The sequence below is a fragment of the Emys orbicularis genome, chromosome 1, assembly GCF_028017835.1.
Source record: "Emys orbicularis isolate rEmyOrb1 chromosome 1, rEmyOrb1.hap1, whole genome shotgun sequence".
Taxonomy (NCBI): domain Eukaryota; kingdom Metazoa; phylum Chordata; order Testudines; family Emydidae; genus Emys; species Emys orbicularis.
Genome location: NC_088683.1, coordinates 13,210,250 through 13,354,428, shown reverse-complemented (window position 1 = coordinate 13,354,428; position 144,179 = coordinate 13,210,250). Strand labels below are relative to the sequence as shown.

Below are 144,179 nucleotides of genomic sequence, written 5' to 3'. Positions count from 1 at the left end.
TCAGCTGAAGGTGAGCTCCCATTCCACTGCTGTGGCCAAAAGTGCTAATGTGATCCTGGAATGCATAAACAGGGGAATCTTGAGTAGGAGTAGAGAGGTTATTTTTAGGGCTGTCAAGCGATTAAAAAAATTAATCGCGATTAATCACATGATTAAAATAATTAATCGTGATTAATTGCACTGTTAAACAATAATAGAATACCATTTATTTAAAAAATTTTGAATGTTTGCTGCATTTTCAAATATATTGATTTCAAGTACAATACAGAATACAAAGTGTACAGTGCTCCCTTTATATTTATTTTTGATTACAAGTATTTGCTCTGTAAAAAAAACAAAAGAAATAGTATTTTTCAATTTACCTAATACAAGTACTGTAGTGCAATCTCTTTATCATAAAAGTTGAACTTACAAATATAGAATTATGTCCAAAAATCTGCATTAAAAAATAATGTACAATTTTAGAGCCTGCAAGTCCACTCAGTCCTATTTCTTGTTCAGACTATCGCTCAGACAAACACGTTTGTTTACATTTGCAGGAGATAATGCTGCCCGCTTCTTGTTTACAATGTCACCTGAAAGTGAGAACAGGCATTCTCACGGCACTGTTGTAGCTGGCATCGCAAGATATTTACATGCCAGATGCACTAAAGATTCATATGTCCCTTCATGCTTCAACCACCATTCCAGGGGACATGCGTCCATGCTGATGACGGGTTCTGCTCGATAACTATCCAAACCAGTGCAGACCGACACATGTTCATTTTCATTATCTGAGTCAGATGCCACCAGCAGAAGGTTGATTTTCTTTTGTGGTGGTTCCGTAGTTTCCGCATAGGAGTGTTGCTCTTTTAAGACTTCTGAAAGCATGATCTACACCTCGTCCCTCTCAGATTTTGGAAGGCACTTCAGATTCTTAAACTTTGGGTTGAGTGCTGTAGCTATCTTTAGAAATCTCACATTGGTATCGTCTTTGTGTTTTGTCAAATCTGCAGTGAAAGTGTTCTTAAAATAAACATGTGCTGGGTCATCATCCAAGACTGCTATAACATGAAATATATGGCAAAATGCTGGTAAAATAGAGCAGGGAACATACAATTCTCCCCCCAAGGAGTTCAGTCACAAATTTAATTAACGCATTTTTTTTTTAACAAGTGTCATCAGCATGGAAGCATGTCCTCTGGAATGGTGGCCGAAGCATGAAGGCGCATACGAATGGTTAGCATATCTGGCACGTAAATACCTTGCAATGCCAGCTACAAAAGTGCCATGCAAATGCCTGTTCTCACTTTCTGGTGACATTGTAATAAGAAGCAGGCAGCATTATCTCCTGTAAATGTAAACAAACTTGTTTGTCTTAGCGATTGGCTGAACAAGAAGTAGGACTGAGTGGACTTGTAGACGCTGAAGTTTTACATTGTTTTGTTTTAACAAAAAAAATCTACATTTGTAAATTGCACTTTCATGATAAAGAGATTGCACTACAGTACTTGTATGAGGTGAATTGAAAAATACAGTTTCTTTTGCTTATCATTTTTACAGTGCAAATATTTGTAATCAAAAATAATATACACTTTGATTTCAATTACACCACAGAATACAATATATGTGAAAAAGTAGAAAAACATCCAAAAGTTTTAATAACTTTCAATTCGTATTCTATTATTTAACAGTGAGATTAAAACTGTGGTTAATCACGATTAATTTTTTTTAGTGCGATTAATGTTTTTTTTTAGTTAATCGCGTGAGCTAACTGCGATTAATTGACAGCCCTCGTTATTTTACCTCTGTATTTGGCACTGGTGCGACTGCTGCTGGAATACTGTGTCTAGTTCTGGTGTCCACAAGTCAAGGATGATGTTGATAAATTGGAGAGGGTTCAGAGAGAAGAGCCACCAGAATGATTAAAGGAATAGACAACATGCCTTATGCCAGGGGTTCTCAAACTGGGGGTTGGGAACCCCTCATGGGGTCATGAGGTTATTACATGGGGGGTCACGAGCTGTCAGCCTCCACCCCAAACCCTGCTTTGCCTCCAGCATTTATAGTGGTGTTCAATATATAAAAATGTGTTTTTAATTTATAAGGGGGGTCGCACTCAGAGGCTTGCTGTGTGAAAGGGGTCACCAGTACAAAAGTTTGAGAACCACTGCCTTACGCTGATAGACACAAGAAGCTTGCTCTATTTAGCTTAGGGTGACCAGACAGCAAATGTGAAAAATCGGGACAGGGGTGGGGGGGTAATAGGAGCCTATATAAGAAAAAGACCCAAAAATCGGGACTGTCCCTATAAAATCAGGACATCTGGTCACCCTAATTTAGCTTAACAAAGAGACAGTTAAGGGGTGAGTTGATTATAGTCTATAAATATCTGTATGGGAAACAAATATTGAATAACTGGCTCTTCATTCTAGCAGAGACAGGGAGATCAGGATCCAAAGGCTGGAAGTTGAAGTCAGACAAATTCAAATGTAAAGGGTCCATTTTTAACCTAGACGGTAATTAAGCACAGGAACAATTTACCAAGAGTCCTGAAGGAGTCTCCACCACTGATCATTTTTAAATCAAGACTGGCTGTTTCGCTAGACGATCTGCTCTAGGAATTCCCATGGAGAAGTTGTCTTTGCTATATAGGAAGTCCCCTAGAGGGTCACAACGTCCCCTGCTTCCTAGCCTCCTCCGGATCTGTGAATCTCTAGTCACACACTTAGCGCATGATGCTGCCAGGCGCAGGAAATCCACAGAGTGGGGACTGTGCCCCGGGGCTGGGAGGTTACTGAGTCTCCAGAAGAGGGGTGGGGCGGGGGATTCCTTGCCCAGGGGGAGGAGGGATCTGCGAGAGGGGCGGGGAGGTGAGGGGAGACCCAGGGTGGCAGCCAGCCAGGCTGAGCTCCCCACTCACTTCCCCCCGGCAGCGGAGGCGGTGGGTGGATGCAGCAGCTGGGGCACGACGCGGAGCTCAGACGGGGCAGCCGGTGGGATCGCTGAGCCCCGCTGCGGCCCCGCTCCAGGCGGCTGAGAACAGGTGGGTCCGCGGCGCGTTGCGGGGCTTGGGGGGGGTCCCGGGCTGGGGTCCGGAGCGCGGAGCGGAGTGAGATGCGCGGCAGGGGCTGGCGCTGAGCCGGGAGTGGCGGCTGTGTGTGTGTGTGTGTGTGTGTGTGTAATCGTGAGAGAGACACACGGGGTGTGTAACTGTGAGTTACAAACGTGTGTATGTGTAGAGGTGACAGTGAGAGACGCTCAGGGAGGTGTGTGTCTGTGTGTGTAATCGTGAGAGAGACACACGGGGTGTGTAACTGAGTTACAAACGTGTATATGTAGTGGTGAGAGACACGCAGGGAGGGGGGGGGGTGTGTGATTGTGAGAGATACACACTGGATGTGTGTGAGAAAGAGAGAAACACGGGGGGTGTAATTGTGAGTTACACACATGGGTGTGTAATGATGAGAGGTACACATGGAGGTGTACCTGTGAGAGAGACACACAGGGGTGTAATGGTGAGAGATCCACACGGTGGTGTAACTGTGAGAGAGACACACAGGGGTCTGTGTATGTACAATAGTCAGAGATACACATGGGGTGTGTGTGAGAGACACACACACACAGGTGTGTGCAATTGTGAGCAATACACACACAGGGATGGGTGTGTGGATAATGGTGAGAACTACACACAGGGGTGTGTGAGAGAGACACACACAGGGCCGTGTGTGGGTGTAAGGTCAGAGATACACCCGGGGTGTTTGTGTGTGTTATGGTGAGAGATCCACATAGGCAAGAGTGAGAGAGTTTGTGTAGGTGAGAGTGAATGCAATTGTGTGAAGGGGTCTCAGTGTGTATTTGTGAGAGAAGCGTAGAGCGGTGTGTGAGAGAGAAAGAGGATGTGTGTGATTGTGAAAGATGGCTGAAGGTGTGAGTGTGAACATCAGAGGAGAGTGGAAGCATCTGACAGAGAGACACGGATGTGTAACAGTGGGAGCGATTATGTGTATGTACAAACGATGTGATGTTGGAGGGAGTGTGTGTCGGAGAACACATTTGTGTGTGAGGGAGCATATATGTGTGCGTGCAAGTGAGAGTGCGACACATGAGAATGGGCATCCATGTACATGACAGAATGTTGAAGGGTGATGGTGTATGTATGCAACCGTGTGTTGATATGTGAAAGTGTGCGGCTGTGTGTATAAGTGCCAGAGCATCTATATATGTGTGTGTGTGTGTGTTTGTGTGACCTAGAGTGTTTGTGCCTGTAAAATGTGCATGAGAAAAGGAAGTCTGAAGTTCCAGGAAATTTTAGTGTTTGAATGAGCAGGAACTGAAAAAAAGAAAGTTTTGAGACTGTCTGGGTGTTTTTGTTGTCATTTTATTAAACTTGGGTGACATTAAACATGCCGTTTCTACCTTAATTTCTCTCTCATTTTGTTCTCATTTTAAAGTGCCCTGCTCAACCCGAAACCTACCCATTTTTTTAAAAAGAGCTTAAATTAGTTTCAAGTCCTACATCTGAGGCTCCCCACAAGTTTCTGTGGTTTCATAATCACATTTTCCTGTCTTTAAAAATTGTTTTTCTCTCCCCTGTTGCTGTATGCAATACATAGAATAGGGGGAAATGACTGGCTGTACATGGGGAACAGAGAAAAGGGCTATAAACAGAGTGCTATGGAATGTCCAAAGTAAACAAACAGGAAAAAATAGAGAAAACACTTTCCCCCTTCTAACCTCTTTCATATATAGTCATTTGAGTGCCTCTTTGTGACAATGGCAGTCAACAGATTTTCAGGCAGAAAGTGGGGTTTTGAAGTTGATGGTGTATCTCTGTAAATCATGTTGGCATCCAGCGTGTAAGGAGAGGCACTACAAAATAATATTGTGATAGATTTGAAAGTTTATTTGAGAGGCCTAGAGAAACTAACCAACTCCTGCCTGCAGGCTTAGTGTAGTGAGCTGCATTTCCTTTCTCAGGGGGTGGGATTTGAAAACTCAGCCTCTGTCCACTCAATCATGTGACCTTGGTTATACTGTAACCTTAGAGTGTTGAATGCTAATGAAGTACAGTTAGACTCCTGGACATAGTCAGATCCTTTTGGTCATTGCTTTTGATTGGTGGATACAATACAGTAACTTTTCAATGATACTTTCCTTCATTACAGAGCTGCTGACATGCTTTGCAGGGAGAGAGTTACATTCTTTTTCCACCAGTGAAATGCTCATTGCAGTAAAAATAACTTGAACAGCTGACAGCCACCCAACTGAGTCATGCTAATAAAAGAGTACTTAATAAGGTTACTAGGGCAGAAAGAGATAAAGTTTCACTGAATTGCTATTTTAAAAACGAGAAATAGAAATATTTGCAGTTCAGGGGGGTTGTATTTTGACTTCCATCTTGTTGAATTGCCAAACTTGGGTTCCTGTATTAGTATCATGACATTTCTTATTTCAGAAAAATCCTCTTAAGTCTCCACCAAGACAATGGTATGTTTTCTGCACATTCCCGTTAACAGTGGGATGTGTCCTAAAATACCAATCAAGACACTAACAAAAATTGATTGCTCAATGGAGTTGACCATCTAATCTGATAAATGTGGATCAGACTTGTACTCACTACATATGGTGGTAATTTGAATGGTCCCTTAAAACAGGAGGCTGCCCTAATAACCTTTTCTATGGGGTTAACTCTATTTCCCACCCTCAAGAGTACTTCCTTTCAAGGAAAGTCGCCTATTCCCAAAGTTCTATGGTCCACACACATTTAGTCTCCTCTGTTCTGCTGTTGTTGAGAATATTTAAATCAGAAATAAAGAACCATGAAACTGCAGCTATGGAAAAAGTCATCAACACTAAAGAAAGGAATCTCCAGCATTTTAGCTTCCCATCATGAAACATTTTTAGTTTTCCTCATTTTGGGTCTTTGTCATATATCACATCTGCACATTGGCAGGTTAAAAGAGATATTTTCCACATTTACCCCTTTGTCAAAAATAGGTTTTAACCTTTGATGAGTGCTTTTTAATTTCTTCTCTTGTTGGTTGGATATTGATCAGAAAAAGCTATATTCCTGGCAGAGTATTATATGATGTCGTATTAACCATCCCCCATAATTGTATCTGCTTTGTTGTTGTTGGCTTTTTGTGTTCATTTTTATGGATTTAAGTTTGTATCAGTTTAAAAGCTCTGCTCCAGATTCTGCTGTTGTTGACGTTTCTGCAAACCTGTTAAAGAAAGAATTTGTGAAAGTGGACTGCAGTTTTTTGTGCTGGCTTTGAAGATTGATTTTGAAAAACATAAAATAAAAAGAAAGTAAACACATTTGTATGAAGATCTAAAAACTACACCTGTGCATGTACTGCATAGTGCTAACTAGGACCTTGGTCCTACAATCACACATGAGTAACTTTCTGCCTGTGATTAGTACCATTGAACATGAGGGACTTCTTGCCTTACAGTTACTCGTGCATAAGGGTTTGCAGGATCTGGTCCTTGATTCAAATCAGGAAGTGGCCTGAGTTTAGCAGAAACCATGACCACTTATTTCAATTCTAGTGTATTTGTTCTCCTGTAGCCTATACTCACATCCTGACCAGAATGTCTGATTTCTGGTCATAGGGCTTTTTGGAAAGAAAACACTAGCAGAATAACTGCAGATTCTTATTGGTAGCTGGCTTCAAGTGATTATCCATATTATTGTCAGTTGAGGTTAATTTTTGTAATTTTCCTGGCCTGTTGGAGATTTTTAATTTGACACAGACCATGCTACATCCAGCAGCAGAGAAAAAGTTTATTAGTTTTTTGGTACATTTAGAATGAGACCAGGTTGCTCTTGAAATTACACGCAGCTGTCCTAGCAGTGGATAACCTCTCCTGTTTTAGTGTTGTCAGATATTAGAGCTATTGTTTTCAAGCAGCTGGTTATTACAGAATTGTGTTGTCACATTACTCGACTCTTTTGGTATCATATATATTAAAACACAGCCATGCATTTTGGCCCATATCCTACTGCTGGCTCATCAGGGCGCATGTGGCCTGAAAGGCTGCATACAGGAAGTGTTAAGGGTATGGAATACCTGTGCAGGGACAGGGTGAAGGGAATACCCATGTATACCACGAAGCTGCCACTTTTCTCCAGGGTAATTAGTCAATGTGGTCCAGTGGGTAATACACTGGACTAGATTTTAGGAGATTTGGCTTCTAGTTCAATCCCACTGGGTTACTTTAGGCAAATGGCTTCTGTTTTCAGTGTCCTTGTCTGTAAACTGAAATTACTGATACCTTCTTTGTAAAGTGCTTTGAATCTACAGATGAAAAGAGCTAGGTAGTATTTTTATTATTTTCAGGAAGGGTTATTTCTAAGTCACATTGCAACTCCTTTTTGACCATACAGGTGTTCAAATAAATGAATGCATGAATTTTTATTTTATTTTTACTTTATTTTGCAATGGGAAAAGTGTATCTTTTTTTCCCTACGCTCCTTATGCTTAAGAACAACTGATCCCCTTTTTCTTCAAGCCTTCAGAACAAATCTACCATTGGAGAGAGCCCCCAAGCATGGAAAATTTTAGTCCAAGAGATGAAAGTTTCCAAATGACTAGAGGGTAAGAGGGGAAATCATTATGAATCCTTAATCATTGCAGCCTGCTCTATAATTAGCACAGAGGTTAACTGAGAATCAGGCCTAATAAAGCACCTTTTTGCAACTCAAGCAGTATAGTAAAGGGAGAGAGAAAGAGCCTTAATATTTCTACCTGCTTTAAGACACCTTAACACTGCTAAAGCAGGGAGGAAGGATGGTCTAGTGGATAGCACATTGGCACTAGGCTCAGTGGGTTCAATTTCCCCCTCAGTTACAGACTTCCTGTGTGGTCTTAAACAAATCATTCAGTTATCCCATAGCTGCAAAATGGGGATATTTCCTTATCTTACAGGAAAGCTATGAAAGTTTGTAAGGTGCTTGGATACTTTGGTGAAGGAAAGAAGGCCAAGTGAGCCTTCTGGTTTCAAACAGCCTTCGGAAACCTGAGAATTAAGGCCATCACTTTTACGAAGGAGTCTCAATGGGACTGCTCATGAATTTAAAGTGAAGTCTGGATGTAAGCGTTTTGCTGTATCAGGGCCAGAATGAACCTCGCGTGTTCCTTGCATGATTGAGCCCTTACATCAGGAGAGATGGAGAGCAAAGGGGGAAAGAGACTCTTAATGAAGAAACTGTCTTGTATAATTGTTAACATGATCTTTGCTAGGTCACATCCCTAATGTTGTTTGAGACCCTGCTCATAAAAGACCAATGTCCTATTCTGCCACAGATTATTTCATCCTAAAATGAACACTTATAAAATGTGTCATCTTTGTAATGATTCATGAAAAATACATTAATTTACCAATAACTTATTGGTCCTTTAATGTTCATTCCACCAGAACGACCCTTCTATACTTAACCTATTGTAAACCTCAGAGATTGTGACAATGAAATGAACTGTTAATTATTATTATTCCAGGAGCACCCATAGGCCCTAATCCGGATTAGAGCTAGATCTAGTGTTGTGCAACTATGCAATAAAAGACACTCCCTGACCCAAAAAACTTACAATGTAAAGAGGTGCCAGGTGGCTCAGAGGGATGAAAAACATAATTGGGATGTAAAAAGCAACGAAGAGTCCTGTGGCACCTTATAGACTAACAGACGTATCGGAGCATAAGCTTTCGTGGGTGAATACCCACTTCGTCAGACGCGTTCACCCACGAAAGCTTATGCTCCGATACGTCTGTTAGTCTATAAGGTGCCACAGGACTCTTTGTCGCTTTTTACAGATCCAGACTAACACAGCTACCCCTCTGATAATTGGGATGGAAAAGGGAAAAGAAGAAAAAGGAGGATGACAGCAGTAAGAATGCAAGGCTGCATATATTTTTAACTAAGGTCCTGACCCTGCAACTCCTTGTGCGTGGGTAGGCAGTGACTCCACATGGACATAGCAGTCTGCTCAGATGTAAGATGACGCATGATCAGGACCTAAGTGTACAAATGTCGTTTGTTTATTTGTTTTTAATAAGATGAGTGAATAAGAGACACTAAATAATAGAGCGAAGTGGAAAGTGGGATTTTCAGCATGGAAAATTTTGACTTGGCAAAAAAAAATTATCAAAAACTGAAATATTTTGATTCTGAAATGCTGCCACAGTGCCTCATGGTAGTTGTAGTTCGCTGCCTCATGCTACCATTCTCCTCTATAAAACGGGCTCCCTACGTGAGGGGATGCAGTTGCATCATGGAAGTCCCAGGCTGTAGTGCATCCTGGAAGATGTAGTCCAACTGGAGAGCCTGCCCCAAAAAGGAGAATGGGGAAATGAGGAAGCTGAACTACAACTCCCATGAGGCACCATGATGGGATATCTTGAAATATTTTGATTTCCAGGCATTTGTTTTTTCAATGAAAAATGTAAATTTTCCATAGAAGAAAGGCACTTTTCAGGGAAAAAATGTGTAGAGTTGGGTCTCAGAAAGGGATTTGAAGGACAGGGCAATGGCCATGGGAGGCCATATGATCCAAGCATATGGGGCAGCATGGGAGGTGTGAGAATGTTCATGGGAGAAATGGGTGAAAGAGGCTGCCATAATTGAGTACGATCAACAAGTCATTACTATGGTGATGGGTGGCAGTATTAAACCCAGAGAGAGAGAGAGAGAGAAGAGGGAGTCGGGGGAGAACTGGTGTAATGCTCCCCCAGGGTTCTGAGGCATCTCACCACCACCTGCCCTTGTGAAGGGGTTGTGTCTATGCCTGCTGTGGATCAGCTCCCTAAAACCAACAGCTTTTGGCAGCACAAGCACTGCCTTCCCTGCGTCCACAGGCCTCACTCTCTCCGGGCAGGTATTAAAAGGCATTCACCAACCCCCAAGTCCTCGGAGCATTGCCTGCAGTGTCCAGCCCCCTTTTCACTGAACACTCACAGAATTACCCGGCCTGTTGTTCCCAAAGGAATAGCACACACCAGCTTGTAAGATTCAACTCAGGATCATCACTTTGCTTAACACCACAGCACTGAGGTATATTTGTAGTGAAAACAAGAATAAGTTTATTATCAAAGAACAGCGATTCAAGTGAAAGTGGATAAGAATATTGGAAACAAATGGTTACATATAAAATGAAATCGTAACACCCTTTCTAAAGACTACATTTAACTAACAAGTTAACATTCTGTCTAAAGAAGTCTATCGCTTCCGAAGTTCTCTTCAGCGTGTTTGACCAAGCCTGATTGAGACCTCTTTTTCATGAAGAAAACTGCTGTCCTTTTAGTCCCCAGTCAAGGGTGCCCATTGGTCTTCTCTGCACCCCAAATATAGTCAAGAAAACCTTTGATGTGCATCTCCAGACAGGGTTCCCTCCCCTCTGCTGTGCTACTCTTCCTGAGAGAGGGCAGGTCTACACTAATGCTTATTTTGATATAACTTATGACATAACTTACACCAACCTAAGTGCGGGTGTGGACAACGCTGTGTCGGTGGGAGATGCTCTCCCGCTGACATAGCTACCACCATTCGGGGTGGTGGAGTAATTATGCCGCTGTAGTGATTCTAGGGTAAACTAGCCCTTAGGGTCTTTCCACAATCTTTCATTTGCCTTTAGTTCAGACTGCTGATGGGAAATCCATTGTGAAAGAGACAATACTCAGTTTACATGTAAACGCATAGGTAGAGCTAGATCTCTTGTCTGACAGGAAACCTGTTATTTTACCTTTGCCAGTGGACCCGTGCCTTGAGACAGACTTTAAGAACGTATTTTAAGTGTCTATACATAACTCCTTAAACAGTTTCTGTACATAAATTTCACAATGATACTGATGACCAGAGTGATGCCGGCTTTTATTTGAGACCTCACATGCAAACATATCCGACCCAGGAGATCCCTGCACTACCCATTGCACTCCCTTGCCAGTGGACATTAATAGGTTCTTGGGTCACAGCTGGTCATAATGCAGTGAGATTAGAGACTGGATAAGTATATTGTCAATGGATACTCTGGTATTGAGGACCATCCAAGTACCTACATAGATGGTATATCTTCTTTGTGCTGAAAGGTAAAAGACCACCCATAGCCTAGCTAGTCCGTTCCAGAGTAAACAAACATGGAGGTGCAGCAGAATGTGCTTTTTCAGGCCATGAAGCTCAGTTCTTTCCATGTTTGTGTTATAGCACCAGGCACTGTCTGTAAAGAAAAATAAACCAAGTCCAGTCGACATAAGCCTCTCAGCCAGTAAGTGTAAGACCTATATGGCATTTGATTATTTTGACCATTTCTGCATCATTCTCAGCATGCACGTTAGCTCAGAGCGCGTATGTAATGTTGTACTTCTCCACCATGGGGAGCCGGAGCAGTTTAATGTGTGCGTATACAGATCACAACACCTTCATTGAATTGCTGATGCCTGCTTAGGACACCTTCGGTTTTTTAAGGGTCAGGTAATAAAGTAGTCTGATGATTTATGGGGAAATATAAACCAGCTAAGAAACTTGCTTAAAGTTTAGGCCAGATCCTAAGATCCTTCCTCAGATTTTACTCACTCCTTATTCAAGTGTAACGCTGACTGTCCGCAGGCAGGATTGAACTGGGGATCTCTGGAGCTGAGTGCATGAGCCTCTACTACATGAGCTAAAAGCCAACTGGCCATTAGTGAAGGCTGTAGAGCAGACTCATTTTATCTCTCTCTCTAAGTGGTGTCGGTGCCACTAGATGGGACAGAACACCACACCCAGGAGGTGTGTGGGTTACACAAGCAAACTTCCAGTGGTTTCCTTCCTGAATAATGACCACAGGATTTAGTCCCTTTATTAATTATAACCATATATCACAACCTATCCCAGGGGTCGGCAACCTTTCAGAAGTGGTGTGCCGAGTCTTCATTTATTCACGCTAATTTAAGGTTTTGCGTGCCAGTAATACATTGTAACGTTTTTAGAAGGTCTCTTTCTATAAGACTATAATATATAACTAAACTATTATTGTATGGAAAGTAAATAAGGTTTTCAAAATGTTTAAGAAGCTTCATTTAAAATTAAATTAAAATCCAGAGCCCCCTGGACCGGTGGCCAACGCCTGGGCAGTGTGAGTGCCACTGAAAATCAGCTCGTGTGCCGCCTTTGGCACGCGTGCCATAGGTTGCCTGCCCCTGACTTATCCACAGTGCAGCTCTTTCTAATGTCAACTCATGGTCCCACTGAAGTCTCCCAGATTCTAGGCTCAGATACTACAGTGATGAGCACAGTATAAGAACCTGTGTAGAACAGAATAGAATATTAAACCTCCCACCGATTCAATGGGACCAGGCTTTGGCTCATGGAGAATTGCACATGTGGGTGGATCATGTAACCTTTACTCAGCTATGCATATAGATTTAAGGCCCAATGGGCCTGATTTTGGTCTCAGAATGACTTGTTGGCTTTGGTGGAGTTGCTCCTAACTTAGACTGGTGTAAAAAAGATCACAGTCAAGCCCAACATGCAGTGTGACTTTTGCCCTAATCCAAATGTAGGATCAAATTCTGCTGTCAGAAACACACATGTAACTCCCATCAACCTCAATGGAAAGCTGTGCGTCCATAGCTGCAAAGCCAAATTTGATCCTTAGACTGGTTTCTAAATAGCCTGCCCAGCAAGATGTTTTTCATTTTTAACCTATTAAAAATATAAATGGTACCAGGCCAAATTTTGCTAACAGTTTCCCTGGTGTAAATCTATAGGGACTCCACTGAAATGAACAGGCTTGCTCTGAATTTATATAGCTGTGACAGAACTCAGAATTTGGCCTCTTCCTTTAAAGAGCACCACATGTGATGAAACAATGCATAACAATCAAGGGTGAAATCTGGGCCTGTTAAAGTCAATGGCAAAACTCCTGTTGACTTCAATTTTGTGATATGATTTGGGCCAGAATTTCATCCCAAGATTTTAAGATATAAATTCGGTGGGTTTGCGGGTTTTTTTAACATGCTGCATTAGCATGATGCTGCTTTGGCTCTTCCGTGCACCAATGGGCCTGATTCTCCTCTGATTTACATCAGAGGAGAATCAGGCCCATTTACACCAATGTAAATCAGGAATCACTCTGTTGAAGTCAATGATGGGGAAGAATCGGGGCCAGTTGGAGGAAAGTCAGGTACAATATTTTTAGTGCAAAAAGAACAGGTTGAGGCGTATGCAGATTTGTATTGGTGTGTGAATGGAATTTAAGCAAGGCCATACTGTGGCTGCCTGTAAAAATCAAATAAAGGCCCAAGTACTACTATGGGAAACACCATTATTTGCCCAAAAGGGTGAAAAAGAGCCAGGGCTGGAATTTAGCCAGGCCTAGGTTTTCCCTTTCCTTCCCCTCCTGCACTAAAGAGCACTGTTTCTCTTTAGATCTATCACATTAGTAAACTAGCGAACACCCACCCTCTAGCTTCCTTTTTCAGCCACTTCCACCCACCCATCTCCCTCATTTTTTCCCCTGTGTTTAAAAATACAGAAAGGGAAAGAAAAAAAAGTGCTGGCCCTCGGAGTGAAAACTGTAACAATTAGTAAAGACACCACTTAAGCCAATATGCTTAGAATCCTCAAAGTCCGAGAGGCGAAAAAGACCCATTCAGTGATTTACCCCATGCTCCTGCCTAAGCAGAATTGTTCCCTACAGTGTATTTTTCTAGTGTATTGTCCCATCTGTATTTAAATGTGTTGGTGCTTCCGTCACTCTAATAGATCTGACTGTCAGGAAATTCATTCTTAGAGTCAGCCTAAATTTTCTGTTTCCCAGTTATAACCTCCTATGTGTTCTTACACTTCCTTGGTGTTTAAGAATCTGAAATAAATAGAAACAATGAGGAGTCCTTGTGGCACCTTAGAGACTAACAAATTTATTTGGGCATAAGCTTTCGTGGGCTAAAACCCACTTCATCAGATGCATGGAGTGAAAAATACAGTAAGCAGTATATATATATACAGCACGTGAAAAAATGGGAGTTGCCTTACCAAGTGGGGGGGTCAGTGCTAACCAATTAAGGTGGAAGTGGCCTATTCTCAACAGTTGATAAGAAGGTGTGAGTATCAGTAGAGGGGAAATTACTTTTTGTAGTGACCCAGCCACTCACAGTCTTTATTCAGGCCTAATTTGACGGTGTCCAGTTTGCAAATTAATTCCAGTTCTGCAGTTTCTCACTGAAGTCTGTTTTTGAAGTTTATTTGTTGAAGAATTGCCACTTTTAAGTCTGTTACTGAGTGACCAGGGAGATTGAAGTGCTCTCCTACTGGTTTTTAATGTTACAATTCTTGACGTCTGATTTATGTTCATTTATTCTTTTGCATAGAGACTGCCCAGTTTGGCCAATGTTCATAGCAGAGGGGCATAGCTGGCACATGATGGCATATATCACATCGGTAGATGTGCAGGTGAATGAGCCCTTGATGGTGTGGCTGATGTGGTTAGGTCCCTATGATGGTGTCCCTTGAATAGATATGTGGACAATGTTGGCAAGGGGTTTGTTGCAGGGATTGGTTCCTGGGTTACTGTTTTTGTTGTGTGGTGTGTAGTTGCTGGTGAGTATTTGCTTCAGTTTGGGGGGCTGTCTGTAAGCGAGGACTGGCCTGTCTCCCAAGGTCTGTGAGAGTGAGGGATTGTCCTTCAGGATAGGTTGTAGATCCTTGATGATGCGCTGGAGAGGTTTTAGTTGGGGGCTGTAGGTGACAGCTAGTGGCCTTCTGTTACTTTCTTTGTTGGGCCTGTCCTGTAGTAGGTGACTTCTGGCTCTGTCAACATATTTCTTCACTTCACCAGGTGGGTGTTGTAGTTTTAAGAACGCTTGATAGAGATCCTGTAGGTGTTTGTCTCTGTTTGAGGGATTGGAGCAAATGCGGTTGTATCTGAGGGCTTGGCTGTAGACAATGGATCATGTGATGTGGTCTGGATGAAAGCTGGAGGCATGTAGCTAAGTATAGCGGTCAGTAGGTTTCCGGTATAGGGTGGTGTTTATGTGACCATCGCTTATTTGTACTGTAATAATAAATGAATAAATAAATAAGTGATGTGTGGAGCTGGAAGAGAAGCAATGCACCCCTGAAGCTACTCACGCTTTCTGGATTGCCTGAGTGCATCACGATCACCCGTGAGTAACCACAGATGCTATTTGGACAATTCATTGTACAGTAAGAATGGGATCATACTATACAAGTAAAGTAAAAGTTTGTGCTGCTAAGGTGAAATTCACCCCATGATGAATCCTGAAGATCCTGGGCAAGGCCTTTCATATCACAAAATCCTGAGATATGCTGTGTAGGGGTGGGGTGGATGTGCCCTACATAGGCCAACATAGAGGGGGGTGCAGGAAGAAGGCCAGAAGAGAAGCCACTGCATGTGTGACAGCCTGGATCCGGTGCCTCCAAGGGACACAGAAGGGCAGTGGAAGCTGTTCTAGCCCATGGACTGACACAGCCATGCAGTGACCCCCCTGCGAGTTGGCAGTAGGTCGTAGCTGCTTGATCTTTGCTTAGTTCTTCACAGAGGATGAAACTCACCTGCGGAAAGCTCACACTTTTAGGAGGGAATGTGACAAAGTGCCTAATTCTCGCCATCCCAGACTGAATGTAATACCCTAGAACTTAATTGTATATTGGATTCTCTTATCCAGTCTGTATCCCACCATACTCAGTTCGGGTCACAGAGGAAAATAAGGGCAGAAAGAGAGAGAGGGAGAGAGAGAGACATTTGTGGGTATGGATAAAGGAGAAGAGATATCTCTTCAGCTGACATGAGCTGGAAAATGGGCAAAGCAGAGAGCTACAGGGAGGTTGTTCAGAAGGATCTGCCATGGTCAGATGTGAGACTGTGCGAGGGGAAAGAAAGGAGGCCAGTGTTAACTAGACAGGGAGCTGTGAATAGGGCTACAAAAGGGTTTCATAAACAATGAATGCCATTTTTAACCGGACCCTGGAATGAGTGGGGAGCCAATGGAGTTGTTGGTGGATGGGATTGATGTGTTAAGAATGTAAGAAAGCAGAGAGAATTCTAGAGTCTGGAGAGCTTGGGAGCTGGAAAGCCAGAGAGAAGGGCACTGCAAGAGTAATGACAAGAGAAGATGCAGATACAGGCGAGGACCTCAATGTCATGGCAGCGATGCAGCCAGGAAACTTTGTGGAGGTGATTTGTAGATATAGGAGGAGAGCTCAAAGTCAAGGCAATGGGCAATAGAGACCTATGGGAGACCTTAGCTGAGGATGGAGATAGAGGGTGTGGAGTTCTGTGAAGGGATGCTCCTCTTGCCCAAGAGAAATGTATCTGCCTTTAAGATAATTAGCTGAAGGGAGTAGAGATGAAACCACAAGGTACCTGGTCAAGTGAAAGTGGACAAGGATGAATGACTGAAGGTACCAAATGATAGAATAATTGAGTCTCAGCAATGCAAAAGTATTCAGTAATCCTGGGCTAGATGCTCAGCTGGTTCAAGGATTCTTGTACAGAGGATACAGATTTCCTGGAAGGTGTGAGGTGGGGAAAGGGTAGAACATGACAGTCCCAGGGGATGTTCTTGAGGTGACCCTGTGTTCTGTCAGTCTGCCTTCAATTTGATCAGCTAGCTGGCCGGCAGCACCTTGAGGTGTCCATTTTGCAGGGGCATTACAAAAACTGGGACAAAACACTGGGGACAGGTCGTGAAAACAGGGACATTCCCAGACTAAAACAGGGCCTAAAATTAGGCTCTTTAATCCTAGTTTAGGCTCCTAAATAAGCATACTTGAGTACTAAAATATGGATTTCAGCTCCTCTGTGTGATAATCTTGGTCCCACTTTTCAGGAATACATGGTCACCCTAAGCATGTCCATTATCTAACTACTGTGCCTGATTTGTGGGTGAGATCAGGGAGCTAGAGGTCCATATTTCTGTCCAGAATTAAGTGTGGGTTCAAAACTGGGCCTGCAAAATGGAGGACTTTTAAACATCAAGCCCATCTTATTTTTTTCCCCCTCTTGCATTTTCTTTTGCTTTTGATTGAGAGTGAAAAAAAAAAATACAGAAGCCGGTGTGGGCAGGAAGTGCTATGAAATAGATGCCACTCTGACTTAAGGTGGTTAGATATTGGTTAAGGCAAAACTCCAGCTGTGTCATTTTTTTTAAAAGTAAACACAGCAGGAAGTCTGTTAACCAATACCAAAATCTTATAGAAATACAGGAACCACCAGGTTAACGAACAAGACAACCAAAGGGCGAAAGGTACTACAGTTGTATCTCAGTGTAAGAGATTTCCCTCATCACTATATGGAATGCAACTGCTGTTAAAAAGCCTTATGAAAAGATCCACCATCCGGTCAAATTTTCTTAGAAGAAAACTAAGACCATGAGAAATATTTTCATGAAATAAAAAAAAATGCAGTGGAAATAGTTGTTTTTAGACAATTAAATATTCCCCTGTGGTTTTTGCCACCCAGATGTTGCAGCACTGGGGTAATGCAGGACGTGAAATTAACTACGAACAAAAGCAAAACTGACCAGTCAATTTTCGTTATGCATAGCTGAGAAAAAGGCAAAAAGTAAACAAGCAGCAGAAATGGAGGAAAGTAAATCTAGTGTTTGTACATCTTTCTGTTTGAATAGGTACGGCTGTGTTTGTGTTTAGGGCATCAGAGGTGGCAGTGCATGGAATGATGGCAAGAGAAATGGTTATACAATTGCTTAGTAGACAGGGAATTCGGCAAGGTTTTAGTCACTGAATATCTTTGCAATTCCCCTATTGGTGTTCCTGGTTTGCCTCTCCCTGGTGTTTGCAGAAGTAGCAGAGGATTCAAACCAGCCCGTAAAAATTACTGGTCTCTAAAGGTAGATTAATTGCTAGAGATGTTCCCATTGCCTATTAGGGAACAAGGCAAGTACCCAGCATCTAGGAAAGATCCCTTTTGCACGGAATAATCCTTATCTTGCAGGAAGTCCATCTCTTGGGGATGAAGAGTATTAATCCTTCCCTTAACATTTCAATGTCTCTTTAAGGCTACCAAACACCATTAGACATGTCTCCAGCTGTCCATTGTTCAACCCCTGAGCTCTGTCTCTCCTTCACCTGTAGTGTGGGCTGAAGCCTCAACTGCAGTATCTGCCTAGTTACATTAACGTCACTGGACCTAATTTAAACCAGCTGGGGATTTGGCTCAGTCTAGGTGCTGTGTCTTTTCTTTTTCACACAACAAGCACAAGATGAATGTAATATACAGGACGTCGCACTGGGTGATCTAACGAACCTTCTGGCCTTAAACTCTATGACGTCACATGAGCATGGTGGAGTCCAAATAACCCAGTCTACTAGCCTTATATAGCATGCAAGGCCTAGCTACCGTCATACCCTGCTGCTCTGGCAGATCTCTAAACATAGAACACAGAGACCATCACTAGATGCTCCACAAACAGCGGCGGCTCCAGGCACCAGCGCTCCAAGCGCATGCCTGGGGCGGCAAGCCGCGGGGGGCACCCTGCCGGTCCCTGCAAGGGCGGCAGTCAGGCAGCCTTTGGTGGCTTGCCTGCAGGAGGTCTGCCGGTCCCGCGGATTGGGTGGCAATTCGGCAGCAGGTACGCCGAATCCGCGGGACCGGGGACCTCCCGCAGGCATGCCGCCGAATCCGCGGGACCGGGGACCTCTCGCAGGCATGCCGCCGAATCCGCGGGACCGGGGACCGGGGACCTTCCGCAGGCATGCCGCCGAATCCGCGGGACCGGGGACCTCTCGCAGGCATGCCGCCGAATCCGCGGGACCGGGGACCTCCCGCAGGCATGCCGCCGAATCCGCGGGACCGGGGACCTCCCGCAGGCATGCCGCCGAATCCGCGGGACCGGGGACCTCCCGCAGGCATGCCGCCGAATCCGCGGGACCGGGGACCTCCCGCAGGCATGCCGCCGAATCCGCGGGACCGGGGACCTCCCGCAGGCATGCCGCCGAATCCGCGGGACCGGGGACCTCCCGCAGGCATGCCACCGAAGGCAGCCTGTCTGCCGTGCTTGGAGCAGCAAAAAAGCTAGAGCCGCCCCGTCCACAAACTATTTAAAGGGAAATTACCCATCTCCTGAATGCTCCAATGGGCTGCTCTGAACCCTGTACCTCTTTTCCACATGGCAGAAGCATTCAATGCATTTTCTGGCTGAACTGTATACAGATCAGTGGGGGTGTTGGCCTGGTGCTGAGTTAGGAATCCCCTAGGTGTGGGAATCAAATTTGATTGTAAACTTTTTGGAGGTCTTCACCTCATAGAGTCTCATTCTGTAACATTCCCATAAGTGACAACTGGCTCCCCTCCACTCCCTCTCACTCCTCCTCCACCCCAGGGCCGGCTTTATGACCCGCGGGGCCCGATTTCAATACCTGGCGGCGGTCCGGGGCTTCGGCGACACTTCGGCGGCGGGGGGTCCGCTCTGGGTCTTCCGCGGTAGCGAAGGACCCCCCACCGCCAAAATGCCGCTGAAGACCCCCGGAGCGGGGCCCTCTTAGGCGCAGGGCCCGATTCCAGGGAATCGGCTTAAAGCCGGCCCTGCTCCACCCCTCTAAGCCACTGGCTGCAAATTCTATGGCTGGCTGTGGAGAAAGGGGAAATTAGATAGCTATTCCAATTCTCTTTCGGCCCTCCTCCCACTGCCCAAGGCAGTCTGAAAAAGGGACTGTCCCACCCAAAATGCTTTCAGATGTTCTCTTTATAAAAATATTGTTTTTAGCTCTTTTGCACTACCGGTCGATGTATACCCCTACAATGAAAATGACAGAAGGGAATTATTTACAGATGTTCTCTCCTGAATTTCAGGACAGAGAGAGAGAAAATTTGGCCCTGATCCTGCAAGGATTTATGCATGTGCTCATAGGCTCCGACTTTTCAAAGGCTCCCACTCCACCCCTTTCCCCAAGGCCCCACCCCTGCCCCTTGCTCCTCCCCCCTCCCTCCCAGCCTCCTTGCACACTGCAAAATAGCTGATTGCGATGGGCGGGAGGCGCGGGAAGGGAAGGGGAGATGCTGATCGGCAGGACCTGCTAGCGGGTGGGAGGCGCTGGGGGTGGGGGGGAGCTGATAGGGGGGCTGCCAGTGGGTGCTCAGCACCCACTATTTTTTCCGCATGGGTGCTCCAGTCCCGGAGCACCTATGGAGTCCGCGTCTATGCTCATGTGCTCATCTTTATTCACTGGAAGTAATCCCGTTGAACTCAGTTTGGGAGCCCAGAAGTCACGGGACTACTCCTGGTGTGTAAAGTTATGCATGCATGCATCTTTCAGCTGGGAAGCATCCCTTTGAGAGTTACATTTTTCACCTACAATACGGGCTCCTCTATCTGTTTGTGGTCACAGATGAGAAAGCTAAAGGCACAAATACTCAGTTTTTTGCAGCTGTCGTTTTGCCAGCAAAAGGGAGCTAATTTATGCCATATCAATATGGCTGGAAATAGATCCCATCCTCTCCACAAACTGTGAGTTTAGTTACTGAAAAAAGAGCCGAACTGTTTAAAATCTCCCCTCGGGTAGACCTTGATTCAGCAAAACACTTCAGCACATGCTTAAACCCCTCTGAAGTCAACCATGCTCAGTGTGTGATTACGTGCTTTGCTGAATAAGGGCCTTAGTCTGTACATTCCACGCTGTTCGAGTTCATTTGCTTAAGACCATTACGTGTATTGCTTCCTAATATAGTCAAGAAAGAGTTGCCCTTCCTATTTTCCCAGGTGTGAGGGGCTGCGGTAGGAGACAGGGGCCAGGGCGCCTGCCTCAAGCAGCAGTGCATATGCCCAGAAGCAGAAACTTAGGCACCAACGCAACTTTTACAGCAAAACTTTAGGTGCCCAGTGAGTTTTGGCACCCATCGGGTTAGGCAGCAGCTGACGGGGGTTTGTGGATTGCAGCGGTCCCTAAAACTGGGACTTAGATGCCAAAGTTCCTTTGTGGATCTGGCCCTTAGTCTCTCTGTGCCTCAATCCCCTTCTTTAAAATGGGGATAATAGCACTGCCCTAGTTCACCAGGGTGCTGGGAAGGTACATTTGTTAAATGTTGTGAGGTGCTCAGATAGCATGTTGATAGGCGCCATATAAGTGTCTTAGACACGTCGCCTTACTGTGAGACCTGGGTTTAAATCCCAACTCCGCCACAGACTTCCTGTGTAATGTTGGGTGAGTCACTGAATCCCTTTGTGCTTAGTTCCCCATCTGTGAAATGGAGACTATGGTGCTTCCTTCCCTCTGTCTTCCTTGTTAGCTTAGAGGGTAAGCTCTTCAGGGGCACGAGCTGCATCTTAATATCGCAACGGGGGTCATTAGGTGCACCTGTCATCTGCCATAACTACTGCTCTCCTGCACCACGCCATGATATTTGCCAGAGGTCCAGTCCCGTCCAGCTTCAAGCGTTCCGAGTAGTTAATAAAGAAGTATTTTTATATAGGCATTTAGCTACAGAAAATAAGAGGATGTTAGAAGTTGGAGATGAAGCAAAGGATGAGATCATCCAGCCCTCCCCTACGCCAGGACTGGGTATGTACTATATGCCCTCTGCTTTCATCAAATAATCAGGTGCCCACTCTCTGTCTCCCCCCACACGCTTCTGTGGGGACTTCACACATTTCTATAAGTCTTACTGGGGAGGAAAAGTGAGCTTGCAGTTATTGTTCTTTGTAAAGAAATGGAATAGAAAGTTAGTGCACACAACACAAAAGACTCACGCAGATCCCTGATGAACCCTCCCCCAGATACGATCTGTTTCCTTCAGCTGCAAAGGGCCCACACAGCCATGTCAAATATCCTCTCTCCTTTGCTGATGACTGCTTGATTGCCATGACATTTCAATTTCTAGAACCTCTGAGTGATAGATCAGCTTATGGGAAGTTCCCTGAATATCCCCAATACAGGGATCCAGTTCTTTATAACTAATATGCGGTAAGAGTCTCTAAAATTGATCATCAATAGAATATAGTCACATGCTGTTGAGGTCAGTCACTGCGCAGCCAACCAGGGCTACAATAAATGCTATTTTCCATTGGAACGGAGGGTTTTCGACTCTCTAGTGGAATACAGACCGTGCTCCTAACGCTGATGGTGTATGAGGGGTGGGCCCTAAGTCTGGTACTGATTTGAGATCTGATAACTCTTCAAAACTGATTTTTTTTTCTTTAAACTTTGACCTTTGCTGTCAACATGTTGGACCATGTTCATTGCTAAAGTAATTGCATCACTTCAGTGGATTACACTAGTGATGAATTTAGCCCAATACTTTTCACCTAAGTGAAGTTTTTCTAAATATTTGAGAAAATGATTTAGTTGCATTTGGGATATTTCTGTGCCAAGAAGATATAGAACAATATTTATATTGCTTTGTTGATTTTCATGCTCAAAGATTCCCAAAGTGCTGTATTATACTTTTTAATCATAAGAACGGCCATACTGGGTCAGACCAAAGGTCCATCTAGCCCAGTATCCTGTCTTCTGACAGTGGCCAATGCCTGGTGCTTCAGAGGGAATGAACAGAACAGGTCATCATCAGGTGATCCATCCCCTGCCATCATGCAGTGACTGTAAGCCAGGGCTGCTCAGCATGGGGTCAGTGGACCACTTAATGGTGATCACAGCCCTTCCTGAGTGTCCACAGAGTGGATTGTTTTGAGAGCCAAACAGTTGGGAATTAGGGTGTTGGGACATGTATCCATTAAGGGATCTTTCTCTTGCCAGGTCATTAGCAGAATGAAAAACATGGAGAACTGATGGTATAAACAAATGCAAAGTGGAACCAAACTCCTGCTGTGCTATTTATACAACAGACTCAGCTCCTCACTCCAAGTGGGCAGGGTCAGCCTCTAAGGAGACGGGTTTCTACTTACTTCATATTTGAACAGGCATGAGCGGAAGATTGCAGCCGTTTTGAGTGTCAGCCCCAGGCTGTCTTCAGGGTCCTGTTAGCTTGCCCTGATGCCCATTACTTGGCACAGGCATTTATATTTACATCTTGCTGCCAGAATTCCTCAGGTTATTTTTTTCCCCTCCCAGTTTAGCTAGGCCTCTTATTTCAGGGGGGTAGGAAATGTTCGAATAGTTGAAGACAAAGAAAGAAGAACAATGCATTTGTTTCTTGTGGGGAGACTACTATCTATTTGGATTGGGTTTTTCCATCAGTCTAGGCTAAGTCCTCTTCCTGATGCCCCACCTGCTTTAATATCATGGACCCCTCCCCTAATAAGTAACTTTGGAGGGGGTTTCTACTCACCGGGCTCTTGGTGCTGCTCCATATCTGTTCCCATCCTGTTTGTTGCCATGCAAACCTATCCAAACCTGGGTCGATAATGAGGATGGCCTCACCAGCTTCCCTCAAGGACCTATCTTTCTAATACTGATGTATCTCCAAGCTGCTGAAGCTAACTCCAGAGATATATCGCCCAAGACCTGAGGAGAGATGGATGGTGCTAATTCCCTGCATTATCCTGCAGAACAGAAACTAATTTCAGATACTCCCGCCTGTGATTTACCCTCCCCAGCAATTCCTGGGAAAGCTACAAATCACAGATGCTTCCGAAAATATTTTCTCCTACTTGCGGGCAACATCACACACTGAGATCTTACAGAGAAGCATGTGGGTAGTCTTTTGAAGTGACCCTAGGAGCTTTCAGATTTTCACCTGGCACAGTCTGACCATCATCGGTGCACTGCCTGGGGTTTTATGAAGAACTCATGGAGTTTTCTTTCTCCTAGGCATAAGGCCCCTCTCAAGGTATCCAAAGGCTTTCCACTTTCTTAGACATAGTATTTAAGTGCCTGAGTGATTCCTCATAGAGTTCAATCTGTGTCTCAGCCAGATTAGCAGCTACACAAGCTGCCGATCACAGGGTACTTCAGCTAAAATTGGGAGGAGAACCTTCACAATAATGCCAAGCTTGTGGATCGTCTCTATACTGGTGCAACTTATCTGAGAAATCCCTTGACGAACCCCTTAAAAGATCTAGCAGCGAATAAACACGCCCTATTGCCTGTGCAAGAAAAGAGCAGGTGTCCCAGCCTTCGAAGGTGCTGAGCCATGAGTGTTAAGCGCCTTTGAAAAATCAGGCCCGAAGTGTTTGCCCCCAAATCTTGTTTCAATCCCAATCCTAATTGTAGATGTTTGTCTTTATTTTCCAAACCAGGAAGAAGAGGGTTTTACCATATTTAGATGGCAAGAGGATCTGCCAGAGGCTAGGGTTGTGGGGGACAGTCATGCATTTACAGAGACTCCTTCTGACTGTTGCAGTCACCCACTACTTCTGCACAGCGCGGGGGGATGGACTCTCGTCTCTCCAAATTGCCTGGTAAGACGGTCGCCATTCTGTCAATTGGCTGCGGCACGGTTTTGCTCCGACTCACCCCATTCATTCTCCTTTCTCCCACCTCCTTAAACAGAGAGTCCCGAGTTTTAAAGGCAGCCCAGCCCCTGGAGCAGTGACAATGAGAGACAGCCGTGACATTGCTCCATGTTTTCTACAGATGTGATGAAAAGGAAAACCCATCTAGTTAGAGACTGACCTTGTCTATCAGTAAAATTCCATTTACAGGTAAGAAAAATGGCTTTATTTACCCTATCCTCCTTCACGTGACCTTTGAGGTCAGCTGGGTTGTTTCTGCTGTCAGTCCATAGGAGCACTGGTGGTTGGGTGGTCTCAGCTGTCTGTTCTGGACTGTGAGATTTATTTCCACTCGTAGTCCATGAAAGGCCAGGTTTGGCTTTCAGAGCGCAGTGCAAGGCGTATCCTTTTAATCAACCTGTTGACTGATGCTGGAACTAAGCAGTTCAAAAAGCAGCAGGAGGTTACAGACAGGGTTTGCCATTTGTGGTCCGTGCGCATGTGTCAATTCTGTTTATTTTAGGCTTTTGTACTGCTGCCCATGACCATATCTGGGCACTTTCTGTGCAAAAATAGATTAGCAATACCAAAATCCCTCCCAGTGAATTTCATACAGTCTCTGTCACTTCTTACTTTTCAGCGTATAAAATGCTCTGCTCGGGAGAGGGTGTTTGTGTGTATAAGTGAGATGTGGTGGTTGTTCTTGTGAATGTTGTTCTGGTTAGGGTGGGAAAAACTTTCTAACGTGAGAAAGTTTTTCAGTGTTTTCTAAAATTGGTCAGACTCTGGATTCAGCTAAACTCTTCTGGAAGTTCAAATCCCCTTAACTGGGAATGCTTTGCCTCCAGCTCTCTCACACTTATTTCTGGGCTTTGTGACCTTCATTGTCCCAGAGAATCACACTGTTTTAGGTGGTTCTTAGATGGAAATTCACTCTCTTATGTTGGTAGGACCTGAGCCATAAATGCACAGGTGCTGACTTTTCAAACTGCCGGGGGGTGCCCCAGGCCCCTCCTCCACTCCACCCTTTCCCCCAAGCCCCCACCCCTGCCCCGCCTCTTCCCAGCCAGTTCTACCCACTCCCCTGAGTGTGCCACATCCTTGCTTCTTCCCGCTCCTTCCCAGCCTCCCTGCATGCCACAAAACAGCTGATTGCTGCGGGCGGGAGGTGTGGGGAGGGAGGGGGAGGTGCTGATCTGTGGGGCCCACCAGCGGGCTGGAGGCGCTGGGGGAGGTGCTGATAGGGGGGCTGCTGGTGGGTGCTCAGCACCCACCATTTTTTCCCCATGGGTGCTCTAGCCCCAGAGCACCCACGGAGTCAGCGCCTATGCATTAATGGCTCTGACAACTAGATGCAAGGTCTTAAACTGGCAGCTGTAGTGGACTGGGAGACATTGGAGGGGCCAGACCAGAGTCTTGAGCTTTTATACTTTGGATAGGACCTAGATATGACTATGGTGGGCACCCAATAATCTGTAAATAAAAAGTTATTCTGTTGACACGATTATCACTTTGCGATATCTTTTCACTGCAAGCTGTAAAAGAGCTACAAGAGGAGAACAGATAAGTTGCTCTTCGGCTGTATAGTATTTCTTAGTGACTTAACGTATCTTAGGCCACATCTACACAACCTAACTTACATCAGCATGCAGCCGACTCAGTAACTGCGTTGCTTGTGCGTGTCTACACTTGGCTCCTTGTGTCAGTGTACATCCTCACCAGGAGCACTTGTATTGATTGTACTGGGGCATTGTGGGACGGCTCCTGAAAGCCAGTAACAGTGGACATAAGCAACGCAGTGTCTATACTGACACTGCGTCGACCTACCTACATTGGCTTTGACTCTACGCCGCCTTTGGAGGTGGAGTATTACGTCGGCATAGCAGGGCGGTTACATCAGTGGAGGTGAAATTTAAATGTAGTTAGGTTGGCGTAAGCTGCCTTGCATCAACCTAACTCTGTAGTGTAGACCAGGCTTTAGGTGTCTATGCACAAATGGAAGGAGCATGGGGAATAAACAGGAAGAACTGGAAGTATTGTACGTAAGCTAAATTCTGATTTAATTGGCATCAATTGGTGGGATAAATCTCATGACTGGAATATCGGTATAGAGGGCTGCAGCTTGTTCCCGAAGACCATATTCAAAGAATAGTTATCCATGGCTTGCTGTCAAACGGAGAGGTCATAACTAGTGGGGATCTGCAGGGGTCTGTCCTGGATCAGGTAATATTTGATGTCTTCATTAATTACTCTGGATAACTGAGTGGAGAGTGTGCTTATAAAATGTGTAGATGGCAGCAAGCTGGGAGGGATTGCTAGCACTTTGAAGGATAGGATTGATATTCAAAAAGACCTTGACACATTGGAGAATTGTTCTGAAATCAACAAAACTCAATTCAGTAAAGACAAGTGCAAAGTACTACATTTAGGGAGCAAAATCAAATGCACAGCTACGAAATGGGGAATAACTGGTTAGTACTGCTGAAAAGGATCTGGGGGGTTATAGTGGATCACAAATTCAATATGAGTCAACAGTATGATGCAGTTCCAACAAAGGCTAATATCATTCTCAGATGTATTAACAGGAGTATTATATGTAAGACATAGGAGGTAATTGTCCTGCTCTGCTTGGCACTGGTGAGGCCTCAGCTGTAGTATTGTGTCCAATTCTGGGCACCACATGTTATGAAAGATGTGGACAAATTGAAGAGAATCCAGAGGAGAGCAACAACAATGATAAATGATTTAGAAAACCTGACCTATAAGGAAAGGTTAAAAAAACTGGGCATGTTTAATCTTGAAAAAAGAAGTCCAAGAGAGGGGCTTGATACCAGTCTTTGAATATGTTAGGGGCTGTTATAAAGAGGACGGTGACCAATTGTTCTCCATGTTCACTGAAAGTAGGAAAAGAAGTAATGACTTGATGTGCAGCAAAGGAGATTTAGGTTAGATATTAGGAAAATCTTTCTAACTATACGGATAATTAAGCATTGGAATAGGTTTCCAAGGGAGCTTGTGAAATCCCCGTCACTGGAGGATTTTTAAGAACAAATTAGACAAACATATGTCAGGTCTAGGTTTGCTTGGCCCTGCCTCAGTGCAGGGTGTGGATTAGAGGTTCCTTCCAGCCCTACATTTCTGTGAATCTATGATTCCATAAGTGTTCTCCTCCCTGGCCCTCCAAAAAGATCTGGGTCCAATGAGCAGAATTTTCGCTTCAAAGGTTAATAAATTGCCAATAAATAAGTGTCAGCTACCCAGTGATGCCTGGCATCATTTCCACGTTGCATATAAATAGTGCTTCAATTTTTCACAGCGTCATGTTTCACTTTCAGGTTTCCAATAGACTGGTGTTCCCAAAACTCAGTGTTTCCCCACAATGTTCTGTTTTGTGAGCGTGTGACTGCACAGGAACTACAGGAGAGGTTATCCCATGAATATGACTTGGTTTCACTATTGCTGTAGTTCCAATGTGTGGTTATATGTGAGCTGGTGTTGAATCAGTGGTACTCTGAAGCCAGCTGAGTGCATTTCCAGCAAATGCCTTGTGACCGGTTAAGTCACACCTTGAAATCAACACATCTGGTTACGTTACCTCACTCATGCGTAGTCTCATGACTGTTTTGTGCTAGTCGAGCAACTTGCTAGGCAGAAGAGGAAATCATAGAGCCCCTTTTCAGATGGATAAGTAGCTGCTAGTTTGCCCCCCGACTACCAGTGATGCTAGTTAAAACAAAGGGAATTTTTAGACTCCCCCAAATATCATTTCTCTTTTCCTCGACACAGGATCTGTCATGTCACCCTTTCTTCGGATTGGCTTATCAAACTATGACAGCGGCCCCTATCTGCCATCACAAGGGGAGGTGATTAATCCTTATTGTGCGGTGATGGTCAAAGAAGCAGAGGAATCGGGTAAGCATATACATGCTAAGAGATACATGTTATGTGGCTGTTATAGATGTGTGCCTCTCTGCATTGCTACTTGTGCGTAAAACGTGTGCTGAGATCCTTATAAGCATTCGTAGCATCTTTTAATAACAAATTTTAAAAACGATAGTATTCCGTAGAATAATTCCTCCATCATGCACGGCTTGGCTGGGCTCACTGGGGCCTTCAAGACCATGATGTTTTTAAAATGTAGCCTAGAAAAGTCCTCATCTTTACTGTGGGCTCATGGGTGCTGAGGCTATAGATCCCAGCATGCATTGCTCCAGAATTAGCTGAGCCAAGTCACATTTCATTTTTATTCAAATTAGGTGCAAATTGCCTGGGTGTCTCTGAGATACAGCGGTATAACTTAAAACGTTCATTCCGTTTTTAGAGATACAGCCAGGTGCAACCATTTCTCTGTTTGAAGAAGTCTGGGAAATCTCTCTCAAACAGGCAGAATCGTTCAAAACTGAATGAACTATTTAGCATAATCACTGCCCTGTATAAGATATATTTTTGAGGGGATTTTACACTTAGGTATGAAGAGAAAACACTAGAGTAGCCGGTTTTCCAGCTCCAAATGCATGCATTGTTACAGTTTTGATAGTGGAATGACTAATTGGAGAGAGTCCAGCGGAGGGCAATGAAAATGATCAGGGGGCTGGAGCACATGACTTATGAGGAGAGGCTGAGGGAACTGGGGTTATTTAGTCTGCAGAAGAGAAGAGTGAGGGGGGAATGGAGGATGGAGCTAGGCTGTTCTAAGTGGTGGCAGATGACAGAACAAGAAGCAATGGTCTCAAGTTGCAGTGGGGGAGGTCTAGGTTGGATATTAGGAAAAACTATTTCACTAGGAGGGTGGTGAAGCACTGGAATGGGTTACCTAGGGATGTGGTGGAATCTCCATCCTTAGAGGTTTTTAAGGCCTGGCTTGACAAAGCCCTGGCTGGGATGATTTAGTTGGGGTTGGTCCTGCTTTGAGCAGGGGATTGGACTAGATGACCTCCTGAGGTCTCTTCCAACCCTAATATTCTATGATTCTATGATTCTATGACTTATATAGGCCATAGTGCTGAAACCATTTTCACACGTATTTAAGCATGAGAACAATCCTAATGAGATTACTCACATGTGTAAAGTTATTCGCATCCATAAGTATTTGCAAAATCAGGTCATAATTATTGTTCAAGAATTTCTTGTATTTACTGTTGCATTTGACCATTATTTATTTTAATCATTAGACTAATTGCTGGCCACTGCCTACCATGCTGACCATTGTCTCATTATTTCCTTGCATTCCCCCATCTGCCTGTATCCATCTGTGGTCTCTTGCCTTATACTTAGATTGCAAGTTTTTGGGGGTAGGAACCATCTTTTTGAGTTCTGTTTGTACAGCACCTAGCACAATGGGATCCTGGTCCACGACACGGGCTCTGAGATGCTACAATAATAAATAATAATAATTCAGGTGGCTGTCTTAGAAATCAACCTGCCTGAGGAGTCTCTTTATATCACAAGCCCTGCAGGGTGTTACAGCAGTTAGTAAAAGAAGATGTTTATACTTTTAAAACAATTAATTCAACAGTTGACTGTGGGTTGGGTTTTTTTTTAAGAAAATGTGGACTATGTTTGTTTGTATAGTATTAAAATTGACCCTTTCATAATATATTTTAAACGATTTTGGAAAATGTCGGGATATCAATCCATGTAGGTGGAAAACAAGGGATGCCACCAGATCCTCGGGATCTTAAAACTCACAGCCTTGATTGAAAGCACTACTTTCTCATTACGCTTTATTTGTAGCCGGGGTGTCTTCTTCAGTGAATCCTTTAAAGGAGCCACAACTCCGACTGAAGCCTCTGTCAGTTGAGAAGGGAACAAAATAAATTTGGGGAATCTTGGTTTATTCCATTAGAGAAGACTCTGAAGTTATGTCCCTCGCTTAACAGATTATTGTTCATTAAGTCCCGACAATGTTCTCAGCTCTGTGCCGGACACAAATAGTGACAGACTGTGATTGAGGGATCACTTGGTGCCAGCTGGCAGAGGGGTGCCCAGGGCTTTCCAGGGATTCCCTGGGTCAAATATGTGCATTATTGTTCACCAAAGAGTGGCATGTGAAGTCTCAACTAAAAGACAGTAGCCCACTGGTCGGCATAATCATTGCAAAATGTATACACGGACAATATTGACGAAGGTATATTTCCATATTGAAAATTATGTTCTGAAGATCTGGGAGTTAGGGTATTGGGGACAGGGAGGGATAGCTCAGTGGTTTGAGCATTGGCCTCCTAAATCCAGGGTTGTGAGTTCAATCCTTGAGGGGGACACTTAGGGATCTGGGGCAAAATCAGTACTTGGTCCTGCTAGTGAAGGCAGGGGCCTGGACTCCATGACCTTTTAGGGTCCCTTCCAGTTCTATGAGATAGGTACATCTCCATATATTATAAGGTAGGTCACCAGGAGATGATAAACCTTGGACATGTTCCTTTCAGGCAGGCAGAAACAGATGCTCATCTCTGTGTCTGGCCATATGTATATTGTATGTCTTACAATGGATGCCTATTTGCACACAACCCAGATCGCAGTGGAAAGATTGTGAAATCTACAAGAAAGAAAATGTACAGGGGTAAAAACAACAGCAGGGTATGTCCTGATTCTGACTAAAGACAAAGCGCTGCTAGGGATACAAGGAAGCACACAGGATTGTTCACGGAGGCAAGCTGACACCATGTTTGTTGTAGGAAAGTGGGGTCACCATCAGCCTGGCTGGCAAACACTGAAAGGACTTGGGGTGAGCATTGCTCTACAAGGCAGGCGCGTATCTAGTTAACGAAGTCTAGGTTCTAGAATGCGTGCTATGATTTTACTTTTCTGTAATCATTTGTTTCCAATACTGCTGTTACTTGACTCTCTCTGCTTTGTTAAATAAACTTACACTTAATTTCACTGCAAACATACCTAAGTGCTGTGTGTTAAGTGGTGCAGTAATCTGAGGTGGAACTGGTAAACTGAGGCGAATTGTTCCTTTGGATGCAGCGGATCTGTGAACCCTGCGAGCGTCCAGTAGAACAGGGGGATGCTCGGAGGGCTCCAGGACCTGAGTGTACCTTTCACTAGTCTGCAGAGTGACAGTAGGGTCTGTGTAGGCCTAGAAGGGAGCACTTGTGTTGCCCGTGGCTGGTGGGGCTGGGGAGCTGACCCCCCAGCGGGCACAGACAAGACTTCCTCACACTAAGAGCAGGCGGAAGCAGGTGCCTCACAGCCCTGGGTACCCGGGGAAATGTCACACAGACCCTGCCCAGAAGAGCTTGCAATCCAAAAATAGGCACAGATAAGGCAAAATGCACTGGGTGACTTGATGGAAGGTGTTTATTTAATGGAGTTAAGGACCCAGGCCCAGATCCCTAAAAGTATTTAGACAACTAACTTTCACTGATTTCAATGGGAGTTAGTTCCTAAATATCTTTGAGGAGCTGGGCTCCAATTCCCATTGAATTTCAGTGGGATTTGGGCACATTACTCCTTAGGCCCCTTTGAAAATCTCAGTTTGTATATTTCCTATACAACCTCTCTTCCAAAATGTTAGGGCATATGTTAGTTGGCTAGTGTCTTTGATCCTTGCTGAAGATATAGGGTTTTAGGAGAGAGACGAAGAAGAAGAAGACGGTGGGGGTCTGATGCCCTGTGACCTGGCAGCATAGAAGAAGGAATGAAGCCAGGAGTGGGAGAAGGAAATAAAGGGGCATTAAGGATAGACAGCATCACTGGCAGAGCAAAAGAGGCAAGAGAAGACATGATAAGAGGCAAGACCTGAGATGTAGGCAGAAGTAAAGTTGTACAGGCCCTTCAAGCATATACATGTTGGAATGGGAAACAAAAAAAATAATCTTAGTTTCCCATTTCCTTTGACCTGGTAGATTTCTGAGCCCTGGATATCTTCTGATGCAGTTTAGACTCAATTCCCTCCTGAAAGTTTCATGGAGCTGCTGCTGTTGCTCATAGGCTCATAGACTTAAAGGTCAGAAGGAACCATTATGATCACCTAGTCTGACCTCCTGCACAACGCAGGCCACAGAATCTCACCCACCCGCTCCTGTAATAAACCCCTAACCTATGTCTGAACTATTGAAGTCCTCAAATCACGGTTTAAAGACTTTAAGGTGCAGAGAATCCTCCAGCAAGTGACCCATGCCCCATGCTGCAGAGGAAGGCGAAAAACCCCCAGGGCCTCTGCTAATCTGCCCTGGAGGAAAATTCCTTCCCAACCCCAAATATGGCGATCAGCTAACCCCTGAGCATGTGGACAAGACTCACCAGCCAGACACCCAGGAAAGAATTCTCTGTAGTAACTCAGATCCCACCCCATCTAACATCCCATCACAGGCCATTGGGCATATTTACCGCTAATAGTCAAAGATCAATTAATTGCCAAAATTAGCCTATCCCATCATACCATCCCCTCCATAAACTTATCAAGCTTAGTCTTGAAGCCAGATTTGTCTTTTGCCCCCACTACTCCCCTTGGAAGGCTGTTCCAGAACTTCACTCCTCTGATGGTTAGAAACCTTCGTCTAATTTCAAGTCTAAACTTCCTGATGGCCAGTTTATATCCATTTGTTCTTGTGTCCACATTGGTACTGAGCTTAAATAATTCCTCTCCCTCCCTGGTATTTATCCCTCTGATATATTTATAGAGAGTAATCATATCTCCCCTCAGCCTTCTTTTGGTTAGGCTAAACAAGCCAAGCTCTTTGAGTCTCCTTTCATAAGACAAGTTTTCCATTCCTCGGATCATCCTAGTAGCCCTTCTCTGTACCTGTTCCAGTTTGAATTCATCCTTCTTAAACATGGGAGACCAGAACTGCACACAGTATTCCAGATGAGATCTCACCAGTGCCTTGTATAACGCTACTAACACCTCCTTATCTCTACTGGAAATACCTCGCTTGATGCATCCCAAGACCGCATTAGCTTTTTTCACGGCCATATCACACTGGCGGCTCATACTCATCCTGTGATCAACCAATACTCCGAGGTCCTTCTCCTCCTCTGTTACTTCCAACTGATGAGTCCCCAGCTTATAACAAAAATTCTTGTTATTAATCCCTAAATGTATGACCTTGCACTTTTCACTATTAAATTTCAACCTATTACTATTACTCCAGTTTACAAGGTCATCCAGATCTTCCTGTATGATATCCCAGTCCTTCTCTGTATTGGCAATACCTCCCAGCTTTGTGTCTTCTGCAAACTTTTATTAGCACACTCCCACTTTTTGTGCCAAGGTCAGTAATAAAAAGATTAAATAAGTTTTGTCCCAAAACTGATCCCTGAGGAACTCCACTAGTAACCTCCCTCCAGCCTGACAGTTCACCTTTCAGTATGACCCGTTGTAGTCTCCCCTTTAGCTAGTTCCTTATCCACCTTTCAATTTTCACATTGATCCCCATCTTTTCCAATGTAACTAATAATTCCCCATGTGGAACCGTATCAAATGCCTTACTGAAATCGAGGTAAATTAGATCCACTCAATACTTGAGATCCTGCTCAACACCTGTGAAGATCAGGTGCCCAAACATGATACCCAAGCATGAAAATATTGGGCTCGGTGAAATGCTCAAGGAGATTCAGTTAATTAGTTGCGAAGTTGGTAATAGAATCCAGGAATCCTGGCTCTGAGCCTTATGCTCTGACCATGCTTCCGCCAAGGCTTTTATGGGGAAAAGACACTAAATTCCCACTATAGGACAGGGAATGCTCAATGAACTTTTGGCTATTGTTGGTGTCTTTTATAAACGTAAATTATTTAAATGGATTTGTTTTTGTTAGTTGGGGCCAATGATATATCAGGATGGAATGAGCTTGTGATGGAATACACCCCTGTGTTCACACCCTACACGCTATTGTAATAGTCTTTGTACAAGGTACGCCTTGTGAGGTATAATTTGAAAACTCACCACTTGCTGATCAGTAATAGCATGGTAAAGTCCATATAGCCACATTATATGTAAAGTTAAGAACATAAGCTGAAATCATGACTGAAATAGGTTTCCCAGATAAGTCTAGAGAGTGATTATACCAGTTTCCCAAAGACAAAGAGCAAGCTGATGCCCCAGCCAGGTCTTAACAAAGTTGATGGGCCCTTACCTACCAAGTGACCATTCTTTGGCAAGAAAGGGGACAGGGACAAAGAGATCTGCATCTCAGCGAAAAACAGCTTGGAGTCGCTTTCCTCCAGCAGACTGCCTGTCTCCTGGTTCTCAGCTGGAAATGCTTTTCAAAGAGGGGTTAAAAACTATAAAAAGGAGGGGCAAACACCCCAAGACATCCCTGTCTCTCCCTGTCTGTCTCTGGCATCACACCTAAGAAAACAAAGAAAAACAGCCATTGGACTTTGTGGGGAGGGGTCCTGACCTGAAGCGTTTTAACCTTGATAGAAGCATGTGGTGAGAAACTTTGCTTGAATCTCATCTACTTTGTTAAGTTAGGCACTAAAAAGCATTTTATCTTTGTTCTTCTTGTAACCATTTCTGACTCTTATGCCTCATTGCTTGTACTCACTTAAAATCTCTCTCTTTGTAGTTAATAAACTTGTTTTATTGTTTTATCGAATCCAGCATTGTTAGTTAAAGTGTCTGGGTAACCGTTTCAGGTAATAACTGTTGTGTATTATTCTCTTAACGGAATAACCGACTTCAGATATTTGGACTGTCCAGGAGAGGGCTGGGCAGTATAAGACATACATTTCAGGGGGAAAATCCAGGACTGGGAGTGTATTGAGGTCACCCTGTAGTATAACCAAGGCTGTTGATATGCATTTACACAAACACATCTGGGAGTGACCTGCATGCTGGTGGCTGTTTGTGAGCAATCCAGGTTGGAGGCTACATCAGCAAGGCACTGCAAGGCACCCAAAGTTATAGGGCAGGGGTGACACAGCCCCCCACTGATCTGGGTTCCACTCTGGTATCTCACAGAGCCTTATCCCAGATATGCAGCTACATTATGTCTGATTCAAAGCCCCTTAAAACTCCCATTGATTTCAATGGATTTTAGATCAGGCCCTCTATGCTGGCGCCGTTTTGGTAGGAGATTCTGCCTCGATACTTTGCAATGTGCATTGGTGTCATCTTTCACTGCTGTGTCTGTTGAATACTGTTTTTTCTGCACTTCGTAATTTTAGGCAAGGTTTTCGGGTTGTTTGTTTTAAACAAAGGAATCGCCGTATTTAATCCAAGGCCATTGCCATTCTCCGAAATAAAAGTCAAGTGGTTGGAAGTGCTACTGCAGCTCACTACAGAAGAGAAACCTTTTCAGATATCATAGGAGCCTTTGAGGCATAAAAAAATCTGCCCTTTAAAAGCTGCTCTGGACCTAATGGGCCACCTGGATCCATGCCCTTTTAACACCTGTCTTGATGACATTTGTCTCATGAGAGATTCTGCACTGTATTTGAACTTTATTCGCAGTCCAACTGATCAAGAGACACTGTCAGCTAAGGAGAAAGCCTTGCACTACAGGAAAGACAGCTGCTGTTTCATCTTCCAGGAGCATGGAGGTAAATTAATCCCTGATATAACTCTATTCACTTCAGTGGAGTTACATCAGAGAGAATTTTGCCCTTATGCATTGGCCAATTCATTACCATCCCAGTGTTTGTTTATTTTAGCCATATATTTTCCAGGGCACTGAAAACTGAGATATTTATTTTGCAAATGATTGTGTCTCTTGGATAAATTGATTTCTCTATGTCGGGTGGCTGGGTAGCTGATGCAGTGAGGAAGTCATGGCTCTTCCTGGTAATATTTTTGTTCTCAGTGACATCTGGAAGTTTATGTTGCACTCGGCTGCTTTTCTTTTTGTGCAACTTTTTATCAAAAGATACTGAATGTATATTTATGAGCTTGTGCCTTGAAGCAAGCCTCTGGTATTTGACATACAGAGCCATAGTCATCCCTGATGAAACTCCATCAAAGCCAGGAATTACACCAGGGATGAATTAGGCCCACAGGCTATCTAAGTATATTAATTGCAAAAATCTACATACATACAGTGTTCAAGTGTGAGTAAAATATGCCCAACCACACACTTACTAAACATGTGATGGTCCTTAATCGTAGAGATGGGCCTGATCTAGACCCAAATTCCCTTGAACTTCGGGAAAGTCCGTGTACAGATTTAAACTTTGGACTGAGTGGTGCAGCCTCTACTCATATTGTGAGACCCTCATACGAGAAGTCCCAATTCACATGAGGAAACGCTGTGTGGTTAGTTTTGTGCTACAGGTTCTTTTTGCAGAAGCTGTGGCAAGCCGTAAGAAGCTTGTTCTCTGCCTTTATTTCTCTAACGTCTTGGCGCAAAATTGCTCCGGGGAACAACACATCAGAGTTTGGGCTGAGATTTCAGGAAGCAGGGTTTGCCAACATACCATTTGTGACCATCTCTGTTCAAGGACTGGTGTATATAGTGTAAATAAGCCAGTATGAGTAAAGGGTTCACGATCTGGTCCTTACCATATAAAACCTCGACACATACAGGGAGCTGGGACTGGATCCCAGATCTTTCCTTCAAGACTGTATATTTCTTTTCCCAGCCCTTGTCTCTACTTCCTTAGTGAAAGCAGGGGTGGGGATCACTGCTGTGGTGATATGCAAATAGGACAGACCCAGGGAGCTGAGAGGCAGCATCCTAGCAGAGGTCACACTGGGACGCAGCACCAGGTACAGTAAGAGACATCTCTTCTCTGCCTTTTTCTCCAGTGGTCCAGCTGCTGGAAGGGAGGGGAGGGCGTGGACTCCTAAGGTGAGGGAGATGGAAAGGAGCAATAAAGGCAGCTTTCTGTTGTCATTGGGTGAGCCGGACAGGGAATGGAGTTTAAAAGCTTTCCATGTGCTCCCCATTCTCTGTTCCCTCCCCTCTGGTTCCTGCTCCTCCCTTCCAGCAGCAGCGGGTGGCCAACGGCTGGTTCTCCCCCAAGCCCCAATCAACAGTAGATTGCTGTCTCCTTATATTGCCTCTACCCACTCTGGACCCTTCGAGAAAAGACGGGGTAGAGGTCTTCTTTTACCTGGGAGTATGGGCTCTCTTAAAATGCTGCTCCTTCAAGACCTAGTCTGAATACAGAACTTGCAGTGGTTTACCTTAAATCAGTTTGCAAACTGATTTAGTTAAACTGGTGCAAGTCTGCGTGAAGACACACTTAATTCAGTTTAAGAGTGGTTCACTGCCTATTAATCCATTTTTTTAAAACTGGATTAAGAAAAATCAAAATGAACTACTTTTAAACCAAAATAAGTGTCTAAACCAAAACTCATACCAATGTCACCCAGTGGGTTTATAAAACCACCTTTAGTTAAACTGGTTCCAGTTGGTTGCACACACCCAAGTATTTAAAGTTGACCTGATGATGAATGATGAAGATGAGGATGATGCTAATTAATAATAATACCGAGCTCTTACATAGCGCTTTTCATCAGTAGATCTCAAAACACTTTACAAAGGAGATCAGTATCATTATCCCCATTTCACAGATGGGGAAACCGAGCACAGAGCACTGAAGTGACTTCCCAAGATCACCTGTCAGGTCAGTGGCTAACCCAGGAATAGAGCCCAGGTCTCCTAAATCCCAGTCCAGTGCTGTGATTTCTATTGCTTCTGTGTGATGTATAAAGAAGTCATGGAAGTATTTTTATGAATATTTGTAAAGCATTTGTAGATTGTCTGAAGTAAGAGGCTATGGAAGTGTAAAGTATTATTGTTATGGAGGGAGTCACCAGATGGTACCATTACACACAGCATGCAAGCAGTGTATATTCTTTGAAGAAATGCTGTATTGTAGTTAGTTTTTTTGACATAGCTTCTTTTAAAGGAAGCTGTTGCAAACAGCAAGCGAGTTTGTTCTCTGCCTTTATTTCTCTAATTCCAGTCCATACTTGGTGCAGAGTTGCTTCCTGGGAACCAGGTATTGGCTTTTGGGTGGAGATTTCAGAAAGTGGGGGTTTTCCTGCATGCCGTTTGTGACTACCTCTGTTCATGGATTCGTGTATATTGTGTAAATAAACGAGTTACAGTAAGGATACACCCCTTCACTCTGCGTCATTGATTTTTCCTTCAACAGGAAACCAACCTGGAGGGTCCTGACCTCTGCTAACGCTTGGCAGAGGGGCAATATTATTATCCCACAATGCACTTAAACATGCTTTCTATTTTTAATTTTCTTATTCCATTAAATTAACATTTTATAAGAGGAAAAGTTAAGGATGGTTATTGTTAAACAAAGCTCACCTTGAGTAAAGAGTCCAAGTTGACGTGGTGTATAAACTGATAGTTATAAGACTAAGAAAGATGGGTGAGGTTCTTTTCCATTTTTATGGTCACAATGGGGATAAAGCTTTCCCCATAATGGCTTCTCCCAGCTGCTCCAAGTCCGTGTGGGTTTGGGCACTGGAACTGAAGACAGGCAGCCTTTCTCCTGTCCTCTCGGTCACCCTTCTGCTGGCACCCAGGCAGCGTGGAGGAGGAAACTGTCTGATTCAAATGCGGAGAGGGCTAAAGCCGGATCTAAGGAAAGGAGTAGATTGGGACAAAGAGGCTGGCGAGACTTGGACTAAAGAGTGGGGGAAGTATGATTGGGACTGGCTGGGCAGTTTTATGGTAGGCCTCAAAGATACCTCACCTCCTAGTAAGATGTGTCTCCTATCATAAGCGTTGACTCCATAGGTGCTCCAGGGCTCAAGCGCCCAAGGAAAAAAAAAATAGGAGTGCTCAGCACCCACCAGCCACAGCTGTTCAGCAGTTGGCAGGAGGCGCTCGGGGGAGGGCAGAGAGCAGTGAGCAGCAGGCAGGCCGGGGCCTCAGGGAAGGGAGTGGAGCAGGGGGCGGGAAGAAGTGGAGTGAGTGCAGGGCCCCTGGGGAGGGGGGCAGAGTAGGGGCAAGGCCTCAGGGCAGAGTGCAGACATGCCAAACCTGTGAAAAAATGCAGAAATTGCCCTTGTTTTTGGCTTAATTGGCTTGTGAGTTGCTTGTTGGCAAGTTTTTGGCTTGTAACTTGTTTGGCTTGTAGCTTGTTGTAGCTTGTTGCTCCTTTTTTTTGATCAGCTCCCAGCAAACGGGGCAAGGGGAGGGGAAGCAGGGGCAATGGGAGCAAGCAGGGGCAAGGGCGGGAGAGAGTCAGGGGTGCACAGCGGGCCCACCACAGTCCCAGACTGCACGCCGGGGGGATCTAGTCACATAGAGTGCTGGGGTTCTTAGGGATTGGCTTGTTTTGGCCTTGTTTTGAAATGGGATTCGCTTGATTTCGGGCTTATTGTGAAAGTCGGGGTGCTTATTTAACACGTGAAAGTTGGCAACTGTGGCAGAGTGGGGATGGAGCACCCACCAGGAAAAATAGAAGTCAGCACCTGTGTCTCCCATGTCACATTTTCCTGCCCCTATTTTCTTCAGTGTTTCTGGCTTTGATGGAGTAATTGTGAGGGAAACGAGTGATTATCCTCCCACAGAAGCCTAGGTTCTCTGACTCCGGTCTCATTTCCTCCACAGAAATGATCTAGCCGCCAGTTTCTTGTTTGGGTTCAGAGTGAATAACCATGGAATTGCTTTACTTGTTTTGGTTTCATCGTGGAAGACAAAGAAGTTTAGAGGCAGGAATGTTGGAAAAATAATTTTGACCGAGACAATATTAGGGCCTGATGCATAACTGCATTACTGCAGATTAACGCCAGTGTAACTCCACTGATTTTTAATGGACTTGATTCTTATTTACACAAAGTCACTTTACATCACTGTGGCAGAATAAAGAGGTCTTTAAGTGGGCACAAATTACATTTAAATCTAGTTCAAGGGCCCCTTCTCGCTTGCATGGTGGCCTTGGCATAAATGAGAATCAGGCCCATTCTGTCGCATCCTCTCAGGTGGACATCCCGATACGTCTAAATATCTTTTCCATTAACAGAGAATGGCCAGGTGTACGTCCAAAAGAAGCCCACCATGTACCCACCCTGGAACAGTACGTTCGATGCCCATATCAACAAGGGTAGGGTCATGCACATCGTTGTGAAGGACAAAAGCGCGGAAATGGTTTCGGAAACCACAGTCGAACTCAACGTACTGGCAGACAGGTGCAAGAAGACCAATGGAAAGACAGAAATATGGGTAAGCGCTTTGGGTTCTTAACACCACTGATGGCTTGTTAGAGATAACTGTTATGGAATAAGGGGAGGCGCTAGGTGCATACCAGATTGCAAATGTAAGTGATATGCCAAAAAAAATTGTCTGCCGTCCAAGGAACACATGTGGAGTCATCTTGTGTATTGCTTGATGGAAAGCAATCCATGAACATCAGAAAGAGCAACCTAATGCTTTTATATTAACTGTCGCTGCTATATTAAAACTTATACCTTATATTAGCAAGGATTCTGGCTCCTATGAGTCATGCAGACAAAATAGCTTTGCTTAGACAATCCTTTGGGGGCAGATAGTAATATGAGTGACTACATATGAATTATCTTAGGTGCCCTAGAGAAATGCTCTTAACATTTAATCTTTCTAATATCAATGGACTGATTCCCCGCTGCATCACTTCAGGGTTGTATCACTGTGACTCCATTAAGCATCAGCGGTGTAAATCTGAAGTAACGCAGTGATGAAACAGGCTCGAAGTATTAATGACATGGCATGATAATCCCAGCAGGCAGGCTGCAGGTAATACTGTTTAGCCAATAGTATTTTTGTGATTGCCGTGCTCTTAATAGGGACATAACATTTCTCCAAATGTCAAATTACTTGAATCGCAGGTAGTTTTTCCTGTCAATTTTCAGGCTAACTTGCAGAGGCACCGACTTTCTGATTTCCCGGAGGGTGCTCACCCCCACTCTGCCCCAGGCCCTGCCCCCACTCCACCCTTCCCCCAAGGCCCTACCCCTTCCTACCTTGTTCCATCCCCTCCCCCGAGTGCACCCCACCCTCACTCTGCCTCTTCATGCCCCTGCTCCTCCTCCCCCCGCAGCTCCTCCTGCCCGCTGCTGAACAGCTGATCCTTGGCTGGTGGGAGGCACTGGGGAGAGGGGGAGGAGCTGATTGGCGGGACCCGCCAGTGGGTGTTGAGCACCCACTATTTTTTTTCTGTGGGTGCTCCATCCCCAGAGCACCCACAGAGTTGGCACCTATGCTAACTTGTAAGTTTTACCCATAGGGTGACATTTTCAAAAGCACCTAATTTCTATTTTAAAAACAGTTTGGGTACTTCAGAGCCTACGGGTATATAGAGCCTAAGAGTATGTCTGCACAGCAAAGAAAAACCTGCAGCTGGCCCATGCCAGCCAACTCGGGCTCGCGAGGCTCAGACAGTGGGGCTGATTCATTACTGTGCAGACTTCTCGGGTTGTTGTTTTTTCAGCAGAAATCCTTCAAAAACAAAATGAAACATTTCATGTTGGGTCAAATCAAACTTTCCTTGAGGTTTTTTTTACTTTTTCTAAATGCCGAAAAATTTCATTTTGGGTCAACCTGAAACAATTAAAAAAAAAAAAAAAAAGTTTTGATTCAGCCAGCAAACCAAAAATAGCGCTAGGCACCTAACTCCCATGAAAGCCTATGGGAGTTAGGCACTTACAGCCAAATTTGCAAAAGTGCTTAGCACTCAGCAGCTGCCACTGGGAATGATATGTTCTCTTGATGGAAGCTGGTGGATACCGAGTTCCTTTGGAAAATCTCAGCCTTATTTATTATTTTATCCATACTTACGTATGTTCTAGCATGCTGTGCCCAAGCCTCTGATGAGAAGCAACATAGTCCTATAACCATATTGTCTGTCTCTCCTCCCTCAGCCCTTCTATACACTTTGTTCTCCGGTGCACTTTGTTGTCCAGTAATTACTGTGTCTAATAATGAGCAAACCAAAACCAAGCATTTATTGCCAGTTATTGAACTCCGTGTGGAAATTCATTTTTTTCTTGCCAGCTGAGATTATTGCTAGACTTTAGCTTTGAGTTCGCTCAAGCATCTGACGTGATTGCCATTAAGTAGTATTGCTGTCTAACATCTACACTTTTTTTTCTTTCTCCTTGTCTCAACCAGCTAGAATTGAAACCTCAAGGGAGAATGCTAATGAATGCAAGATACTTCCTGGAAATGAGTGGCAAGTGACACTATTTATTGATTAATTGATTTGATTTCTGGTTATGTGGGGCAGACAAGTCATCTTCAGATAAACACCTACCATTTAAAATAATGCTCACTTCAATACTGGTGATTCACCTATAGACTTGTATTGAGATTATTGCAATGGGTTGAATGCGGCTCCACTATGAAGAGCAATTCATATAGCATTACGGGGTTCCATGCTTGCTGTCCCTCAGTTATTTGCATTCAAATCTGCTAGCTTTACCAGTAAAAAAGTGGATTCTCTAACTGCCAGCCCTACATATGCATTCCCTTAAGCCAACTAGGGTAAACCCAGAAGAAAAAAGGACCTAATTCCAGATCCAGCTCCCATCCAGGACAGTGGAAAGACTCCCACTGATGTCAAAGGCCTGGTCCACACTACCCCCCACTTCGGACTAAGGTACGCAAATTCAGCTACGTTAATAACGTAGCTGAATTCGAAGTACCTTAGTCCGAACGTACCGCGGGTCCAGACGCTGCAGGCAGGCTCCCCCGTCGATGCCGCGTACTCCTCTCGCCGAGCTGGAGTACCGGGATCGATTTATCGCGTCTAGACAAGACGCGATAAATCGATCCCAGAACATCGATTGCCTGCCGTCGGACCCGGAGGTAAGTGTAGACGTACCCAAAGGTTTGGACTAGCCCCATATAGAGCTCCTAGCTGAAAAATGTATACATTAAGAATATATTGGGTTGGAACAATCTCAACATAAAGGGATGGCAACATGCATAAATGGCCATGTAAAACACATTTTCATCTTTTGACCTTAATGACAAAACTCCCATTGACTTTGATGGCTGCAGGATGGGAGGACTAGATGGAGAGGTAACAACCTGAACTTAGAAAGATCTTCCAATGAGACAATGAAAGTAATTCATTAGGAAGCGTGTGTACGTTGGTACTTTTCCTCATCAACTCCTACCTCTGATGGGTAGGAAGGCTTTTGCTGTCACGCTGTATCAGGTCAGCATTGAAACAAAAGTCTTAACCCATCATAGGGGCTAACCTTTAGGGAAGTTAAGTGTATAGTACATCTCTGAATTGCACGTAGCAAGGTCAGAATCAATACTTCAGTGCAGGCTACTTCCTACAGAATACTTAGGTGAATTGTTGCACAATCCACTATGTGGCTATTATTATATTATTTAGCAAGGGTTGGGTTTTTTTTCCTCGCAAAGCTTGCAGAATCACTCTAACTGTGAATATTTTCATGAATACAGCATATAGGAAAGCAGTACTGGCCTGGTAGAATGACAAGGAATATGCAAAAAGAATCTTTCAGCAAATTATATATAATTCTAACCACTTTTTTCAGGGCATAATTCTGTGTAAATTGAAAATCTTACACCTGAGCACTCATGTCAAGAGTTGAAAGGTCTATATTTTTGAAAACAGCTTCATTAATATTTACCTCATGGCCCTGATCTAACTCCCATAGTTGGATCAAGCCCTACATTTTTGTAGTATTACAGATTGTAGTTTGAACTGCAAAGAAACGGCAGCTGAAAGAGCACCCAGTGAGTTTTAAAAAAAACGTGCCTCAAAAATACTTCCTCTTGTTTATGCAACACGTTTCATCACTTAGTATTTTAACTGTTCGTTTCTCTTAAGATCTTGATTTAGATCAAGGTACCATCAGTGAGGTCAACAACATCCCATCACAGGCCTGTTTTCCAGGCACATTCTTTCCTTTACATTTAATCCAATGCCAGCACTTCCATACTGCTGGGACATTAGTTCAATTCTGAATAGAGGGACGTGCACGACTTACTGAACCACACAAACCACTTCCTTCAAAGCCTAGGGTTTCCTTGGAAATCTCCCACCCAAATACTAACCAGACCCAGCCCTGCTTCGTTGGCGAAAGCCAACAAGAGGAGAAGACAAGAGCTTGTCTGTATTAACACATTCTGCTTCTGCGGGTTATAGAGATCAGAAAGGGTTCAATGTCTTTTTATCTGAAGAAAATTATTTGCTGGAAACAATACATTAAATAATTCCTATGCTCTGCATATTATGAATTAGCATTAGCAACAAATCATTGGTCCCTGTTGTCTTGTAATTCAGCATGTTAAGCCAATTCCAACCTTTGGAAACATATATTTAGAAGCATGGGGCTATAGTTTTGGGGGGATTATCATGTAATGTTGCTTGCCACAGAATGAAATAGCCTTTTTCTAATAATAAATAGGATCACCCAAGATTCTAGAATTTAAATGTAAACATATATGGGAAACAAACACACTATTTAAAATATGGGTGGAGGTGGGAGGAAAGTCAGATAGGAGGGCTCAAGGCATTGGCTATAGGATCTAGAATTTTCTCCCTTAAGTCATCAGCTCAGCGCTAGTTCAAGTCAGTAGAAACCAAAATTCAGGGGTCCCAGGTGAAATAAGGTGGTCTCAGTCCATTTCCTAGTGGATAGTTCTACTGGCACAATTGACCTCATTATTAACAATAGCTAACAAGACTGAACATTGATGGAACAGACATGGAAACTGAACTATTTTCTTGCCTGTAGATGTGCTCTACCAGCTATTCTGATCAGGGCTGAGTTACACTGGGGATGCACCATGAAGCACACCTACACTGTCATGGTAGCAAACAGTTCAGTCCACTTTATCATTAGAGTTGGTTGGGAAAATTCCAGTGCAACAGTATTTTGTCAGAATTTGCCAATTCATCAAAAATAAAATGTTTCACAGAGATGGTTCAATGTCACCAAAGTTCCAATGGCACGCAGGCAGTGTTTTCTGCCAGCTCACCCACCGGGCTCCTTGGAAAGCCTGTCCGATGGGCTGATGGGGACCTCAGGGCTTCCATGGTCCATGGCTCCAGCGTCGCATACTAGGCAGACTGCTTCAGAGTCAGGGACTCCAGAGATTCAGGGGCCACCTGGTGGGCTGCTGGGGACCCCACGGTTTCCAGGGTGCACAACTTCCAGACAGCCCACCAGCAGACTGCCCCAGAGCTGGGGATCTTTTTCAATGAGAATTTTGACATTTTGGGGTTTCGTTCCCAGTTGGAACAAAATATAAAAATCCTCCCTGAAACGGAATGACCTTTTTCCACCCAGCTTGGATTATCATTGTGAATTTTGCCAGCTGTTTCCCCCCCTTTTTCCTCTCCTAGGTCATGCCCCCCATCATATGTTCACATTGTCAATGCTGAAAGGATCCTCTACCAGTAGTTTCAGAGCAGCAAATTGGTATTTAAACTGATTAACTGCTTATTTGGAGGACTTTCCCTTTCTGCTTTAAGGTGGTAGAATGAAAGCCCTCATGAAACAGACATGGGCACTCTGTCTGCTTCATTTCTAATCAGAGGATTCATGTGTAATCTCTTATAAGTTTTATACTAAGTATCTATGTTAGCGAGTTTGGTCTCACATTAGTTGCTTCCATGAGCATAGTTACAGAGAGGACGCTAGAGGGTAGGGCTGGGACTCAGGACTGCTGGATTCTATTCTCAACTATACAGCCTCTGTCCTTAGGCAAGTCATTTAACTTCTCTGTGTCCCAGTTCCCCATCAGTCAAATGAGTGTAATACCTGCCTCGCCAGGGTGGTGTGTGGCTTCATTTATTAATGCTTGTAAAGCACTCTGAGATTCTCCAGTAAAAGACAGCTCAGAACACAGAGTATAAATACATTATAATATAGTGAGTGTATACACACACTGTAGTTATACTGTACTTACACTGTATATACTTATACTGTATATATCCACACACATACACAATAACTGAATTTCGTAATGAACTTTTATGTCTCCTTTCTTCCCAGATGCTAAAGAGCTGATTGACTGCGAGACAGAGGGGTTTTTCTCCTTGCATCAGCGCCGGGGAGCTATCAAGCAAGCCAAAATTCACAACGTCAAATGTCATGAGTTCACTGCTACCTTTTTCCCGCAACCCACATTCTGCTCTGTCTGCCATGAGTTCGTCTGGTACGTACAATGATTCAGTGTTTCCTCCACCTTTCATTCTGAAACTCATTGTCCGTTGTGTTAACCGGCTGCCCTTCCATAAGCACTCTGTGGCTACGAATGAATGAGAGTTGGTGTGACGGGTTGGATCACAGAACCCCCCTTGGGAGCTGCCACCTGATGTGCCAAGACTACCTCTGCTCCTGCTTTCCCTGCCAGCTCGGGACCCCAGCACCCTGTCTTGCTGAGCCAGACACGCCCGTCTGCTCCAACACAGACCCAGGGTCTGAATTACTTGCCCCAAAGCTGCAGGTTTACCTGAAAGCAGCTAACAGAAGTGTTCCTGTCTTTAACACTCAGATGTCCAACTCCCAATGGGGTCTAAACCCAAATAAATCCGTTTTACCCTGTATAAAGCTTATACAGGGTAAATTCATAAATTGTTCGCCCTCTATAACACTGATAGAGAGATATGCACAGCTGTTTGCTCCCCCAGGTATTAATACATACTCCTGAGTTAATTAATAAGTAAAAAGTGATTTTATTAAATACAGAAAGTAGGATTTAAGTGGTTCCAAGTAGTAACAGACAGAACAAAGTAAGTCACCAAGCAAAATAAAATAAAATGCGCAAATCTATGTCTAATCAAACTGAATACAGATAAGATCCTCACCAGTTCCAGAATGCTCCCTTTTACAGACTAATCTCCTTTTAGCCTGGGTCCAGCAATCACTCACACCCCTTGCACACTGTCCTTTGTTGCAGTTTCTTTCAAGTATCCTGGGGGGGAGGGGGGAGGAGGCTCTCTCTTTAGCCAGCTGAAGACCAAATGGAGGGGTCTCCCAGGGGTTTAAATAGACTTTCTCTTGTGGGTGGAGACCCCCTCCTCACTCCTATGCAAAGTCCAGCTCCAAGATGGAGTTTAGGAGTCACCCGGGCAAGTCACATGTCCATGCATGACTCACAGTTTTTACAGGTAGCATCCATTGTTTACATGCCACCTTGAACATCCTCAAGTAGACTTCTTATGTAGATTGGAGCATTCCAAGATCCATTGTCCTTTAAGTGTTTCTTGATTAGGTACTTAATTTCAACATTCCTTTCTCCAGGAACTGACCAAATGCTCTACTAAGGTTATTTAGAAATCAAGCCAGTCCCCAGCCAACATTCATAACATTCATAACTTCGAATACAAAAATGATACATGCATACCAATAGGATTAATACATTCAGTAGATCATAAACTTTGAGATATGTTACATGGCATATGTAGCATAAAACACATTCTAAGCATATTTCCATAAAGCCTTATGGGAGGTACCGTCACAGTTGGTGCAAGTGAGGTGCTTTCAAGTCTTCCCTGGATCACAGCCCAGTGCAATTCAGCATGTACGTGTGTATACAGATGTCCCCAGGCACGTCTGTTATACACTAGACACTAATCATCATCTCAGGAGAACCTATTCCTCCAAACATCAGTGAAGAAACATTATTACTGCTCACCATTAAGACGCCTGACCCCACAACTCTCACTCCCATACTTGAATCCAATGGGCCTTTTCAGTGAGAGTTTGTCTGAGCAGGACCCAATCCAGCTCCTATTTAAGTCAGTCCGGCACAAATCCCCAAAGGTATTTAGCCTCTCAACTTCCTTTGAAATCAATTGGAGTTAGGTGCCTAACTACCTCTGAAGATCTGGGCCTGAGAATCTTTCCATTGACTTTAATGGGAGTGGGTTCAGGCCGTTAGGACTGGAAACTGAGAAAAGGCCTCCGGATTTGGGGCATTGGAACTGTTTGAAGGAGTAAAGACTCCTCGTGTGAGTAAGTGTCACGGTATCAGGCCCTTTATCCGTTACATGTAGGGGTTACATGTTTCATTCCCGGGATATGACACACACAATTGTCATGTTTCTAATTGCATTTGCACCAGTGTGAACATTCACTCCTATCTTTTACTTTTTATGCAGTGACTAAAAGACACATAAGTTTCTAATAAACAGTTTCCCATTAACTGATGCAAAATTAAAAGTTGTAAAGGGCACAAAAACTGCTGTGAGGGTCGCAGGCAGTCATTCTAACTACTAGCTGAAGTGAATAAAGATACTTAAGCTAGATAAGCCCTACAGGAGCTAATAAAAACCAATGTGGTTTTATTCAATTTTCATTGCATAAATACTGCTGACATTAGCTCTCTGAAAATTCAAAAGTAACCAGTTTTGTGTTTATTCCAGGGGTCTTAACAAACAAGGCTACCAGTGCAGGCGTAAGAAGCTTTATTTTATTACTATCATTATTTATTCCGTTGTTTTTTTAAATGGCATTTTTTCCTAATATTGTGACTTATCTGTTCTTTCAGAATGCAATGCTGCCATTCATAAGAAGTGTATTGATAAAGTAATAGCTAAGTGCACAGGATCAGCAATCAATAGCAGAGAAACAATGGTATGTGTCACATTTCGACATAGGGATTTCATTCTGATCTTTCTCATGCTGATGTAAATCAGGAGTAACTCCAGCAAAGTCACTAAAGTTACTGATGTAGAATGGGTGTAATGGATCAGATTGCTTGCACCTTCCTAATCGGTCACACAATCTCTTATTTGTGATGCACTCAAATTTAATAACTGAATTTGCAATATTTAGATGAAGACTGGATGTCTTCCATTGGTCCTGCTTTGAGCAGGGGGTTGGACTCGATGATCTCCTGAGGTCCCTTCCAATCCTAATATTCTATGATTCTAAAAGAGATGCTATACCTCAGATAGAAGTTATGGGCACGAGGGAGATATTATTGGGTGAAATTCGTTGGCCTTTATGATGCAGGAGGTCAGACTCAATGATCATAATGGTCCCTTCTGGCCTTAAAATTGAGGAATTTACCATTTCAAGAGTGTATATATTATCCAAACTTTGCAGATTGTTAATAGGAGATGTGTATATTGACAAGATCCCCTTTATTATATTTTTATCTTGCTTTTTATCATAGAATCACAGGGTTAGAAGGAACCTTGGGAGGTCATCTAGGCCAACCTCCTGCTCAAAGCAGGGCCAATCCTGAGACAGATTTTTGCCCCTGATCCCTAAGTGGCCCCCTCAAGGATTGAACTTACAACCCTGGGTTTAGCAGGCCAATGCTCAAACAACTAAGCTATCCCTCCCCCCGTCATTATTCCAGGGAGCATTCCCCTACCCTGTGCAAAAAGGAGAGTAAGCGGCCATTTCCGCCTTGATGTTAAAACTACATTTTTCTTAGTTAATTTCATCCCACAGCTCCTATTTATACCCATGTAGCATTTCCCTTCATCAGCTCTGATCCCTCCATGCTGTTTACACCCTTCAAACACTTTAGGCTGTTATTCTCAAAGCTAACTAGTGGGTTTAGCCACACAATTCCCATTGACAAAGATGGGAGCTTTGTGGCAAAATCCCCTACTTGGCTTGGTAAATCTATAGACAATTTCCTCTTTTTGGTCGATTCCAATAACAAAGATGCAGCACTGGCATGGATGTCACTTTTTTTCCTACCTTGTTTTCTATGTACAATATATTGCTTATTCCCAAGGATTTTTCCCTCCTGGGCATGGTAAAAACCCTGGCAACTAATAATAAGGCTGCCAAAGACCACAGTGGTGGGCAGCAGTCTAATCCCCTAAAATAGATAGAATAATATGGATGATGAGTACTACATTTTTTTAATTCAGCGCTGATGTAGAGTGGGCAGTATTTTCACAGCTGTCTTTTTTTCTTGCAGTTCCACAAGGAGAGGTTTAAGATAGATATGCCTCACCGGTTTAAGGTCTACAACTATAAGAGCCCGACATTCTGCGAGCACTGTGGCACGCTTCTTTGGGGCCTGGCGAGGCAAGGGTTAAAGTGTGACGGTGAGTCCCGCTGCTCTGCAAATGTAGACGGAATGGGCCTTTACAAGGCTGCTCTCCTGAGGAGCTGCAGTCTAAGGGCCAAATCCTGTTTACGTTACACATGCAAATACCTCCTTAGTAGTTGGGGGCATGGGGACATGCTGAGGGCAGAGCCTGAGGATCTCCCCACACACACACAACAAGATCATTTTGGGGGGATACACAAGGATGCATGATCCATAGGGCTGAAGAGTGGATCCACATCTGTCCACAGGCTTAGGGAGGAAAATGCCCGCATGCATCTCTCCAGCCTGTGGCTTATTCAGGTTGGACCAGCACAGTGACTATGCACCAATAGGATTTAACTGGTGCTTAGGCCTTGAGCTACAGAGGGCTTCACAGGGGCGAATTTCACCCTCAGCTGTTGGCTCAGGCCAATAGAAGTGCTCTGCCTCGTGTCAAACAAATGCTGTTTATAATGCAAACCTCCCCAGGCTCTGATCACCTCATAAACTTCTTCCTTTCAGCATGTGGCATGAACGTCCATCACAAGTGCCAGACAAAAGTGGCAAACCTTTGTGGAGTTAACCAGAAACTAATGGCCGAAGCACTGGCAATGATAGAGAGCACCCAGCAGGTACAACAGCTCGAGGGCTGAAACGGCATGGTATAGTGGATAGGGTGCTGGTGTGGCATTCAAGAGGCCTGGGTGCTAGTCTGCTGACACGCTGTGTGACCTGGGGCAAATCATTTCACCCTCTGTTTCCCCTTCCACTCTGTCTTGTCTATTTGGATTGTAAACTCTTCGGGGCAGAGACTGTCTCTGACTCTTTGTGTGAACAGCATGCAACACAATGGGACCCAGATCTTGGCTGGGGCCTCTAGGCATGGCTGTAATATATATATATAACAACACGGAGACTCAAACTCTTCCACAGTGTGTTGCTTTAAAGAAACAAAGACTCCAAAAACATGAGCTACCTCATGCATTCAATCGATGCCTTTCGTTAGTAGCCACCTCCTTGTCTTTCTGTAATTATGACTGTGCGGATTAAGCAGGTTTAATAAGATACCTGTGCTCGTAGGCATTTTCAGCCAAAACATCGCTCCTTTTTTGCTTGTGACCCAGGCTCGCTGTTTGCGTGACACTGAACAGATCTTCAGAGAAGGACCTATTGAAATTGGCCTTCCCGTTCCTATGAAAGAAGTAACTCTGCTTCAGACTGTGCCAGCACCTGCAACTGGGAAAAGAGGTAGCTCTCCAATTATGTGTATTCACGGTGCCAATTATTTAAACTGTTAGCCGGAGACAATGATAATAATGAACTTAGTCCATTCATAGTACAGGGAAACAGACATCCTATGTATTACGTATATAAGCCACGCCCACTATGTGCTCTGTCCCCCTCTGGTGGTGGCTTTCATCTCCCCCTGACCAGGAAGCACTTCCCAAGCCTCAGAGGCTTCCCAGCTAGATTCCATGTATGGACCATCACTTGTAATGCTGATGTCCCTGGATGGGTTGTTGACAGCAGGGATCAAACCTGGGAAATCCATAAATGAGCCTCTATTACTTGAGCTGAAAGACCCACCTCTCTGAGCCAAGGCCTAGCCGCCACCAGAAGGAGACAGAGAGTCGCACCGAGTGGGTGTGGCTTACACTTACAAGAGGTTCCTTCCAAGCCTCACGTGATGTCATGATTCTGACATAGTAGCACGGACATGATTTATGGCTTAGACCTAGTCAGCAACAATTCCAGTGCATGCTCCCAATAGTGGAGTTTCCACAAAATAACTCACTCCGGGTGATGTGTTCATTAGTCAATACAAAGCAACATCTGTCGCTTCTAGAGTCACGCCTCTACCAAAACATATCCCTCTCATCCACACTCTGTCATACCTACCCTCAAACTATTCCCAGCCTCTCCATATAGGGGCAACTAATCCCTCTGGTCCCAGTGCAATTCCCTTCTACCTCTCTGTAGACATGTGCCCTAACCCATCCATTTCTGTCCTCCAGTGACAGGAACCACAAAGCACCACACACACTGCTGGCAAAATCTTCCCCAAATCCTCCTTTAGGTCAGGTATCCCAATACCCACCACTTCCCCCACCCACAACCATATTAATCAGAACCTCAAGAAGAAATGTCACCCACTGTTTAGTTCGAACTATCTGCTCACCACTGAAAATTCATATCCCGGTTTTATTATTTTCTCTGTGTTACGGCTTACAGCTAATGAAAGAGCAATGCTCTCGACAGGTAGCAGCTTCATAATAATTTAAATTTTTATTTATTTATTTATTTATTGTTTTAGTACTGCAGGCATGTTGTTATAGTCTTAACTAATTATGCTGATTACAGAAACTGCTGCAAGCGTTTCAGTGTTGTGTTTATCTTACCTGTGTACCCTGCCACGCGGTTGGCAAGCTACACTCTGCTGTTGACATGTGTACTTGTTCCAAGAACTGGCTTAATTAATTTTGTTTCACTTTACTCTTTTCTCTCCTCTCTTGGATGATATTTGTACTTAGCTTTGTGAACATCCCTGCAGGTAATGACCATTGATGCTATGAGCCTTCTTTGTGAGTGTGGCCCACCTTCATAGCATGGCCAAATCGCACATTTCATAAAACTCTGCACTCGTGTACAAAAAATGACCATTTGCGGGGAAATCTTTCAAAGACACAAATGGCAATTAGGTGCTGAAGAGCTTGTCTACACTGGGACACTCAAGAAGGTGAATCCAAATTAATGTTTAAAGTGGATTAGTTAAGCCACATTAAATCCCGGCACGGACAGTATAATTCAGAATTAAAGTGGCCTTAATTTGTTGTGTCTTAATTCACTTCCAAAGTGTGCTTCAAATTCACACCTTTAGTTAATTTGGATTAATTTTCCTAGATGTCCCCATGTAGCCATGCCATAGAAAGTCAATGGAAAATCTCCACCTTACTCACCCAAGAGCTGACCTAAACATCAAAATGTGGGTTTTAAGTGGAATCTTTCAGCTCCCACATTTGGAAATTACCTCCCCCTGTGAACCACAATAGCTTTTATTCCTTTCAGTATTAGCAGCGAAGATTTTAAATTCAAAAGAAATCGGAGCAAATTGGCCCAGATTCTTAGTGGTGTAAATCACTGTAGCTGCACTGATGTGAACGGTGTGACACTGATTTACACCAGCTGAGGATCTATTAATAAAATGATTGAGTTTTGGCTTGACAAAGCCCTGGCTGGGGTGATTTAGTTGGGGATTGGTCCTGCTTTGAGCAGGAGGTTGGACTAGATGACCTCCTGAGGTCCCTTCCAACCCTGATATTCTATGATTCTATGAGTTGCACGGTAAATTTAAGAATTACAGTATATGCTATGCCTACCAAATTCAAGTATCATTGTGACTGGATAATTGAGATCAGGGTGCATACATGCTAATCTGCAGTGCTAATGTGCACCTTGACGTGAAAGAACTGCATTTGGAAATAGCCAACAGGAGGCCATACAAGGAAGCTCCCCTTGTCATTCCTGCTGTGAAGCAGTGTTCCATGACAGCATGCTCTATGTTACCGGAGAGAAGGTTCAGGTGGGCAGTTCCCCTCCCCAGTTGACCAATGTGGGGAACCCTTGCACATTGTCTTCTAGCCTTTGAGCTGGGAATTTGCCCAAGGGGAGTTCAGCGCACAAGTTCCAATGACTTTCACTGCACTCCTAACTCACATCGACCTGTTGGAAAATCCCACCTTTGGTCCATAGTGCCTATTATTACCTTGGCATCCAAGGGCTGTGGCACAACATATGAAATACAGCTTATAGAATGGGTAGCACAGAAACCACCTCTCCTGCAAGCTTTAAAATACATGTCTTAGGAACAAAAGCAAAACTAAACCAAAGCTTAAACCCAATAAAGGCCTCAACATTGGGCTCCCAGCTTGGATTCCAGTGGAACGGTGGGAAGAGCACAACGTTTCCTTTCCAACCTTGCTATAATTATCCATGGTCCTGTCGCCTTAAGATCGCATTGCTCTGCACGAGGGCTGCACATGGAGACCACTGGGAAAATGAAGCTTGTGCAGAATGCTGCAGCCCGCTTATGAAAGCAGAGTTGCCGATCAGAAGCATGTTATACCAATGCTCTGGAGTCTTTGTGATGACTACCATCTTGGTCAACACCAGAGGCCTCTCACACCAGAAGCATGAATCTCTACAGCTTGAGTAATAAGTAAAAGGAAGAAAACCGTGAGCAATTCTTCTCCATGTCCACTCAGAGTTGGACAAGAAGTAATTGGCTTAGTTTGCAACAAGGGAAATTTAGGTTCGATATTAGGAAAAACTTTCTAACGTTAAGGATAGTGAAGTGCTGGTTACCAATGGAGGTTTTGGAATCCCTATCATTGCAGGTTTTTAAGAATGAGTTGGACAAACACCTGTCCAGGGTGGTCTAGGACAGCGTTTCTCAAATGCGGCCACCGTGGCCAAATGCAGCTACCAGGGGCTTTTCTTGCGGCCACAACCTTCTGGGCTGTGATGGGGCGGGGGGCAGGGGGAGCAGCGGCTCCTCCCCTTCCCTGGTGCTCCTGGATGCCTTGGTGTTGGTTGCTGGGGCTTCCAGCCAGGGTTGGGCCCTGCCCCCCTCTGGAGATGCCTGGGGCACAACACTGGAGGAGCAGCCGGTGAGTTCCCCACCTTCTCAGGGGTGGTGGGGATCAGGCTTTGGGCTTCAGCCCGGGGGTGGTGTGGAAGTAGTCTCTGGCCACAAGGGTTCAGGCTCCAGCCCCGGGCTCCAGCTCTGTAGCTTTGGTTTCCATCCCCTAGCCGCGGGGATTCAGGCTCCAGCCCCCTGCTGCCTCCCCAGCCAACCCTCCCCCACCCCAGCCCCTGCTATTGCCTCCCCCAACCTCTCATCCAGGGCTTAATTTGTCTCCAGGCTTGCCGGGGCTGAGTAAGTCTGCTGTGAAAAATGATACTTATATGTTTGTTAATATCACTTTTCACAGCAGACTTACTAGCTAGCCATAAATAAATTACAGTGATTTGGATGTGTATATGTGCAAATGTATTTGTTTTTCCTAAAGCTAATTAAGTATTTTAGGTGAAGGTGGCCACCAGCAAGAGTTGGTCGCCGCACTCTGAGGCCACCAAATCATTTGTCGTGAGAACGCCTTGTCTAGGTATATTTGGTCCTGCCTCCGCGCAAGGAACTGGGCTGGGTGACCTCTTGAGGTCTCGTCCAGCCCAACATGTCTGTGATTCTCTGACTCTAAAGAGCCAGACTTGCATCCTTTGTGAATTGGCCCCAGAGGAGGATGTCTGACATACGCTGATCAGAGGATTACATCTGCAGTGGCTTGCAGTTAGTTTCTAGGTGGAGTTTGGGACCGGGTTTGGGACCGGATTACCTAAGGCACCATTTCTTCCCCGGTGGATATTTATTTTATCTGTCAAGGTGGGCTGAGCAATCCTCTATCTGGTATTGCGTGTTTGAGTTTGTGGGATAGGTTCAGTAAGGAATAGATTCCTATACAGGTTTTGATAAATCTAAATAAATAGAATACCCAGGAAACTCTTGAAAGTCCCACTCCAGGAACTGACAGCAAAGGCAGCCAACCTGATCTGAACGTCTGGGATAGGAGCATGAAGTATAAACAGTGTCTCATCTGTTTCACACAGCAACCTTGGCAATAGACTTGCAAGAGGCCCAAGGGTAAGATGTCCTGGCACGGTGTGACAGCCAGCAAGAAGCAATGTCAAGTAAAAGCTGCACAGAATCTAAGGGCTTGGCCCTGTTCTTCGGCTATGAAAGCAACATTGCAGTTAAAGGGTGTCTTTCTCTTCTCATTTACACCCACGTCACATCGGGAGTCACTCTACTTAAGTCAGTGGAGTTACACCACTGCAAAAACTGATGTAACTAGAAGGAGATTAAGGTACAATGCCTGCGGTTTACAAATCCACCTACTGAATGTGGACACCTGATTGCCATTGATTTTAATTGGAACTGGGTGTCTTTGAAATATGGAAAACTGGGATGTGGATTTTTTTGTTTTGTTTCTGGGTGTTTATTTTGCTTTGGGGTTCATTTCAGAGCCACAGGGAATCTCCTGGGAGACACCGGTGGAAGACGTGACAAGCCCCGAGTCTCTCATAGAATCAGAACCAGGGAAAGACCAGAAGTCTGAGCAGCTGAAATTAACAATTGACGATTTTGTCTTACACAAAATGTTGGGAAAGGGAAGCTTTGGCAAGGTAAGTGAGATGGGGCTGACGTGAGCTAAGCAAAACCAGGCAGTGCACTGCTGGAGAATATAAACAGCTTTTCAATGCCTACGTGGATGTTGCATTGCCAGCGGCAGAAGGCATGACTCTCTGTTTTCAAACCTCAGAAGAGGTCAAACCTGACCCAAACGTCCTTAATAATAAATAAGATTTAAACATCGCCAAGGGTACCCAACTGTTGCATTGCATAGCAACCTAATTCTCCCAGGGCTCAATCATAAACCCAGCCCCACCTCTGCATAGGAGAGTAAATATACTATAGTGGCCCACTTACTCCCCTGCACTGGCTACCCACATCACTGTGTAAAAGGGAAAGCAGCAGCCAGGCTGCTACTTCCCCTTTTATGCATGTGGGTGGGGAGAAGGTGGGCAGAGAGCAGACTGGGTGGAGTCCTGGCACTTCTATCAGCCAGCACAGCTGAGCTAGCTCAGAGGAGGAAGTAAGCTGCACCTGAAAAAAAGCTGGAGTAGATTACTTCCCCGTCCAGGGCAAAGAGGAAGCAGGGACCAGATTATGAAGCCCCCTGTTCTTGGGGCAACTATGCTCTGCCCCTTACTCAGGCTGGATTCAGCTACATCCCTTAGATGTTTGGGGCCAGATCTCCAGCTGATGTAAATCCGTATAGCTCCACTGAGTCAATGGAGCTCTACCAGTTTAAATCAGCTGGGGATCTGTGCCTTGGATCTGAAACGTGAATCTTCTACCTTCAGTGGATTCATTCGTCTCACTTTACATTGTGTGGCTGATCATTATTAATTCGTAGAAGCATCCTCTATGATAACATTAACCATGATGAACTCATTTGGCGCTAATGCAGTTCTGAGAGGCAATTCGGAAGCCACTCTTCATTGCAATTTAGCATCAACTAATGAGTGTGCACGTATTAGATAACGTGTTGCCCAAAGACATCAGAGATGGAACCTCCCCTGGGTGTATGGCTGATTCTTGCATATTTTATGGACTGATGCAGTTGCAGTGGCCACATCTTAAATTGTTAATAAAACATCTGATTTATTTTTTTCCATTTTGCTTTCCATAGTTGAACAAGCTTAGGACAAATCAGGCCCTTCCACAGAAAACCGGTTGGGAGTAGAAAATACTACAAGCTTCCTCCACAGAATTCTCTCCAAATTCTTCCATTGGTTGGAGTGGGGTGTGTCCTCCTTTGGAGAAGATGCAGGGTCTTCAGCCTTCATACCCTGCCAATCTCCAGAGATCTGTATGGGTTTCGATGGTACTGGGCCATCTGTGTAGAAGCCCATTGCCGCTGCATTGACCCTACTGTCTCCTACCCTCTCCTGCCTTCCAGTCAGACAGTTGCACTCTGGTTACTATCCCTTGAGCCCCTCTCTTAAAGAATATTCTATAGCATGGAGAGGGCACTGTGAGAGAGTTGTTGTAGCATCAGCATTAATATTACTGATTATTCCCCATATCGCATGGGAGAGGCGATACACAGCACACTGATAAGTTAAACATACAAATAACCAAAAGAGTAAATAAAACTTGCCAGGGGGTTGCAGATCCCCTGCACTTTTCCATATCTACGGTTCAGTAAACAGTACTGAGGAAGTTTTATTGATTATTCTTGAACGTTTAGCTAACCAAGGGGCATGTTAATAATAAGACCCAACTCTTATATAGTGTTTTTTATCCATCGATCTCAAAGCACTTTATAAAGGATGTCAGTATCCCCATGTCAGAGATGGGGAAACTGAGAAACAGAGCGGGAAGTGACTTGCCCAAGATCATCTGGAAAATTTATAACAGAGTTAAGAAGTGAGGCCAGGTCCTCTGAGGCCCAGTACAGTGCTGTCCACTAAGCCACATGGTTGCCTAGTACTGTAATTAGCCTGTGGGCCTAGAAATCAGTCTACTTCCCACACTGCTACTGGCTCATTCGGTCATTTTGCTTCTGAGTGCCTCAGTTTCCCCATCCGAAAGAGAGGTATAATAAAGCTTGCCTATTTCTCTGAGACTCAGTTCATTAGTATTTGCTAAGCACTTTGAGATCCTCAGACGAGAAATTCTGTAGAAGTGTAACCTCTCTATTCATACCGCACTCTTGTAAATCAGTCAATCAGTGGAGCTACATTGATTTATCCCAGCTGAGGATCTGACCCCAAATGTTCCCTTTATATATTGCTGACAAAATAATATTCCCCCATATGTCTTTTAGAGTATTGTAGTGGTTAGCAGAGTGGCCAGAAAATGGAAACCATTATTTATGAAAATGTGCATAAAACTGGTTTCAGTCATCAAAGTTTTCACATGTGAGAAGTGTTCCATCTACTTACATGGCCCGCATCACTGTAGTAACCAAGTCATTAGTGGATTTATCCCCACAACACCCCTAGGAGGTAGGAAAGTGTTATCCATATTTTACAAATGGAAACTAAGGCATAAGGTGGATTGAGTGACTTTCCCAAAGCCTCATACCTTTGGGGCAGAATCGTGACCTGAATTCAGACTACCTGAATCCTAGTCGGGCGACTTAGCCACTAGATCGGGGTAGGCAACCTATGGCACACGTGCCAAAGGCGGCACACAAACTGATTTTCGGTGGCACTCACAGTGCCCGGGTCCTGGCCACCGCTCCGGGGGACTCTGCATTTTAATTTAATTTTAAATGAAGTTTCTTAAACATTTTAAAAACCTTATTTACTTTACATACAACAATAGTTTAGTTATATATTATAGACTGACGCTAGGTCTACACTACCCGCCTGAATCGGCGGGTAGAAATCGACCTCTCGGGGATCGAATTATCGCGTCTCGTCGGGACGCGACAATCGATCCCCGAATCGACACTCTTACTCCACCAGCGGAGGTGGGAGTAAGCGCCGTCGACGGGAAGCCGCGGAAGTCGATTTTGCCACCGTCCTTACAGTGGGGTAAGTCGGCTGCGATAAGTCGAATTCAGCTACGCTATTCGCGTAGCTGAATTTGCGTATCTTAAATCGACCCCCCCCCGTAGTGAAGACCTGCCCTTAGAGAAAGAGACCTTCTAAAAACGTTAAAATGTATTACAGACACGCGAAACCATAAATTAGAGCAGTGGTTCTCAAACTTTTGTACTGGTGACCCCTTTCACATAGCAAGCCTCTGAGTGCGACCCCCTTTATAAATTAAAAACACTTTTTTACATATTTAACACCATTATAAATGCTGGCGGCAGATGGGATTTGGGGTGGAGGCTGATAGCTCGCGACCCCCCATGTAATACCCTCGCGACCCCCTCAGGGGTCCCGACCCCCAGTTTGAGAACCCCTGAATTAGAGTGAATAAATGAAGACTCGGCACACCACTTCTGAAAGGTTGCCAACCCCCTGCACTAGATCATCCTTCCACTCTAAGTTGTCTGATCAACCTTGGTGTTGAGCCAGTTATTCTCAACTCACTTCTTTAAATGGGTCTGAACATGATTTGAGAAAATGCACGTCTTATATGAGTTGGCCTTCCCCTTCTAGGTCTTCCTTGCTGAGTTAAAGAACACGGATCAGTTTTTCGCTGTGAAGGCTTTGAAGAAGGATGTGGTTTTGATGGATGATGACGTCGAATGCACCATGGTGGAAAAGAGAGTCCTCTCCTTAGCTTGGGAGCACCCGTTTCTAACCCATGTGTATTGTACATTCCAAACCAAGGTAAATACGTGCTTTCCATTTGTGCCGGAACGTGCTGGGGACACTCTGCGTTACTCCTGTTGCTGTGCAAAAGCCTGAGCCTGTTTACTCTGAGGAAAGTTCTCTCAAACAAAATAGGGCTAAAGGAAGGAATCTTCAGTCTCAGCATGTGCCTCAGAAACTTTGACCTCATCCCCTGCTTTCATCCGACGAGTGCTGGGTGTAGGGGTGGGTAGGACACTTGGCCAGCTGATCCGTTCCAGGGAGCATGCTTGGACTTAGGCCCCTGTAGATTCATGCTTCTTTCCCCACCTAAAACTGGCAGTGCAGAGAGTCACCGTGGTGCAGTATGTACTAAGGGTGAAATTCAGTCCTGTGCAGAGAGACAGCACAAGACATATCACTATTTAAGCTCTCAAAACAAGGCTTAAGTGGGCCTTTAATAGTGCATGAGCCTTGTGCACCCTAATCAGGGCGGGCTCTGGCTTTTTGGCCGCCCCAAGCAAAAAAAAAAAAACCTGTGGCACGGCCGGAGCACGGGTGCAGGGGAACCGGCTGGGGGGGGCCGGGAGAGGGAGGGAGCGGGCGGGAGAGAGAGAGAGAAGGGGGTGGCCAGGGCTACAGCAGGGGCGCTGCCACGCGGCCCCTCCCGCTGCGCTGCCTCCTGCCGCCTGCCGCGAGGGCTCCGCTCTGGTCGGCGGGGAGGGAAGGAAGAGGACTGCCCTGCAGGGCGCTCTGGTTCTCTGCGCCGCCGCCCCCTACAGGGCGGCCGGAGCGGAACAACAACAACAAAAAAGCGGCTGTGCCGCCCTAGGATTGGGCAGAATGCCGCCTCGAACAATCTCCCGCCCCAAGCACCAGCTTGCTCAGCTGGTGCCTGGAGCCGGCCCTGCCCCTAATGCAAAAAGTAGCTTCCAGAGTTTGTCTCTGTGTCCCTGACCAGCCTTTCAAGCACCATACCAGGCAAATAAAAAAGAACTAGTTTGTTTCCTTCCCTTTATATCAGTGGTCCCCAAACTTGTCAGGGTCACACACACCCTTACCCCTGTCTGCACCCCCGCTCCGGAGCCAGGGTTGCGGCTCCCAGGGGGGCGCACGGACAGGGATAAGGGGGCCGAGGCTGGGGCCACACCTGGGGAAGGGAATGGAGCTGCAGCCAGGGGTTGAGGGCTGAGGCCGGGCCGGGAGCGGAGCCACGGTTGGGGGCCAAGGCTGGAGCTGGGAGCGGAGCAGCAGCTGGGAGGCGGGGCCGCGGCAGAGCTGGGGGTGGAGTGGGGCTGGGTGGTGCTCCCTCCCCGCCCTCCATGGGAGCTGGCCCGGGCCTCGCCCCCCTCAATGTTCCTCTGCACTCCCTAAGGCAGTTTGGGGATCACTGCTCTATATAGTAACATTTTAAACTGGCATTACGACAAGTTTAACTGGGGATAAAATCTGGAATGATATCCCAATGACCACTCTGTTCACTCAGGCAGCCCTGGAAGGTCTGGATTCATCTCAAGAGGCTTCCATGCTCATTCGTATACCCTAATTTAGCAATGCTAGATGTTGCTCAGTGCTAGGTTAACAACAGAGCAGCCAGTGTCATAGGAAATAAATAGTACCTCTGCTGCATATACAGTTAGCTTCCCAAACAACACGTGTTTAAGGACAGTAGATGAAATTTACTGTGGAAAAGTTTGTGAACTCCTGTGTCAGTAGATCATGAAATTTTGAATCCTGGCATCTATTTTAATCCTTTCAGGACGATGAGCAAAGGGATACCCATAACATACAGGAAGGAAATTATGTATAGTTTCAGCTGATGGTGGGGGAAAGATAAATGACCTGAAACTAAGGAAAGAAAACTGAGACTAGATAATAGGAAAAGTATTCTTGACAATAATACCAACTGGGAAGTGGAATATACTCCCAGTGGGGGTGGTTGATATTCAAGGGTAGGTTGGGTGAGACACCAGTGGGAATGATGTATAGCAATGTATACGTTGCTAGAATAGAGCGTTGGTTTATATAGTCCAAGATCCTGTCATCAACAGTGGCCAACACCAGCTGCTTCAGAGGAAGTGCAAGAAACCCTACAGTAGGCAGTTATGGGGTAACCTGCCTCCAGGACAAACTTCTCCTAGGCTCCTAGAGTCAGCGGTTGGCTTACACCCTGAAGCACAAGGATCTGTATAGTGAATAGTTCTGAAAAATGCAACGAGGTCAAATGAGTGATCACTTCAAGCCCCCCTCTCTACTGCATGATGCTATATTGCCCTCTTGACGTACGTTAAGCATCTTCTTCGGTCTTACCCAAGTCAACTTTTCAACATTTTAAAGCAGTTTGGCCTCTTCATTTCACACTATAGCTGTAGGAGTTAGCGCATGTCTTTTTAATCCAAATCGCCCGTAGGCTGTGATTGATTTCTGACTTACGTTTTTCTCCTCTGACCTTTCCGAGTCAAGCAGTGATCATTCAACTCATGAAAGTCATTCTGAATGAGAGAGCTGTAACAAGCCGCAGACATTCTCTCACCACTCGATGGAGGCATGTTTTAATCATAATATGCTCAGAGTAAGCATTTCATAGCAGATGCACTGGTGTGTAGAAGCCATGCCTAGGAGTTATTATTGGAATCTCTTTTTGAAGGCTTCACTGGAATGGCTTTTGATAAGTGGCTTCAGACAGAAAAGCGTGCGTCAGAAACCTTTCTGAAATATTGATTTGTTGGCACTGCGAAGTTTCTGAGTTCCTTTATGTACTGAATGCATCTACAAAGAATAGTAGAAACAGGAACATAGGCATCTCCATCCTGAGACAGACCAGTAGTCCTTTCAGTCCAGTGTTCTTCATCAACATCAATATCTGCCACATGTCTTCAAAGGCATAAAATATCTCCCTAATGTACCTCGTTTGGACAGCATTATCCATTACGGGGGGGTAGGTTCTGCTTGATCCCAGCCAGTGATGATCAATGCATGCTATGAAGCGTGAGAATTGATAGTCCTTTGGCCTGAATTTCAAAGATGCTGAGCACCTACAGCTCTCACTGACTTCCATAGAAGATGCAGCACTCGTGAAAATCAGGCCACTTGTCATTTTTAGCCTCCTTAGAATAAATGAAGATGCCCTTTTTTTCAGATGTTTTTGATATTTACCTTTTTTTTTTTTTTTTGCCACAATGATCTCAGCAGTGAGTTCAACAGGCTAATTATATACTGTGTTAAAAACCTTTTATTTTATGTGATTTAAAGGGACACTGTAAAAACTGTTTTATAATTCCTATGCTACTAATCCTGAAATTATTGACACCGATACAGTGTTAATCTCTGAATTAACTCTTCACCATTTATGCTGCTTCTTTTTATTTATTGATTGATTTTTGCATTTCACTGAGCTTGAACAATAAAAATAGACTTTCTATTTTTGAAAGTCAGGTTCATTTTTGTTTACAGCTTGTTTCACTTCATACCCCAGATTCTAATTTACATTAAGGCCCCTCTCACAGTAAAATAGAAACCATATTTATTGTAGTTTAAAAACAAATGTTACGGAAGCATTTCTGTGCTGTTAGCCTTATCTTTTGTAACAGCCCATTTATACAACACCTAAAGGCTGAGCCAAATTTGACATAACATGTCACGTTAACATATGGGATTTAACACTTTAAGACTCCTGTTCACTGACAGAATAATATAAAGGGCCTTAGGGTAAAGGAGAATCAGACCCTGTAACTTCCATTAAAAAAAAATCTTAGGAGCCAATTCTGTGGTGAGCTGAGAGTTTTCAAAAAGCTTCAGTGGGTGTGGAGCGCACTCAGGATGTCATGGCGAACGCTCAGTACCAGGGCCGGCTCCAGGCACTAGCTGAGCAAGCAGGTGCTTGGGGCGGCCAAGGGGAAGGGGCGGCACATCGGGCTCTTCGGCGGCAATTCGGCGGCGGGTCCCTCGGTCCTTCTCAGAGGGAAGGACCTGCCGCTGAAGTGCCGCCAAAGAAGAAAGCGACGCAGTGGAGCTGCCGCCGAAATGCCGCCGATCGCGATCGCGGCTTTTTTTTGCTTTTTTTTTCCCGCCGCTTGGGGCGGCAAAAACCCTGGAGCCGGCCCTGCTCAGTACCTTGCAGCATTAGGCCATTAATATATACAAGCGCTCCCTTCATCCTCTTATCAACATATCAAACCTACATCTTGATTAGAGCTGGTCAGGAATTCCCTATCAAAATGACATTGAATGTAGAGAATGTTGTTTCTGGAAAATTGAATTTTCCATGGGAACATTTCAATTTTGCTGATTTTTTGTTTTGTTTTGTTTTTTTAATTTTCCATCAATCTGAATCAGAATATTTCAGTTTGTCGAACATTTTGAGTCAGTTCAACATTAAACTTCATTTCCGTATTGTGCTGCATTGCCTAATGGCAGTTGTACTTCGGAGCCCCATGCTCTCCTATGGGCAACATGGACTCCCGCTCTGACCAAGCTGTGTGGTGCATCAAAGGACACACGTGATTGCAGGTGTATTATGGGAAATGTAGTCCAGATGCATCAGATGAAGTGGGTTATAGCCCACGAAAGCTTATGCCCAAATAAATTTATTAGTCTCTAAGGTGCCACAAGGACTCCTCGTTGTTTTTGCTGATACAGACTAACATGGCTACCCCTCTGAAACCTGTAGTCCAGTCAGGGACCCTGGCCCCAATGGGACCTTCAGGCTCTCAATCTAAAATTCCCATGGGGCAATGTGGCATCATAAGGAAATGGAGTTTAATTTTGAACTTATTCTAAATGAAACATTTTGGGTCAGTTCAACAAACCAAAATAAAACATTTCAGTATGGGTACGTTGACAAATTTCATTGTGATGAAATGCTTATCCATTTCTGAATCAAAATTTTTCAGAACATTTTGATCCATGAAAAATTTCAATAATCCTAATTCAGGACAAAAAATATATTGAATTATTAGATTTTTCTTTGAGTTTGAAATTCCTGGCTAGGTTTTCTGTGCCTGTCACTGTGCTGCTATATCAGCATCATACACATTTAAGCCAGCGCAGTTCAAAAGACTAGCTTTCCAAAAAGTGGTAAAAACACAATTGTCCCCCACGTTCAAGTTCACAATGGATCATTGTCACATCAAAAATATAAAGTCTGTATTGAAAAGACTTTACAGTACTCAGATGATGTCAGTACATGACGGGGGCAGAGTTTTGCCCTCTGCACAGCAGGTAGGCAAGGAAAAGGGGAAAGCAGATGTCAGTGATTATTAAAGTGACAAGAGACATAGTCTCAGCTGGAGTAAATCTGCCTAGCTCCATTGACTATCCATTGCTCTACTGACAATCAGCTCCATTTATCCCAGATAAACATCTGGTCTATAGGTTGGGGTTTTTAAGAAGAGCTGGTCAGAATTTTTTTTTTCCATTGCAGAAAATTTTGACTTTTTATCACAGATTTAAAACCAAAGTGTTTTGGCCAAAAACTTTTCAGTTTTCAGCTGAAAATTAGAGCATTTGTAGGTTTTCCAACAAAAGACTGAAATTTTTTGAGCAAAAGGCAATTTTTGCTTAGTCAAAAACCCATTTTTCCATCCGAAAAGAATTTTTGAAAATGTTCAGCCAGTCCTGAAACCAGCAATAGGGGCGGTTCTATCACCTTGTAGGAGGGGTAGGTTAGCACTTAAGCACCGCAGATAACTCTTGTTTTGAAGTCCTAAGTGAGACTTAAGTGGTGGAATTAGCCTTTTGCTGACGTTTGCGGAATTATGCCAGGAGGCCTTTAGTATGTGGAGATACCGTAATCTACACCTGCATCTTTGTCTATATATTCAGATGTGTTTGCTGCTTTAAATGAAGCAGATGGACTTGCAAAGCAGAGCCTCCTGAATGGTTATTTAACATGCAGTAAAAGATGCTGCAAGTGCAAGAATCAGAATAAAAAGCTAATTGTGTGAGATGAGGACTGAACTGAATTGGCTGGCAGCTGTAGGAAATGCTGCCATCTCTAGCGAATAGGCTGATATTGCACAAGGGGAAACATTCTTTAGCCCTGAAGAACAAAATTAAACCCTCAGTCATTTTGTCTTTAGCAGCTAAGCTTTGATTGTCCCCAAAAGCTTCCATTGCAAGTAGTATCTTCTGTACTTCCTAGAACCACAAATTGACAGAGGTAGGATCCTGCACAAGCCATTCATCACCTAAGTAGTCCCACTGAAGTCAATGCGTCTAAGGATGGACAGGGTCAGACCCAAGGCAGGACTATACCTACTGATATAGGTGGGCTTGGAGGGCCAGATCCTTTGCTGGTGTAAATCGGCCTATTTCCATTGACCTCAGTGGAGTTATTTGAATTTACACAATCTGGGAATTTGGCCCTAGAATGGCACACATTTGCTAGGATAACAAAGGAAACCAACAGCAGGTGTACATGGTATGCATGCCTATCACATGAATGGGTCAAATATTTGTGACTGTTAAAGCCATGGGAAGATATTTCTTCCTCTTCAGTAACTGGTCTGACATTATATATATTTGTATGTATGCAGTGCTTAAAAAATAAACATACCCCAGGGAAAGTGCTGTGGAGTGTTTCCAGCTGGTCACAGGATTAGTTAGACCATACCTTCACAAGATTCATTTAAATGCTGCCCTGTTTCATACTTCCTGTTTATAAAGACAAAATCACTACTGCCAGCAACTATTCATTTTCACAGTAGCTGCATGTAAAGCGGGAGCATGTTGATTTAACTCCATGCATGCCACACCCTGAAAAGGTAGACAATGAGCCAAGTGATACAACGTGCTTTGGTAGAATGTACATTCTATTTCTCAAAGCACTGAGAGTTTGATCATGTAACGCATCTCCCACTGAAATCAGTCAACCCCTTACCAGAGTGCTCAGCACCCAGGAAGGCTGGCATCATTTTATGATGGTTTCCCATTGCACACTGTCTTATGTGGGTTTGTTTTTTCAATTACCAGTTCTTCAAGGCAGAGCATGTCTTTAATGTTGTGTATTGCACAGCACAGAGCAACACAATTCCCTGTGCCATGATGATAACACATAGCACACTCAGTAGGCGCCATTAAAAAAGGGTGCTTATTACAGCATGGTGGTATTTATAGTCTTCTCTGTACTTAGAATGGGAAAGGCCATTGTAAGATTGACTCCAACAGGTGGGGAATGTCCAGCTTTGAAAGGTGCCCACTGTATATAGCGTTTTTCATGTTCACGGGACACTGCAAACATCGGGCTATCCTCTGACCCAGAATATATGCCCAAGAATGGGAGGAAGAATCCCCCTTACGATCCTATCCAGGTCCAGGAACATGGGAGTTAGCAGGACTATTTACTAGCTAACAAGGGGGAGGGATAGCTCAGTGGTTTGAGTATTGGCTTGCTTAAACCCCAGGATATGAGTTCAATCCTTGAGGGGGCCAATTAGGGTTCTGGGGCAAAATCAGTACTTGGTCCTGTTAGTGAAAGCAGGGGGCTGGACTTAATGACTTTCAGGGTCCCTTCCAGTTCTATGAAATAGGTATATCTCCATATATTTATTTATTTACTCCCGCCCTGGAGCATGGCAACAGGGAGAGGAGGGAAACTGGCTGGCCAGAGAAGCTGAGCTGGCAGGGTTGGAAGAATAATTTACTGCTGATACAGGCCAGCAGCAAATCACTATCCTTCAGGATCAAGAAAGAAGCAAGGGAGAAATTGTGACTCCCAGGGTATCTCTGAGGCACAGTGCTTCCTGGTATGATGCAGTTTATGCACCAACACTCGTTTAAGACTTTGCCTAAATTCATCATCTAAGTTATTGTTTTATTAATGTTTACAACAGGATTTTGGGTCAGTAATTAATATCCAAGTTCTGCATATGCACAGGCTACAGTCCTGCTCACCTCCTGAAAGGTACTCGGCACCCTAAATTCTTGAGGACCACAGTGGGGGTTGATGTCACTGGCTGTCCCGCGAAGCCTGGTAGAATCAGACATTGAGGTCAAAGGATTTTTCTAAGACTCCAGAGGAAGTTTGTATCAGAGCCAGGGCAAGGGCAGGAACCCAGCCTGGCATAATTCTCCGTGGCGTTCTAACACCACTAGACCAGGGCATCCACTCAGATTCGTGCAGGCTCAAGTGACAGGGCTGTCCCTAATGTAATTGCACTATCAAAACCATATGCAATGGCCATATGCAAAGAACTGAAACTGAAGCTTAGCTCCAGTCCTGCTATTGATTCCCTGCAGACAGACCCTTGCATCCGTGCAGGACCCCATTTATATAATGGGGCACCGTACTAGCCTCAGGGTCTTCCAATTGCAGTATTAGGACACTTGTCTGTATCCAGTTTGGAAGTAGGAACTGTGTCTTTCTAAAGCTTCTGTGGACTGTTGGCACATTTGGGGCATACTACAAGAATTATTATTCGCTTAAACCTTCGCAATAATTGTTTAAGTACTGCCCCATCAATAGAACTATTCACTTGCTTAAGTGCTTTGCTGGATCAGGGCCAACGTGCTCAGCACATTGCAGGATCAAGCTCTCTATTGGACTATTCCCATACATAAAGTTGCTCACATGGGCAAGTGCCTCTCAGACTGGCAGGCAGTGTGGCCTAGTGAGCAATGCACTGGACTGAGACTCAAAAGCCCTGGGCTCTATTCGCAGCTCTGTCACTCTGCTGGCTGGCCTTGGGCAAGTCACCTCACTGCTCCTTGCCTCAGTTTCCCCATTTCTGAAAGGGGGATAATGAAACTGATCTCCTTTGTAATGCACTTTGAGATCTGCTGATGAAAAATGTTATGTGTGAGTTAGGGATTGTTTATTATTATGTTTTTGAACAGAGATTATACAAATCTGGGCAGTGGGAGCTCGGTAGGGGGTCAACGGAAAAAAAGTGGAAAGGAAATACCGGTGAAATAAGTTGCTTGCTTCAGAAATCCAACATTGTATTGTACCCTTCTTTCCTTCCCCTTTCTCCTCCCCCTCCTTCTTCATGGTATTTTTCCTTTCCATGCCTAATTCTAGTCTTTTATTGTGTTTCTAGGAAAACCTCTTTTTTGTAATGGAATATCTAAATGGAGGAGACTTAATGTTTCATATCCAAAGCTGTCACAAGTTTGACACCGCCAGAGCAACGTAAGATGGTTTAATTGCCTTTTACTTTATAGGTCACATACTTAGTGTAATAGGGAGGCAGCGTGACCTAATGGATAAAGCATGGGGACTCAGGAGACGGGTTTTGTTTCTGGCTCTGCCAATGGCCTGCTGTGTTAGCTTGGGCAAGCCAGTTCTCTTCTCTGTGCCTCTGTTTCCTCATCTGTAAAATAGGAGTAATGATACTGAATCTCCTTTGTAAAGCTTTTGGACCTATAGGTGAAAATGACTATATTAGGGCTTGGTATGATTACTGTCATCTGGCCTCAGCCACTGACTTTGGGCATGTCATTTCCTCTCCCTGTGCCTCTGTTTCCCCTCCCACCATTTCTCTATCTTGTCAATGTAGCTTGTAAACTCTTCAGGACAGAGACTTTATCTTATACTGCGTATGTACAGCACCTAGCACCATGCAGCCCCAATCGCAGTTGAGGGGTCTAGGTACAACCATAACAAAAGCACAAAGTGTACTTTCCATTTCAAGATCTTCCAGTCATGCGTAGCCTTTCAATCAGCTGATTTTTCCAGTCATGGATCAGCGGACCCAGTCTGGCTGCTGAAGTAGGTACCTGGGCCTTTTCATACAAAATCTGAATCATTCAATAAAGAACTAAGATGGTAGGGTTACATTGATCCACATCTCCAGGTAATCTACAGAGAAGAAGACTGTAAGACAATAGCAGAGCTTTTGACAATACACCAGGGCCCTGATTCTGTGCCTTGTTTTGGCCCCTCTGTTTGGCTCCAGCCACAAAAGGGCACAGAACAGCTGCTGGGGATTTATCCAGAAAGGAGGGGTTCCCTTGGCTCTGCAGGGGTGGCATAAGCCACCTTCCTTCCCTGTCTCTGGCAAGACACATCTTGGGGCAGGACGAGAATTGCGGGAGGACAGTGCCATTGCTGGAACACTCTGGGCCGTGCAGCAGCCCATAGGTGGCTGTTGAAAATTAGAGCAGCCCCTGGGCTGCCCTAAATTGCACTGGGATCTGGGTAAGCCCCGGTTAGACCACAATTTTGAGAGCACAAAGGTGGCTTAAAGCTTCCCCTCCCCCCCCCTCCACCCCCGATTGTGCCGCACTTTGAATTTCAGATCTGGGACCTGGTTCCGATCTCACTGCCACTGATGGAAATCAGGAGTAAAACCCCTGAAGTTAGTGGAGTTACAGCTGTGTAAAACTGGAGTAAACGAGAGGCTAATCAGGCCTCTGATGCTCAGTGTCAAATGGCTGGGGACATCTTCTGGCCTTGTACGCATGTGGGCAGCTCACACTGAGCCATGTTCAGCCCTGATGTAAATGAACAAACTCCCACTGTAGGGGAAATAAAATAGCCAGGATTTCCCAGTTTGATTGCTGAAAGTCTTTGCAGGCAGGAGAAGACTCTCTCCAAACTCTTAGGGTGTGTCTACACTACAGTTGGGGGGTGTAATTTCCAGCTCAGGTAGACATACATGCCCTAGCCTAAAAACTGGATGGGGATGGAGATGGGGATGTACTCTGGGCAGCTAGACTCTCCCACCTCCTGAACTGCTCCAGCTACTCTGCTCCTTTTACACTGTTGCTCAATCAAATTTAGCATGTGTACATCTACCTGAGCTGGGAGTTACACCTCTAGTTGCAGTGTAGATGTACCCTTAGAAAAAGCCATTGAGCAAAAGGACTACAAAAGAATCCCATAATCTTCAGCCATTCCCAGAAGTTGAAGCTCTTTAGCTTTAGGATGACTGTGTAAGCCACATGCCCCTTTATGCAGAGATCCTGAGACCACCTACTTTGGACAAAAATAGTGTTTTACAAAAGAAAAGGGAGTCTCTTGTTTTCGTCACCGAGCAGCAAAAAAGCGGGACGGGGACATGAATCCTGTCAAATCGAATGGCAAAAAGGTAAATTTATATAAAAAGTAAATACGCCAAGGGAGAATTAAAAATGTATTTAGCCACGATTGAAATAGAGGAATTGAAATAAATAAAAGTTTTTTCTAAGTCCTTATGCCAGCAAAAGATATTGTAAAAGTCAATATTGAAACACCTTAGAAATTAATTTCTATTTAAATAACAGAGCCTAATTTAAATAAAAGTTTGATTTGTTGGGTTTTTAAAAAAAAAAAAAAACCCTGAATGTTGAGGACTGTGCCCCCAGCCTAGGACATTCAAGGTCTGATGAGAGGATGCAGTCGAATCCAGTGGAAATATGGTCCTAGGGTTACATTCACCTCTGGGCAGAGGAGTCCTATTTTGAGGGCTGAAGTGAAACTTAAGTGGCGTATTGGTCCTACACTGGGCACCCCAATGCAGAAATGTGCTGTGAACAAGGGTCTCTAAAGAAATTTGGTAAAAAATGACTCTACAAAGGACACAAGTAGCCAGATCTGTAGCTGGTGTAAACTGATGTGGGGTAAAATTTCCAAAAGCACCTAAGCGATTTAGGAGCCTAAGTCCCATTTTCAAAAGTGACTTAGGCATGTAGGGGGCAGATTTTCAAAGATGCCTAAAGATGCACACTAGGCACGTAAGAGGATTTTAAAAAGTGCTTAAGCAGGTAAGGGGCCAACTCTCATTTATTTCCCAAGTGATTTAAATGGCAATTAGAACCAAACCCTTTAGAATATCCCGCTTGGAACCTATCAGCATCTTTAAGTGCCTAAATAATCTGTCCCTTAGAAGCCAGAATCAAAAATCAATGGAACTTGGGCTCTTAAGTGCCTAAGTCATGTTTGAAAAAGGGAGTTGGGGTCCTAAAATCACTCGGCTGCTTTTGAAGATGTTGCTTGTACTCCTTTGACTGCACTGGAGTGATGCCAATTTACACCAGCTGCGGATCTGGCCCCAAATGGAGAATTATTGTGGGGAGACATCAGTTCTGATGCGTGGTCTTTTTTTTTCCAGGTTCTATGCTGCTGAAATCATTTGTGGTCTGCAATTTCTTCATTCTAAGGGAATAATATACAGGTAGTTTTACACTTTGGAATTTAATATACGGCACAGTAAGACTTTTTCTTCAACATATTGATTTTACCTGCTAGTTTGTACTTCGTTCTTCTTACTAATATTGAATTTACAACCCACTTTGTTTTTCATCCCATTCGCCTATTTTATTTTGGGAAAGAGAGCTTGGAAAAGAGTCAGTCTTATGCACCCTTTTGGGGATCCCATCCTACTTCCATTGAGGTCAATGCCCATTGTGTATTCCAAAGCCAGTTTGAGATGTTATTGACATTTACAAAGTGCCTTGCACTGAAAGATCCCAAAGACATGATTGCAAAACATGGGCCCACTCCCTCCATTACATGTCCATTCAGAACTCCCACTGACTTCGTTAGGAGTTTTGAGTGCACCAGGAATGCATGCTTAGACCTTATATATGGAAGGGTCACTTTGCCCTGCCACTGCAATGTAGCCACTTCTAGATTGGAAGACAGCAGCTTATATTAAAAGGGGGGGAAATTACAGTACTACTGAACTGTTCCAATAGAACTGCAAAGGGATTTTAAATAAACAAAATGTTCTTACCTACTAGGAATTTATCCAGGTCACCAAAGTTAACAATGATCCTAGTTGATGGGAAAATGACATGGGATCTTTAATGACCCAAAGTAGCTCAAAAGATAGCAACTCCACTAAAGCAAGGCTCCCTAACCCCATTGGTTCAGTACTGAATCAGATGGAAGTGCCCCCTAATTAATCACCAATGCCACACCTTCTAAATTAAGGGGAATTGTCTCCCCTTAATTTGCATCTATAACTCCAAGTGTAGCTAAATGGAATTACATCCTTGCAGAGAAAAAATATCATTCAGCCTTCTTTTTACTGTGTCAATAGGGTTTTCACATCCTTCGTGTATAATATGGACAGTGTTGCATATGGGAAAGTTTTTCAGAAGGATACTACAATGCTAAATATGGACTGAGCTCAGTTTTATTTAATATAGGGATGTGTTGGAGCAAGGTGAGAGTTGCCCCTCTATGCTGAAAACTCATTCAGAAGAAATGAGGAAATGAATAGAATTGTTCAGGAATTTTTCCTCAAAATTCAATTAAAAAAAAAATATATTGATCACCCTATAAGCTGGTTGGAAAACCAGCAAAAATCAGATGGAAGATATTCAGGAGAACAACATTTAAAATTTCTGCACAAAAATTATATTGAAAAATTGAAAATCTTCTAACTTTTAACCAGCTCTTGATATAGGGAATTGGCTTCTGGGAAAGGGGATGTTCAGCTGCCTGCTGTTAGCTAATGTAGAGATTTTGAAGCCCTACCACTTTAGCTGATGATGTTACATTTTCTGTATAAGTGTTGCCTCCACAATGGTAGAATATCAGGGTTGGAAGGGACCTCAGGAGATCATCTAATCCAACCCCCTGCTCAAAGCAGGACCAATCCCCAGATAGATATTTTTACCCCAGTTCCCTAAATGGCCCCCTCAAGGATTGAGCTCACAACGCTGGGTTTAGCAGGCCAATGCTCAAACCACTGAGCTATCCCTCCCCCCCCCCATGACCAACATGATAGTCTGAGCCCTGGTCTACACTGGGGGGGCGGGGATCGATCTAAGTTACGCAACTTCAGCTACGTGAATAATGTAGCTGAAGTTGACATACTTAGATCGACTTACCATGGTGTCTTCACCGCGGTGAGTCGACTGCTGCCACTCCCCCGTCGACTCTGCCTGCGCCTCTCACGGCACTGGAGTACAGGAGTCGACGGGAGAGCGCTCAGGGGTCGATTTAGCACGTCTAGACTAGACACGATAAATCAATCCCCACTGGATCGCTCGCTGCCCACCAATCCGGGTGGGTAGTGTAGAAATACCCTTAGATGTCACTAGAGGAAGCACTACCGACAATATTTCAGCATGTAAACAGCACAGCCTGCTGTGATTAGAGCTGACTGGGGACTTTTCGACAAAACTTTCTGTTGTTGTTGTTGGAAAATGCCAATTTGTTAAGACCGACATGTTGACAAAACATTCGTCAGGCAGGTTTCTGAGGATGAAATTGCTGGTCAAAATGAGAGAGAACCACGCTAGGACAGACAGTAGTCAGGACACCCAACTGGGATGTGGGAGACCTAGTTTGAAACCCCCACTCCTCCTGACAGGGACTAATGATTTGAACTTGGGTCTCTTACAACCCTAGTGAGTGCCCTGATCACCAGGGTATTCGCTAGCTAATTGGCAGTCAACTGAGATCTTTCTGTTTCGTTTTGTTTTCACACAAAAAACCCTGCCAGACATCATGGGCTTGTTCCACATTGGAACCTCAAAATGTTTCGCAAAATGGAATTCTTCTTTTCCATCAGTTCTATTCAGGAGATATGTACGAATTTTGAAGGTGTCGTTGGGTGTTTTCGGAATTATTTTTCAAAAGTAGTCTAATGAATAAGTTATTTATTCATTTTTTAATCTGAATTTATGTCATTATTATTAAGAATGTCTGGGGCCCTCTTAATTTCCAAGATCTGACACATTTTAAGGAAATATTGGGATGCAAACACCAAGGACACAAAACTGGATTTACAATGGACAAACTATGGGCCTAATTCTCAACGACACAAAGGCTACTGCACACCACTCTAGCAGTGTAAAAGGGCCTTTAAATGCCACTTCACATTCTGAGAGCAGTGCAAACTGCCTCAGGCCCAGCCTGTTTACTGACAGATGTAATGGGTCTGATTCTCTTTTACATTAAGGTCACTTTACAGTGACTTTATATTTATACCCTTTTAAAAGTCCCTTTACATGACTCAGGCCTTGTCTACACTGCCACTTACAGCACTGAAACTTTCTTCGCTCAGGGGTGTGAAAAAATACCCCCCTGAGCGATGCAAGTTTCAGCGCTGTAAAGTGGCAGTGTAGATAGTGCTCCAGCGCTGGGAGCTACTCCCCTTGTGGAGGTGGTTTTATTACTCTCTCCCAGCGCTGGAGCCGTGACTACACGGCCACAGCAGCACTTTAACCTTGGTTCGTAAAGTGGCCTCAGGCTAAATGAGGATCAGACCCAACACCAGGGTTTCATTAATGTAAACTAACCTTGCCAGCAATCAGTAAATACTTGAGCTGGTTGGAAAACAAATTTTCTGTCCTGTGAAAAATTGTGAGCTTTGGGGGGGAAAATTGTTCAAAATTGGGACGGGACCAAAAGCCAAACTTTTAAATTTTTCATTGTTTCATTTTGTTTCAACGAATTTGAAACACTTTGTTTTGATTTTGACCCTTTGCATTTATTTATTTTTATAAAGTCACGTTTCAAAATGAAAAACCAAAGCTTTTCCTTCAGAAACTATCAAGAGGAGAGGATTCAACATTTTCTAAATGTTTTCCCCCATTTTTTCTAAACAAAATTGAATCAAACTTGATGTAATTTAACACAAAAAAAAGTCGGTTTTGTGTAAACAGTGTTTTCTGATGGAGAAGAGTTACGATGAAAGTTTTTTTGCCCAGCTCTAGTAAATATCCAGGGCCTGATTCTCTACTCCTTTGCACCTTGTGTAGCCAAATACCCCTCTGCCAAATGGATGTCAAATCCTATCAGTCTGATTTGCCTTCTCTTAGCACAGTTGTAAATGACTAGACAAGGTATGGGGAATCAGGCTGCCAGTTTTGTGTGTATATAACAAACAGGGATTACATTTAATTCCTAAATAAAAGGGCATGGGAACAATGGGGAGGGGAAAGGGCTATTAAAATCAGTCTTGTGGCTCACGTTCCCTATGACGACAATAGCTGGCCTTCGGAGTAATGACTGAACGTGTGGGAACTAGACTGAACTAGTTCTTTACAGGCCAATTGACCTTCCAGTGCTCTGGTAAAAATTAGTTGTTAAATTATCACCTTATAAAATGAGGACGCAAGCAGATCTTTGAAAGAAAATTAGAAAATTCTCAGAAGCAACAATGTTTACTGAAACCAAAATCAGTTTATTTCAAGGTTAGTCATGAAGTTTAAACATGGTAACAGAAATTACAATTGAATGACTTGTTTACAAACAACTTGCTCATTAAAACAAAAGATTTGACTCACATAATTCTTCTTATTCATTATTAGTATTCATGTGGGAGCAGTTTATATAATCTCTATTGACCAATGACGGTGATTACTTCAATACGAGAGCAATATCACTGGCATTAAGCTAAGAAGATGCTATCCGGCATCTGAACGTGTCTTATTTTTATTCCAGCCCTTTGGTGCTTTTGAGAATTTTACTGAAAGTTCTTAGTAGAGCTGGATGAAAAACATGGGGGAGGAGGATGTGAGTTTGCAGAATATCAATAGTTTTTGGCAGAAATTTCAATACCAAAAAATGTTGGCCAAAAAGCAAAATATTTTTGCTGAAATACAAAATATTTTGATTTGGAAATGCTGCCCTGATGACTCATGTGAGTTGTAGTTCAGGTAGCACATGCTGCCATTCTCCTCTACAGGCATTTTCCCGGATCTGACTACATCTCCCCTCTGAATTTTAATAAACAGCCTGGGTTTTAATTGGCTGAAGCATGATCAACGTTTGTCCCTTGAGCCAATAAAACTGTGGCTGATCAATAATGGAGGTGGGGGCAAGTGATACTGTTCTTTGTTTCCATCTGTCAGACAAAACAACATCACAGAATGGGATTAATCTCTTTTGTGTAACAGAAATAAAGTCAGTGACGTTGGGAATGATGACAACATGAATATCTGCCGCTTGGAGAGTGAACGCAACTGTTGCCTCTATATTTCTTGTTGATCAATGTCTCGCCTTTTATCCTGGCAGCAGGAGACTATTATCCTGTGACAATGTTTTCTTCTCTTGATATTATGGTCCCTATTTTTAAACATAGGTGCTTTGTCTGGGATTTTCAATGGCGCCTCAACTGAATGGGATTTGAATGCTTAACTCCCTTTTCTTTCCTTCAATAAATCCCAGTCTTTAATAGGAGTCCAAGGAGGCTCATGTTTGACTACTCAGAGAGAGTGCTCTAAATTTTCAAAAGCAACTAAGACCATGTCTACACTAACACTTATGTCGGAAAAATTGATGTCACTCAGGGGTGTGAAAAAAACACATCCCTGAGTGACATCAATGTTGCCGGCATAAGTGGTAGTGTGCACAAATGCTATGTTGGCAGGAGAGCTTCTCCCACTGATATAGCTACCACCACTTGCTGGGGGTGGTTTAATTATGTTGATGGGAGAGCTCTCTCCCGTCAGCATCGAGCAGCTACACGAGAAACCTTACAGTGGCACAGCTGAATTGGTACAGGTGTGCCGCTGTACGGTCTCTAGTGTAGACATAGCCTAAGTAACTTTGGTTGCCTTTATTTTTGGGCTGCTCAATTTGAAACATGTTCTGATTTTCAGAAGGCTCTGAGTAGCCACCCATTGGAAGTCAGGCCCCTTTCAAGGTGCCTCAGATGGGGTGCCCAAAATTACAAGTCACTTCTGTATGCAGTGTTGTTGTAGCTGTGTCGGTCCCATGATATTACGGAGACAAGGTGGGTGAGGTAACATCTTTTATTGGACCAACTTCTGTTGGTGGGAGAGACAAACTTTCATGCTTCTCCAGAGCTCTTCTTCAGGTCTGGGAAATGTACTCGGAGTGTCACAGCTAAGTAGTCAGGTGGAATAGATTGCATAAGTAAGCACATATTTCAAGGGACCATTCAAGGTAAAGTGGCTAAATCACTTACTTAAGGGCCTGCTGGCGCATGTGAGTGCAGAAGAATGTGCTCTTTAGAAAACCACGTTGAAAATTAGTCCCTGTGATTTAATCACTATTTTATCAGCCGTAACTTGAAGTTTAGGTCAGCTCTGGAGACTAACCCAGAAGAAGCCATCGCCCCATTTCTCCTTTCAGGGGTCGTTCCTGTGTGGGCAACTCTTTGTTCTGTGTTGATGTGTGTGATTCATTGGCTGGCTGGCTTTTTATTTCCCCCATACACATTTTTCTCTCCAAGCTCTCGGCTTCCCACAGCAGCCTGCAGAGTCTGCAACCTCAGAGGAGAGCTTTGCAGTAGTGTGTGAAGGACTTATGTAAATACTTCAGCTTCAGCTAGTGCAGCCCGGGGAGGGAAAAGATGATGGATGTTCTACTTATGTTCTGGGGTGCTCCCAGCCATTGCAAAGCCAGCCTGGCTGCAGCATCCCTGCAATTGTTTTTTGGGCTAGCTAGATCAAAGCGAGCTCTGGTATAGCTCCATGTGCTGAAGCACACATGCATCTCTAACTGCAGTGTCGATATACCCGTTGAGGCTAGCACCGGAATTCGATTTTGGGGACAGGACTTGTGTGGAAGTATATTTTGGCCTTTGTCTCAGTCTCCATGAATTCCTAATGTCCCTCCCTGTCCCCAGGAGCAGAGCTGCTTATACTGCTATTTAACATGGATGTGGCAGGGCTGCCAAATGAGAAAGAAGGTGTAAAAAAAACCTCCTCCTTGTACCCTGGCTCCGCAGCCAGGTAAAAACTACAGCCCATGTGCTTCTCTGAGTGCAAGGTGTGCATCTTCCTTGTGTGCCCTGGGGGTCAACGCAGCCCAAAGGGGGCGGGGTGAGGCTGTGTTCTTGCCCCTCCTACACAGGCAATTTCATTCTTGGAGTTGCTGAGCAAGCAGGACAGCTCCATGCTGCTCCCCGTTAATCTCCACAACCCCCTTCCAAGGCATGGTAGGTACAGTAACTATTTATAAGCCCATATGACAGGTGAGGAAATGGGAGTAGAGTAAACAGGGTGAACTCACTGAATTGGCTGTAGAGATTGCTGGGGTCAGGATGGAGACCTTGACCTCCCTCTTGTGTTCTCAAATCACCAAATCTTGCCACTGTCCCATTGCAAGAACATATGTGATGTACTATTATATATGCGCTTACGCCGCTGGATAACATTTCCATAGGAGATGTTTACTTTGCTCATCTCTTGCAGAGATTTGAAGCTGGATAACGTTCTGTTAGACAAGGACGGGCATATCAAAATCGCTGACTTTGGGATGTGTAAGGAGAACATGTTTGAAGATGCAAAGACAAGCACTTTCTGTGGAACCCCTGATTACATTGCTCCCGAGGTAGGTATGACCTGAACTTAGGTCAAATCTGTTCTCGGTCCGACCTGCACGAAGCCCACCAATGTCAATGAGGTTGCGCGGTTGTTACTGAAAGCATAATTTAGCCCAGGGGTTGCATCATTTTCTTTGAGGAAACAGACAATGTTTAATCACTTGCAGGGCTGCATGAAAAGTATATAAAAAGGGGTGGCCAACCTGAGCCAGAGAAGGAGCCAGAATTTACCAATGTACATTGCCAAAGAGACACAGTAATACATCAGCAGCCCCCCATCAGCTCCCCCCACCCTGCTCCCAGCGCCTCCCACCCACCGGCAGCCCTGCCAGTCAGTGCCTCTCCCTCCCTCCCCGCACCTCCTGATCAGCTGTTTTGTGGCATGCAGGAGGCTGGGGGAGAGGAGCGAGGGCACGGCAGGCTCAGGGGAGGGCACGGGAAGGATTGGAGTGGCGGCAGGGCCTGTGGCAGAGCCAGGGGTTGAGCAGTGAGCACCCCCCGGCACATTGGAAAGTTGGCACCTGTAGCTCCAGCCCCGGAGTCGGTGCCTATACAATAGGATGACCAGACAGCAAATGTGAAAAATTGAGACAGGGGATGGGGGGTAATAGGAGCCTATATAAGAAAAAGACCCAAAAATCAGGACTGTCCCTATAAAATCGGGACATCTGGTCATCTACTATAAAAGGAGCCTCATATTAACTTCTGAAGAGCCGCATATGGCTCCGGAGTCACAGGTTGGCCACCCCTGGTATATAAGGTTCTTGCGAATGGTTCCCCTAGTTAGAAACTGGATTTCAGTTTGGCTTGTTGGTCCCTTTATTGCTCCCTGTGAACGTAGGCGCTGACTCCATGGGTGGCTGAATCAAGAAATGAGATTTGATCTGTGATTAAATGAAATTCATTTCAGGCAGTGGCTGTTTATAAAGGCAGGTCATCCAATCAGGCGACAGAAATGCCATGCGACTAAAGTGACCCGTCTCGAAACTCAATAGAAAATCCTGAATAGTTGATTGAATACTCCCTAATTTCAACGGGATTTAAGCCCATGCTTAAAATTAAGCATGGATTGAAAGGGCTTTCCGAAATAGGGATGGACTAACACATGCTTTAGTGCTTCCTGAATCAGGGTCTTTGCTGAGTAGTAGTGTTAACGTGACTGGGCCCTAAATAAGGCACAGTACAAGCTTATGAATCACAACTGTTTTTTCATATAAATATATAGGGACTCTCACTTATACCAGGGTCAATCTGAAGTCAGTGTGCCCAGTTCTCCCTTATAGTCCCAAGGGGGCAGAAACAGCCCCTGGGAAATACCCCAGTATAAGTAGCCACCTTGTCCTATGTATGGTGCACGACATGGGCAGTGAGGGGATATCAGGGGAGTGGTCACTGTGCTTTCACTGTTTTCAGTTGCCTTTGGTTCCTAGATGGGACTGGGGAAAACATAACATTATTTACCCCGAGGCTGCTCTAAAGTGTATTGGGCTGGGATAAAGGGAGACACAAAGGTGGCTTAAAGTCCCCTCTGTTCCTGCACTCCTCCTTGTCCTCTTCTCCTTCACCAGGATGCATCAGCTAATGAGCTGTGTATAGAGACCAGAATCCAGTCTTAGTGTGCCCTGACTGATGTAGCCTTGTACAGGAGTGCCGGAAGCTCTCTAGAAGTGTGTGGGGGGGGGGGGGGCCACCGGTGCCCAAACCACGGCCCTGCCCCCTGCTCCGCCTCTTCCCCTGAGGCCCCACCCCGCTCTGCCTCTTCCCCCTGAGGCCATGCTCCACCCCTTCCTCTGAGGCCCCACCCTCACTCCGCCCCTTCCCCTGAGGCCCTGTCCTTATTCCATCTCTTCTCCCCAGGCCCTGCCCCCACAATGCCTCTTCCTCCTGCCCTCACCCTGTTCCAGCACGCCTGGCCTTGTGGTTGATCTGAGTGGGTGCAGACTCCAGCTGAAAGCAGACACAGATCTTACTGGGGAGAGACTTTGACTAATTTAGCAGCAAGCCAAATGTTTCTCAGGAAGGAAGAGAACCCAAGAGCCCTCAATGCATCATGCCTGGCATCGCTCTGAAATCCATTTCTTTGCCTTTCAAGATCCCGTTCCCCGAGTTTAGTGTTTTCGTGATGGATATCGGTGCTTGCCAGATGGCTTTTAAAGGCTTTGTTTTCCCCCACGCTGTATTTCGTCAGTCTTTTACTGCACTCCGGGGACCTGATTCTGATCTCAGCGGTAGCCGTGCAATTCAGGAGCCTCTCTGTTGAAGTCATTGGAACGACGCCGGCGGGCATGAGATCACAATCAAGTCCCCGGTGGCTTTTATTCAGCTTCAGCTTTCTTTTAAAAAAATCTTTTTCTGATCCTAAACCAGAGCCACGGTCTCCAAGAGATAATCCATTATCTGCGAATTCACTTAATGCAAGCTGGAGAGGCCAGGAGCTTTTATCTCGGCACCATCATTTACTTTAGAACTTCAGCCAGTGCATAGAAAAACCTTTTCCCTACAAACTGAAAGAGCTGGTGGAGTTGATTAATCATCTTTCAAGCCAAGTAACAGACTTTTTCCAGCATTTCATCACAGCTGCCTATTCCAGTTATTATTATTTGTATTGCGGTAGTGCCTGGAGTTTCTAACTGAGACTGGGGCCACATTGTTCTATGTGCTGTACTTACCTAGTCCTAAAGAGCTTACAAGCTAAGTAGAAAAGACAGATGGAGGGTGGGAAGGGAAACAGACACAAAGGTAAAGTGACATGCCCAAGGTCACATAGCAGGTCAGTAGCAGAGCCAGGAATAGAGCCCAGGTATCCTGACTCCCACACCAGTGCCCTGTTCCCCGGACCACACTGCTTCAGCCATCAGCGGCTCTGTCTGCACTTACAAGAATAATTGTCTTCTGTGGTGTTAATCATCTCCACAGTTAGCTGTTTATAGCTACAGCAACTCTAGCATACGGGGTCAGATTGTAATCAGCCCCTGTGCTGAAGAGCATAGGGGAGGAGCCGCAATGAACTTCCCCTCCATTTCTTGAGCCCCTTAATATGGGCAAGTTACAGTGGGCAGTAGCTGTCTGAAAAACGGTGGAAAGGGGAGAGGTGAGGGCTGGACTAGGGCCCTAGAGGGAACCCCCTGAAAGGTGATGTCGTTTCCTCAGAGACCCCAGGAAGAATTCTGGCTGACTCTCCCAGAGTTCCTTGCAGGGGGCAGCTCCGGGATGGCCACTGCAGACTGAATGTAGCCCATGTATATCGGTGCAATTGCATTTGAGGCTCAACCCAGCAATCTGACTCCCACTTCTGGCATTGGAATGCTGTCATGTTGCCCTATCTCACTGGCCTCAATGGGAGATTTACCTTCGTAAAGTCTACAGGATAGAGCCCTTACAATTCAAACAATGAATGCCGGCAAGCCCACACCTGTGTCTTTTGCCACCTGCCAAATTGCTCACACTCAAGGGCATTCTAACTTGGCCTTGCTCACTCACAACTGGGCATGGGGTTATATTCTTCTTGCTCTGGCTCATCTCGAGAAAAGGGTCATTTCTGGGCTCCATGCAATCACCCAGATTCTGGCTACAGGGGAGTTACTCCAGATGTAAATGAGAGCAGATCTGGACCAATCACAGTAGGTTTGCTGGGCCAAATTCTGCTCTCAGTTCCATCGTTGTAAACTCATTGCCTTCAATATGGCCATGTGATTGCCAGTAACATGAAGCTTAGTTTATGCACTATTAGTAGCTGAGTGAAATTCCCTCTGTGCTGTCCCATTCCTTTCCTGGGTAACTTAGAGCAGTGGCTCTCAAACTTTTGTACTGGTGATCCCTTTCACACAGCAAGCCTCTGAGTTCAGCCCCCCCTTATAAATTAAAAACACTTTTTAATATATTTAACACCATTATAAATGCTGGAGGCAAAGCAGGGTTTGGGGTGGAGGCTGACAGCTCGCGACCCCCCATGTAATAACCTCGCGATCCCTTGAGGGGTCCCGACCCCCAGTTTGAGAATCCCTGACTTAGAGTGATTTCACCACACCAGAGGATAGCTTGTAAAATTACAACTGGGGTCTAGTGAACACATTAAAGATCCCATGTAGCTGCTTACAGCAAACCTTACAAGACACCGCACTCGACTATTACACGATGATGTTTGCACCTCCGGCTGTGGAAATTGAACACTGTTAGAACAGGGATTTGGGAACCAAGAAGTTTTTGAGTCATCGTTGCAAACAAGCTGTTAGAGGCATTCTCTTCTGTGAATCAAAAATCTATCCAGTACAGCGATAAACCGTGGAGTGAAATGAAACCCTTGTTCATTAAGGTGCAGCTGACAGAGTCTTTATGCATTGGTGTAGGGCTGAAGTACAGATAGTGCATGGATAGGCAACTTTCTGGCCAGTTGCACATTAACGTAATTAGAAAAAGCGTTGTCAGTGGTAAAAGAGAAAATAACAAGAACAAGAAACCTAACAAAACTCTGTAAAAACGACTGGATGATTGTGGACACTTGAGCACATTATTTTATTTTTAAACTTTATTCTGGTGGTTTTGATTTTGATTTCTCAAAATGTCAGATGCTATTGGACCATGTTGAAGACCAGAGGTTTAAACTTGTTCACATAGTGAACCACATCCTAACAACCAGGCCAGACTAGTTTCTCTGACCTATTGCACCACCTTTGCATTGATATTTCCTAACATGGGGGAATCCCCACCCAGCATAGAGCCAGCAGAGTTGCTACCTGTTACTCCTTCCCTGCAGACCCTAGTGCTGGGGGAGGTGGGTGTCAGGATGGGCAAGAGGACTGGCAGAGCACAAAGTCAGCTGGCATATGGTCCTTAGGGAATAACATACTGGTGCATTTTAGAGCAGCCCCATGGCTTCTCTAAACTGGTCCAATTCAAGGGCAAAGACTCAGGCTATTGGAACAGAATAACAAGTTCCCTACTAGCCAACACACACATACATTTTGCTTCACCCACTATTAACTGGATGTAACAGAGAAGTAGGTCCATAATCTATTGGTTACCTCTCCCCCACAAACAATGTGTGATTAGCAGACTGCCACCCCTCCTAATAAAGTTCCTATTCACAATTGCACAACATCCCTGTGGGAATTACAGCAATTACATTACATGCAGCTAGGCTGGCTCCTTCCTTCTTATCTTCAGCTGCTTCCCCAGGCCTCAGGGCTTTTCTTTATAATGAAGAGCATGGATGCCTGTAGAAGAAGCTAGTAACTAGGTGGGGCTAACATCATATGACCTGCTCTCTGTGGGCTACCAGAAAGTGATTCACAGACCACAGTCTGAGGAACACTGGTATAGACTACTAATCAGTTCCAAATTCAGTTCTTTAAAATGCAGCTCTGATTAATGAAATAAGCCCCACAATGCACCTCACAAACTGGGTTTTTCTTTAAACGATGGAACTCACAAGTCTGAATTGATGTTTCTTTTTCTGATGAATTTTGCAAAAGAATCTGGGTCTGGCACTACTTCCCCTGTTGCAGCTCAGCAGTTTAGCTCCGTGTTTGTAAGCAGAAAAACAGCAGGGTTTATAACGTAACTTTAGCACACCTTTAACTGCTAGCCAGGTGTCTATTTTTGCTGCAGCAAACTGCACTAGTCTTCTATTGTTGCAGGAAAGCGAACTGCGTAGTAAAATTATACTTGCTATATACAGCTTTTCAGGCATAGATTTCAGAGGTGGGTACATATTGTTATTATCTCTGTTTTTGGTAACTAAGGAAATTGAGGCACAGATAGATTAAGTGATTTGCCCAGGGTCACACAGTAGCTTGTTGGCAAACCCAGGTCTTCTGACCCACAGGCTGGTTCCCCATCCACTTGATGATGCCGATGATGATGCCAATTAATTGCTTTCTCCAAATCCTTGGTCCAAATCCTCAGCTGCATCCCAGCTCTGGGTGCAACTTGTGGAAAAGACATGGGGCCAAAGGGTCTTTACATCACCTTTCTGTCCCTGATTCCATTAGTGGCCACGGACCAGTTAAAGAAGCCTCAGGGAAGTCCCTGACTTATACCCAGCAGTCTATGGCCCAAAGGGAGGGTTCAGGAAGCCTAGGGTTGCTGTGATTTAGAGCTGCCCTGACCACACACACCCCACACTGGCAACTGTGAGGAAGGGTTCTCCAGTAAGTCTATGCCATCCGGAGGTTGCTGAGGAAAATCGTCCAATGGCTGTTTAAAATAGCATCATGCCTGTTTTGCTCTGCCTAAGCAGCACAAAGCAGCTGTAGAGGGGTCAACTAATGGACACCATCTAGAGAATAGACTATTAATGTCAAATATTTTGTGTCTGCCTTTCTCACTCCCTGCCAATCTCCCTCTGACATAGATTTTGCTGGGACAGAAATACAACACTGCAGTTGACTGGTGGTCCTTTGGTGTCCTTCTGTATGAGATGCTGATTGGCCAGTCTCCTTTCCATGGCCAAGATGAAGAGGAGCTTTTCCAGTCCATCCGCATGGATAATCCATTCTACCCTCGCTGGCTCAATAAGGATGCAAAAGACATCCTAGTGAAGGTAAGAAGACACAGCACTTCCACTGTTACAGGTCAAATACTTTTTGCCAAATGCTAACATCTCTCTTTGATTTTTGCATCTTCTCACTGGTGTGCAGAGAAATGGGCTTGTAACTAGGTGGGGCTAGTTCTCACCTGTATGGTGAGAAATAATCACATAGAATCATAGAATATTAAGCTTGGAAGAGACCTCAGGAGGTCATCTAGTCCAACCCCCTGCTCAAAGCAGGACCAACATCAACTAAATCATCCCAGACAGGGCTTTGTCAAGCCAGGCCTTAAAAACCTCTAAGGATGGAGATTCCACCACCACCCTAAGTAACCCCCTCCAGTGCTTCTCCACCCTCCTAGTGAAAGAGTGTTTCCTAATATCCAACCTAGACCTCCTCCACTGCAACTTGAGACCATTGCTTCTTGTTCTGTCATCTGCCACCACTGAGAACAGCCGAGCTCCATCCTCTTTGGAACCCCCCTTCAGGTAGTTGAAGGCTGCTATCAAATCCTCCCTCACTCTTCTCTTCTGTAGACTAAATAACCCAGTTCCCTCAGCCTCTCCTCATAAGTCATGTGCCCCAGCCCCCTCATCATTTTCGTTGCCCTCCACTGGACTCTCACCAATTTGTCCACATCCCTTCTGTAGTGGGGGGACCAAACCTGGATGCAAGATTATATACAGTGTTTTGTCTGAGGATCTCAGAGCACAATGGGCCTGATCCCAGGCCCCCTGAGTCTTAACGCCTACATTGATCTCCTCATCGTCTTCATCCCCCACCTTGTTCTCTCATGTCTCATATTAGTCTTTCTGGTTTGGACTCGGGGGAAGGACCATGTTATTTATGTGTCAATAAATGCTCCATCAATAATAATAATGGAGAAAAAGGATTCTCTGTTCTATGTATGAACAGCACCTAGGCCAGCAGGACTCAGGCTTCTAGGAACCACCCTAATAAGCATAATAAACAATAATGAAGTACAAACATGCTTGCTCAAACAAAGCACAACGTGTGAGACAGAGCTTATGGAGGCCTGACTAGGTGTCTCTTTGGTGAATACGATGCCATCTTTCTGCACAAGCAGACTGAGCCTTTGTGAGCTTTATTTAATGTAGTATCAGAAATAAAAATCATCCTTATTGCTAAACACTAAACTCCCTTGCTGAGAAAGAGACAATTAGCCTGGTTATTGGCCACTTCCCATTAGCACTGAATTGATATAGTTATACATGTTGCAATATTTAGCTCCATTACCATAAGCACTTAATTTAGCAGAGGGAACTCTGCATAGCTGACTTATAGCTGCGCAATCAATCTCCTTTGGTTTATTTCAACACTGCGGCCAGGTTATGATTTGCTGGCACACAACCGAAGACTCCATTCTTTTCAAATAAGCGTAGCTGGGATGTCCTTCCATCTGATTCTTCAGCGGCTACCTTTGGCCCTAGATCTTATTGCTTCTTAGTTGTTGAGCAGCAGCTGTGTGTTTGCTTGCTAAGGAGCATGCACATAAAAGACATGGTCCTGCCCCAGATAAAAGGCCAGATTTTCAAAAGACCTCAGCACCTACAACTGGGGGGCCAGGTTGCCCGAGGAGCTCAGCAGCCAGCTTCTTGTGTCGAGAACAATGGGAGCTGTTGGGCGCTGAGCACTGTGGAAAATGTGGCCACTAGCGCTGGGCAGGAAATGGTTTTCCTGTCGCGCAAAAGTTTCTGAGACTTAAAAAGAAATTGTCCTGTTCTGTATTGGGACGAGAACAGAGACCTTTGAAAGATTTTCATGAAAACACACACACAGAGACCCATGCCATTGTAGCCAAGGTGGTTAGCTAAGGTGGAGAGACCCGGGTCTGAGTCAGGGAGAGATGGGTCTTGAACTTAGGTTACCAACATCTCAACAGATTCTGTAGTCACTGGTCTTTTTGGATGTTGGGAGGGGACAGTCTTTCTCCCTCTCTCTCTATCCAGAAATTCCATCCTGGACCTAAGCAACCTTTCCCCATGAAACTTTCATTAAACCTGATATGTCCTTGTCTCTCTAATACCTTGGGTCCAGCACGCCTACTACAACACTGCTCACCTACAGAAAGTCTCATTTTTGTCCAATTGGCATTTTCTAGTGAAAACGCATTTTGTCAAAACATCCCTGACCCACTCTACATGCCATTTCATTTAGGGGCCTGCAGGAGAGTTCAACTCTTTTGAAAATCTGTGTCATAGACAACCGTCTTCTTCTAGGGCTAGAAAAGTCTTCTATCTTTTCAGTTGATCATGATAAACAAGGGAACCTGTGGGCGTGGCAGGGATGGTGGAAGCTTCCTAACAGTAGGGGGCCCTGGGCGCCCAAACCGTGGCCCCACCCCTGTGCTGTCCCTTCCCCCTGAGCCCTCTCCCCCGTGCCGCCCCTTCCCCTGAGGCCCCGCCCCCACACCAGCCCTTCCCCCGAGGCCCCGCCCCCACAATGCCCCTTCCCCTGAGGCCCCATCCCTTTCCCCCGTTGCTCATCCTTACGGCCGGTAAAAAGTGAGAGGGCATAGCCCCCGTTGTTCCGGTGCCTCTGGGCCAAGGTGTCGTGGTAAAAGTGCCGACAGAAGGGAAGACAACACACAGGGTGCAAGGAGTGACTTTTAAGTAGCTTTGCCACATCTTAGCAGCCTTTCTGATTCAGAGAGCCCCACAAAATGCAAGACCAGATGACTGGAATGCTTGGTAAAAATGAAGGTGGGCAACACTTTCCTTATGAATAGTCCAGCCGTCAAGGCCTAATTTTTCCAACACTGATGCCTCAGATTTATCTACAAAATATTCATCCTCACACAGGTAATTCACAGAATATCACGGTTGGAAGGGACCTCAGGAGGTATCTAGTCCAACCCCCTGCTCAAAGCAGGACCAATTGTACACACATGTAATTGTGCAGGCATTTGTGCAGGCAAACAGGTGCAGTAATTGTGCATCTAAGCACCTATTTTGTTCACACAATTCACCATTTGCTTGTGCACCAGCATGTTTTGAGGGCACAGCTTAATGGCTGACATTGAAACATTGGCCTCAAATATCAAACTGAAATAATGAGGACAGGACAAGATGATTCAGCTTCCCGCTTGGCATATGGGCCTAGGAATCAGCACCACTTTGCCTGCAAGATTCACGTTTTCACTGAGTAAAGAGGTACCATGGGTGACACGTACCCTGGCTACGTGTGTGCTAGTCAGACGGTGCTATCCACAGAAGAGTAAGGTGCTCTGCTCTCTGCTAACTTCCAGCTTTTCGTGAGAGAACCTGAGAGGCGGCTCGGAGCAAAGGGGAACATCCGCCAGCATGCCTTTTTCCAGGAGATAAACTGGGAGGTTCTAGAAGAGCGGGCGATGGAGCCACCATTCAAACCCAGAGTGGTAAGGACTATTCTTAGGTCCCTCAGATCAAAACGCTTTTCTTACCACATTCTTTTGTTCCTGAACTGTGCGTTCGCCCCAGTGGCATAACCAGCATAGAATATTTGGGTGGGCCCCGACTTCGGGTGGGTGGGCAATTATGAGGGGGCTGGGAGGGCAGCAGGAATGGGGGGCCTGCCTCTCCCCACACCATGCAGCCAGCCTTGCGGGGGGGCAATGGATGGACCCTCTGCCCAGGGGCTCCCCGGGGCCCTGGGCATGCACCAAGCTCTGGGAGGAGATGCTGCTCTCCAGCACGCATGGCTCCCGGCTCTCTTCCAGGTGCCACTCCCCCACGCAGGGGCCCGGCTCCCCCAGGCAGCGGGCCTACCTTTTTTGAAGATCTCCTCTACCGCCACCGGCTGCCCACTTGCTCGCCCTTCTCTCAATGGTGGATTAGCCATTGGGCCAACCCAGGGTCCCGGAAAAATGGGTGCTCCCACATCCCCACCCACTCTGCCTGCCCGGTGCTCCTGCCGGAGATTGGGGTGGGTGCGCAGGGGCTTGCTCCACCAGTGCTCCAGCCGGGGAATGAGCCCGGGGCACGGGGGCTTTTCCTGCTCCACCGGCCAGGCCCCGGCAGGAGCGCCAGGCCGGCAGAGTGGAGCAAGTCCCCGCACCCTGACCCCACTCCCCGGCTGGAGCATTGGGCAGGCGGAGCAGGGCAAGCGCTGGGACCAGAGCAGAGCCCGGGCTGGGGGGTGGGCCTGGATGCTAAGTGGGTGGGCCATGTCCCAGCCAGGCCCACCTGTGGCTATGCCACTGGTTCTCCGTACCAGCACTGAAGCAGGCACCAACAGCCAATCAGAACAGCCTGCCTGGAGAGCACCAGCGGGATTCAGACCAACACTTTCAAATGTAGTCGCCTCTGGTCAGACATACTGGGCAACATTTTCAAGCTCCGGGGTGTAATGTCAGGGACCTCAACCCACATTTAGGCACCTAGGGCCTTGTTTTTAGTTGTGCTGATTTCCCACCTGCAGCACCCATTGACTTCATGTGGAGTTGTGGCAACTCTTCGCTTCTGCAAATCAGTCCCTGATCCCTCCACGTGGATTGACTTTGGACACACAGGGTGGACAATGTTGGCCTTTGGTTAAGTGCCTTAGTATACACTGAAGCACCTAATCATAGACATCCAAATGTGAAAATGCTGAACCTAACTTCTGGTACCCCATGCAGTGCTTAATTTCTGCCCGGGCTTGCCAAGGGCACCTGTAGGCTTGGCAGTTCATAGCCTTGGCACCTCTGGGCTTGCTGCATCAGTTATGAATGTAAAAAAATGGTTTGAGGCCCAGCACCTAATTGCTTGAGCCCCGGCACATCTTTCATTACAAATTAAGCACTGGTCCCATGGGATTTTCCTTCATTAGGACACACAGAATTAAGGTACAAAACCAAATCAAGCCATCAGCTTCTCTGTGAAATCTGGAGAACATTGATGTTGTCAATAATAGCAAGAGCATTTATATAGTACTTACAACACAGCATTTATGTAGAGCCTTTTACCTTCAAAGTCCCTTCCAAACACAGGTTAATTAGCCTTCACAGACTGATACATAAGCATAATTATCCCTGTTTTACAGAAAGAGAAACCAATTTTCTAATATCCCTACATGGTAGAATTCACCGGGGTCACACTGTTGCCCATATAATCTGTACTCCCATTTACAGTACTTAGATAGCACGGTGATAGATAGGTGATTGACACCAAGGTACTGGATACTTTGATACCACACTGATACCAAGGTAACCAATCCCAGGATGATGGATACTTAGGCCTGGTCTACGCTTAAAAATAGATCGAACTAACTACATTGCTCAGGACTGTGAAAAATTTTGCATCCTGAGCACCATAGTTAGGTCGACCTAACCCCTAATGTAGACGTGGCTAGATCAAGGGAAGGATTCTTCTGTTGAGCTAACTACCACCTCTTGGAGTGGTGGATTAACTACATCAACGCAAAAACCCTTCCATCAATGTAAGAAGTGTCTACACTACAGTGCTACAGTGTAGACATGCCCTTAGATACCAAAGATATAGGTGCCTTAAATATACCATTAGATTAGATTTGGATAAATGGTAGATGCTGTGAAATGAAACAACTGATTTTTTCGTTCTTTTCTTCTTCCTTCTTGAAGAAATCCGCAAGTGACTGTAGCAACTTTGACAAGGAGTTTCTCAATGAAAAACCTAGACTGTCGTGTGCAGACAGAGCGCTGATTAACAGCATGGACCAGAATATGTTCAGCAACTTTTCCTTTGTGAACCCTAAAATGGAGAGGATGTTATCCTGAGATCTGCCCTCCCCAGCACCTTCCTTGCTAAAGGAATTCTGTGAATTGATCTGAGTAACACTTCTATCAACTGAAAACCAAGAATGGTTCATTTGGACGAGGACCTGAACAGAAGCACTCACCAGTGAAACCTGATACCGTGTTTGTGGGTTTCCACCTGGTTGTATCCTGTAGCAGATGCCAAACGTACTTCACTAATGACCAACTCTCTTTCTGGTCTCTCTCTCTTTTCTGGATGCTCTTGAATTTGAAGGCTATAGAAAAGGAGTAGGTACAAAATACTGTCACCTTATTCACACACATAGCCGGTGGGACTCCTCGTGTGAGTAAGACAACCGCATTTCGGCCCTAGCGGTGCGTCTCAGATTTGCTACTCCAGTGTCCAGTCCTGACGTTCTTATTGAGGCAAAACTTCCATTGAGTAAAGGGTTGTGTGTTCAAGAATTGGATCTCCTAGAAGGCTACCTTTCCAGGTAGGTCTCTTTTCAGCCCCCACCTGTGCACCTGTAAAATTGTACGTACACCTCTGTGCACTTGGCGAAGACGAACACCGGCCTGCACTCTTTAAAAACGCCTTGATCTAGGCAAGAGTTAGAATTTGCCCTCACAAAATAGCCTTGGGACAGACGGGCTTTACGGGTGCAAATTCCAATCCTTGCATGCACAGAAATGTTAGATTTGCCTAGGTGCGCAGGCAGGGATTTACACTTGCGCAGGCTGGGGACATGTAGACGTGATCTTCAAACCACAGACTAAACATCACGCCCTAGGTCAATGCACTGAGGCTCAGCTCTGAGCTTTATTCATCGCCTCTGCATTGTATGGGCGTGGCTGTGCTTCAACCTGGGGGTGTGATTGGCAGCTCGAGGAGACGTACCCACGCTAGCTCTGCTTGAGCTAGTGCGCTCAACGTAGAGCATGGCTGTGGCACCGCAAGCAGCGCGAGGATCAAGCTGCCCCAAGTTCATGCCTAGCATCTCAGCCATGTACATACTCAGGTAGGCCATCCCCCCTCCAGTCGCTCACAGCACTGCATCTACACTCTGTTGTTAGCCCACCAGCTTCATCAAAGCTAGTGTGGCTGGGTCTCCTTGAGCTGCGAATCACACCCCCAGCTCCAAAGGTAGACGTACCCTATGGGTGTTCGTTCACACAGGACTCTCTAAATCAGGGCTTCTCAGGACAAATTTTTTGGTGGCCTCGGAGTGCGGCCACCAACTCTTGCTGGTGGCCGCTCTCACACTTTTTCCTAAAATGCTTAATTAGCTTTAAGAAAAGCAATTAAATATGCACATATGCAGGTCCATATCGTTATAATTTATTTATTGCTTGCTAGCAAGTCCGTTGTGAAAAGTGATATTAACCTACAAATATCTCTTTTCACAGCAGACTTACTCAGCCCTGCCATGCCTGGGGACAAATTAAGGCCTGGATGAGGGGCTAGGGAGAGGCAGGGGGGGTAGAGCCTGAAACCCTGCTGCCAGAGCCTGCCAGCCCACCACCCCAGGACTGAAGTCCAAAGCCTGAGCCCCACCACCCTTGGGAAGGTGGGGAACTCACCGTCTGCCTGCTCCTCCAGCACTGTGCCCCAGGTGTCTCCAAAGGGGGGCAGGGCCCAACCCCTGCTGACAGCCCCAGCAACCAACACCAAGGTGGTGCATCCAGGAGCAACAGGGAGAGGGAGGGGCTGTTACTCCCCACACACAGAGCCCAGGGGCTGTGGCGGCAAGAAAAGCCCCTGGTGGCCAAGTTTGGGAAATGCTGCTCTAAACTCCTGTCCCGGCATCAGGGTAAGATCTGGGCTGAGTCTCTTCTTAGAATCGTAGAACATCAGGGTTGGAAGGGACCTCAGGAGGTCATCTAGTCTAACCCCCTGCTCAAAGCAGGACCAATCCCCAGACAGATTTTTGCCCCAGATCCCCAAATGGCCCCCTCAAGGATTGAACTCACAAGCCTGGGTTTAGACTCACTGAGCTATCCCTCCCCCTGCCTAACACCTGGTCAGGATTATGGAGAGACTCTCCCCAAAACATTAATTAGGGATTTCAAGATTGGGCCTCCAGTCATTGCCCTGCAGGTATTAACTTGAAAGATAGTATTCAGTACTTTCAAAGCCTGAACAACTTAATACTGCTACAAATGATGCTGCCCCTGCTCTTTGGTCTTCAGCAGGGACCTGAATCAAGGTACAAAACTGCACACAACACTCTAAAGATGAGACAGTACATTGCATGGTACGGTAATTATTTTCTCTCAACTGTTGACAACAAGTTGCTGACCTATTATGTTCTGTTTCGGGCAAAAAATATCGTAGCAGTAATGAGATTTTAGTGGAAATCCTTTACAATAAATGTATGCTGTCTTCTGAGATTTGCAAAACTGTCATCCTATTTATTCAGTTGCCATTCAAGAGATAGAAACGGAAAGATCTAATGCCTCTAAGTTACTGCTTTTCACTGATAGTCTTATGGAAATATTTAGCCTGGTTATCATGTCAAAGCAGAAATAAAGAGCCAGATTCTCTGCTCTGTGTAGCTCTGTTGACTTCAGTGAGCTATGTTGGTTTATTCCAGCTGAGGATCTGTATGAATATTTAGAGATGTCCAAGGGCAATGTAATGTTAGTGACTCATTACAATTAAAACTGTCTTAGGCTTTCTACCTGTGCAACCACGTTGTGGATATCAGTGTCAGTGGCCATGGTCCCATGTGAGGGAATGGGCACTCAGCGTAATACGGTGATGGGCAGCAGTATGAAAATCTAAAACAAAAAAGAAAACCACCGTGCTGTTAAAAGAATATCCCAGTAATGTGAGTCTCCTGCCTCTTGTGAAGTCGTTGTTTGTGCTGTATGAAATGTAGGCGAAATCTGTGCACACTGTTTGCCGCTAGTCATCATGTTTAATTAGAACCGTTAACATGAATTTTTAAAATGTCAGTGCTGTTTGTACAGTTTAATAAAACGTTGCATACGATTGGTGAGTCAGTGTAAATGTGATTAAAGGGGAACAAAGAAAGGCGCCGCTCCAAAAAGCCATTAAAATTGTGATGGGCGCGTTGCTGTGCGTTCTTCAGGGGCATTTCAACCAGGTGGTAAGGAACCAAAGTCAGGACGCATTTGGATATTAAAAACTGTGCTATGGACTAACGTCTATTTCTGCATGACAGCAAGTGTAAAACCAAATTGTGCCCTTACGTAGGAGCATGCCCCTCCTGCTAATGTCAATAACGGGATTTGCTTGTGCATCGTGGGGCCAGATCCTCAGCAGGTGTATCTCAGTTTCGCTCCATTGAAGTTGACGGAGCTATGCCAGTTTATACCAGCTGAGAATCAGGCCTTTTGTATCTAAGAGAAAAAATTCATATTATAACAAGGGAAAAGGGATCAAAGTAAAGAGCCAAATTCTCCTCTTAGTGACAAAGGGAATAACAGAGAGGTATAACATCCAGCATAGTGTTCCAAATATGCTTACGAGGCCTAGATTTAGGCACCCAGTGTGTTGTTTTAAAAAGCACTCAACGCTGGCTTAAACTTAGCTCCCATTGAAGTCAATGGTTAAACTCCCATTGACTCCAGCAGGAGCAGAGTTAGGCCAATGTGGTGTGCTTTTGAAAATCCCACACCTAAATCCTTAATTGGGCATGTAAAAGAGGATGGCCTGGTTCTCACTTGCAGTGAAGTCAGTGGGAGCTGGGAGTGCTCAGCACTGCTGATGATAAGGCAACTTCCCATTAGATTCTTACATTCGGAGTTAGGAGCCCATTTTTAGGCATCTAACTTTGAAAGGGTGGGTCTTTCTATACTTAAACCTAGAGTGATGGATGGGCACGTTTTAAAAAAAGATCTACATCAATAGAAATTAAATCATGTCACTTCCTGCTTGTTGAATTCCAGCCAAGCCTATTCTACTCCTGGGGGAATTCTGCGCTAAAAAATTAAAAATTCTGTGCCAAAAAATTAAAAATTCTGCACAGGATATTTTAAAATTCTGCACAGTTTATTTGTCAAAATAACACTATATAATCATGCCAGTTTCAATTATTTTGGTAATTTATTTCAAAATACCTGTCAGCAAGTATGTCTGTAACAATACAGACACACACATGTACAGTAATGTCCCCAAAGTCCCCGATTTCAGCACTATCTCTTAGTGAGCACCAACAGTATGCTCTGGGTTATACCAGAATAACTGCTGAACCGAGCTGACTTTTGGCTCAGGTTCAACTTCATAGTACTGTGGATTGGCATTGCAGACATACAATTTCTGCCATTTCATTTGCGCCCCCGCCCCCCCATCAAGTGGAAATACTGCCAAATAGATACAGCACGGATTGCCTCTTAAAGGCATATCACATTTAATATCTGAACTGGCTCCTTGTCTCCTGCTTTGATTTTCTTCTGAATTTTGGCTCTGAGGTTTCTTACTATTACCTAATCCTGTCTGGTGTTCCACACTGAGGAACTAAGACAAGTTTCATTATTAACATTGTCATCCAAATTAGAAATGAACCCAAATCAAAACCTGATTTACCAACACGCCTACCTTATAGGAAGCTTTGGATCTAAACGTTGTGCTCAGCCCCTGTCTCCAATGGGATGAACAAAACCTTTGAGATCCAAGACTTTCAAGAAATTCAGAGCTGGGTTTGAAAAGTCTAATCTGAACGGTATTGTTCTGAACTGTTGCCTAAATGGTTCCCATTTCTCCTTCCCCCAACCCACACAAACCATCCCCAAATAGCCATCCTGACTCACTTGTCTCTCTCACCAACGGAAACTGGTCCAATAAAAGATATTACCTCACCCACCTTGTGTCTCTAATATCTTCACTCACTAGACATAGAAACTCCCTCTCCCCATCTGTAACACTATCTACTGACATTCTTAAGCTGGTTCAGCGGAACGCCATAGGAAGTACTGTATTTCCTTAGCTTTCGGTGCAGAAGCTCTGATCAAACACAAACAATTACTACATACAGAAGACAGATGGTCTAGTTGTTGGGCACCTCCCTAGAACTTGGGAGACCTGGATTCAAGGTCATGCTCCACCATGTGCTTCCTGTATGACCTTAGACTAGTCTCTCTGGGACAGATTTGCAAAGGATTTAGGTACCTAAGGCCAGAGTTTCACAGACATTCAGGCACCTAAAAGTGCAGATAGGTGCTTAAGCGCTGACTCCACCCCTTCCTGCCCCCGCTCCGGCCTCTCCTCCGAGGCGCCGCCCTCAGTCCGCCTCTTCTTGACCCAGCTTCACCACTGAGGCCCCTGCCCACTCTCTGCCCTCCCCCAGCTGCCAAAGAGCTAATCAGTGGGGCCCCAGCTGTGGCTGGTGGGTGCTGAGCCCCCACTATTTTTTTCCCCACGGAGTCAATGCTATGCCTATGTGGGACCTATGCCTATGTGGGACCCAGCTGCCCAACTCCCAGAGGAGTTAGGTGCCTCACCTGCATAGGCACTGTGACGTTGTGCAGTCTATATGGTTTTATAAAAATATAAGTGAGTATAATGTAACTGGGATATGCTTCATGCAAAAGGTCTCTTGTAAGGTATCATTACAAAGCTCATAATCTACTGAGTGTGATCATCCTATTTGTAGAAATGTACCACTCTTGTATCTAAAACTAGAAATATAAAATGTAACTCTGAGGGCCTATTGTAATTATGTAAAGTGTGGGCCATTAATGATGGTTTGGAATCTTGATGACTCCCATTGTCTGCAGATGGCTGTTTACCTGTGAGTCTCCCTGTATATGTGTGTGCTGGCAAGTGAGTAATGAAGTCTTGCAGTGACATGTGATCATGTCACCTGAACTGGAATCCATCTTTAACCTGGTGCTTTTCCAGTGAGGGGAGGGGTTGGAAACCCAGAGAGACAAAGGGTTCCCGCCTTATGCAAAAGATATATAAAGGGGTGGAAGAGAACAGAGAGGGAGGAGCCATCATGGAGAATCCCCTAGATAACACCTAAGCTGGAACAAAAGCTGTACCAGGGGAAAGAATTGTGCCCAGGCCTGGAAGGTGTCCAGTCTGAGAAAAACTTACTGAAGCATCTCTGAGGGTGAGATTATCTGTATTTAGTTTGATTAGGCATAGATTTGCGCATTTTATTTTATTTTGCTTGTGACTTACTTTGTTCTGTCTGTTACTACTTTGAACCACTTAAATCCTACTGTCTGTATTTAATAAAATCACTTTTTATTTAGTAATTTACTCAGAGTATGTATTAATACCTGGGGGAGCAAACAGCTGTGCATATCTCTCTAACAGTGTTATAGAGGGCGAACAATTTATGAGTTTGCCCTGCATAAACTTTATGCAGGGTAAAACGGATTTATCTGGGTTTAGACCCCATTGGAAGTTGGGCATCTGAGTGCTAAAGACAAGCACACTCCTGTGAGCTGGTTTTGGGTAAACTTGCAGCTTTAGGACAACTGATTCGGACCCTTGTTCTGTGTTGGAGCCAGACAGGAGTGTCTGGCTCAGCGAGACGGGGTGCTGGAGTCCTGAGCTGGCAGGGAAAACAGAAGCAGGGGTAGTCTTGGCACATTGGGTGGCAGCTCCCAAGGGGGTTTCTGTGATCCAACCCGTCACAGGCACTTCTCGAAACCCCTCTAGGTGCCTCTCTGAATCTTTAGGTCCTGAAATACATTTACGAATCTGGGCCGCCATGCCTGAGTTCCCCATCTGTAAAATGGGGATTAGAGCATGTCTCTACTGCACAGGGATGTTGCAAGGATAAATATATGAAAGATTATGAGGTGCTCAAATACTACAGTAATAGGGGCCAGACACCTATGTAAGAAACATAGCTAGACATGCTATAATGTGATCACTTTTCTCCGTTCAGCTCAGATTTTTAGTTCTGCTCTCCCTACATGCACAGTTGGACTGACATCATGGGAAACCAGGTAGGGAAGAAGAGCAATATATTGGAGTTGAGATCTGAGAGGCAAACACAAAGCATGGATTTCCCCAGCCGGGTTGCTGGGTATTCGGATGACACTTTGCCCCTAGAGTAGTGCCATGTTCACTGGGGCTGAGGTTATAACCAAAGTTGGGATGGGATGGACACTGCCTAACCAGCTTTTCCACTCTTTTGTGCACTGATGTCATGAGCCCGCCCTTTGCTTGCCAAACGGGAATCCCTGATAGAGCCGGTCAAAACATAGCAAACATTTTTCACAAAGGAGAAAATGTCCAAACATTTAAGAGATGTGCACCAGCTCTGATTCCTGAACCACAAAGGGAGGGAAGACCCAGGGATCCTGCATACCTAGGTAAGTTGTAATATGGTGGCCTCCTAGAGAAGCTCACCAAGAAAATGCAGGAAGTCAAAACATATGAGATGAAACCAGTTTCCTTCAGGGGGCCACTGACGTTTTGGAGGCTTTTGTTACGACGTTAGCCCACAATAGACAATGGTACTAATGGAACCAGGTCAGTGGTAAGGGGTGCCAGAGGCCAAAAACATATCCTTCCACTTGTCCTGAGAAATGAGCAAACGGCCGAAGATTTACCCCCATCCTGCTGACTGATCTGGTCACTGCTCTGTTGTCGTTAATCTGAGGGAAAGAGTCAACAAATCACAGAGCCTGGTTCTTCCACCAGCGTAACCAGTTACACTAGTGTAACCGCCTTGTTTCCAGTGGCATTCCCCCTGTTTTCATTGGCGTAAGTGAGATCAGAATCAAGCCCGGTGTAGCAGATACAAATTGAAAAGTTCTGACAGCTCGTCCATCCAGGCCATCTCTGACAGTGCAACTCTTACCCAGCGGTGTGCACAAGGCTTGCAGGGGGTTACTCCAGCTGAGATGCTGCAGTAATGCCCCTCGAATGGTTTTGTTCCCATTCCACAGCCTGGGGGGAGAGATCCCCAACGTCCAGCCCAGTTACTCAGGCTGGATTTGTCTGTAATTAATGCAGGCTAAATTAAGTATCTGTTAACATCCAGCTGGGTTATCGTCCATACAAGGACATAGGTTCATGTGTCACCCTCTCGCAAGCATAGCCAAAGGGAGCAGCCTAAGGAAGTGAGATAATTTGAGTTGCTGAATCATCCTCTGTGGTTTGGTGGCTGAGCACCACAAGCTTTTAACACCCCGCTGGCCAGAACTGCTCCCAGACATCATCCCAGACAGCCAAGCTGCAGAGCAGGTGGGTGATTTGCAAGGGAAATACGTTTGAATAACTGCCAAAACACCCCCCCCATTTCACTTACTGCACACTGTGCTTTTGACTCTGACTGCAAGAAGAGGGGTCTGCGTCTGGCCCCAAGTGTCATCATTTTGAAAACCAAAGGCCCGAAGCACGGGGGCCCTCTATGCTGCGAGAACATGAACGCTGCACATCTCGCCAGAGCGATGGGCTGAAATGCTGGTCTCTCCCTGCCAGGAGGTGTCTGTGGTGCACAGAGAGTGACGTGGGAAGCGACACTCGCTTTCCTGTGGTGAAATCTGCTGTGAGATAGGAGGCAACTTGGGCTGAACGCGAAGCGTCTGTGTGGAAGCTGACAAAAACTCAGCCCCTTGCTGATGTTTTCAGCTAAACCTAACTCCTCCAAAGCAGGTGCAAAATCTTCTTCAGAGAGGGGCATGTTTTATTGCAAACGGTTTCATCCAGGTCTTACAAGGGCTTGGTTGGTCTTTCATTAGGGGGCCGAATCCTGCCTTTGGCTCCAGGTGAAAGGAGTGGCGTGTGTATATCCACAATGATGGCCTCCCAGGCGTCAGGTCTAAATGTAAGCCACGTTTTTGCACCCGCAATTCAACTATGGTCTCAGCTCAGGTCGTGAGAGGGGCAGGAACCCAGATTTGCACCCACAATTGATTTGGAGCTAGATTCTACTAACCTTACCCATACTGAGTGGGGCCAAAATGTGATTCCCCCACTCAGTTACTCACATGAGCAGCCCCATTCTTGTCAATGGAGCTACTCACGGGAGTAATTGCTCACCAACATGAGTAAGAGGAGGAAGGAGGTTCACAGCCTAGCCCTGTGTCAGTTGTCTCATTGAGTTAAGGTACTGCTCAATGAGAGTAAGGGTGGTAGAATCAGGACCAAAATCAATTGCAGATGTATTAACAACCAAACCATGGACAGCTTCTACACAGGTGCTTTGGCGTGCGGGGGCCCTGACTCCCCTTCAGCACATCCAGAGTGGGCTAAATTAGTTTGTGGTGTACATCATGCTGGATCAGTGGTCCCAGCTATGGGTCATGGAGCATATCTGCTGGTGTTCCGAGGAGGACTTGCTGGTCATATGGTGCTGGCTGATCCTCTTGGTTTTCAGCTACTACATCACGTCAGAAGACAGTCAGAAAGACATTAAATACTCTCCTGACTAATGTTACTATTCCACAGAAGCAATTGGGGTAGTTGCCACAGGGATTTTACATGATCACAAGTGCTGGTTGGAAAATGTATTTTATATTCTGCAAAATATATAATAATATGAGAAAACAATACATTTTTTCCTATGTTTTTCCTGGCATTTTTCAGCCAAAAAAAAAAAATCAAACATAAAACGCACATTTGTTTGTTTGGTTTTGGTTTTATTAACAGCAACTGAAAGTCAACAAACGTCTGAGTTTGGATTTATTTTGACAAAAATGGAAAATGTTGTGGCCAAAACTCCATTTGGACAAAAAGCCACTTTTCCTGAAACTAAACGCTCTGCACTGACTAGTGTCAGCGATAGAGACAATACTTTGCTTCGCGCTGTGCCTGTATATTAGCTTTTCAAAAAGCTCTCTTTTACGCTCACTCTCTCTCCCTGCTCTTTCTTGCTGCTTGCACTGGCAGGAGACGCACACAAAATGTCGCTTTGCCGCTTTCTTGAGCCAGACTCACTCAGCAGCATCAGCAAGTAGAGCGGCAGCCCCAGGGGTGGGGTTAGAGCAGCTCTCGAGAGCATTTCTAATCCTAAAGAGATCAGCCATGCAGATGTGTCTGAGGCAGAGCTGCTGCTGGCTGCGTGACTTTCATAGCACCCTTAGCTGGTGTTCAGTTCACTGATGCCAGGTACTTGGGCCCAGAGCTTCTAAGGCAGTGATTCTCAAACTTATTTGATCGGACCCCAATTCTTTGTGTCCGTAGTCATTTACACCCACACCCACAAGTACATATACTGCCACCCAGCTCTGAAGGCAGAGGGGAGAGCAGCGGCTGCTGGCCGGACACCCAGCTCTGAAGGCAGAGTGGAGAGCAGCAGCTGCTGGCCGGACACCCAGCTCTGAAGGCAGAGTGGAGAGCAGCAGCTGCTGGTCGGGTGCCCATAGCCCAGTGGTTAGAGCACGCTCCTGAAAAGTGGCAGACCCGGGTCTGAATCCTTTCTCCCCGCTCAGGCAGAGGGAGGAATTAAACCCAGCTCTCCCACCTCCCCGGTGATTGCGCTAACCACTGAGCTAAAGGCTGCAAGGCGACCCCCCCCAGCTGTTCTGTGGGGCGTGAGGCAGGTGCCTAATTCATTTTCATGGACACGGCCTAGGTGCCTAAGCCACCGGACTGCAGGAGGGGTTCCCATGCATGGATCATAAGCAGAGATAGGCACATCCCCATAGCCCAGACTTCAGCACCTATCTCTGAGAGCGGGGCAGGGCTTAGGACAAACCCCTCTCTTTGGCTTCTCCAGTTGGCTAGCTTAGGCAGTTCCCTTTCTATTGTGCTGTCTTTTGTGGGTCACATTCTCAGGCACCTCTCTCTCTCCCCATGCATTGTATAGAGAGCCTGGGCGCCTAGCACGGGCTTAGTGGGTCACAGTGTTGTTCCTGTGATTTTCTAGGTGCCTAAAAAGTTAGGCATTGCAATGCTCAGGGTCACAGCACCCAAGTTCCTTTGTGGATCCGGGCCACAGAGACTGCACTACCTGGCCCTCTCTCCCTTCAGCAAGGGCAAGATTTGAATCCTACTTTGAATCTGATATTCACAGAACGGAGGCCATGGGTCAGTCTGTGGATAGGCCAAAGTGCGCACTGGTGTGATATGGCTAGGCAGATATCAAGGCACTTCTGTCCCAAGTTGCATAGGCACCTTAGAAATACCTGAGACAGAATCTGGACAGGAATCTTCACGCTTCGTCCTTTAAATCACTTCAGTAATGAACCTACATGCTCATTATGTGTATCAGGGACCCTGATCCTAGGCACCTGGAGAAAGGCCTGATCACTTTCCCAGGGCCAACGGGAGCTTGTAGGAAGCAGACTAAGCACTGTGATTGGTGGAGGTTGTGAGGGGTGGGGTCAGAGATCCTTTAAATCTGGACATTTCCTCCTCAGTCAGACTGATGGGGAAATTCAAAGAGGGGAGAGGCCAGGCCAGGCCAGAAAAGACAAGAAAAGCAGGGTAGCTTGATTCAGGAATGTGCTGAAAGCTCACTCTGGGATCGGCTAGTGAGGGGGCTGTTTTCTTTACCACACAAGGATGGGGGTTGCAGGATCAATGGGCATGTGTGTAAAATCACTGCAGACTAATGGATGCTGGGAGTTCAATATAAAACATCCCCACCAGTTTATTTGTGGTTCCGTAGCAGTAACCTGGAAGGCAATAACACCGCAAATAATGTAGGGAGAAAAGGACCAGGTCATCCAGCCCAACTCTGAGGGTCTCCAACACTGTTCACCTTCCCCCTGAAAGCTACACCCTCCCCACTGAAAGCAGCATGCCTCTATTTAATGTAAGTGGCTATAGAGCAACTGTTGTCCTATCTAGGCACTGATGATGGCTGCTCACTTTAAGGGGAGGGGATCAAGCAGAAAAAATGAGGCCCACGCACAATAGAAGGAATTAGGACTATACCTTCAAGCAGGATGGAGAGCTAACATTGCACTCAAATTAGGACCCCTGGAGGCACCTAGAGTAGGACAGAAAACCAGATGCCTCACTCCCACCTCCCCTGCCCCATGGAACCACCCTTTGGATGGTGCTCCACTGGTTTTAAACCTTGAATGATCCTTAGACACCATGGTGACAGACGCTTGATAGATGGATGGTTTGATTGATCAGGGAGTGTCCATCTATATATTCATGAAGTACAGATTGGCTTGGGGGTGGGGTGAATTAGAAATCTCCACCCAAGGAAACTTTCTGGCTACAACTGGAAGGTAGAGCTGTAAAGCAAAGGGATTTGGTCATGATACTCAAGCTGGGTCAACTCACCCATGCCTGCATATTCACCCACTCGCCCTCTGAAATGTTCTCCCCACCTGCGTCCTTCTGAGCAGATCCTGCTCTCCAGTCCCAGGCCTGAAAGGACAGGAGAGAAGACGGGGAGAGGACTAAAGGGTGGGAGGTAGTACTTGGGGGTGGGGAGAGAGCAAGAGGACTAAGGGTTGGTAGAAAACAGAAGAGGAGACTGAATGGTGGGTAGAGATCGGGCTACTCAGAGGAAAGGAGGAGAGAGGGGAAATGCTGACAGCAAAATCTAGATGGGGATAAAGGCAAAATAAGGAAGAAACAATAAATAGAAATCGTCACGCTGTCTGGAGTGGCCCACGACTGTGAGTGCCAGCCTCAGGGCAGGGGGTCAAGAAGCAGGGTGCAGACCTCAAACTGGTTGTATGTGCTACAATTAGATTTCACCAACCCGGTAACAAATGTCAACTCCTGAAGCACTCTAACAGTCTTATCACGAAGTCACAGACAGTCCCCTTGGGCATTCCCCCACCTGGGCAAGCTGGACTTAGTTGGTTGCTATACACCAAAGATCACAAAAGATTCCAGTTGCTTCCAGTCCCAAGAGATCAGTCACTTACCTAGGTCAACTTAGAATCATAGAATCATAGAATATCAGGGTTGGAAGAGACCTCAGGAGGTCATCTAGTCCAATCCCCTGCTCAAAGCAGGACCAACACCAACTAAATCATCCCAGACAGGGCTTTGTCAAACTAGGCCTTAAAAACCTCTAAGGATGGAGATTCCACCACCTCCCTAGGTAACCCATTCCAGTGCTTCACCACACTCCTAGTGAAAGAGTGTTTCCTAATATCCAACCTAGACCTCCCCCACTGCAACTTGAGACCATTGCTTCTTGTTCTGTCATCTGCTGCCACTGAGAACAGACAAGCTCCATCCTCTTTGGAACCCCCTTCAGGTAGTTGAAGGCTGCTATCAAATCTCCCCTCACTCTTCTCTTCTGCAGACTAAATAACCCCAGTTCCCTCAGCCTCTCCTCGTAAGTCATGTGCCCCAGCCCCCTAATCATTTTCATTGCCCTCTGCTGGACTCTCTCCAATTTGTCCACATCCCTTCTGTAGTGGGGAGACCAAAACTGGACACAATACTCCAGGTGTGGCCTCACCAGTGCCAAATAGAGGAGAATAATCACTTCTCTTGATCTGCTGGCAGTGCTCCTACTAATACAGCCCAGTATGCGGTTGGCCTTCTTGGCAACAAGGGCACACTGCTGACTCATATCCAGCTTCTCATCCACTGTAATCCCCAGGTCCTTTTCTGCAGAACTGCTGCTTAGCCAGTCGGTCCCTAGCCTGTAGCAGTGCATGGGATTCTTCCTTCCTAAGTGCAGGACTCTGCACTTGTCCTTGTGGAATCTCATCAGATTTCTTTTGGCCCAATCCTCCAATTTGTCTAGGTCACTCTGGACCCTATCCCTACCCTCCAGCGTGTCTACCTCTCCCCCCAGCTTAGTGTCTTGTACCTCAGATCTCACACCAAAGACAATGCTTGTAGCCAATCTTATAGTAAACTAACTAAGGATTTATTAACTAGGAAAAAGAAATGAGAGAGTTACTCACAGGTTAAAGCTGGCAAACATACATACACAAATGAGTTACAATGGTTCCAAAAGGTGACAGAGTTGTAGCAATCTGTGAGCACTGCATATCTTTTAGGGCTAACCCAGGTTGACCCTGGGGATCTCTGCTGCTGTTTCATGACTTCAGCCCTATGAAAGTCCAAACAGCAAAAGAGATGAAAAATTTTCTTCTTCACTATCTTTATTTCCTTCTTCCAGAATTAAAGTTGATGGAATGAGCCCTTTTGCACTGTAGCCTCTTCATGGGTGTGAAGGAGCAGTTAATAAAGTCTTTGTATTGTGATGTCTCTCCATGGCCCCTTTCCTTTTGATAGCCTTCTTGAGGAGCAGGAGATAATCCCTCCTGAACTTAAATATTACCTTACAGCACATAATAAAGACAGTATAAGTGAGATTAATGCATGCTGCAATTTACAAGCATGTCATAAAGTCTAAATACTAAACACATTGTTATAAGTTCAATACCCATCTTAACCCTACTAACACACAGGTGAAACAGACTGATTTCCAGCAATGAATTTGTCAGTGCTCGGTTGAGAGCTAAAGCCTTGGCAAGAGCTAGCACCTGGTTTGCCGGCATCACAGAAAAAGGACACCATATAGTAGGAAAGAGAGACTGAAGAAAAACTGCACCAGGTACAGAAGACAAGAGGAAAGGAATGCAGGTTGTTATGATTTTTATACAGCATTGTCTTTATACAACACTTTAAATCAATGGTCTGATTGTTGTTCCTAGATGCCACCAGCATCTTTAGAGAGGAAAGAGAGTCTTGTGGTTAAGACACAGGCTGGGGCCTCAAAAGATGTGAGTTCAGTTCCTAGTTCTGCTGCAGAATTTCTGTGTGACCTTGGGAAAATCATTTAATATCTCTGGGCCTCAGTTTTCTATCTTCCTTTCTCCAGCTTCAGAGATTCATAGATTCCAAGGCTAGAAGGGACCATGGTGATCGTCTAGTCCAGGGGTCAGCAACCTTTCAGAAGTGGTGTGCCGAGTCTTCATTTATTCACTCTGATTTAAGGTTTTGCATGCCGGTAATACATTTTAACGTTTTTAGAAGGTCTCTTTCTATAAGTCTTTAATATATAACTGAACTATTGTTGTATGTAAAGTAATTAAGGTTTTTAAAATGTTTAAGAAACTTCATTTAAAATTAAATTAAAATGCAGAGCCCCTCGGACCGGTGGCCAGGACCTGGGCAGTGTGAGTGCCACTGAAAATCAGCTCGTGTGCTGCCTTTGGCACGCATGCCATAGGTTGCCTGCCCCTGATCTAGTCTGACCTCCTGCATAACACAGGCCAGAGAACGTCCCCAAAAGCATTCCTAGAGTGTATCTTTTAGGGGGGGAAATCGAATACTGAAGAGGACAGGTCTCTCCATTATTTACCACATGTGGTGAATAATGTCATATGAAAACTCCCAGTGAGGATTTTAGATCTCCTTCGAGGTCATTAATAAAAAAGGTTAAATAGCTGCTTCATTATCTTGCCAGAGATTGATATCAGACTAACTGGCCTATAATTACCAGGTCATCCTGTTTTCCCTTTTTAAATATTGGCAAAACTTTAGCTTTCTTCTGATCTTCTAAAACTTCTCCGGTGTTCCAAAACTTACTGAAAATCAACATTAATGGTCCATTGAGTGCCTCAGCCAGCTCTTTTAAAACTCTTGGATGCAAGTTATCTGGACCTGCCAATTTTAAAATATCTAACTTTACTAGCTGCTGCTTAACATCCTCTTGAGACATGAGTGCAATGGAAAGAGTATTATCATATTATATTACTATATCATATTTTTCCCCAAATACAGAACAGAAATACTTGTTGAATGAGTCTGCCTTTTCTGCATTATTATTGATAATTCTACCATTTCCACTAGTAATACCATTGCTAGGATTTCTTTTGTTCCAAATATACTTTAAAAACTCCTTCTTATTGTTCTTAACTATAATGACCATAGATTTTTCCTTGTGTCTCTTTGCTTCCCTTATCAATTTTCTATAGTTCCTACAGTTCCTAGCTTCTGATTTATATTCATTACTATCAATTTCCCCTTTCTTTAATTTGTTATATAGCTTCCTTCATGACTCCTCTAAACCAGGTCAGTTTTTTAACCAACATGGCCTTCTTCCTCAATTGTGGGATTGTGGCTTTTGGGGCATCTAGTAAAATGTTCTTAAACAATTCCAAATTATCTGATTTGTCTCATAATTGTTTTCCACTTTGTGAAAATAGCCCTTTTTAAAGCACCAAGTATATATATCACTGGTCTGGACTTCATTCTGTTTGAACATTATAAATGTTGCACTTAAGTTACCATTAATTTTTAGTTCTGTGATCAGTTCCTCTTTATTTGTCAAGACGAGGTCCTGTAGAAAGTGTAGAGAATTCCCCGGTGTTGGATGTAACACTTTTTGTGTATTCAGTTGGGAAGTATTTAGAGGCAGGGACTGTCTCTGTGTTTGATCTTGGTTGAGTCCTCTAGCCGCTCCCATAATAACTGAAAATGTTCCCAGCTTTGGCAGGGAAGGGTTGACACATCACTTGTCCTCAGCCATGACCTGCTAAGGATAGTTTTGGCAGACTCATTTTCTCCCCAAAGTATTGACAGGTATGCAACAGGTTGATATGACAAGGGGAAGTTGATTAAAAGGGAGCTGTGATCGCAGGACTCGCACAAATCAACATGTAAATTTTCCTTCAATATCATCCATTGCTAAAACACCAACTCCTTGAAAGTGAGGCAAATGCGCGGCAGAGTGGTGATGACTCATTTCCTGAGCGGCACGAGAAACGAGAGCTCTCACATTTATGCTTGTTATCAATCACTTGTTTAAAGGAAATCTAATGCTGCACTATCCATCACCGCCAATGATGAATATGGGCCCCGAGACAGACAGAATTGATTTACATGTCTGGGGCAGCCATTTCCAGAAGTGTAGCATTCTGGGTGTGGGAATGTTGCTGAGCACTGACCTTCTGGAAACCACATGACCTAAAACTTGGACATCTTACTGTGTCTAGTCCCTAGGAGCAAGAGATATTAAACAAGTGATACATCAGCCAACTGCCTATATCTGGGCCACCTTGTATTTAGCTGTGACACTCTCTATATGTTTCCCAGACCTGAAGAAAAGCTCTGTGTAGCTCAAAAGCTGGTCTCTCTCACCAACGGAAGTTGGTCCAGTAAAAGACATTACCTCACCCACCTTGTCTCTCTCACCAACGGAAGTTGGTCCAGTAAAAGACATTACCTCACCCACCTTGTCTCTCTAATATCCTGGGACCAACATGGCTCCAAGTTGTTTATAGTCAGGCCCAGATAAGTTTCTGGAATCCAACTCCCAGTCCTTCTAGCACAGGGGTGGGCAAACTTTTTGGCCCGAGGACCACATCTGGGTATGGAAATTGTATGGCGGTCCATCAATGCTCATGAAATTGGGGGTTGGGGTGTGGGGGGGTGAGGGCTCCGGCTGGGGGTGAGGGCTCTGGGTGGGGCTGGGAATGAGGGGTTGGGGATGCAGGAAGGTGCTCTGGGCTGGGACAAAAGGGTTCGGAGGGAGGGAGGGGGATCAGGGCTGGGGCGAGGGTTGGGGCCCAGGCGGGGGTCAGGGGTACAGGCTCCAGGCGGCACTTAAGCAGCTCCCAGAAGCAGCGGCGTGTCACCTCTGCACACTGCCCCTTCTGCAGGCGCTGCCCCTGCAGCTCCCATTGGCTGCGTTTTCTGGCCAATGGGAGCTGCAGGGGCAGCACTTGGGGCAGGGGCAGCGTGCGGAGCCCCCTGGCTGCCACTACATGTAGGAGCCGGAGGGGGGACATGCCGCTCCGTCTGGAAGCCGCACAGAGTGAGATAAGCCCTCGACACTTCTCCCCGGCTGGAGCGCCAGACTAGGGGGAGCCCCAGACCCCGCTCCCTGGCGGGAGTTTGAGGGCTGGATTAAAACGTCTGAAGGGCTGGATGCGGCCCCTGGGCCATAGTTTGCCCACCCCTGTTCTAGCACATACTCAAAAGAGTTATAGAGACTCAGTTTCACTTCATTCCCATCTCAGCTCATCCACCAGCCACCAGTATTACCATAACACTAACTAGAGTTGTCCAAAACTTTTCCTTTATGCTTCCTTTGAGCATTGCCTTTGGTTTTGATCCACCCAGAGATACTGAGTTTCACTTTGAGTTTTGGGGTTTGAGGGAGTAAAACAATTCAAAGCAATACTCATTCTCAAATGTTTTCCACCCGGCTCTTGCATCAAACCTTGCAAAAGCACACACTGTGCAAACTCTTAAGTCATCCCAGGTTCCTTCAAAAGGTTGGCAAACTGTATCGACTCTCTCAGGGCTTCAGTAGAACATTGGGCCAGGTTGGAACATAGTTTGGGTTAACCACCGTGATGTTAACACAACTTTGCATCGGTGCAGGCAAGGTTAAGTCATGTCTTAGGGCATTGGTTTTCAAACTGTGGTGTGTGGTCCTGGAGGCACTAGAGGGGCATGGAGCTGTGGCCAGCCAGGTGTTCAGGCCAGGGCAAGATAGCAGCAGGAAGAGAGGCAGGGAATCCCCAGCAGTTGGGAGGGAAAGGCGCACAGTCCCACCCCGCCCCGCCCTGGCAGCATTTTGCCGCTTTCCCTCTCCTCCCCAACCTGACAGCTGGGGACTCCCTGCACATGCTCCCTGCTGTTGCCCCACCCTAGACACTGGGCCAGCCACAGCCCCACATATTTTAAACTAGCCAGAGACTGCAAGCAAGGAGCCACAGACCACTCTGTGCTGCGCTACCATGGGCTCTTCCGGGGGTGGAGCCAGCCAGGTCCTGCCACCAGCCAAGATGTGAGTTGCCCGCTCCCCTCAGCGAGTCACTTTCTGCACCAGACAGGCAGGAGTTGGAGGGACCTAGTCATGTAGCTTCCATGGAGAAGGGGGTGCAGCAAAAAACATATGGGAGCCTCTGTTTTAGAGGAAGGGTGATCTTGTGGTAAAAGTTTTAGTTGATCATTGGAGATCTGGGTTCAGTTCCTGGCTCTGCTACAACACACCCTGTGTAACCTTGGGCAAGTCATTTACTCTCAGTGCCTCAGTTTCCCATCTCTAATACAGGGAAGCTCCCCCTCCCCCTCTCCTCCCGAGCTGTCTTGTGTCTATTTAGACTCTAAGCTCTTTGGGGCAGGGCCTGTCTCTCACAGTATGTATGTGCAATGGAGCCTCGATCTCAGTTGGAGCCTCTAGGCATTACCATAACACAAATAATAACGATGTACCAGTGTGTCAGCTAGTTGTGTAACCCATATGCCTAATAGGGAGCTATCTCTTTAAGAGACCCCTTGGGGGGTAGGAGTGAGTTGTGTCCAGGTAATTGTTGCTAGGCAGATTTTGCACTATACATCCAGACGCTTCTGGAATTGGGTGTGGTAGTTTTGGGTCTGCTCCAGTAGGTTCCCTGTTGCTGGGGTCAGACTCCATGAGGGCAAACGGTCAGGGCAGCTGCTTTACAAAGGGCCATGTGCCCTGCGTGAGTTGGGAGAAGCAGAGTTGGCCCTAACTCTGAAGCATTTTGCAGCAGGTTAGTGATATTGTTAACCCTCTAACAGGGAAGCCTGGACAATGTTAATTATTGAAAGGGGCAAATAATTTCTTCTATCTTAATTGTATACTTTGAATGTTGTTTGAGTTTAGCCAAACTGTTTTAGTTAAATGTCTCAACTAGTCTGAGTGACCAAGTTTTCTTTAAATGTAGTAATGGGGAAAGAACGAGGAGTACTTGTGGCACCTTAGAGACTAACAAATTTATTTGAGCATATTCTTTCGTGGGCTAAAACCCACTTCATCGGATGCAGGCAGTGGAAAATACAGTAAGAAGATATATATATACACAGAGAACATGAAAAAATGGCTGTTGCCATACCAGTTATAACGAGAGTAATCAGTTAAGATGAGCTATTATCAGCAGGAGAGAAAAAACCTTTTGCAGTGATAATCAGGATGGCCCATTTCCGACAGTTGACCAGAAGGTGTGAGCAACAGTAGGGGGGGGAAATAAGCATGGGGAAATAGTTTTACTTTGTGTAATGACCCATCCACTCCCAATCTTTATTCAAGCTTAATTTAATGGTGTCAAGTTTGCAAATTAATTCCAATTCAGCAGTTTCTCGTTGGAGTCTGTTTTTGAATTTTTTTGTTGTAATATTGCAACTTTTAGGTCTGTAATTGAGTGACCAGGGAGATTGAAGTGTTCTCCAAGTGGTTTTTGAATGTTATAATTCTTGATGTCTGATTTGTGTCATTTATTCTTTTACTTAGAGACTGTCCAGTTTGGCCAACGTAATGGGGAAAGAGCCATTTATATTTTGCTGTTCTCCATTCTTGTATTTTCTTGTCAGAGGTTTTTTTTTTTTTTTAATCTATACATTTAACTGAGTGGTTGGTTAATCAGTTAGCTGACTGGCTCACAGTGATTTCAGCAAAGGATGAGTCTGCATGGATTCCAACTGAAGATTCTTAAAAGCAAGTGGAGGGGAAATGTTGCATCCCTTCACACAAAGATGCCGGGGTGCACAGCAAACGAGGGCCGTTGAAAAATGCCGCAAAAGAAAGCCGGAAGCCCATGGAATGCTGGGACGGAAAGCAATGCATCATGGGACATTGAACCCAGTGCCAAGATGTGCTGTGATCTGCTCTGCCTTCCCACAAGACCTAGAGGCAGAAAGTGTCGAGCTGGACTGTGGGATAGGTACCCACAGTGCATTGCTCACACTGCCGACAGAGGGAGCGAGTGTGGAGTACTATCATGGATGGATATAAACTGTTCAGGAAGGACAGGCAGGGCAGAAAAGGTGGGGGAGTTGCGTTGTATGTAAGAGAGGAGTATGACTGCTCAGAGCTCCGGTATGAAACTGCAGAAAAACCTGAGTGTCTCTGGATAAAGTTGAGAAGTGTGAGCAACAAGGGTGATGTCGTGGTCGGAGTCTGCTATAGACCACCAGACCAGGGGGATGAGGTGGACGAGGCTTTCTTCTGGCAACTAGCAGAAGTTGCTAGATCGCAGGCCCTGGTTCTCATGGGAGACTTTAATCACCCTGATATCTGCTGGGAGAGCAATACAGCGGTGCACAGACAATCCAGGAAGTTTTTGGAAAGTGTAGGGGACAATTTCCTGGTGCAAGTGCTGGAGGAACCAACTAGGGGCAGAGCTTTTCTTGACCTGCTGCTCACAAACAGGGAAGAATTAGTAGGGGAAGCAAAAGTGGATGGGAACCTGGGAGGCAGTGACCATGAGATGGTCGAGTTCAGGATCCTGACACAAGGAAGAAAGGAGAGCAGCAGAATACGGACCCTGGACTTCAGAAAAGCAGACTTTGACTCCCTCAGGGAACAGATGGGCAGGATCCCCTGGGAGAATAACATGAAGGGCAAAGGGGTCCAGGAGAGCTGGCTGTATTTTAAAGAATCCTTATTGCGGTTGCAGGAACAAACCATCCCGATATGTAGAAAGAATAGTAAATATGGCAGGCGACCAGCTTAGCTAAACTGTGAAATCCTTGCTGATCTTAAACGCAAAGAAGAAGCTTACAAGAAGTGGAAGATTGGACAAATGACCAGGGAGGAGTATAAAAATATTGCTCAGGCATGCAGGAGTGAAATCAGGAAGGCCAAATCACTCTTGGAGTTGCAGCTAGTAAGAGATGTTAAGAGTAACAAGAAGGGTTTCTTCAGGTATGTTAGCAACAAGAAGAAAGTCAAGGAAAGTGTGGGCCCCTTACTGAATGAGGGAGGCAACCTAGTGACCGAGGATGTGGAAAAAGCTAATGTACTCAATGATTTTTTTGCCTCTGTCTTCACAAACAAGGTCAGCTCCCAGACTGCTGCACTGGGCAGCACAATATGGGGAGAAGGTGACCAGCCCTCTGTGGAGAAAGAAGTGGTTCGGGACTATTTAGAAAAACTGGACGTGCACAAGTCCATGGGGCCGGATGCGCTGCATCCGAGGGTGCTAAAGGAGTTGGCGGATGAGATTGCAGAGCCATTAGCCATTATTTTTGAAAACTCATGGCGATCGGGGGAGGTCCCGGATGACTGGAAAAAGGCTAATGTAGTGCCCATCTTTAAAAAAGGGAAGAAGGAGGATCCGGGGAACTACAGGCCAGTCAGCCTCACCTCAGTCCCTGGAAAAATCATGGAGCAGGTCCTCAAGGAATCAATTCTGAAACACTTAGAGGAGAGGAAAGTGATCAGGAACAGTCAGCATGGATTCACCAAGGGGAAGTCGTGCCTGACTAACCTAATTGCCTTCTATGATGAGATAACTGGCTCTGTGGATGAGGGGAAAGCAGTGGATGTGTTATTCCTTGACTTTAGCAAAGCTTTTGATACGGTCTCCCACAGTATTCTTGCTGCCAAGTTAAAGAAGTATGGGCTGGATGAATGGACTGTAAGGTGGATAGAAAGCTGGCTAGATCGTCGGGCTCAACGGGTAGTGATCAATGGCTCCATGTCTAGTTGGCAGCCAGTTTCAAGCGGAGTGCCCCAAGGGTCGGTCCTGGGGCCGGTTTTGTTTAATATCTTTATTAATGATCTGGAGGATGGTGTGGACTGCACTCTCAGCAAGTTTGCCGATGACACTAAACTAGGAGGTGTGGTAGATACACTAGAGGGTAGGGATCGGATACAGAGGGACCTAGACAAATTAGAGGATTGGGCCAAAAGAAACCTGATGAGGTTCAACAAGGACAAGTGCAGAGTCCTGCACTTAGGACGGAAGAATCCCATGCACAGCTACAGACTAGGGACCGAATGGCTAGGTAGCAGTTCTGCAGAAAAGGACCTAGGGGTCACAGTGGACGAGAAGCTGGATATGAGTCAACAGTGTGCTCTTGTTGCCAAGAAGGCTAACGGCATTTTGGGCTGTATAAGTAGGGGCATTGCCAGCAGATCGAGGGACGTGATCGTTCCCCTTTATTCGACATTGGTGAGGCCTCATCTGGAGTACTGTGTCCAGTTTTGGGCCCCACACTACAAGAAGGATGTGGAAAAATTGGAAAGAGTCCAGCGGAGGGCAACAAAAATGATTAGGGGTCTGGAGCGCATGACTTATGAGGAGAGGCTGAAGGAACTGGGATTGTTTAGTCTCCAGAAGAGAAGAATGAGGGGGGATTTGATAGCAGCCTTCAACTACCTGAGGGGGGGTTCCAAAGAGGATGGAACTCGGCTGTTCTCAATGGTGGCAGATGACAGAACAAGGAGCAATGGTCTCAAGTTGCAGTGGGGGAGGTCTAGGTTGGATATTAGGAAACACTATTTCACTAGGAGGGTGGTGAAGCACTGGAATGCGTTACCTAGGGAGGTGGTGGAGTCTCCTTCCTTGGAGGTTTTTAAGGCCCGGCTTGACAAAGCCCTGGCTGGGATGATTTAGTTGGGAATTGGTCCTGCTTTGAGCAGGGGGTTGGACTAGATGATCTCCTGAGGTCCCTTCCAACCCTGATATTCTATGATTCTATGATTCTATGAACATGCAATGCTGATTTTTATTATAGAGCTTTTTGAGTTCGACATAACTTTAGTTGACAAAACTCTGTAATGTAGATCAGGGACTCAGCAGACTGTAGACTGGGTGATCAAAGACTCTAAATGAGACTCAAGTGAACTCAGCCTAAGCTGTGGGGAACTCTGAGTTTCTTCTCATGGTGTTTCTGTGGAGACTGACCTGTTTAGATTTAATTTGTTTTCTTTATTTATGTTTATGTATAACTGTGAAGACAATGTCTATGGATTATAAAATAGCCATGTTATGTTGTAAAAATTAAATTATTATAATTTATTATGTTTCTTTATCATAGTCCAGCTTGAGAGAATGCTTAAAGAACTGAACGCAAAAAGTAGTCAAGTCGGATTAAAAATGAACCAGTCGAAAATGAAATATATGAGATCGGATGTTCTGCCAAGAACCCAAATAACTCTTGGAGGAGAGCAGATCCAAGAGGTCGACAAATACGTTTATTTGGGCCAGGAAGTCAACATGTGCCACGATCAGAAAGGTGAACTGTTGCGCAGAAAAAAAGCTGGATGGTGCGCATTCAAAAACATCAGGGACATCCTCCAAGGAAAGATCAGCAAAACAACTCGTGCAAATCTTTTTAACTCGACCGTGCTTCCAGCGATGCTATATGGCAGCAAAACATGGTCGCTGATGAAGACTGAAGAACATCAACTGTCTGTCACACAGAGGGCAATGGAACGAACATTTTTGGGCATTTTGCTCCGTGATCGCATCCCCAATGAAATAATTAGGCAGCAGTCTGGAGTCCGAGATGTTGTTGTCGAAAGCAGGCTCAGCAAAATGCGGTGGGCGGGACATGTGGCCCAACTCAGTGACAACAGATGGACTGCAGCTATATCTGAGGGGTATCCGCGAGAACTGAAATGGCCATGCGGTCGGCCTCCAAAGAGGTGGGATGATTTCTTAACAAGGAGATATGGACAAACATGGCGAAGGATGGCCAGAGCGAGAGAAGATTGGAAGACGTGTTGTGATCGGCTCAGTCTTAACTGATGAAGGACCGACAGTCTACGCAGTCTTTATCATAAGATTTTTTAAAGTTGTTACTTAAGTAAATTCATTAATTTTGTTCCTTTTGGGACTTGAATGTGGGGAAGGTGACCCTGTGCAAGCCTTGCTGAAAATCCTTAGAGACTGAATTCTGGGTCTCCAGTTGCTTTTCTATGGGAGTTGAGGGTTTTTATGGGAACTGGAGAAGGGCAATTTAGTGAACACTAGCTCCCCCAAAGGTTACACTAGCTCCTAGCTCTGTCATGGAATCACTGTGTGACCTCAGTCAAAACATTTAACCTTTCTGTAGTAACAGCCCTGGGTGGGTCTAGTGGTATGAATAACAAAGTCTGTTAACCCAAGAAGTTCCAGGAAACAGCCAGCTCACAGCCTACGCTGCATAGCTCAGAACCACAGCTGGGGGTGCAGCCGACTGTTCTGAGCGTGCCCTACGGCTGTATATCCATTAATAGGTAATAGATAACGTGCCGGTAGATGGTGCCCAAGAGTTACTGGGTTTTGTAGGACCAATAAATGTGTGAAACCTCAGCAGGCCCAACAGGCTGGTGTGTGCACAGCAAATTTGGTCATTTCTGTGACCAGGGATGAGTGCTGCAGATGAACACTCTTCCAGGGAGATTGGGGACCAGGGTGTATCAAGTGTTACCTGCAAGGCACAAAGGAATGGTGCAGTCCTAAAGAGCTTGTCTGACGCGCTAGCAAGCAGGGGTGACCGAGAGCTGTCACTCAGTTTAACACCAACAAATCTCTTTGGCTAAAGCAGAGGATTAACAAGGACAACCATAGTTCTGGACACCCCCAGAAAGTCTCACATCGGGGGGGCCAGGTGGCTATGGCCACATCACTTTTTACCTGCCTTAAGGGCGAGCAATGCAGGGGAGAGGCAGAGAGGAGCAAGCAGTTGGAGGAGCCTCAGGGGGAAGAGGCCAAGTGACAGCAGGGTCTCGGTAGCAGGCGGAGCACAGGTGGGGCCTCTGGGGGGCCCAGCAGGGGGTGGGGCCACGGTCCAGGCAACGGTGGACCCCCACTTCTAGGGAGCTTCCGGTTCTCCTGCTACACAATGTGTCTGGTGAAATCAACGTTTATCTATATTTACTGATAAAAATCTAATTCTTCCAAGCCTATTTATAGTGTTATCTGCCAACCTCAGATGAAAAGTGTGATGGATTTGCTAAGCAGAGACCTATGACTCCCAAATGCCATCAGTCCCTTCCCCACTGTCTTCTCCTTTCCCTGGCCAGGCCAGAGGAAAGGTCCTGGACCAGGAAGCGGCTGGTCTCTGTTAGGAAGCAGTCTGATGGCTAGCCCGGAGCTGCAGGAAGCTGGATGGAGGAAGACTCCCTAGGTACCGTGCGCACAGCTGCGTGTGGAACATGCTGTGGCTGCCAGATGTTACAGATGGGACCAGTTCTGTGTGAGACGTATGGAGGAGCAGAAGCAGCTGGGCAGGGAGCCAGTGCAGAGGGGCCCCAATGAGAGACACTTACTAAGCCGGGCCGGGAAACCCTCAATCTAATAGTGACTGGGCTGGAGAGGACACCCCGAGCAGTAGCCCTGAAGAGCCCTGACTCTCAATTGGACTCCCCAGGGACCCGAACATTTACTGCTATGGCTCACCTTGAACTGTAACTGCGTAAGCCTCTGCCCCTAGGGTATCTGCAACCTCCCCCTTTCCCGCCAGCCCTAGCAAAATACCCTTTCCCTTAGCCGTGTGTCGGTGTGGTTATGGAGACTTCCCCGGGCGAGCATCGACGAGGCCTAGATGCAGGAGCACCTGCAGTTCTTGCCTCCAAGGCTTGGTGCCCCTGGCATGCTACTGGCACCTGGGGGGTTGGTGTACTCCAGCACTGAGCAGCCCCAATATTTACAAAATGACTAGATAAGCTCTTCAGTGCAGGGGCTGTCTCTGTATCCGTACAGCACCTAGCACAATGAGGTCCTGATCTTGTCTGGGGATCCGAGGCACTACCGTAATACAAATAAAGTGTAATCATCATTGCAGGTTTCTATTATGTTTCTATACGTTTGCATAGGTCTGTATTTCTCTTTACACGTATGGGGCCAGATTCTCAGCCGGTGTAAATGTGTGATTAACCCACACTCCTCCTGGGTGTGGTGTTCTGTCCCATCTAGTGGCACCGAGACCACTTAGAGAGAGAAATTAATGAGTTTGCTCTCTAGCCTTAGCTAACAGCCCGTTGGCTTTTAGCACATGTGGTAGAGGCTCATGCACTAAGCTCCAGAAATCCCAGGTTCAATCCCGCCTGCCGATAACCGGGGTTTGTTAGCGTTACATGTGCAGCTTCATTGACTTTAAGAGAACAACGCCAATGTACACCGGCTTAGGTGAGACCCACTGTTTTAATGATTGACTTAACAGCAAACATATTACTTAGGTGGGAGGTTATATTTGATTTATACTTTGATCTTTTATTTTAAAATAATGTCAACAGAAAATATTCTGACAGAGCAGGAATCTCAGTTTTCAGCTCTATTATTTATTGTTGTTGGCCTCTCGGTAGCAAAGAAAACGATTTCTCAGGCAATCATTTCCATTTCATTTACAACACCTTTCTGTTGATAACATTCTGTATAACCTTTTTCCTAATGGTTCCTTTTAAATGTGGGCTTTGATATTCCATTTGGCTTGCGGGGAAGCAAAATCAGTTCTGGAAAGCCATTTTATCTCTGCGGTGCACTAGCTCTGCAGGGTAATGTAACATCTCAGAGAATGTATTTATTTAAAATTGCTGGCATTTTCCACCAGGGTGAAATTCTTTGAGACGTAACATCTCATCTCCCCCACAAAAATAATGTCATGGGGCGAAGGCAGTTGAGAAAAGGGACCACATAGTGACTTTCATTCAAAAGGCATAACAATCAACTCATCATCTCGAGTCACTTCTAGCCATACTAGGAATAATGAAAAGAGTACAAAATTGACAGAATGGAGAAAATGAAGCACACCATTATCATCAGGATAATAAATCCCAGCCCCGTGGAGTTTCTGAGATAGCAAGGTAGGAACCGGCAGAGACTGGGAAATGACCTTTCTGAAAAGATGTTTAAACTTAATAATGCATTTTAATTCTGTAGTCGCTCACTGGCGCCAGGATTCAGACTGGGAGGAGGAGGAATATGAGCTGCTGCTCTGTGCTTTATTTTCCTCGTACACAAAATGCAACTGTACGCTTTTGGTCTCGAGTGACTTATTTCGGCCAGACAAAACAAGAAAGAACAAATGTAAAAATCTCTCTGAGAGATCGCCATGGGTGTGATGGTAACTGACGCTGCTTGGGCCCAAAGCTGGGTTTGAATCTGCAGAGCTAATAATATGAGCTGTTATCATTTGAACTAAAGGCTTAAATGCTTGTTTAGCTGGAAGCCATAACAGACGCAAACTGCCTAAATGCTCCGATGAGCAGGGGAAGACAAAGACCCGCACGTCCCCTAGTGTGGGTTATGCCGATCACTCTGTAGCAGCTGCCATCTTGAACTAGCTTGGCTCTTCAGACCCTGTCTTCAAAGGAGACAGGCAGGTGGATTCCTTGGAAACTTTAAAGGGGCAGTGCACAAAAAACAGATAGCTACATCACACTGTCCGGGGCTGGCTGTGGTGATGGATCAGAGCCTATATAACTGCACGGATCACAAAGGCTCACTGCTCCCTCCAAGTTTGTTAGGCATAATTGCCCTCGGGTATAATTCTTATTCATTAGTCATCACTAATCTAACCAGCTGGAAACTAAGCATATAGGACTAGACTGTGAGGCAGGCTGCGCCCCTACACAGGTGCAAATTCTACTCAGATTTTGGCCTGAGACATACAAGGTAAGGTGATTGGTCAGTCCTCCAAGCAGGGGGGTGCAGAAGTTGGTGAGACTCCAACGAGCCATTGCAGAAAGAATAATAAACACTTGCTTCCGGCATGGATCACTAGCCAATTTCTACCCCTCTTTGTACCTCTCTGAGATACATTTCTTCCCAGTGCAGCACCAAACACTGACCCAAAAGCACGGCTTGTGGCAAAGCTATAACCTAGCACTTACCGCCTTCAGAAGAAAGGACGGTGCACTCCAAGGATCTAATTCTCTCTGACCAGTTTCTTGCTGGTGTAACTCCATTGGCTTCCAAGGAGTGACTCCTGATTTATAACTGAAAGGCGAGTTGGACCCAAAGATTTTGCTCTTCCTTTGATGTGACTTAAATAAGAGCCCTCCTCCCCCAATGAAAGCCAGGCTTCTCCTTTCACTGAGGCAGCCAGCACAGAGGCAATGGCTACTATGCAATTAGACACCCGTGGGCTGTCCCGTGCCAACAGTTAATTACTGCCAGGCTGTTTAATTGCAGTGTAGACATACCCGGAGTGACCCTGGCAATGCAGCGAGACAGAATGCAAATCAGTTCTCTGAAAAGCTTGATTGTTCTGATGTTCTGCAAAAGATAGCATGGCGCTTATAAGGGGGGGAAAGAAACCCTGTCTGATGCCACTGAATCTATCTGGCTTGGTTTAGAAACTGCCTTGTGCTTTAGCATATGGAGGCTTGTGACGAATGTTAAAACCTGGGTGCCCAACCTTTGCAATACCAAAGGAGCAGGTGGCTGAAGGCTGCAATAACTTGCAAATAAATGTCCACCCTTGGTTATAATCAAATAAACACACCAAGCCATCTGTGCTGGGGTGCATACCCTACATAGCCCCTGAATGGGTAAATGTGGGCTCAAGAGGCCAATTAACATACCAGGCTGCACCTGGAGGGGGGAGACACTTAATGAATCCTGAAGCCCAGCTGGCCAGGAGCAGGCCAGATAGTATAAAGAGAGGAAGTTTGTAGCAGAAAGAGGCTGCAGGGAGAGACTCTATTATCCCTCTCTGGGAATAGCAAGAAGGTAGTTCAGGTGGTGGGGGAGAATAATTCTGGGATGGGATCCTAGCCAAGACAGGAAAAGATAGGGGCTGGGAAGGAAAGCCCCTGGGCAACAGTCCATGAGAGGAGGGCAGGACTGGCTTTGAAAAAGGGAGTTAAGCCCTGAAATCCTAGGATGCATGAGGGAAGATATTTCCAGTAGAGAGAGGGAAATGTTAGTACCATTATACAAGGTACTGGTGAGACCTCATCTGGAATATTGGGTGCAATTCTTGTCTCCCATGTTTAAGAAAGATTAATTTAACCTGGAACAGGTGCAGAGAAGGGCTGCTAGGATGATCCGAGGAACGGAAAACCTACCTAATGAGAGGAGACTCAAAGAGTTTGGCTTGTTTAGCCTAACAAAAGAAGGCCACGGGGAGATATGATCGCTTTCTGTAAATACATCAGAGGGATAAACACCAGGGAGGGAGAGGAATTATTTAAGTTAAGGGCCAATATTGACATAAGAGCAAATGGCTATAAACTGGCCAACAGCAAGTTTAGGCTTGAAATTAGAGGACGGTTTCTAACCATTAGAAGAGTGATGTTCTGGAACAACCTTCACAAGGAACCAGTGGGAGCAAAAAACCTAACTTGTATTAAGACAGAGGGGTGATAAATTTGTGGAGGGGATGGTATGAGAAGGTTGCCTACAGTGGCATATGGCCCATTCATGCCTGCTATTTGCTAATATCTCCAATGACCCGAGATGGGACACTAGATGGGGAGGGCTCTGAGTTATTACAGAGAATTCTTTCTTGGATTTCTGGCTGGTGGGTCTCACCAACATGCTCAGGGTCTAAGAGTGATCACTGTATTTGGGGTCAGGAAGGAATTTTCCCCCATGTCAGATGGACAGAGACCCTGGGGGGGGGGGGGTCACCTTCCTCTGAAGCATGGGTCACTTACTGGTTTGAATTAGACTAACTGGTGAATTCTCTGTCATTTGAATTCTTTAAATTAAGATTTGAGGACTTCAGTAACTCAGCCAGAGGTTATGGGCCTATTACAGGAGTGGGTGAGCAAGGTTCTGTGGCCTGCAATGTGCAGGAGGTCAGATTAGATGGATCATGATGGTTCCTTCTGGCCTTAAAAATCTATGAGGCTATAAGATAGATACATAGATCTTAGTCCCTTGTGCGACTCTCTTCCTTGGTAGATGAATAGAAACGGCTTGTTGTCCCAGATTCCCAGCAGTAAAGAAACCCTCGTTGTGATCAGCTCTGTCCTCCTTAACCTGCCAGGTGAGAGCACAGCCAGATACCACAGTTTCTGGTTGTGTGGGCTACCGATTACTTTCTCTCCACATTGAAGAAGGGGGTGGAGATCCCTGCTTGAAATATATCTATGAGAGCCTCCATGTTTGTGAGAATGAGAGCAGCGATGGTGGCTTTTAATGGTAAGGATTAGAGATGAGACGTATCCACATCAGGCAAGCTGCAGCTAGCATTAATTGATCCCATTTGTTATGAGGATTTACCCAGAGGCCTATCGGACGCCTATATAGGTCTTGATGGTAGACCGAGCCTCTTGCTCATAACTGCTACGTTAATGTTTTTAAGTAAGCAACTATTAGCCAGATACTGACCCAAAAAGGGTTTGTCGCGGTAGATGGCCCAGTGGGGACTTCTCTGCTTCCATGTGGGAGATCTAGGTTTCAGTTCTGGTCCCGATGCCTTGCTCCCTGAGCCAGCAGGATCTGATTAAAGAGCCATCAACACAACACTGAAGCAAGGCTCATCCGACAACTTCATTGGTGTTACTCTCACCCATCCTCATCTCCTTCATCCTGTGCCGTGATGCCTAGTGAAGACTCAACAGTGGTTAGTGGCAGGTCTGCTGTGACCTCTGCTTTTTATGTTGATCAGTTTCATCTCATTGTTTCCTAGTGCTCCCTTGCCTGTTTGCTGTATCCACCTTTTGTCTCCTGTCATATACTTAACTTGTAAGCTCTTCAGGATAGGAATTGTCTTTTTGTTCTGTGTTTGTACAGCCCCTAGCACAATGGGGTCATGGTCTACGATTAGGGTCTCGAGGCACTACTTCAATACAAATAAATAATAATATCAACAGAATCTCACCTTTCATTGTAATTCCACAGAACAGCTGGCTGTCACAATACACTGCTTCTATTTAAATGAACCTGATGTAAACAGTCTTGATGGCTGCTGAGACTGATAAGGAGGAAAATGATTCTTCTAATTGTGCTGTATTGAAAACTGTGTTAAAATTGTAAGCTAGCACTATATATTTTCAGAGATTTTCCTGGTCCTGCTTGCAGGCAAAGGGGCTTTGTGGGGAAGTGTGCGATCTGGGTCTAGCAGCAGTCAGTCTGCAGAGTCATCTTATAGTAAGGTGGGATGAGTTGTGCGTCTCTGTTTTACAGAGCAGCCTGCTTTGTCTCTCTCTGTTTTAGGTTCTTCTGTGTTAGAGTGCTGGATTTTAAGTGTTATGTTGCAACCTTCCAGAAAGAGTATTTTATGATTTTACATAATTTCTCTGTTTGTATGCCATGAACATAACACTAATCAGAGCCCAAGAGACGGAGGGCTAAGTTACACAAGGATCTCCTTCTAAAGATGTCCATAACCTACAAAGTTCAGGGATTTGGATCCAAAGTTCCCAAACGTTTGGAGATGTGTGGATGTGGAGACTTGGTTCAGATCCATCTCTCTCTCTCTCTCTCTCTCTCTGACCAAATGTTTTCTTTCCTTTCATTCAGAGTGGAGATTAGAAATGTGCTGATCTCAGTATCTGAGAACAGATGGGAGAACAGTATTGATTAGCGGTTGAGGCTGGCTAGGACATAAATAGCTTGTTAAAAGTAAATAATATTTTCAACTCCATGTACAAACCCTTATAAAACCCAGTGAAGCCAATCAAACAATAATCCAGTCAGAAATCTATGTGGCTTTTTGGCAAGGCAAAGAAACTCAATGGCCTTTTTTACTTATGTTAGTGCTGACATATGGGCTGATAGAATGAACAGTCTGGAACAGCTAGAGATGAGCCTGTGCTGGCACATCACATCCAAATGAGAGGTTTGCCGCTGATGTGCGAAGGGAGCTGGAGACTCGATGAGGCGGCGAGGTGCAAGATGGCAGGAGCTGAAGAGGAGAAAGCTCTGGTAGGACGAGTAGTGATGGGCCCAAGCCACAAAGCATGGGATTCATACTGGGATCCAAATTCAGACTTGCTCTGGAAGCAGGAGGTGTTCAGATTATGGGCCAGAGAGAGGCTCTGAAGTACAAATCCAAGCACAAAATTTGGCCTCATTGATTTCAATGGCACTATTCAAATGCTTAAAATTAGGCATGTGCTTAAGTCCCCTGCTGAATTGGGACCTCTGTGAGGGCAGGGTTCAGAATCTCTCTATCTCATTAGCATTACCATACTACCGGAGCACAATGGGTTTTCACTGGTGTGACTGTGTTGAGCTCCTGATTTTCATCTCTGTAAATCAGATCAGAATCGGGCCTAGAGTATAAGCCAGAGGTTGGAATAAGTCCAGGGAGGGTTTTAAAAGCACCAGGCAATTGTGAAGTGTTCAGAAACAGAAAGTTGTACAAAGTGGCTCTTTGACGTTCTTTGAAATTATCCAGGGTAATTCGTAGGGGTTTGGTTTTTTCCTTCATTATTTTTTCTCCAAATTTTATGTTGAGCTATTTTAGGGGCAGTTCAATAAATAAAAATGAAAGTGGTGTGTGTGTGTGTTGCAGATCCTCTTCTGTGCCAATACATGGAGAGTCTGAGTTGGTACAGCCCCCAGCTGCAAAATGTTCACTTGTTTTAGCTCAAGCTATGACCCCTCATGCTCTAAACGTCATCAGTTGAATCCCCTGTGTGTCAGCCAAGATGGCGGCCATCCCACAAGCGCTGGATCTGTAAGGTTTGCAGACACATACACATGAAGACACACCTGTCCCTGCAAATGCGCACGCGTGCTCACCCTGAAATCTCTGAGGCTGACGGGAAAGGTGCCGCCTCCACAGGACTGTTTATTCTCATAACTATTCATCTCTGCTGTGGCAGGGAGAATATTCTGAGATCATAGAACCATAGGCCTGGAAGGGACCTCGAGAGGTCATCTAGGCCAGTACCTGCACTCCTGACAGGGCTATGTATCATTGGGCCTTTATCTCCCCCATGCTAATTGACTGAACATAACAAGGATTCAACGTGTGCGGTATCAAAATTTCCCTGGGGGTCCCCTAATGACAGAATATTCTAAGCCCCACTCTGCCTTTTGGCCTCATACACTCATTTGCATCCCGTTTTCATATGTGGGTGCCACCAGGCAACTGCCTCCCTTGTTTGCTCTCTGGCTTAGGAGTGGAAAGGAGACTTCATTCTTTGTTCCTAAAACATTTGGGGCCCTTTTGAATACTGATCTCAAAGGGGCCGAGCCGCAGGTTTGCTGTATACTGCTGCTTTCTGTTGAAGTTTGTTATACATTTCATATGCTTTGGAGAGCCTGAAAAGAGTCTGGATTCTCAAGCACGCTGACTCATAGCCAGATTAACCCTTTGAGCATTGGTGGTCTTATGAGCAAGGCACTGAAATGGGGCTTAGTAGATCTGGATTCAGTATCCATCTGCTACAGACTTCCTATGCGTCCTTGGGCATGTCACTTAGTCTCTCTGTGCCACAACTCCCCATCTATAGAATGAGGATAACAACAGTTACCAAGGGTTGTAGTGGATTCTCCATCACTGGCAATTTTTAAATCAAGATTGGGTGTTTTTCTAAAAGAGCTGCTCTAGATTAAATAGAAATTATTTCGTGGAAGTTCTATGTCTTGTGTTATATGGGATGTCAGACTAGATGATCACAGTGATCCCTACTGGCCTTGGAATCTATTAATCTAGCTACCTCAAGAGAGATGAAGTGACTTGCCCAAGGTCACACGGAGAGCCAGTGGCAGAGCCAGGAATTCAGCACAGGTCTCTCTGCTTTCAGTTAGCACTAATGCTTATGTACTATAATGGGCTGTGTTTTATGATCCTTTTAGAATATTAAACTATGGCTTTATTCTGGTTTTTAGTGCTCCAAGTAATTTGGCAAAGGGTGGCATATAAATAAAACTACTGCTATTATTATGGTCTATTAATGATAGAAGTGAGCGTCAAGATTGCTCCTGTTAAAGAATGTAAAAGATTTTGCTGAAGCTAAAGCCACATGCCTTTTTAAACAAAGGCAATCAGCTAATATGTATTCTCTGGGGATTATCATAGTAAATAATTCTCAGCATTTTCTGCACCCTCTCCTATAATGGCTAGGGAGGGGCATATTCAATTGCACCCTTTATCACATGCTTCTTTTACATGAGAGTTGAATGATTGCAAATTATATCTGGTTGAAAGGAAACAGTATGTTCAATAGTGTTTAAAGATGTCACGCTCATTATAGTGCTTTTACTAACCAGTGAGTCAGCAGGAGAGACACAATGTCGGTTCCAGCTATTAGGCAGTCATTTAAAATAAACAAAAACTCACTTGTAACCTCAACAGATGCAATGAATTACCAGATTTACAAAGGCTAAAATGTTTGCATAGAGTCAAAGGGGATTGTTATTGACATCAAGGTCACTCCAGTCAATGATTCATTTAAATGTATTTATTCGGTGTTTTTGTAATCTTGTTAAATTGTGATGCCTATAAACAAATAACCTCTAAACACACAAAGAAAATCAAATAATACCAAGACACATGTGCAGGGACAGAATGACAAAAGGAAAGGCCCATCATGAAATGAATGGTTTATACAAAACGTCTCTTCTAGCTTCCTTGCAAACTCTTTGCAACAGCTGTCCTTTTGTTATTCCCTGTTTGTAATTCACTTATTCTTGCCATATGATTGGTTGTCTGAGGGTATGTCTACCCTGCTGTCACAGGGTACAATTGCAGCTTGGGTAGACATACCCAGCTTGCTTTAATCTAGCTAGCTCAGGTACTAGAGCCGTGAAGCCATAGCAGCATTATTAATACCCAGGTTTTGGGAGGGGCTGCAGCTTCACGGCTCCAGTACCTGACCCAGCTAGATTAAGGCTAGCTTGGGTATGTCTTCCCAAGCTCCAATCACACCCAACGACTGCAGTATAGACAGATCCTCAGTAACTTGCTCTCCTTTCTGCTCACTGATTGGGTCACTCCCAAACGCACCCAGCTTTCAATATGACATGTGAACACTTTCAGCACAAACACTCATGCAGTTATATATTTGCACGGGTATTTCCATGGGAATACATTTTTGAATGAGTATTTGCAACCCTTTCTGCAACTAAAAAGGGTCACTCATGCTGCTGAACCTAATTCATGGCTGTGAGCTCAGCAAAATTCACCAATACTTTTTGGCAGCATTTGTCCAGCTCTCGAGGAAACGGTGAAGTAGGAGTTGACAAGTACGGACTATTTAGTAGCTTCTAAAGTACATAGAATAGGCTTCCCTTTAGCGAGTGAAATGTTAGTTTAAAAAAAAATGTGAAACAGGGGTATAAATTACTGGAGGGAAGTTCACTAACTCAAACGCGTGAACTGTGCAAACCTGTGATAGGTCTGTGAGCACTTGTGCTCCGAGTGTGGATCTTCAGACGTGCTCAGTGTTGGCTAAACTGATGTCAGTGGAAAGACTTCCATTGATTTCAAAGAGCTTTGGATCAGGTACTAATTCCAATTTGACTATTTGACCAGTCTGGTTTGTTATGATAAATGACAGTGGATTTAAGTTGCTTCGTGTGTTCCAATTTCCAGGTGACCTCAGAACAAGCCCAAGATTTATCAAGGACCTGATTCTAGTCTTCCCTGGATTAGAACTTCATGATGGCATCCTGAGGGGATGAAGGATAAGTCTTGTAATGCTCCCCATTCAGGTATGTTATATAAATCCCTATGCAGCCCTATTTAGGTGTGTAGCTTGCACCAACAGGTTTCAAGTGTAAAAGGAACAATTCAGATCCAGGCACATTTACAGCCTGCATGTTAGTCCAGTAAATATTAATCTCCATTGTTTAGTCATTAATACTCGATGCATTTGTTTACAACCCTAATTAAGACACTGGGTCACATCCCAGTCTCTTTGATGTCAATTTCAAACATTTCCATACACTTCAATGGGATCGCAGTTTGACCCATGTTTCAGGGCAGCTGTGCGCAAGTCAGCCGTTTTGTTTCACAGGGAGTTGTGAAATATTTTTCTCAGGGACTCTCATTCCCCTTTGGTCTGGCGCTTGAATGAACCCAAACACTTAAAGAAAAGCTCATCTGAAGCTGCTGAGGTTTGCATGATTTCAGACTGAGGCCAAAAACTGGGGAAGGTTCCCCCAAAATAGGCTCATGAAGCTGGCCTTATAGGTACAGTTTTGTAAAGCACTGCTTCTTGTTAACACAGTGAACTGTTCCCTGCTCTCAGCACTAACCCACCACTTACTTGCACAGAAGTGACCTCGGCCACTATTGCTTTAGCTCAGACATGGTTCTTCTTTTAAAAATCACATGTATCCTACTGAATGTTGATTAGACCAGGGCCATGTGCAAAGGAAAAGCTGGGTCAGATACAAAAGGAGAAAAGAACAAGAGATCAAAACTAAAACACAATATAAAAGGAGGGTCGCAGAGACCCAGTGGACCAGGGACATGTTTAGGGGAAGCCATCATTGAAAACCACTATCAGCAACAGTTCAGTTTCCTTCCTAGGCCCAGATTCCCAATGGTATATGGGCTCCTAACTCCCACTGGAACCTCCTTGAGGAGAGTCAATGGGAGTTAGGTGTCTAAATACCTTTGAGGCTCTGGGTCCTAGTGTAGACAGGGCAGCAATGACAACATGTTGCCAGCTTTCCCTACCCACCAACGAACTCTTCTAGATGGAGCTTGATACATTTATTGACAGGATGATATGATGAGGTTGCCTGCAATAGCAGAGGACTGGACTCAATGATCCAGGAGGCTTTTTCCAAGTCTATGTCCTATCTTCCTGAGTTCTCCCTCAAACCCTTTGCGCTTTCTCCTCTGCCTGCCATATGAGTGGGGAGAACTTCCTGACAAAATCCATCTAACTACCACCTTATTCACCGCCAGATCCCGCCTTAAAACTCTCCCGGGCTGGGACGCCTGCAAAACATGGCCCGCTGCCAACGGCAAGGCAGGTGGTGAGACATGATCATTGCTCACTGTGCCGAGATCGGCTTATTTTACGCTAGTCCCCATCCTTCAACTCTCCCACGCCACAGCCCTCTTTGTAGGGCCGGCTCTAGGTTTTTTGCCGCCCCAAGCAAAAAGAAAAAAAAAACCTCCGGGAGTGCAACTGCCAAAGCAAAAAAAAAAAAAAAAAAAAGGTGTCCAGAATGCCGCCCCTGAAATTGTGCCGCCCCAAGCACGTGCTTGGTTTGCTGGTGCCTAGAGCCAGCCCTGCCTCTTTGTCCACCTGTTGGGACAAGAACTGTCATTTCACTGTTCGTACAGCGCCTGACACCTGGGCCGGGATTGCAGCCGTTGGACAACACCAATACTATAAATGAACAAGGTCAGCAAAGCTTTCCTACTGTCACAGACAGCCTGGCTGGGGACACAACAGAGTTCATTTGTCACCTTGCGCTGTGACATCTTTCATTTATCTTGTCACACCTCTGCCAGGAAGTGACTCACTTGGTTTCCCCTCAAGGAGGCTGCTTTCTGACACAGGAGGGTTTTTTGTGTTTTTTTTTTCATTTATCTTGGTGATTTATTTTTCCTCTTCATTGGTACAAACACAGTGACGAAACCTCAACTAATCATTGCTTGAATCTCCTTCCGTTCATGCAGCCTACACAATCCTGCCTGGTGTAAAGGGGAAAAGAGAACTCCCACTGTCACCCAGACATGACTTAGGCCCAGCAATAGACATTCAGAGGCAGAGGATTAGCCAGAGGGACCAAGGCTCCAGTTCAAAAAGGTACATACCTAACTTTAGACACATGAGTAATCCCATTGCTCTTAAAATTTAGGCTCATGCTTAAGGACATTGTTAAAACAAGACCCTACAGGACTGATATGCAAAAGTATTCAACGCCCATGACAGTGCCAGATTTCGAGAAGAGTTTCGCACCTGATAGTACCCATTTGAGAACAAAAAGGTGAACACTTTAAAAAAACAGGCGGATTAAAGAACCCAGTCTCCAGTTATTAGTAGACATCTGCCCTTTCCAAGCAGCACTGATGAGATACAAGAGCAGTAAAAACTGAAACTCCGGGGTTTGGTTAGGCAAAGAGAGAATGTTGTTTCGATGCCATAGAAACCTACATGGCAACTGTTGCATGCAGAATTCTTTTGAAAAATGGGTCTGTAATAGATGAATATAAAATGGGGAGTGGCACTAGATAAAGCAAAGCATGAGCAATCTGATTCATCAAATTTCACTTCTTTTTCTGTTTGCCAGTGACCTTACAACAGATCATATTTCCCTCCTCGTTCAGAGTAAAAGACTGACTCATTTATATGAATCATTCTTACTTTGTTCACAAGCCGCGCATTGTGAGCACCGGCCATTCAAAACGTGAGCTCTCTGGATTGGATGCAGAGATCATATGGTGTGAAATAGCTCAAACTTGATGACCTGCCAGGAAAGCTGTTTGACAAGGTTGTTGCAGGATGGGGAGGTTAAAGAGCTTGTTTTGTCGCTTCGATTGGCTGGCCGAGTTTATTTATTTGTATATGCTTATTTAGTGCCGCTAGTTGTGTTTTCATTATGTGGTGGAGAGCCTAATTAATCTTGATCCCAGCATTGTTTCTGTCCCCTGACTTCATGAAGTACAGTTGTTACTCCCAACTCACATTTCCAGTGTGCATACTTGTGACTCCGAATTTTAAATCTGCTTTCTTAGGGCATTGTTTTAATTGGCTTGTTCAATAGAGGATCCTGTCAGCAAACTCATTGCCGGAATAAGCCTGCAAAATGAACAGCAAAGAATAGAGATTGTGAATTTATTTAAAATTCCAGTGTATATCCATGTGATGTATTTTATAGTCATCACCATGATCTTATCTGTTTCTTGCTTTCCCTTCTAGTCTGTGTTGGAAGTGGCAGAAAGCCATTACCGCCTGACGCTTGTTCATTGACCTAAGGAAAATGAGTTGGGGATCTCAGTTCATCGCCCAGTGGACAGACATCTCAACTGCCAAAAACTCACACCAGTGATTAGCGTCTTTGTTATAATTCCCCTCCGAGAGGCCAGGGACTGTGTTGGCCTGGGGAACAATCTCTCCCTCACCACTAGAAGCACATATCTTTCCAAGTCATGTTTGAGCATGCAGGGAAAGTTGGAACAGCCTGTGCCGGACTGTGGTGCAGATAAATATTCTTTGTAGGATCACAGCACCTAGGAGCCCCAGTGACGGACCATGACCCTATTGTGCTAGGCGCTGTACAAAGAGTGAACGAAAAGATGGTCCCTGCCACTAAGAGTTTACAATGTAGCTATATGACAAGTGACAACAGGTGGATACAGCTGGGAGCAACCAGGACTACCCCTTTGTGACGTACAGTCCCGAAAAAGCCTGCAGCTCTTTGCAGCATGACCTGAAAGTTGCCCAGCAAACTTGGGTTCTGGTGGACTCAGGAATGAAGCAATTTCCAAAGTTGTTATTTCCATAAACCCAGGAATCCCCATTGTGGTAAGCACTGTACATGCATATTGGTAGAGGCAGTCCCCCCTGCCGCCAAAGAGCTGACAAGTGTAATAGATCAGACAGACAACGGGTGGGAGAATGGAAGTATTAGTATCTCCACATTACAGATGGAAAACTAGGACATTAAGTGATTTCCACCAGGTGACAGAGGAAACCTGCAGCAGAACCAGGAAATGGATCTAGATCTCCTTAGCCCTAGTCCACAGCTTTAATCACAAGACCATTCTTCTTCAAGGGGCTGTGGGCCCTTCCATCCAGCCCCTTCCTAATTAAACCAGGGCCGGGGCCTATTAACACACACTTCAAAGTTGACTGAAACTGTCTCAGATAAATAGACAGAATATCAGTCTCTGAGTTGTCTATATGGCACCTTCCAATTGCACAACATTCACTCATTAAAACGTTCCACAAAAATAGCCCAACACGCTGTGATAACACTACCGTAAAGACTCTTGTCCCTGTGCTAGGAATTTGGTTGTGGGTTTTTAAAGGTTGGTTTGAAAGGCTCAAGTCAAAGAAAAATATCCGCTACCAAAACAGGAAGTATCATTTTAAAATCCTGTAGTCACCCAACAAGAAATATGAAACTGAAAGGGAATATTTCAAGTAAAAGCTTAAATCAACAGGACAGAGATTGGAAGCTAAGTAGGCCAGGTTACCTGGTACACTCTAGCTGCTTTGTGCCACTCTGGTATCACCGGCGCAGTCTAGTTAACCTTTAATTTTTTTCAGTGTAAAGACCTCCCTCAGCTAGACATCATGGATACCGTTTCTTGGCACTTGCTGGGACGTACCTGTTCTTTGGCTGAAAGTATTGTGTCCTGGCGCCCTCTAGTGCCGCATGGATTTAAAAACATGATTGTTGTAACCTGTGTGTTCCACACATGAGGACTGGGCCCAAGAAGCATGGCATTACCAAACCGCCTCAAATTAGTTATGAGTAGAAGTGGGCCGTGATCGGAACTTTTCCTCCAAATCACCCCAAATCTGTGGCAGTTTGTCAAAGCCTTTGGCAACGTGCCTCACCAAAGGCTCGTAAGCGAAGTAAGCAGTCATGGGATAAGAGGGAAGGTCCTCCCATGGATCAGTAACTGGTTAAAAGACAGGAAATAAAGGGTAGGAATAAAAGGTCAGTTTTCAGACTGGAGAGAGGTAAATAGTGGTTTCCTAGGGGTCTGTACTGGGACCAGTGCTGTTCAACATATTCATAGATGATCTGAAAAAAGGGGGAAACAGTGAGGTGGCAAAATTTGCAGATGACAAAATTATTAGGGCTGTCGATTAATCACAGTTAACTCACGCGATTAACTCAAAAAAATTAATTGTGATGAAAAAAATTAATTGCGATTAATCACAGTTTTAATCTCACTGTTAAACAATAGAATGCCAATTGAAATTTATTAAATATTATGGATGTTTTTATACATTTTCATATATATTGTATTCTGTGTAGTAATTGAAATCAAAGTGTATATTATTTTTTATTATAAATATTTGCACTGTAAAAATGATAAACAAAAGAAATAGTATTTTTCAATTCGCCTCAAACAAGTACTGTCGTTCAATCTCTTTGTCGTGAAAGTGCAACTTACAAATGTAGATCTTTTTTGTTACATGACTGCACTCAAAAACAAAACAATGTAAAACTTTGATGCCTACAAGCCCACTCAGTCCTACTTCTTGTTCAGCCAGACAAACAAGTTTGTTTACATTTACAGGAGATAAGGCTGCCTTCTCCTTATTTACAATGTCACCAGAAAGTGAGAACAGGCATTTGCATGGCACTTTTGTAGCTGGCATTGCAAGGCATTTACGTGCCAGATATGCTAACCATTCGTATGCGCCTTCATGCTTCGGCCACCATTCCAGAGGACATGCTTCCCTGCTGATGATGCTTGTTAAAAAAAAATACGTTAATTAAATTTGTGACTGAACTCCTTGGGGGGAGAATTGTATGTCCCCTGCTCTATTTTACCAGCATTTTGCCATATATTTCATTTATAGCAGCCTCGGATGATGACCCAGCACATGTTCATTTTAAGAACACTTTCACTTCTACCTTAATGGTAAGACACGGGTTAACTGGGAACATTATTTGGCAAGGTCCTATCATCAGATGTTTCTGATCAGCTGTTACATGCATTATGGCAGGGGTGGCCATACTGAACCTGAGAAGGAGCCAGAATTTACCAACGTACATTGCCAAAGTGCCACAGTAATACATCAGCAGCCCCCCATCAGCTCCCCCGCCCGCTCCCAGTGCCTCCCACCCACCGGCAGCCCCGCCAGTCAGCACCTCCCCCTCCCTTCCTGCACCTCCTGATCAGCTGTTTCGTGGCATGCAGGAGGCTGTGGATGGGAGGGGAGGGGGAAGAGCGAGGGCACGGCAGGCTCAGAGGAGGGGGCGGGAAGGGGTGGAGTGGAGTGGGGGCAGGGCCTGTGGCAGAGCCAGGGGTTGAGCAGTGAGCACCCCCCGGCACATTGGAAAGTTGGCGCCTGTAGCTCCAGCCCCAGAGTCGGTGCCTATACAAGGAGCCACATCTTAACTTCTGAAGAGCCGCATGTGGCTCCGGAGCCACAGGTTGGCCCTGATGTAGACTGTCTCAGCATCCTGTCTTGGTCACTCTCACTTTGGATTGCTATCTCCTCCAGGCAGGGTCTTTGTCTTTAGGTATCTATCTGTAAAACACCCGGGGTGCTCCATGGCACTATACACAAATGTGAAATAATGATTAATCTGCAAAATGGTTTTGTAGCAATACAGTGGATTATAAAATCTTTTTTAAAATGGGCTGGAATTGCCCCAGTTGTGCAAAGTGCTTGATCTTTGGAAGTTGTTGGGCTCAGTACAGAGGTTACTGGGTAAAAATTAATGGCCCGTGATATACAAAATATCAGACTAGGTGATCTAATGGTCCCATCCGGCCTGTGAAACTCAGTGCACGTAAACTTTGAAGTTGGAAAAGCTCCTTGGGCCCCACATTTGAGCAGGTTTTTGGTAGGTTGATGACAAAAACTGAAGGATTTCAAGTGATATGAGCAGAACTTACCCCTTATCAACAGAGAATGCAGCTGTCCAATTGAGAGGGCTATGAGCTTGCTAAGGAGGTTGTGTGCAATGGGTATGTGTAGCAGGCGAGGACTTTGTCGGTCTAATAGTGTGTCTGTGTGTTGCTTGCCCATCTCTTACAGTATTCTAGTGCACAGGGGACAGGAGGTCACCATCATTTGAGAATCAATAGACAAAAAAGAGCGTACATTAATGTAATCAGGTGTTTCCAAACATGGACACTAGATGGCACTATAGCAATACTTATTTGCATGGCGTTGCTAGAGAATCATAGAAACCATAGGGTTAAAAGGAACAGCAAAGGACATCTAGTCTAACCCCCTGCCAAAATGCAGGATTTGTTGGGTCTAAACCATTCGGGACAGATGGCTCCAGCCTCCTTTTGAAAACCTCCAGTGCAGGAGCTTCCACAATCTCCCCAGGCAGTCTGCCAAAAGCACATTTTTCGACAACCGTTCTACACCTGCTGAGAGTGTAATTAAACCTTTTTTTTTTTTTTTTTTTTGGCCAGGGCCTCTGAAATCAGGATATGGTTTCATAAGCCAAGAAAAAAGGGGGTACACCAGGCCCCACGAATAACAGTGTGGACAGCAACTCAATTTATGACAATGTCATTTGCTGGAATAGCAAATGCCTGTCCATGAATGTAGACTCCCATAAGAACATAAGAATGGCCGTACTGGGTCAGACCAAAGGTCCATCCAGCCCAGTATCCTGTCTACCAACAGTGGCCAATGCCAGGTGCCCCAGAGGGAGTGAACCTAACAGGTGGTGATAAAGTGATCTCTCTCCTGCCATCCATCTCCACCCTCTGACAAACAGAGGCTAGGGACACCATTCCTTACCCATCCTGGCTAATAGCCATTAATGGACTTAACCTCCATGAATTTATCCAGTTCTCTTTTAAACCCTGTTATAGTCCTAGCCTTCATAACCTCCTCAGGCAAGGAGTTCCACAAGTTGACTGTGCACTGTGTGAAGAAGAACTTTCTTTTATTTGTTTTAAACCTGCTGCCCATTAATTTCATTTGGTGGCCCCTAGTTCTTATATTATGGGAACAAGTAAATAACTTTGCCTTATTCACTTTCTCCACATCACTCATGATTTTATATACCTCTATCATATCCCCCCTTAGTCTCCTCTTTTCCAAGCTGAAAAGTCCTAGCCTCTTTAATCTCTCCTCATATGGGACCCGTTCCAAACCCCTAATAATTTTAGTTGCCCTTCTCTGAACCTTTTCTAATGCCAGTATATCTTTTTTGAGATGAGGAGACCACATTTGTACGCAGTATTCAAGATGCGGGCATACCATGGATTTATATAAGGGCAATAAGATATTCTCCGGCTTATTCTCTATCCCCTTTTTAATGATTCCTAACATCCTGTTTGCTTTTTTGACCGCCGCTGCACACTGAATGGACGTCTTCAGAGAACTATCCACGATGACTCCAAGATCTTTTTCCTGATTTGTTGTAGCTAAATTAGCCCTCATCATATTGTATGTATAGTTGGGGTTATTTTTCCCAATGTGCATTACTTTACAATTATCCACATTAAATTTCATTTGCCGTTTTGTTGCCCAGTCATTTAGTTTTGTGAGATCTTTTTGAAGTTCTTCACAGTCTGCTTTGGTCTTAACTATCCTGAGCAGTTTAATATCATCTGCAAACTTTGCCACCTCACTTTTTACCCCTTTCTCCAGATCATTTATGAATAAGTTGAATAGGATGGGAAGAAGAAAAAGGGGGTTTCAGGCAAAGGACCTGTGTCAGGCCACGTGCCCGCCCCGGAGTTGCTCGGGGGTAACGCTGCGATCGGACCCCTTGGTCCAGCCATGGACCCACCCCTGACTCCTGGGAGGCTGCAGGGGTCCCAGCCCCTAGTAGTGTCATCTGTGCCCGAAATGGGCCTGGCGGCCAAAGAGCAAGTAGGCTGACCGGCACCACAGAAGAACAAGAGTTACGAAAAGGTAGGTAAGTGTTTTTCCTCTGCCAGCCCACAGTTCTACCAGCTCAGGCTGTGCCCTCTGATTTCATAAGCTAGTCAGTATTAAGGTGTGTTAGTGCTTGGATGGCAGATGTTAAAAAGAGTACAAGTTGTTCTGGAAAGAAGTTAGTAGTGCCAGTTCAGGGCGGTGGGGAGGTGAACACCCAACCCCCAAGGTTTTTGCACTTGCTAGACGTGCCCTGTCATCTACTCTAGAAGTTGGGAGTGGATAACAGGGGATGGATCACTTGATGATTGCCTGTTCTGTTCATTTCCTCTGGGGCACCTGGCATTGGCCACTGTCGGAAGATAGGATACTGGGCTAGATGGACCTTTGGTCTGATCCAGTAGGGCTGTTCTTATGTTCCATAGGCCACAGAGCAGGGCCCATGGCCTAACCCTTTTAAGCAGCAGTCCCATATGAAATCAGTATGGCTACTGCCAGAGCAATCTGGAGCATCGCTGTTGTGTGGTCACAATACCACTGAAATTAGACCTGGTCTCCCCTCCATCTGGGATTTTTCCAGAAAAAAAAATGGGGATTTTTGCTCAAAATGAACATTTTTCGTGGAAAATGTTTAGTTCCAATTGACACTTTCCATTTTTTCAGCAAAATACAACAGAAACTGAAAACCAAACCCATTTTCAGGGAATATTATCTGGTTTTGATTCCAGATTTCACTGAAACCAAATTATAGGAAATGTTAAAAAAAAAAAAAACTCTGAAAAAATGTCCTGCAAAACATTATTGGCTTTTTTCAACTAGCTCTGATTATTGTTATTCATTATTTCTATTGTAGTAGGACCTACAGGGTCCTATTGTGCAAAGGGCTGTCTGCACACATAGCTAAATACAGTTCCTGATCTGAAGAATTTATAAATCTAAGATTATATTTAAAATGTTATTATGAGATTGACAAGACCTGAGGAAGTCAGACTCATGTGAATCCAAACTTCCCCAAAGTTTTCGGGGGGGTTCTAGCACTGGCCCTGTTTTTAGTAGGCCATGTTCTCTATGAAGTTACATCAGTTTATAGCAATGGAGGATCTGTGCCTATGTGCTGATTTCGTATCACTGCCACTTGTTTGGGGAGATCTGGATAATTCAGAGTGACTGTGATGCAGTCATCTGATCCTTCTACAACATTATACCACACCCTCCCATCTTCTATTTTTATAATGCACACTATGGTTACCACATAAATATGTACTACGTGAGGGTGTAGTATAAAATCTTCGTTGCCATTTTCTTGGGCACACCCACATAGCTCACGATGATAAAAATATACACAGTGGACTTGGGGAAACTGGTTAAGCAGGTGATTGGGTTATGGAAGAGAAAAAATGGAAAGAAAAGTACTACTGCAATACATTTAGCTTAGTGTATTTGTCATGTCTCCCTCTAGTGACTAAGCCCAGCGAGGGATGGCATCTGCTGTTTACGGACAGCCAGTGGAGTTGTGTCCCTTTAGTTTAAGTGGTTGGGGCATGATCCCAATCCCTTTGAAGTCAATGAAAAAACTCCCATTGACTTCAGTGGGTTTTGGATCAGACCCTTAGTGCCTCTTCTTCTTCTTTCGTTTGGCAATAGTAGAACAGTGAGAGCAATGGCGTGACTACAGTTGGATCTTAAGGTCTGTTAGCCAGTCCAGAGCAGAGGGGGTAGCTATGTGATTGGCTGCAACACCTCCAGGATAAACATAAATTAAGCAATCGTCCGTGATGTGTCCGACAGCCAATGGCGTCCCTAGCCTCCAGTCATTGGATCATGTTATACCTTTTGTCTGCTAGATTGAAGCACTCATTATCAGATTTTTGTTCCCCGTGTAGATATGTATAAACTGAGATCAAGTCACCCCTTAACCTGCTCCTTGTTAAATAGACTCAAGGAGCTCAATCTATTCAATCACTATAAGGCAGGTTTTCCAATTTTTTAATCATTCTCATGGCTCTTCCCTGGGCCCTCTCAAATGTATCAACATCCTTCTTGAATTGTGGACACCAGAACTGGACACAGTAGTCCAGCAGCAGTCACCTCGGTGACAAATGCAGCAGGAATATAACCTTCCTACTGCTACTTGAGATTCTCCTATTTATACATCCAGGGATCCCACTAGCCTTTTGGCCACAGCATCACACTGGGAGCACCTGAGATGGCGAAAGGTCAGTGTAATCCACACCAGAGGTAAGTAGGAGAAAAAGGACTTCGGTTGCCACAAAGCAGCCCAGTGTACAGAAGGGAACATCATTGCAGAACCTTGTGTTTGAGACCAATATGTCCTCCAATCTTTGTACATCAGTGCTGAGTTCATGGTATCAGTAACCTATCCACAACGTGCCACTTTTGCAGGTTTGTTTTTCAATCGGTCGGTTTCTAGCTTTCACCTCTCACTGCGTTGAACGTGGCGCGGTGCCATTTTATCATTTGTTTTTAAATCATCATTGTCTTAAGTGTGTTTTTAGTAACAAGCTTAATAAAACCTATCTAAATCCAGACCAACTCCCAGTTCAAGGTAGGACGTCGGCTGGATTTGAAAGTAAGGTGATTGGGTTGTTAGGGCTGGGGTGTGGAGCAGGACTCCTGAATTCTATTCCTGGCTGTGCCTGAAAAGTGCTGCTTAACCTTCCAAAAGGTACTTACCATAAGATTACCCACCTGTAAATAGAAAGAATAGCTTGACTGGAGGGATCTAGGATTTGTTTTTGGGAATGAGGGGAAATGGGCTTGATTCTCTTCCCACACTGGTGTAAATAAATAAATTAAATGGAGATATCCCATCTCCTAGAACTGGAAGGGACCTTGAAAGGTCATCGAGTCCAGCCCCCTGCCTTCACTAGCAGGACCAAGTACTGATTTTGCCCCAGATCCCTAAGTGGCCCCCTCAAGGATTGAACTCACAAGCCTGGATTTAGCAGGCCAATGCTCAAACCACTGAGCTACTCCATTAAAGTCAACAGAGTCATCTTGATGTACAGGAGATCAGAATCCAGCCTGACTCCTCTAGCCAGTAATATACCATGAAGGAAAATGTTTCAAATCTATTGTATAGCTTTAGCCACTAGAGTGCAATCTAAGTTAACAAACCTCGCACCAGACTGCAAGAGGATATCCTACACAGTGGCACTCGATTATCAGCCTGCAAGTTAAATTGTGCTAGGTCTGCTTAACATTGTAACATTGGCGTATCTATGGAAGCTAGAAGGATTCCGCCCCCTGAAAAGATGGCTCCTATTAAATCAGGAGAGCACACGCTAGCTACATGGCTGAGCTCAGCCATGGAGCTGGAAAGGCTACATGGTGTAGATCAGCATACCTCCAGAGCTGAGGATCTGGCCCATTGTGAAAATGTCTCTTTAGCTACACTGGCTGAAGTGGAGGCTCTGATCAATTATCTGTTCCTAACAGCTGGAACCGTTTAGCTCCATTGACATCAATGGAGCCATGTGGGTTTACACCAGTGGAGGAGCTGGCCCTATCAAACTTGACCTTGCCTGTCTCTTGTGTTATGTCTCTAGCTACTGTGTGAAAACAAACTGCACCGGTTTTGACTTTCCTGTGATAGCCAAAATATGTGTTTTTAAAAAACAGACTGTTTATTTGAAACAAAAGTCTAAATAGTTACTTCTGTAGTGATTGGTTAGCCCAGGTCAGGCCAGAGACGGTCAACACAGAGAGGATGGGCAAAGGGTAGCTGATGGCACCCCAAAGTCATTTACTTTGCTTATGGGTGAAGGAAGCAGTGTTCAAATGGCAGCAAGTCACTTAGGCCAACACTTTCACACTTAGGCTTCCAAGCGTGAAAACCAAAGGCCAGATTCTCACCTGGTGTAAATAGGTGAAACGCCACTGAAATCAATGGAGCTTTGCCAACTTACTCACTGAGCTATCCAGTCCCAAAGCCTTCTCTTTGTCTGAAACAAAAGACCAGTTTTTATACCCTCTTGCTAACTTGGCTTCTCAAGACCCGGTACTATATTTGCATTATATCCCTATACTGCTATGTCTGTGTCTCTGACTTGATCAAAAAGGTCAGATTTGTCATTGCCAGTCTTCTGGGATAGACAGTGTGACGGGTTGGATCACAGAAACCCCCTTGGGAGCTGCCACCTGATGTGCAAAGACTACCTCTGCTCCTGTTTTCCCTGCCAGCTCAGGACTCCAGCACCCTGTCTTGCTGAGCCAGACACTCCCGTCTGCTCCAACACAGACCCAGGGTCTGAATCACTTGTCCCAGAGCTGCAAGTTTACCCGAAAACAGCTCACAGAAGTGTGCTTGTCTTTAGCACTCAGATGCCCAACTCCCAATGGGGTCTAAACCCAGATAAATCCATTTTACCCTGCATAAAGCTTATGCAGAGTAAACTCATAAATTGTTCACCCTCTATAACACTGATAGAGAGATATGCACAGTTGTTTGCTCCCCCAGGTATTAATACATACTCTGAGTAAATTACTAAATAAAAAGTGATGTTATTAAATACAGAAAATAGGATTTAAGTGGTTCCAAGTGGTAACAGGCAGAACAAAGTAAGTCACCAAGTAAAATAAAATAAAATGCGCAAATTTTTTTAGTCTATTCAAACTAAATACAGATAATCTCACCCTCAGAGATGTTTCAGTAAGTTTTTTCTCAGACTGGACACCTTCCAGGCCTGGGCACAATTCTTTCCCCTGGTACAGCTCTTGTTACAGCTCAGGTGGTAGCTAGGGGATTCTTCATGATGGCTCCTCTCCCTCCTTTGTTCTGTTCCACCCCTTTATATATCTTTTGCATAAGGCGGGAACCCTTTGTCCCTCTGGGTTTCCACCCCCCTCACTAGAAAAGCACCAGGTTAAAGATGGATTCCAGTACACACATATACAGGAAGACTCACAGGTAAACACAGCCATCTGCGGATAATGGTCCTTGTTAATGGGAGTCATCAAGATTCCAAACCATCATTAATGGCCCACACTTTACATAATTACAATAGGCCCTCAGAGTTATATTTTATATTTCTAGTTTTAGATACAAAAGTGGTACATTTATACAAATCGGATGATCACACTCAGTAGATTATAAGCTTTGTAATGATACCTTACAAGAGACCTTTTGCATGAAGCATATCCCAGTTACATTATATTCACTTATTACCATATTTTTCTAAAACTATCCCAGTTACATTATATTCACTTATCATGTTTTTATAAAACCATATAGACTGCACAATGTCACAGACAGATTATCAGCTGATATTAAGCCACGCTTCCTCTTTTGGGACCCTTGCTTTTGATTGCAGATTTTTTTTTCTTTTGCAGAAGATTTGTTCCAAACAAAGAATTGCAATAATCATAAATAGTAAAGCAAGAAGTTTAGAAAATACTCCAATCTTCTGGTCTCTTGCATTTTACAAAATGACTGATTTAGCCTAATGAATTTTAATCTTTTAAATTATCTTTACATAAGAACATAAGAATGACCATACTCAGTCAGAGCAAGGTCCATCTAGCCCAGTACGCTGTCTTCTGACTGTGACCGGTGCCAGATGTTGCAGAGGGGATGTACAGAACAGAGCAATTATTGAGTGATCCATCCCCTGTTGTCCACTCCCAACTTCTGGCAGTGAGAGGCTTAGGGACTCCCAGAACATGGGGTTGCGTCCCTGACCATCTTGGCTAATAGCCATTGATGAACCTGTCCTCCATGAATTTATCTCTAATTCTTTTTTGAACCCAGCTATAGTTTTGGCCTTAACAACATCCCCTGGCAACAAGTTCCACAGGTAGACAGTGAGTGTGTGAAGAAGTACTTCCTTCTGTTTATTTTAAACCTGCTGCCTATTAATTTCATTGGGTGACCCCTGGGTTCTTGTGTTATGTGAAAGAGCGCTTTGGAGTTTCGAGTGTAGCCACGGCTTTAGACTCTCCATGGGCATAAAGGCCCAGGCCCCAGGCAGCTTGGTGGCAGTCACACCTGGATCTCTGGGTCTCTGCAAAGAGTAAACAACCTTTTCTCACAACCTAGTTAACCATGCACCACATAGGGGAAACTGAGGCATGCACAATAGTAATAAAAATATTACGGAAAACTTCCACTCCGTCACAGTTCCCGCAGGAGCTAAGTACCACCTCAAACCTCACTCCCTTCCACTTCAACTTCAAGGCCTTCTCTGACATAAACACAAAGCAGTGTGTACATACATGTTCAGGGGGAAAAACACCTTAAAAGAACAAAAAAGAACAAAAGAAAACCCTTCCAAAACAAGACACTCCACTGCACGCACAATTCTACCTCTGCGGAGAAGATAAGATAGAACAAACCACACGCGGCAGAAGTCACATTGTTTAATGTACGTCTGCAAAGCAGTCAGAGACAGTGACGACAGGGATGGCATAAGAATCTATAGAGAACAGAAAAGAATAGGATACCTGTTTGGATCAGGAGAAAACACATGAACAGGATCAGACATCCCCCAAAGTTTATGAAAGCCTCCAAACACTGGGTCTTAGTTTGTCTCTAGTTTGGATGCTTGTGTGAATGGTGCAAGTTTATTAGGGCCTGAGCCTGCATGCAGCAACATCATGACAGTAGAAAGACTGTCATTGACTCCCGTGGGCATTGGATTGGGCCCTTGATTCTGCAAAATTAGACCCTGCTTCTGCTTTCATTGAAATCAATGGAAGTTTCGCCATTGACTTCAATAGGAGCAAATTAGGGCCCTTAGCATGTCTTCATTAGGGGTCTGTTCCTGTTCCCCAGGAAGTCAATGGTAAAACTCCCATTGATTTCAGTGGGTGCAGGAGCAGGCCATCTTTTCTCATGATTATCGTAGTGCCTGCTTCCAGCCACGCCTAAAATATAGTGACATTCATTCCTCTGCTCCCAGAAATCTCTTGCTATCAGTAAAGGCTCACTATTACAAGCACTGTGGTTTACATGGAGTTTCAGTGCAGATGAATTCATAATGAGTACTTCGCAATGTACTGAGAAAACAGCCTCATGGTATTTGCTAACTCCACTTCCATTCCCAGATGGAACTAAGTAGTGTGGAGACATTCAAAACAAATGGAAAACAGTGGGCCAGATCCTTCGCTGATATGCACCAGCTGGGGATCTGGCCTGTTGTTTTAAAAACGTTAACCGAACATTTTAGAACCTCAAGAGAGGTTTGCTCTGAATTTTGGCCTGCAATTTCTTCACGTCTTTCTCCTCACCCTTATTTCAGCATTGAGATTTCCCATGCATTCCATGTTATCATGGATTCATATAAGCATAGCTTCATAGCCTGACCAGAAGAAGGGACCATTGATCATCTAGTCTGACCACCTGCCTAACACAGGGCAGACAATTTCACCAAGCAGTTCCTGCATCCAGTCCTTCTGGAAGGACTGGAGCATATGTTGTGGAAAGACATTTAGTAATGGAGAATCCACTACAGCTCTACATAAGTTGTTCCAAAGGTTAATTATCCTCACTGTAAAAAAAAAAAAAGTGCCTTATTTTTTGTCTGTATTGGTCTAGCTTCAGCATGTAGCCGCTGAATCTTGTTATGTCTTTGACTGCTACATTAAAGGGCCTTCTACTATCAGAAATCTTCTCCTCATGTAGATACAGACTATAATCAAGTTCTCTCTTAACCTTCTCTTTAAGCCAAATAGATTGTTTTGTTTGTCTCTCCCGGTAAGGCGGGTTTTTCAGACCTTGACTCATTCTGGTAGC

The 144,179-nt window shown here is 45.0% G+C and overlaps 1 protein-coding gene across 1 annotated transcript; it reads left to right on the top strand.

The window, feature by feature from the left end:
* Positions 1 to 24,456: 24,456 nt before the first annotated feature.
* On the top strand, positions 24,457 to 91,526 carry PRKCQ (protein kinase C theta). The gene is made up of 18 exons (XM_065401867.1): positions 24,457 to 24,534; positions 28,111 to 28,236; positions 40,208 to 40,407; positions 42,331 to 42,391; positions 46,203 to 46,365; positions 48,578 to 48,609; positions 48,703 to 48,788; positions 50,098 to 50,227; positions 50,734 to 50,843; positions 51,336 to 51,459; positions 56,291 to 56,451; positions 59,953 to 60,126; positions 69,126 to 69,217; positions 72,120 to 72,182; positions 79,132 to 79,270; positions 85,615 to 85,803; positions 89,061 to 89,189; positions 91,371 to 91,526. The coding sequence occupies exons 2-18, from the start codon at positions 28,119 to 28,121 to the stop codon at positions 91,524 to 91,526; spliced, it is 2,127 nt and encodes a 708-aa protein (XP_065257939.1). The 5' UTR covers positions 24,457 to 24,534; positions 28,111 to 28,118.
* The last annotated feature ends 52,653 nt before the right edge of the window (positions 91,527 to 144,179 follow it).

Coding starts and splice junctions, on each gene's coding strand:
- PRKCQ (XM_065401867.1), top strand. CDS start 28,119: ATGTCACCCTTTCTTCGGATTGGCTTATCAAACTATGACAGCGGCCCC. Junction 60,127..69,125: donor ATTGTACATTCCAAACCAAG/GTAAATACGTGC, acceptor TTGTGTTTCTAG/GAAAACCTCTTTTTTGTAAT. Junction 72,183..79,131: donor TCTAAGGGAATAATATACAG/GTAGTTTTACAC, acceptor CATCTCTTGCAG/AGATTTGAAGCTGGATAACG.